The sequence below is a fragment of the Leucoraja erinacea genome, chromosome 24 (genome assembly GCF_028641065.1).
Source record: "Leucoraja erinacea ecotype New England chromosome 24, Leri_hhj_1, whole genome shotgun sequence".
In the NCBI taxonomy this organism is placed as follows: domain Eukaryota; kingdom Metazoa; phylum Chordata; class Chondrichthyes; order Rajiformes; family Rajidae; genus Leucoraja; species Leucoraja erinaceus.
Window position 1 is genome coordinate 4,960,510 of NC_073400.1, and position 131,881 is coordinate 5,092,390.

The 131,881-nt window shown below is 43.7% G+C and overlaps 2 protein-coding genes across 2 annotated transcripts; one reads left to right on the forward strand and one right to left on the reverse strand.

Moving 5' to 3' along the window:
- The first annotated feature begins 10,659 nt into the window (after nt 1–10,659).
- LOC129708587 (rho-related GTP-binding protein RhoC) lies at nt 10,660–35,393 on the forward strand. The gene is made up of 5 exons (XM_055654413.1): nt 10,660–10,806; nt 26,250–26,407; nt 28,430–28,550; nt 28,662–28,792; nt 34,229–35,393. The coding sequence occupies exons 2-5, from the start codon at nt 26,252–26,254 to the stop codon at nt 34,397–34,399; spliced, it is 579 nt and encodes a 192-aa protein (XP_055510388.1). The 5' UTR covers nt 10,660–10,806; nt 26,250–26,251; the 3' UTR covers nt 34,400–35,393.
- An 11,431-nt stretch (nt 35,394–46,824) lies between these two features.
- On the reverse strand, nt 46,825–119,112 carry LOC129709033 (putative helicase MOV-10). Its single transcript, XM_055655147.1, has 22 exons — nt 118,153–119,112; nt 103,117–103,216; nt 95,983–96,128; nt 93,877–94,115; nt 90,708–90,948; nt 88,477–88,617; nt 86,053–86,206; nt 83,601–83,752; nt 81,794–81,970; nt 79,758–79,905; nt 75,143–75,304; nt 72,360–72,463; nt 68,384–68,481; nt 67,092–67,211; nt 64,053–64,071; nt 62,677–62,938; nt 60,024–60,215; nt 54,543–54,617; nt 53,943–54,068; nt 52,557–52,645; nt 49,658–49,776; nt 46,825–47,799 (listed from the first exon to the last, which is right to left on the reverse strand). Exons 1-22 carry the CDS (start codon nt 118,287–118,289, stop codon nt 47,750–47,752), a joined length of 3,051 nt encoding a protein of 1,016 aa, XP_055511122.1. The 5' UTR covers nt 118,290–119,112; the 3' UTR covers nt 46,825–47,749.
- Nucleotides 119,113–131,881: the final 12,769 nt, after the last annotated feature.

Below are 131,881 nucleotides of genomic sequence, written 5' to 3' on the forward strand. Positions count from 1 at the left end.
TTCCACAAATTCCAGTATCATAATTGCAAACCTGATGTATTTCTGGATGCACTTCCACAAATACCCATACAGTATGTTTAGGGCACTCATTTACTCTGGAAAATCTGAGTGTAGAATAGCATGTACTTCTTCCTTCACTTGCTTTTTTCAAATTTCTTATGGAATCTATGGCAACAAGCTTTAAGGTAGTTTATTGCAGATTTAGTTTTATAGTTTTAGTTTTAGGGAAACAGCGTGGAAACAGGGGAAACATCAAGTCCACACCAAAAAGCGTTCCCTGCAGATTAACACTATCCTACACACACTAGGGACATGTATTTCATTTATACCAAGCCAATTCATCTGCAAACCTGTACGTCTTGGGAGTGTGGGAGGAAACCGAAGATCTCAGAGAAAACATCATGCAGGTCATGGGGAGAACATACAAACTCCGCATAGACAAATGCCCATAGTCAGGATCGATCCCAGGTCTCCAGGGCTTGTAAGGCAGCAGCCCTACCGCTAAGTCACCGTGCCACCCTTGACAAAATAATCTTATCAAATCTCCTAACATTCTTTTGCCATTTATTTTGTGATCATTGATACTAGTTCATTTGCCAGGGAATCTGTTACTTTCTACTTCTCCATCATGATCATTCAGAAATGAGAAGGTAGCAGTGTCGTGGAAGGGTCTGGTCCTGAAACTTTGAGCTTGATGGCCTCAGTGGTCCCAAAACACCCGTAGTCATTTGCTCTTGCCTGACACCACATGGGGTTTGAGAAACAAACAAGAGAGTGGCCGATAACTATTTTGCAAAGGTTGCAATATATTCCCAGGCCAAATGCATATTATTATTTGAGTAACTCCAGATTGTAGCCTTATGGAAGTCATGATCATGAACCCATATCCATTTGTTGTCATTTCAATATAGAGAAAGTTGCTTATATCAACAAACATGTCATTTGAGAAACAGGAATTGTGTTTATATTTTGCTTTTCATGATCTCACAACATTCACATGCATTTCCAAGCCACGTGAGCTGCAATTGTTGTTGCAGAGAAAGGACCAGAACAGCCAATTTGTCCGCAGCAAGATGCTTTACATCAATGTGATAGTGAGCAGAATATCTTTAAAGTGAAGATAGATAGAAAGTGCTGGAGTTACTCAGTGGGACAGGCAACATCTCTGGTGAGAAGGAATGGGTGACGTTTCAAGTCAAAACCCTTCTTCAGACTGATTATCTGGGGAAAGGGAAATGAGAGATATAGACGGTGATTTAGAGAGAAATAGAACATATGAATGAAAGATATGTAAAAAAGTAACAATGATACAGGCCATTGTTAGCTATTTGCTAGGTGAAGATGAGAAGCTGGTGTGATTTGGGTGGGGAGGGACGGAGAAAAAGAGAATGCACTTGTTACTCAAGGTTAGAGAAATCAATATTCATATCACTGGGCTGTAAGCTACCCAAGCAAAATATGAGATGCTGTTCCTCCAATTTGCATTGGGCCTCACTCTGTCAGTGGAGGTAGCCTAAGACAGAAATGTTAGTGTGGGAATGGGAAGGGGAATTAGAGTGTTTAGCAACCAGCAGAACAGGAAGGTCCAGGCAGACTAAGTGAAGGTGGTCAGCGAAACAATCACCAAGTCCACATTTGGTCTTGATGATATATAAGAGTCCACATCATGAACAACGTATACAGTAGATGAGGTTGGAGGGAATGCAAGTGGACCTCTACCTAACTTGAAAGAACTGTCAGGATCCCAGGAAAGAGTCGAGGGAGGAGGTATAGGGACAGGTGTTGCATCTCCTGTGGATGCAAGGGACGGTCAATACCTATTTAAAGTGAATGTTGTTTGATGGATAAATATTAGCAAGGAGGAGCAATTCATTTGCTTTTGTTATTCTTTCATTGGAATAAATATCTTTGGTAACACCAGAGTTTATTATCCATAGATTATCCATCTATAATTGAACTGAGAAGGCAATTAAAAGTCAACAATGGGAGGCTTGGAATTACATAGAGGCAAGACCAGGTAAAAATGGCAGGTTTCCTTCCCTGAAGTATATTAGGCTTTGCAGGATGCTCACTCTGCAAAATCCTCAACCAGTTGGGCATTACGGTGCTGGCAAAGAAGAGGGCCATTCAATCAGCAAGTGAAGCCGCAGAGAAAGAGGATTAAGAGGGCTGATCCGCGGGCGGTTGCTGCTGGGACGCAAGTCGGGGCTTGATCAACCCCGGCTGGGTTGCCTGGGCGAGGGTGTCTGATGTTGTGAGACCTGAAACACCCGATGACCCCAGGTCACATCATTAAGGATGCATCCCAGCGCATCTAGAAGATGTATCTTTCACACACAGTGAATAAGATGGATTTTGAAAACTTACCAGTTGTTTTGTGCATATCATTACTAAGGCTATCTCCTCATAATTTAACCATGGAATATTATAAATACAGTCTTATTTATTAATGTCATAGTCAAAATGTACAATTCAGCAGTAGGATGCATCCTAGATTATCAAGCAAGACTATTTGTTCATGTCTACAGGGTGTTAATTTCCAACCATCAATCTGAACAAGAAGGCTCTGCAGAGGGTAGTGCGTTCGGCCGAACGCACTATGGGAACTTCACTCACCCCCCTGCAGGAACTATACAACAGGAGGTGCAACTCCAGAGCAAACAAAATCATGAGAGACCCCTTCCACCCCTGCAACGGACTGTTCCAGCTGCTACGGTCAGGCAAACGCCTCCGTTGCTATGCGGTGAGAACGGAGAGGTTGAGAAGGAGTTTCTTCCCAGAGGCAATTCGGACTGTAAACGCCTATCTCACCAGGGACTAACTCTACAGAACGTTTTTCCTTCTATTATTTATTATGTAAAAGAATATGTGTGTTATGATTGTGTTCTCGAGCGGCAGCATTTTGAAACAGTAATTCACGCCTTTATTTCATCTCGGCTGGATTACTGTAACGCGCTCTACTCTGGAGTCTCACGAGCTTCGTTGGCTCGTCTCCAGTTGGTCCAAAATGCTGCCGCTCGCCTTTTAACCGGAACTCGAAAGAGGGAGCACATTACGCCAATTTTGGCCTCCCTTCACTGGCTCCCAGTTCACTTTCGAGTTCATTTTAAAATTCTTTTATTTGTTTTTAAATCTTTGAATGGCCACGCCCCGCCTTACCTCTCTGAGCTGCTCCACCTATATGCTCCTACCCGGTGCCTCAGGTCAGCGGATCAGCTGCTCCTTGAGGTACCAAGGTCTAAGCGGAAGCTCAGAGGGGATAGAGCCTTTTCTGTTGCTGCCCCGGCACTCTGGAACACCTTGCCGCTGCAGATCAGACAGGCCCCTTCACTGTCCAGCTTTAAATCCTCCCAAAAAACTCACTTTTATTCACTGGCTTTCGACACTGGCTGAGACATTGTTCCTGTTTTAGTGCTTTTAATGTCTTTTAATTTTTACTGTTTTTATAGTCCTGTCGTCTTAATGGTTTTAGTAGTTTGTAATAACTTTTTGTTGACTTCCCATGTACAGCACTTTGTGGTAACTGATGTTGTCTAAAAGCGCTTTATAAATAAAGTTATTATTATTATATTATTATAATTTGTTTGGTTGTTTTGTTGTTTGTCTTTTGCACAAAAATCCGCGAGCATTCTCACTTTCATTTCACTGCACATCTCGTATGTGTATGTGACAAATAAACTTGACTTGACTTGAGTGTGAGATGTGCTGTTTTTAGTACTATTGCACGTGAAGGCACCAAGAAGCAATGGCATTAGTCAGAGGGCAGGAAAAGAGTCTGTCCAATCCAAATATACAGAAGTGTTCTCTTTCACTTGTGCGTTCATAAATGGGAGGTTGTACTGTTTTAAGAAGGCTTCTGCATGTCAGTTACAGCCGTGTTCGCTTAGTAGGAGTATCTGCTTGTAATTTCCTCTTGAATGCAGCTTAAGATAGAAACAAGATCACAACACTATAGCCCCAATTTACAAACCTATACTTCTAGTAATGGAACTAGTCTAAGTGCAGACCCGTTGGGTCTAGTCCCCCACTCCTCTATATTCCACCACTCCCCAATATTCCACCACTCACCCATTCCCCCAACGCAACCTGTTCCCCCAACGCAATATTCCATCACACAAGCATAGTCCCCAACAGCGCAGGCGCGGCTCATTTCCCCTCATCCCCCAGCACTCATTCCCCTCCTCTTCACCATCCCTCTTCATTCCCCCCTCTCTTCCTCCCCTCCCCCAATACCTCCCTCACCTCTCTCCCTCCTTTCCCCTACCCTCAGTCACTCCCTCCATAACTCCTCTCCCCTCCCTCTCCTATCCTTCCATCCCCCACCCTTCACCTCCCCCTAAACCTCCTCTTCACTATTGCTTCTCTCCCTCTATTCCCCTCCTCCCCCACTCTCCCTCCTCTCCCTCCTCAGCTCTCCCACTTCTCCCCCTCTCCCCCCACTCTCCTTCCTCACCTCCCAAGGATCTTCCCCTCTCCCCCTCCCCTCCTAATCCCTCCCTCACCTCTCCCTCTCTCTCCTTTCCCCTACCCTCAGTCACTCACTCCCTCCCTCCATATAAAGCAGCATCTGCAGTTCCTTCCCCCACAGGTCATTCATTGTTAGCTGTGGTTTAGATCCCGTTGACTTGACGATTGGACCAGTTTGCATTGTGTGTGCGCGCGTGTGAGTAACTCAAACTCCGCACAACCTGCTCGGCCACCCTGCAACCCCACTCTCCCTCCCTCCCTCTGCCCACTCCAGCTCAGCCACCACTCGGCCCATCCTCAACCCGCTCGACCGCCCGCTGCTGCCGCTCAGCCCGGCATCGCCCTGACCGCCTGCCTGCTGCCACCCGCCGTTGCTGGGCCTGGGCCTGGCCGGGGGGGGGGGGGGGGGGGGATCGAGTCGGTGTTCGGCACGATGGGCACCACGAGTTTCGACGAGCTGGTGAAGAAGATTTCCTCCGAGAGGGTTGTGAGGGTGAGTTACCGCAGCGACGGAGACGGACGGTCGAAGCTATTCACCCAGGGGGACAGGTAGACGGGACCGCCATTGTCGCAGAGGGTGGACAGGGGAGAGGGGTCTTCTTCTTCTTTCGTGTGGCGTGCACAGCCTAAAATTGTTGGACAACTTGTTCTATTTGATCTTCCGTTTGTGCACGTCGAGTTGATTGCATTAGTCAAAACAGGGCGGACTATGTGAAGGTTGCAATCTTCCACCCCGGGGAGACGGGTGAGTGAGGGAGAGAGAGACGGAACCAGGGCCTCCACTGAACCTAACCCTGGTGGGGGAGACAGTAGACAAGTTACTGTGAGGAGGGGAGAGAGGAGTTTGTGAGTGAGGCGGGAGAGCCCGCTATGCAGGAAGGGGTGTCGCCATCCTGGCCGTGGCGTTGACTGACAGGAGGGACCAATCCGCGCTTGCGTGGTTTTTAGGATATTTAAACCTTTATAATTTAAAAAATATACCATCGATTGGAACAAAACTTGTTGCACTTGCAGCACAGGAGAATGGTAAGTACGGTGGCGAAAAATCGTAGCACTATCATGTACTGTTTTTGCGCAAATAGAAAAACAGCCAAGATTGATAAGTTCTTGATTAGTAATGGTGTCAAAGCTTAAGGGAGAAGTCAGTGGGGTAAGGTTTGAGAGGGAAAGATAGATCAGCCATGATTGAATGGCAGAGCAGAATCAATGGGCCGAATGGCCTAATTAAGCTCCTATACTGTAGGTTATGAACATAAAAACATTGTTCTGCACTCTATTCAAGAAAATCTTATCATGCATGAGTACATCACATGGTGCAAAAGAGAAAATAATCAGAGTGAAAATGTAGTGTTACAGCTACAGAGAAATGCAGCTAACCAAAAGTGCAAGAGCCACAACGAGGTAGCTCGGAGGTTCAGGGAAATCATCTCTAGCATATGAGAATTTCATGTGTTTGGTGTTTTTATGACTGTTGGCAGATTAATTTCCCTCCTGGGATAAATAAATTTCTATCGTATCGTATCGGAAGTCTGTTCAAGAGTATTATAACGGCCAGGAAGAAGTTGTTCCTGAATCTGGTGGTTGGTGCTATCATACTTTTGTATCTTCTACCCCATGGGTGTGGATAGTCTTTGATTATGTTGTCTACTTTTCCCAGGCAGTATAAAGTACAGATGGAGTTGATGGGGTGGATGATGGTTTTGTGTGATGAACAGGGCTGTGTTCGCAACTCTCTGCAAACTCTTGTGGTCTTGGGCAGGTCTTGTGATGCTTCTGAGGAAGTAGAAGCGTTGTTGTGGTTTCTTGGCCATTTTGTTAGAGTGGTTAGAGCAGGACAAATTGGTGGTGATGTTTACTCCTGGAAAATTGAAGTTCTCAAATATCTCCACGCCATCTCTGTTGTCATTGAGTGGAGAAATGTGTGGGCAGAGCAGATTAAATCTGACACAGAAAAGTTTGATGCTATATATATTCTGGTGGAAAAATGTAGAGAGGCAACATAACATGCAGAGTACAATTGTAAAGTAAGTGAAAGAACAAAGAGACGTGGGTGTTTGTGTGCGTAAACCACATCGAACCCCAGAAGCAAAAATACAGGTGTTATATATAACAAATGAAGAAATTGTTGTGAAACTTTATAAAGCAATGGCCACAACTGTTCAATGTACATTAGTAAAGATATGAGGTCTTTAGTGCGAAAAGATTTATGAATCCACGGACAAGGGCATGCCTTTTAGGAAAGGACTTGAGATGCTGTGATTATTTTCCCTGCAGCACAGGGAGGAGATGAAACATAAGAAGGGGATAAACAGAGTAAAATAACAAGGAGGATGACAGAGCCAGAAGAGAGAAACTCAGCCCAATGCTGCAACACTTGAGAACCAGGGAATACAGATGGAAGGCAAAGGAAGCAAAGATTACTGAAGCAAACTTAGCTGCAAGTGGTTAGCATATGGAATGCATGGCCTGACAGGAGTGATAGAGGCAGAATCAATTGTTGCTTTTAATAGGAAATTAGGTAAATGGAACAAAAACATTGCAGGGCTCAGGGGAAAGAGCCTGAGAGAAGAAAACAGCTACCTTTCAGTTACAGCCAGCTTGGACTTGTGGACCCAAATAGCCTCCTTCGGTATTGTTACCATTCTATGATGTTATCGTTCTAGTATTTCAGTATTATTAACAATGTCGGTAAAGTTTAGATATTTATTTTAAATGGTTGAAATTGGAATCCAAAATACACAACACAATAATTAATATCTAAAGGAGGAATTTTGAAGTTTTGATTCCATGGCATTGACTCATACATCCCTCCTGATGTATTTGACATTTATAATACAGGATCAAAAATGTTGAAGGGCCATATGGGTGAGATGTCAAAGCCTGACCAATTATCATAAAACTCTGCAGGATTCAACGCTGGAAAGCTAATGAAAAAAAATAAAGAAACAGCGAAGCACCTGACCTTTTGTCCAATAATATCCTTTCAGTTTCAAGCACCAAGACACAAACTTCCTACTTTCAGTATGATGTTCCTTCAGATTCCTCAGTTCACTCTGAGCACCATTAAGCAAAGTGGAATGAAAAACACAGCAAAACTGCTATTTCTTTCATCATGCAAGTCATTCTCTATCGCCATTGACCCAGTAAACAAGTTATTGGACCAATAATGATAAGAAACATCTTGCACTAAACTACCACAAGAGTGTTTTTCTTTTGTAATTCTGTTTTTTGTTGTTTTTAACAGTCTTCTTTCTTTTAGAAATGTTATATATAATTTATGTATAATTTGTTTTTTTATGTATTTGTTTAGGTGTGTCTGCGATGCTGCTACAAGCAATACATATGATTGCACCTGTACCTCACCATAGTTGTGCATACGACAGTAAACTAGTTTACTTTAGTGTTTAGGGATACAGTGCAGGAACAGGCCCTTCGGCTAACCAAGTCCTGGCCGACCAGCGATCCTCACACACTAACACTATCACACACTAGGGACAATTTTACATTTATACCAAGCTAACTAGCTAGAAGCTTGTACGTTTTTGGGGTGTGGGGGGAAACTGAACTTCTGGAGAAAAGCCACGCAGGTCACGGGGAGAACGTACAAACTCCATACAAACAGCACCCGTTGTCAGGAGGAGGTCATTCGACCCTTCGAGCCAGCACCGCCATTCATTGTGATCATGGCTAAAGAGTTAATGGGGGGAGGGCAAGAACCATTTCATTGCACAATGAATTGCTATGATTGAAATATAATTTCTGAGTGGCTGATGAAAGCAAATTCCATACTAATTTTCAAAAGGAAATGACAACAATACCAGAAATGGAATAACAGATAGAACTGCTGCCTCACATCGCCAGACCCGGGTTCAATCCTGACCTTGGGTGCTACCTGTGTGAAGTTTGCACATTCTCCCAGTGACCACGTGGGTAATGTCCAGGTACTCCCGCTTCCACCCACATCCCAAAGACGTGCGCAATTGTAGGTGAATTGTCCTCTGTAAATTGCTCCTAATCTGAAGGGAGTGGATGCAAAAGTGGGATAACATTGAACTAGTGTGAACGGGTGATTAATTGTCGCTATGAACTCATGAGCTGAAGGATTGCAGCCCTGTGAAAGAATAGTGTAGTGACACCAATTATTTAACTTTCAATGAACCAATAGGATTCTCCTATATTACAGTAATGACCACATTTTGCAAAATACCTCATTGTCTGTAAAATGCTTGTGAATTTCCTTTTTCTCATCAGATGGACCTCAGTCTACCCCCATAAATTTCTCCAATGCATCTCAACCAAAGTGTATTCCATCATAGACCATATTCCTGGTTATATCTTTCACAGGCTTCCACCATTGTTGTGCTGTGCTTTTCTATAGTATCAACTACATGTTTTATTCAGTCTACTCAAACATTGAATTTTGCCACCACAGGTGCGAATGCTGCCCTTTAAGGAGCTCATCTTCCAAAATGATGTCTCAGTTGAGAGATACGATCCAAGGATAAGCACAGCACAACATGGCCACGTAACAGTGTGACACATCAGATTACAGTTGAATAACAGTAGGAACAGCAATATGGCAATGGAGTCACGTGGCACAGTCTAGGAAAAGGTTAAATGCAATCCAGACATGGTTAACAGTACTCACTGACAGTGCTCTTGTTTCTGCATTTGGAGGTTCTGTGTTCAAAATACATCACAGGAGCTTGAACATAAAATCTAGGTCAACATTTTAGAGCCATGCTGAAGAAGTGTTTTTTGGCTAAGGTGTACTTTAGTGGAGGAAACATTAATCTGAATCTGCTGCAAAACACAAAGAGCTGGAGTAACTCAGCAGGTCGGGCAACACGCTAGAGGGAACAGGGTAGAGGGTAGCATTTCAGGTCAGCATTGCCATCAATTGATCATAAAAATCTTCTCATATCGCAGTGTTTCAAAGTGTAAGAGTGAATGTTATCCAGTGACCTGACCATTAATTAACTATCCCATATTCTCATGTTTCTTTAAAATGAAGAATTAGACCATTTGGCCAATCAAGACCGTGATGGCTCTTCAACCTGCCTCTTACCAACATTCAAGTAATTTCCAACAGCCAATTAATCTACCAACCAGCAGGTCTTTGGGAGGTTGAAGGAAACTGGAGCACACTGAGGGAGCCCATATCGTCACAAGGACAAGATGAAAACTCTTCCTGAAGCACTGGAGGTTAGGTTTGAAGCAGGTTGCTAGAGTTGGGGACAGCCGCTCTACAAGCTGTGTTGCTCTGCCATTTTAACCTCAAATAAATTGAGCATAGTTTGCCATTAATACATCATCTTTAAAAATGTAACATACTTAGCTCTAAAGCACTTTTGGGGTGTTCCGTAGTTGTGAAAAGTGGTACCTGTATATAATTAAAAACCTATTTTTGAACACATGGTTATTCTGGCTGGGAGATTGTTTCCCACTGAAGAATTTAAGACAATTGGACATCTTCTCAGAATATGGGGAAGTCAATTTAAAGCAGTGAGAAGAAACATCTTCACTTAGATGGTCATAAATATTGAATTCTCTACCCGCAGTGTGTAGGATTGTGCTAGTTTATGGGGTGATCGCTGGTCGGTGCGGACTCGATGAGCAGGCCTTGTTTCCGTGTTGTATTTCTAAACTAAGCTAATCTGAAGAAGGGCCTCGACCCAATATGTCACCTATTTATTTTCTCTGGAAATGCTGCCTGTCCCGCTGTGTTACTCCAGCATTTTGTGTCTATCTTCAGGTAAACCAGTTCCTTCCTAAACTAATCAGTCTGGCCTTTTGTGGAGCTCCTTATCAAATGTCCAGAGAGGGAGAGTTCCTTCCCTTGTGTTCACGGCACATACAGTATATTATTTTGTTTTCACGATGGCAATGTTGAACTATGTTTACATGTTCCGTTGTGCTGCTGCAAGTAAGAATGTCATTGTTCTATCTGGGCCATACATATGTCATTGTTCTATCTGGGCCTTACATATGTTGACTGGAGGCCGGCGCCACTGCAGGCGGTTGGTCGGTTAGTTGCTGTCAAGCGGCGCGGCGGGAGATGCTCAATTCGAATGGACTGTCCCGTGATTCCTAGTGGGGAGGGTCACGTGGGGATGATGTCACGTGGGGGAGGGGGTGTAGGCAATTGCTCCATTAGCCGCGCCCCCTCCCGCCCGCAGCCGTGTCACGTGGACGAGGGGTGTGGGCAATTACTCGTTAACCGCCCCCCCCCCCTCCCCCTGCTCCCGTCCGTCCGCTGCCGAGTGGAGCCGAGTGGGTCGGAAGGAGGCCGCGCGGTTACTGTGTCCCGGGTCGGATCGAGTCGAGCGCTCGGAGCAGGTGAGGTGGCGGGCGGCCGGGCCGATGCTGAGACGACGGCCGCGGGTTACAACCGTCTGAGGAAGTTTTCCACCCCAACCCCCCCCCCCCCCCCCCCACACATACACACACACACATTTGCCGAGGCCGGCGGCTTTATCTGCTGCTTGGCCGCCACGCCCAGAGCTGGGTGTGTGTGTGTGTGTGGGCCACAGCGCTGCTCGCAACAGGGGTAAGGCCGCGGAAAGAGAGAGAGAGAGAGAGAGCGCCGGACAGGGCCGGGCCGGGCCGCTTCCCCCCCCGCCGCCCCAATATCTGGTGTGGGGGAGCGGGTAGTTAGTAGCGCAGCCGGCTGTAGGAAGCGGTCGAGCTGGTTGGAAAGAGGCGGCAAGGGAGTGGTTTGTTGTCGGACGGGAGGGGGGGGGGGGGGGGGAGGAGATGAAGGGACGATGAGGTGGAGGAGGATGTGGGGGAGGGGTGGGTGGACGCGGATGTGGGTGGGGGATGAGTGGGTGGCGAGAAGGGTGCGGGGGTGGTGTTGTTGGGGGGGGGGGGTTCGTGGGTGCTGGGGGGGGTGGGAGGGGGTGCGGGGGTGGTGTGGGTGGAAGGAGGGTCGTCGGGTAAAGGTGGGTGGGGGAGAGTAGGTGATGAGGGTATAAGGGAGCAGGGGTAGACAGTCACGGTGGGCGAATGCAGCGCCGGAAACCCGGGTTCGATCCCGACTACGGGTGCTGTCTGTACCGTGTTTGTACGTTCTCCCCGTGACCTGCGTGGGTTTTCCCCGAGATCGTCGGTTTCCTCCCACGCTCCAAAGACGTACAGGTTTGTAGGTTAATTGGCTTGATGATAGATGTACGAATTGTCCAGTATATATATTTTTTTAAAGTCCGACTTCCAGTATAGTCCCTGGAGGCCTCTTCGGAAGTGATGACCACAACGTACAAGGAAGGGCATGGTGAGGGTTGAAGGGGTGGGGGGGGGGGGTGGGGCTGGGGGTGGGGGGGGGGGGGGGGGTGGGGCTGGGTGAGGGTACGGAAAGGTGGGGGGGGCATGGTGAGGTGATAGACAATCGGTGGGAGGAGAGCGATGTGATGGGGAGGGAGACACTGAGGGTGAAAGGGTGGAGTGGCACGGTGAGGACGAGGCATGGGGACAGACTGAGGGAGGTGAGGGGGAAGTGGTCAGGGTGTGGATGGAAGTGCAGGGGGCTATATGGTCAGGGTGGGTGGGGACACGATGCAGGCAGGTGAGGGTGGTGGGGGGAGGCAGACACGGTGAAGGGATGGTGAGTGTGGGTAGGGACTTATGGGGAGGTGAGTGATGGGTAGAATAATATGGACTGTTGGTGGTGGAAGAGGGTGAAAAATTGAGGGTTGGAGAAGTGGTCTCCAGCCCAGGCCCTTAATAGTGTGGGGCGGTGGGTTATTAATGATCGACGTAGATGGAGCCAAAAGAGTAAAATGCAGATGTGCTTTCAGCTGGAACATTGCAGATTGGACCCTTGAGCCTGTTCAGTCGTTACCCAATCATGAATAGTTCAGTTCTGAAGCCACTCCCCTACTGTACACCTTGACACTTTTGTATCAGCTAATCTCTGTTGAGTATTTTTAATGACTGCCCTCAGACCGTGATATCGAAATTTCAAGAGTTGTGTGTTTACACAGAGTGGTGAATCTGTGGAATTCTCTGCCACAGAAGGTAGTTGAGGGCAGTTCATTGGCTATATTTAAGAGGGAGTTAGATATGGCCCTTGTGGCTAAAGGGATCAGGGGGTATGGAGAGAAGGCAGGTATGGGATGCTGAGTTGGATGGATGATCATATTGAATGGTGGTGCAAGCTCGAAGGGACGAAGGGCCTACTCCTCCTATTTTCTATGTTTAGATTTGTGTTCCTTTTCTGTGAGGAAAGGTGCAGTGGGTGGCTGTGAGGAAGTAAATTGATGTTTGCGGCTCCATGAGTAAACATTAGGTGGATTCGTTGTGCGATAGTTTAGTGGGAGGAGGTAGGGTACAGAATTTTGGGTCAGTGGTCTAGTGCTAAATTTGGCTGTGAGACGGATCCTTGTAGATCAGGGGTGAGAGCTGTTAGTGAGTGGGAGGAATAGAGAGTGCACGTTGATTGTAGTAAGTGAAGATTAGTAAATGGAATATGGATGGATGTTGGTTGAAGTAGGTAGGAACAGGGTGATTGGAATATGGGTTAGACAAAGAATGCAGTTTCTATGAAGGATAATGAAGAAAAAGGGTGGGTAAGGGCAGTGAGTAGTAATTACTGAGTGGGCTTTTTGATTAGGATAGATGAGGTGTGGATAGTAGTGAGGAGATTAGCAGATGTTTAAAAAGGAAAAAAAGCTAGGGAGCTGGAGAAGGAGCAGAAGTTAAAATGTCAAACAGTGAAGTTTAGCACTCCTATGTTCAAAGAACATTTGAATAAGAGTTGTGATCCAAAAGTTGGAACGTGCAAATGTCTGCTGAGGGCAGTGTTTTTGGCAGACATGCACTTTGTGATGTAGGCTTGGATGTGAATCATTGCTGCTTCGTATGTCATTACACCAGTGACTAGTTCAAAAGAAGTTCATTGGCTGCGCAGTGCCTTGGAATGTCCTTTACTTTCTGAAAAATCCTGTCCTGTTCCCTCTGACTTCCTATGTGTTCATTTCTTCCCTGCTCCTCTATGTAGAGCCTCCTTTAAAACTAACCTTTGTCTGGGTTTTAGCCATTTCTAATATCTTTGGCTAAGAACACTACTGGTAATGCCTCTAAAGTGCTTTTGGGTTTTTCTGCTCCAGTCCAGTATAAATATAAGCTGTTTATGTTAAGTATTTTTTCTGGCTGACCTGTAGCAAAAGGTTTTAATTGTACAATTTTAGTCTATAAAATCTCTTGCACAATCTCCTTGCTGAATTATTTTGCAGACTATGACAGTTTTTCAGTTTAAATCAGTCCTTGCATAATATTAGGAAGGATGTGTGAGGAACTGCTAGAAATATTTGTGATCCCTAGTCTGGGCTTGCTCACTGCAATTGATCCTTTAGATAATGGGGTTGATGTTTGCTGCTATCCAGAGTTGAATGAGGAGAAAGGTGCAGGGCAGAAAATTCATTTTCTGTGACACAAATGTAGTGTTAGCACTCAGTGGGGTTGGGGTGATGTTTTGATGGCAGTGGCTTGAGGAGGATTTTGAGGCAGTGATATTAATTAGACCATTGTACAATACTCTGCCTCATTTGCCCCCAAACTTTGCAGAGGGCCATCTACCCATATGCTTGCAGCTCGAGTTGCAAATTACCAGTTGGCATGCCCTAGATTTCTATTTATGTTGCACATTTAACCTGTCCCCATATTCTAATGGTTGTCAAATATTTGACAGGTGGATAATACTTAAACACAGATTACATCTAGCATTTTTTTTTTAAACTGGCATAAACTGCCAGTAAAGCTGAAGGTGTGCATGGGACAGTTGGGAGAAGGTTTTGTATCCATGGACAATTTTATCATTGGGGATTTTAAGTTTGTGCAGTAGAAACTTTAGATTTGTCTTTGTGCAATCTTTGAACAATCTACTGAATCTTTGAGATGCAATTCTTTTGTCTGTGTGGCATTTGCAATTTATTTTTTGCATTCTGCTTTGCATTGCAGGTGATGGCATTGATAATGTGTTAGCATTGAATTTGTAAATGTTATCACTATATCTATATATCATTTTTTTCAATAAAGGGAGTAGTGAATGCTCAGTCTATTATCCAGAGTAGGGGAATCAAAGAACAAAATTTAAGGTAAGAGGGGAAAGATTTAACAGGATCCTGAGTGGCAACTTTTTTCATGTTGGATATCTGAAGCAAGCTGCGCGGCAGGTACAATAACAGCATTTGGACAGGTACATGGATAGGAAGGGCTTAGAGATATAGGCAAAACATGGGCAGATGCGACTAGTGAGGATGGGGCATGGGTAAGTTGGGCCGAAGGGTCTGTTTCTGTGCTGTATGACATTGACTCCAATTTGCTAATTTTATCAAAGTAACTGTGAATGTAGGCCATCAGCATTGTTGGATGCATATGTGCTTAATGCTGAGACTTACACATTTGGGTCATAGAATGGAGAGATGACAATTTACAGTTGAAGTAAGATAAAAATGAGGTCACCAATTTAATGCATTGTTCATTGCTATTCATTGTTAACTTGAGCTCTAAATGTATTTTAGCAACATACAATATCTTTTTCACAATTCTTTGTCATAACTAGTAGATAATTTGGCATTCATACCTTTTAGTGCCTATGACACTCCTTTGTTAAAATGTAACTGTTTTGCTTTTTAGTCCTCCCTATGTTTTATCCTCTTTGTGCCCTTGTTTTCAGTGCTGATTGTGTTCTGAAATAGAGACAGCTCCTCATGCACAGGTTTTTGGCAGCCTTCTGTACCTATCCACTTAGATTTTGAGAACTTTAAACTTAATTGCAAGATGTCGAACTAGGGTAGAGTGATTGGATGTGAAGCAGAATACCTTCCTCATGAAGAGTCCAAGGGTTCTCAAAGACTACATGGCACTCTTATTTTTGCTTTAATGAACAACGTGAACCACAAAATCTGTTTGCCCCATAAACATTGAGCAGCCTGTTTTCATGAGAGCTGAATAAGATCAAGCTTGACACTTCCTAGTAACAAAGCAGAAAGGGTACAAATATTGACAACTAGAGCAGAGGTGCAGATACTTGTGCTCGGATCTTGAGCAGAGATCTCAAATGCAATTATGGGATCCTGCATCTTACTCAACATACGTCCATCCCTTTCTACTGAGCTAGCCAAATCTCAATTCTACAAAAGACACCTGCAGAGTTGCACTTCAGGAATGCTGGCAAAATAATTGTGATTATTCTTATTCCAATTATATTCTGGATTTGCATCAAACCCAAGTGTTTATCCCAAACATTTCAATGACCTACAAGTCTAGCTCGGGTGTTATTCAATGGACTGTCAAGATGAATTATGTGCAATTTTCTCTGAACTTGCCTCATTCAACAATTATCATCTTTTACCACTGCCCTCTTGCACCAATATCTTAAGTAAACACTGGAAATCTTGGAGTGTTAAAATTGACAAATTCAATGACTACACATGGAAAAGGGTATCAAATTAGAACAAAAATCAGTTAAATCAATGCCATTTAAACAAAGGGCTTACTTGATTAGTTTTTTGATTAGTGCAGGTGTCGGAGGTTATGGGCAGAAGGCAGGAGAATGGGGTTAGGAGGGAGAGATAGATCAGCCATGATTGAATGGTGGAGTAGATGGTGTGCCAAATAGCCTAATTCTACTCCTATCACTTATGACCGTAGTCCAAAGCACTGTCGGTACAATGAATACTTGCAATGTCACACGGAAGGTAAAACTGTTTTATTGTTCACAGGTATCCACTTTGGAAATGCGCAAGCTGAACAGTAACTAGGGACCCCAGATTGGCACTACAATCTTAATTAATTAGCCAGTACAATGTTACAAGAAACCCAATAACAATGTTTAGTTTGGAGATACTGCGCGGAAACAGGCCCTTTGGTTCCATGCCGACCAGCGACCCCCACACATTAACACTATCCTAAACCCACTAGGGACAATGTTTACATTTACCAAGCGAATGAACCTACATACCTGTAGATCTTTGGAGTGTGAAAGGAAACCGAAGATCTCTGAGAAAACCCACTCGGGTCGCGGGGAGCACGTAAAACTCTGTGCAGACCCGGGATCGAACCCGGGTCTCCAGCGTTGCATTCTCTGTAAGGCAGCAACTCTACCGCTGTGCTGCCCGTGCCGGTTCTGCATAGTTTTCCCACTTCTGGGATTGACCAAAACCAATTCTGCTCCAGAGACAAGTGCTAAAACAGTCAATTTCATCGTTCCCTTGTGACATTTTAGGGGCTGATAAATACTACAAAAATGCCTATTTTTTCCAAACAATTCCTTTTAGCATGTTAGAGACATCATGAAAGAGATATAAAGGACAAAACTAATTGAGCAATCTTGTGCAAAACAAATGAATGGGGAAACTTAGCAGGTCCTTCAGGACAATGTTACAACACCTACATGTAGTATCTTCAATACAAACAGAGCAAGCAACAAAAATATTGTCTTCAAAGCAACAACACAAGTTCAAGTAATTGAACAGCCATTTCAGAAGCATTCAATTACTGCAACACACCTGTTTACGGTCCATATAACCAAGGTTTCACAGCATCTTAAATTAAGACACCTTTCATTCAAGTCCCCTCCAGTGGGAAAAACAATTGAAAGTAACTCAAGTTCTAATTATATAGTCCAATAGTCACAGCTGCAATTGACCAATGAATCTTTAGATGCCACCAGGAAAGCAAATCAACAGCAGCATTTGAGATAAAGTGCAGGATGCATGCTGGAACAAAGCCCCCAAAGATGGGACCCCCTATCTCATGTTCTGCTTTGGATTGGAATAGGCCAAAGAGGAAACGGCAACCATGAATGTGCTTAATTTATAATTCCATTTCATAAAACATGCCACACATTAAACAGTGTCCATAGCTTGGGGCTACTGACAATCCGCGGTCCAGGTATAAGCTCAGGGGCGACCGCGCTTTTGCAGTTGCCGCACCTAGACTGGAACAGCATCCCTCTTATCAGAACTGCCCATTCCATTGACTCCTTTAAGTCTAGACTTAAAACTTATTTCTACTCACAAGAGTTTCTTGAGGTCCTCTTCGGTATGTATGTATGTTGTTAGATCTATGTACCACTGTATGTAGCATGTTAGTAACTGCACTAATGTAAAGCACTTTGGTCAACGAGAGTTGTTTTAAAATGTGCTATAGAAATAAAATTAATTTAACATGACTTTACTTGAAACACTGAACTATGTCCCTGGCTGCCTGCATGTGTAACGGTCTAATCAGTTTGAAACTTAAACTAGTAATTCCCTCTCCATAACCTCATCTATATTGCTCATTTCATAACTCTCATCCACACTGGTCATTTCTCACCCATAAAGAACCCGATTAGAACCACAAAAGCATCCTGTATATCATACTCCACTCATTTATCAGTTTACTCATCAGTGCATGTGAATGCCTACAGCTCCAGAATGAACTTGCTTGGAAATCCTTAGAGCCTCACCATGACCTATTTTTAGAATACTTTTGCTGATTTATCCTTTTTCCACCTCAAGCACATACAGTGCCCTCCATAATGTTTGGGACAAAGACCCGTTATTTATTTATTTGCCTATGTACTCCACAATTTGAGATTTGTAATTTAAAAAATCACACGTGGTTAAAGTGCACATTGTCAGATTTTAATGAAGGCCATTTTTACACAAATTTGTAGAAATTACAGCAGTGTTTATACATTGTCCCCCCATTTCAGGGCACCATAATGTTTGGGACACAGCAATGTCATGTAAATGAGAGTAAACACGTTTAGTATTTTGTTGCATATCCTTTGCATGCAGTGACTGCTTGATGTCTGCAATTCATGGACATCACCAATTGCTGGGTGTCTTCTCTGGTGATGCTCTGCCAGGCCTGTATAGCAGCCATCTTTAGCTTATGCTTGTTTTGGGGGCTAGTTCTGTTATGTTTTCTCTTCAGCATATAAACGGCATGCTCAATTGGGTTCAGATCGGGTGATTAACTTGGCAACTCAAGAAATGAGCATGTTTTGCCTTTTGAAAAACTCCTTTGTTGCTTTAGCAGTATGTTTGGGATCGTTGTCTTGCTGTCGAATGAACTGCCAGCCAATGAGTTTGAGGCATTTGTTTGAACTTGAGCAGATAGGATGTGTCTATACACTTCATAATTCATTATGCTACTACCATCAGCAGTTGTATCATCAATGAAGATAAGTGAGCCAGTACCTTCAGCAGCCATACATGCCCAGGTCATAACACCCCCACCACCGTGTTTCACAGGTGAGGTGGTATGCTTTCGATCTTGGCAGATCCTTCTCGCCTCCATAAATTGCCCTTGCCATCACTATGATACAAGTTAATCTTCGCCTCATCTGCGCACAAGATCTTTTTCCAGAACTGTGGTTGCTCTTTTAATACTTCTTGGCAAACTGTAATCGTGGCCATCTTATTTTTGTGGCTAACCAATGGTTTGCAACTTGCAGTGTGGCCTCTGTATTTCTGTTCACAAAGTCTTCTGCGGACAGTGGTCATTGACAAATCCACTCCTGAAGACTGTTTCTGATCTGTCGGACAGGTGTTGTTCCCACACAGAACAATACAGGTTCTATTTGTGATGGGCAAGCAATTATGGCTCATGAAAATTAACCCAATTATGAACCATTAGCCCATAACTTGTCCTATTTACACCTTTCCATCATTTTACTCTGAACCACAAAAAACAGAGCAATTAATGTCCATGCTACTTCAAATTATAAAATGAAATGGGAGCAAACTGAAGTGTTGTTCTTTCAGATAAAACTAAACGAGCAGCACTAAAATATTGATTTCAAAATCAGTCTGAAGAAATTTCAAACAATCCGCTGACCTTAAAGCACAGTTCAGAACATGCAACTCTGAGACAATTGGCTCAACGTTAAACACGTTAATTCAGTGTCTTCATGGCAGGTGATGGCAGCCAAGCAAAAGGATCTTGACTCTAGAATGATTCTCTTTCAGCCAGGAAATCACATGCAAAGACCCATTAACACGCAGAACAAAAGACAGCAATATTACCAAGCATGGAGCAAAGATGAGGTTTGGTGTGATTCAGAGCAACACTGTGGGCATTAACTGCTGTCTGAATGGAATTCAAGGGAAAAGATGGAGCTGACTAGGAAGGGGCTTAGTGTAGAAAGCGACACTGAGGGTTTGCTTCTGTTCATTCGTATACCATGTACAGCAGACCTTCATCTTTATTTGATATTCGGAGTGGCGGCGCGGCTCTGGCTGCAGCGGCTTACCGGCGGTCCTGTTGTCTGTGTTTTTATGTTGTTTTATTTTGTTTGGTTAGTCTAGTTTTTTGGTTTTAGTTTGTGTTTTGGGGGGGGGCTGAAACGGGGTTTGCAGTCTCTCCCTGCGGGGGAATACGACCTTTTTGTCGTATTCCCCTTCTCTGCCTCCGTCTGCGCTGAGGCCTAATGGAGCTGACGACCTCGAGGCTCCGGAGGCAGAGCACCGTCAGGACTCGCTCTGAGCTCGCTCCCGTGCGGGTGGTCCGGCCCAAGTCGGGGCGGCCCGGTCTGGGGGAGAAGCGACGCTCATGTCGGGGCGGCCCAGCCCGAGGCTGAAGACGGCACAGTACTCACGTGAGGGTGGCTGGGACGGTGTTCTGGCGGTGGTGGCCTGAGTCCGGGGTTCGGCCGCGGGCCAGCAGCTGCTTCGGCAGGACTGGTGGGCGGCAGCTTCAACCACCCCGGGCCGCGGTGTTTGAGCCGCGGGACTGTTCTTAACATCGCCTGTAGGGGGGGTATCGCCCCAGCGCAGAAGGAGAAGAGGAGGGAAGAGACTGCGACCTAGGACTTTTGCCTCCATCACAGTGAGGAGATGCTGGGTGGACTCACTGTGGTGGATGTTAATGTGTGTTTATTGTTGTTTTATTGTATGGTATTATATGTATGACTGCTGCAATTTCGTTCAGACTTCGGTCTGAATGACAATAAAACGCTATCTATCTATCTATCTATCTATCTATATTTGACTAAATCCTAATTGTTACATCTTAATAGCTGATGTGCACAAAATTCAGACATCTTCCATTCAGAACCAAACTGGAATAGATTGTCAACAGAGCAACTGCCCAAAGCTACATTTGCTGACAAAACATTAATCAATGCAACATTTGCCAAACGTCTTTGAAAGCTCTCAATTTAGTCAAAATATGGCTTCTGCCCAGTTACTGATGCGCAATCATTTCCTTGCCTATTACTCTGGATACCAAAATCACATTGGATGTAGTTCTGAAAGCACCATTCTACAATACACTCAACTTACCATTTTCAAAAATGCCAGAGGTTGCTCATCGCTATCCAGACAAGGCTTAACCTCCAAGTACCTCCAGCACGTTGATGTTTTTAAACCAGCAATTAGTCATAGAGTGATACAGTGTAGAAACAGACACTTCGGCCCAACTTGCCCACACCGGCCAATAATGTCCACATACACTAGTCCTACTTGCCTGCATTTGGTCCATATGCCCCCAAACGGGTCCTATCCATGTACCAGGCACGTGCCGTGAGTAATTACTCAGGGTAGGCAGTCAGTCGGTTTAAAAAAATAATCTTAAACCGCGCGTGCACAGATTGTTCTCTCCGTACGCTGTCAGTCGACTTTTATAAAGTAATTTGTCTTCAAAAGCAATATCTCTCAATAAAGTACCGTATTTCCTAGCGTTGAAGGCGCACCCCCATTTTGAGTTGCTAAATTTTGAAAAAAGGCTGGCGGGACATAGAATTTCTCACGCACAAATATAAAAAAAGAAAAAAAAGTAACAGTTCAATTTGCCCAAGGCTTCCAAATCTCCTCCATTCTGAATGACTGAATGGGTGGGGGGGGTGGAGGGTGACAGCAGGTGGAGAGATGGTGGGGAAAAACGGGAGCACACTGGGACAAGTTGAATCAGTTGCAATCTTATCGAATGACAATACTAGTTCGAGGGACCAATTGGGGGGGGAGAGTTCCTTTCACAGCATGTGGGGAGTCTGGCCCGGGTCAGCGCAGGCAGGAGCGTTGAGAAGGAGCGGGCCGGGGATCATGCCAGCAACTCACTCACTGCTGCCGCGGTGCTCCGGGTGCGGAGCCATCGGATTGTGGCCGGGAAGGGAAGTAGGTGGCTGCGAGCGGCCGCCGACATCACAGTGCCTTCTGCCGGCCTGCTCACCTCTGGCAGTGCTCTCTGTCTGAATACCTCTCTCCTGCCGCTCGCTGGCTTCGCTCATATCAGCCGCTTTCCGCAAATCCTTAAATACTGACTGCCGCCAGGAGCAGGACTTGACCTCACTTGCTGCACTGGGTGACACTGTATGGCATTCACTGCCTGGTCCGTGTCTTTCAATGTAGTGAGGGGACCAGCTCAAGAGCAGGTCAGCAGGCGATGGATAACAGGACAGCAGGCGGTGGAGCTTACTTGTGTGTCAGCGTGATCAAGGGACCAATTGAGGTTACTCGGGCTGACACAGGAGTAAGCTCCACCGCCCGCTGTCCTGCTATCCAACGCCCGCTGACCCGCTCCGCTCCAAGATCTTTGCTCTTGAGCTGGTCCCCTCACTGTCCAGCACAGCAATACTGGGGATTTAGTATCCTAAAGCATGGTGAAAGAACAGGACATCATGAAACTTGTCCTCTGAAGTCTTCAAACTTTTTTGAATAAAATTCTGGTCAATACATCAACTGAGACATAATAAATTGATGTATTTGGGCTAAATTAGCTTGAACCCCAAGCAGTATTCCATCAGTGTAGTGATAGACAAGACTTTGCCAATATCAGAAATTAAGACTGACCTTACAGGTCAACAGTTGATGTCTACATGACATTGCTAATTAGAAGGATATTTTGCTGGAGACCAAATGTGCATGATCTTGACAGGTTGAAGAGAAGGCGTTGCTTTCGGCTGTCTAGAACCAGCAATCATTCTCGAGAGTTTGGCCATTTTGGAGACATTTCTATTGTGGCAAATCTTCAGTTCTCCAGCTCTGTACAATGGAGGCTCAATCATTGGCTTCATTGACATGCTTTCTGGATGGTGATAAAGTTATACCGTTAGTGCAGGAAGACTGAGGTTGAATGATAGAACATGCTTGAAAGTGTGGCTCACCTTGCCAATTCAGTTGCGAGTTTCACCAAAGCTTTCATCACCAAAAACTCCCTCTAAATGTAGATTTAAAATGTTGACCTTTCTGATATTTTCTTGATCACTTGAGCTGTGCTCTATAAATACCAATGTATTAATGCAATTGAGGGAGAAGGAAAATCTAACAAACACCTGCCAGAACTTAGCTTTTAGTTTCTTCAGACCATGTGTACATGTCAAAGTCTCTTGTGGAATGCAAATTTGTGAGTTGAGTGACATTTATAAGTTCAGCACATTGCACAATTAAATCTCAATCAATCTCCCAACACTGAGTAAAACTTTGGATTCTATTTGTATAACAAGATGTGGCTGGCAGTGAGTGAGTCTTCATAGTGCAGAGTTGGATAGTTGGGAGACTGATCCAAAACTAACTTTTAATCTTTCAATTTCACACTTTTCTGTAAGACTGGAAAAATTTGTAGTTACTACTCATTTTTCTTTTAATGCTTATATTGAAATGAGCCGATTGACTGGCTTACTGTCAGCTTCATTATCTGGTATTGTCAGTAGGTTATGCAGGAATTACTTGACCATTGCATTTCATTGATATTAACCTATTGAAATCTGCCACATCCAGGATATTGTCAAAATTAGACTTGGTTTACTAACTTCTCTTGGTGGCTAATCTGACTGAAATCACCTGATATTCCAATCCCAGTGCTCTGCTTTTGCATTTGTCATTTCTCTATTGTCGAGTTGTTTGAAGAGCTCAAAGCAGAATTGCCAGTTGTTTTAATTGAAACTAACTGCAACTTTACTTGCATGCGCATCTTCAAACCTCTTAAAACTGCATTCTGTGTTCCTGATGTGGCTCCTTTATATGAAGACTAAACGTAGACTAGGCGACTAATTTGCCAAATATTTGTGCTTGGTCTGCCAAGATCTGCTGGATCACCCAGTTGCTAACCATTTTAACTTCCCATTCTGACATTTCTGTTCTGGGCTGCCTCCATTGCCAAAGCAAGACTATATGCAAACTGGAAGAGCAACGCCTTGGGTATCTTGCAACACAACAGCAAGAACATTGAATTTCAATTGTGTGTAATGTCCCTTCCTCCCTCTTCCCTGTCCCCTTAATGCATCTATTTCACCCACTCTCTTGCTCTTCCCCTTCCACCAATAGCCCTCCCTCTGGATTTAGATTTCATTCCTCCTTACCTTTACCCTTGGCTAATCTTTAGCATTTGTCCACCCATTTGCAAATTAATCCCGCCCTCGTACAATTAGTCTGGATCTGGACCCAGAACATTGTTTGTCAATTCCCTCCATGTTTGCTGCGTGACCAGCTGAGTTCCTCCAGCAATTTTGTCGAAAATTACTTCTATTCATTTGGCTGCATTGTTCACTCTAGATGTGTTTAAACACTAGGTTCAAGGCAAATGTTATCCACCTCTTGAGCTGTTGTTTTGTTGTAATGGTGTGAAAATGAACATGGATTGTAAGCCTAAATTAAATCTTTTCACATTAACCACCACATCAAAGCTATTTGATGGTTGTTCTTTGCGATTTTTAAATGGTCAATGAAATTGCAGTTGCTTTAATATGGATTTGCTTGGTTATTTTACTTTTCTGAGTTGGAACTATTATTTAAGTTTGGGAACAATTGAACACTGTTGTTCCTTGTTTGATGTAATTAAGGTAACTTGAATGCAGTAGACCTGAGTTTTGCTCTATTTGTAAGATTTGACACTAAAGGCCCTGTCCCACTTTCCCGAGTTACTCACGAATTCTCCCGAGTTTTCCCCTTGATTCAAACTCGGAGAAAGTCCATAGGAGTCTGTAGATATTTAGTAGTGGCTTGGAATGCCAGCCGCAGGTACTCGGGGCATCAGGTAAGTCGGGAAGTTTTTTCAGCATGTTGAAAAAAATAAAAATAAAATAGCCCCTAGTACCTACAGCTGGCTATTACCGTTATTTTCCGAATTTGAATCGAGGGGAAAACTTGGGAGAATTTGTGAGTAACTCGGGAAAGCGGGACAGGGCCTTGATTCTCCCACCTCTTGTAGGTCTGAACTATTTTAGACCTGAAAGAGTCCCAGCTTATTCTATTAGCATTTGACAAACACGTTGCAAACTCTTGACTGGGTGACTTTTTAACGCTTGTTTACCTTGGATTGGAGTGAAGGCTAAATGACTTCTGTATTGCTGGCCATGCAGTGTATAGTTCCATTAAAACTGGTTTAAGGGTGTAACAGTTTCCAAATAACAATAGAGCCACTGAACAAAACCTTTTCCTTTTTCCCCTGTTCCTTTTCCAAACTGAACAAAGCTGCAGCTAAATTAATTCCTGGATGCTAGTCTGGCCTACCAATATGTAAAGGTTGTATTCATGTTGCCAGGTCATTTGAGTGATCCTCCCTTTCACAGACTGACTTCACCCTCCGGACAGGAAACACAACATTTGTTCCAAACCAATACTCAAATTAATGGAGTTTGACTTACAGTTGTAACTTGACAAATGGGCACTTCATTCCAACTCTTGAAGTCTGAAATTTGGATTGGTGGGTCTGATCAGAAGGGAACTTTTGTACTCTTGGACTTGGGTCTGTTTTACAGATTAATCTTGTAGGCTCTGTCAAAGAGGCACATTTGTTTCTTTCCCACAACCCACAATTTAAAGTTTTCTAAATTTAATAGAATTGCCAATTGGAATTTAATTTTTCGGGAATGCATATGGGCTAATTGCCATTGAGACATGGGCAAGCCAAATATTTGAACAAATAGAAACCTTTTGTGAATACAATGATTTTTTTTATTTGTTTCACTGTCTAACTGGCTCATTGGGATAGGATATTTTGAAAACTTAATGATTTATAGACTTTGTAAGTTATTCAAAACACTTGTGGTCGATAATGTACGCTTTTCTCTATAATTCCCCAAAGATGGTGTTAGGGCATTAAGATTAGAAGGTGAAAGTAGTTTTCAGACTGCATTTAGTGATGCACCTTGAATACTTCTCACTATTCTGTGCTTGCATGTTTGCAATCGGTTACTGGGGAGCAAGGACAATCAGATTCCTTTGTAGGCAATGTTTCTCGATCTTTCACCATTGTGCCTTTTGGTTAATCCTTGGCAGGATAAACATTGACTTGTCAGTGCCTCATTTTGCCTTGTGACTCAAGTACACAAGTTCATCCAGAGACCAGTATTGATCCGCTGCAATCATTTAAGTACTTAATTGCTTAAACATTGGGATGATTGAGGGTTGTGAAAGGCACTGTGGATAGGATTAGCAAGCTATAACAAGCACAAACCAACCTAATATTCGCACCTTGAAGGGCCTGTCCCACTTGGGCGTTATTTGTGCGTCATTTACGCGGCATCATTTGCTCATCACGACGTAAGACGCGCGCGGTGTGACGTAGGCAGTGAGCGCGCGGGGCCCCAGGATTTTGGGATGCTCAAAAATCCTCGCGCACCACCTGCGTGCCCGCGCAAATGACGCCCAAGTGGGACAGGCCCTTTACTTCCAGTAAGACACCAGAATCAACCAATTAATGTTTAGGGTTTTGTCTCCAATTGAAATGAATGGGAAATTGGCAGGATTTGAACTAACGTAATATAAATTTCATTATAATAATGCTTATGCCACATTTCAACTTTTTTTTATCATTGTCCTCATTGCTAACTTGATCTCTTTTCCCTCCAGAGATGGCTGCAATTCGGAAAAAGTTGGTGATTGTTGGCGATGGTGCTTGTGGCAAGACTTGTCTTCTGATTGTGTTCAGTAAAGACCAATTTCCTGAAGTGTATGTGCCAACTGTTTTTGAAAACTATATTGCAGACATTGAAGTGGATGGCAAACAGGTGAGTTGGTTGTGAATTTGGAATTACTTATTGCCAGTGATTGTTGCAAAACAAAGCTTGCAAATTGCTAATTCAAAGTTTGTTTTTTCTAAGCGTCTCCTGAAATAAAATGAGTTTATATTTCATCAAACAAAGGCAATATTGAAAATAACTCGCTCAGCATTTGAGAGTGTTATACACCTGGCTCCTTTGCAAGATGCTCACACAATTGGCATGTAAACATTCTAAGAACCTGACAGAGGGAGGTAAAAGATGTGGAGGAGTTGTGAGTGTGTCACTATGACACTTGAGTGATACTGGAGGGTTTTTTTTGCCCACTGAGGTAGTATGGATGGAATCAATCTCTCATCCCATTAGAATTATGTAATTGTTCCAATGTGATTTTTATACTAGGCCTCACAATAGCTAGTGGGAGATAGAGGAACAGGTATGTAGACTGATTAAGGAAAGACAAAGCAACTGGGTGGCATTGTGGTGACTTTAACAATATTGATTAGAACTTAGTCAGCACAAAAGACTTGAATGGGGCAGATTTTTTTCTGTATCCAAGAAGGTTTCCTGAAACTTTATGAGAAAATGGAATGAGGACCTTGTACTGGGAATCAAGCCTGCCCAGATGACTGAAGGTACACAAAAATGCTGGAGAAACTCAGCGGGTGCAGCAGCATCTATGGAGCGAAGGAGATGGGTAACGTTTCGGGCCAAAACCCTTCTTCAGACTGACTGCTGTTTCTGTGGCAGTATTTTGAAAATGGTGATCACAACTCCATAACTTGTAAAATGGTTATGAAGAACACCGAAGTTATGGTTATGAAGAATAGATTTGGAACAGTTAGTTCATAAGTCCACATCGGTCGTAGGAGGTGATTAAAGGCCAGACAAAAATGCAGGAGAAACTCAGCAGGTGAGGCAGCATCTATGGAGCGAAGGAAATGGACAGCGTTTCGGGCCGAAACCCTTCTTCAGCATTTTTGTGTACCTTGGACATAAATGTAGATGGGTTGCTTAGTAAGCTTGCTGATGACAGTGAAATTGAAGTTGTGGATAGTGACGAAGGCTGTCAATGTATAAAACGGGATATAGATGAGTTACAGAAATGAGTGGAGAAATGGTCTTTGTTTAGCAAGTGTGGTATTGCACTTTGGGTGGTCAAATGTAGTGGGAAAGTATCGTTAATGCCAAGACCCTTAATAGTCCTGATGCAGAGATCTTTGGGTCCATGTCCATAACACCCTGAAAGTGACTTCAAAAGAAGATAGTGGTAAAGAAGGTTTATGGTGTGCTTGCATTCATTGGTAAGGGCATTAAGTAAGTCAGTAAGTCATGCTGCACCTTTAAGATTTTGGATCAACTGCATTTGGAAGGATGTTGATGTTTGGGAAAGTGTGCTGAAGGGGTTTACAAGAAAAGCGTCCTGATTAGAGTATTGGCTATAAGAGTTTGGACAAACAAGGAATATTTTCTCTGAATCCACAGGGTAAGTGGTGACCTGACAGAAGTACATAAAATTGAGAGGCATAAGTCGGTTAGATAGTCACAATAAAGGGCTTGGTTTTGGGGGCAACGTTTAAAGATGTGGGCAAGGTCTTTTAGTTGTGTGCTTAGAATGTTCTGATGAGGGGTGGTGATAGAGGCTGATATGATAGTGGCATTAAGAGGATGTTGGCTAGCTACAAGGACATGCAGAAAATGAAAGGATGTGGATCGCACACAGACAGGAAATTAGTTTAACATGGCATTGTTTGCCATGGACTTAATGAGCCAAAGTGTCTGTTCCTCTGCTGTACTGTTCTATGTATAAATTATAGAAAAGACTTGTAGATGTAATTGACCTACAAAATATCCGGTAAATCTTAACATTTAGTTATTGATCAGGCTGAATGCAATTGTCGTCAGTTGTAGTGATATCAGAGTTGTGGAATTGATTATTTAAATGTATAATTCTCTAACAACATGGTTTACCATAATTGAACTAAATTTCCATTATTAAATTCCAATAATCAAAGTTTCATTATGTTGCAGGTCGAACTTGCACTCTGGGATACAGCTGGGCAAGAAGACTATGACAGACTCCGGCCTCTCTCCTATCCTGACACCGATGTTATTTTAATGTGTTTCTCAATTGATAGTCCAGACAGCTTGGGTAAGTGCATCTCTTTTTAAAATCTTAAATTGTAACTAATACTGAAGTGCAAAACATCACATAACAACTGTATCAATAAATGACCTTGATTGTTTTTAAATAACCATGCAGAAAATATCCCTGAGAAGTGGACACCTGAAGTGAAGCACTTTTGCCCTAGTGTGCCTATAATTCTAGTTGGAAATAAAAAAGACTTGAGAAATGATGAGAACACACGGAAAGAACTTGCCAAGATGAAACAGGCAAGTTTTTATCATTTAGTGCCTCGTACACTGCTGAATAACTCTAATTCTGAATCAAATTTGGATTTGCTCCTTCACACTTGCCTTTCCATTCAGTGCAAAGCTGTAATATTTTAACCTGTTGCCTATAGTGGTCAATTGAACTTTGTTTGGTTAATGTTGTACGAGTGTCAATCTTGTATAGAATGCAGATAGAAAGCTAAACTAGATCAGATGAGTACTTTCATCCTGTCCTTGAGACAATAATTGGTCTGGCTGAGCAGTGATTTGGCAAAGGTAAAATACAGCTGATGCTAAAATTGGAAAGAAACCACTGAATCAAGACTGAACTTTAGGTTTTAAACAAGTTAACCAAGGAAGGAACTTCAGCAGGAAAGGCCTAGGATAAAAGGCATTTCAAATGAGGGCTGCTCCACAGTATGATTAGTATTGTGATCAGGAAATGGTAGTAGCAATATTGCCATTTTGTTATAAAATGAAAGCAATTATTTGTGTAACAATTTAAAAGGCTGATCTTATGATATGATATATATGATATGCCATTTATTGTCACTATACATGTACAGTGAAACTGAAAGCTGCTCGACTCAGTGCATACATGCCATTTTGTTAAAAAAATGAAAGAAAAACAAAACAGAATTATTAGTGAATAACACAAATTTAAAGCGCTACATCTTATACATATAGATGGAAGTCCGTGTTCAACTTCTGCAGTGCATATAATTAGTCCCTGTTCAACTTTGCAGTCCTTTAACATTAAGGGTAATAAGGGTAGATGGTGCTGGAGCTAGGCGATTCTTTGTGTACTGCTCCCAGAAGAGGATCTGCTATGATTCATTACAATTGCTCCACTCTTTTAAATCTTTATTATTGACCTCATTGGCGATATTTGAACTATCTTTAATCTGACTTTATCAGACATTATCTTGCAATAAATGTTGTACCCTTTTTCCTTTGTCCATTGTGGATGGCTTGGTTTGTAATCATATTTTAGAGCAAAAATAGATCATTCTAAGGGACAGCTATATGCTAAGTTCTGACACTAAGTTGAGTAATCATTGTCAAAGGTGGTGTTCTTGCTCTGGCTACCTGGGTTCATAAATCATTTTTCTCGAACTTCCCATGCAATCTTTCTTAGCCACATGGTGCTTACCTTGGCCCTTTTGAGATTAATTAATTTGCTACACAAGCGGTACGTGTATAAATCAAACACTTGGTTAGAGTACCATTTGAGATTACCTTTGGTCCTGCTTTATTTTGTACTGCACTAATTAGAAATATTTTAACATTGGGCTAAAGGGAATGAGCTAAAGAGCCTTGCATTACAATCCTGATTAGCACTGCTCTGGAAAAGGCCACAACCCCTTCAGCCTTTCCTTGGGCTCTGAAGCCATATTTAGAGGTTTTAGTTGCTTGTAAAAGCCTCTTGCATTTCTAAAACAAAGTCTTCACAATAAAGTCAATTTTGAGAGCATGACTGATGGAATTCCAAGTGGTATTTTCTTTCTGCGTGTAGCCCCAGTAATTTTGAGCACCTCCGATCTTGATACTTAAAGGTTAAGATTTTCTGTGGCTGCAACATCTGCCAAAGGAAGTGATTGGGCAAATGGTATTTGGTATAGTTTCCAAAGCCTTGATTTATGGGGTAAACTGACTCCTCACCCCCACCCCCCCCAAATCTTTGCAAATCCCAAATCCTGGACTTTCCACATCACTTTAATAGACAATAGGTGCAGGAATAGGCCGTTCGAGCCAGCACCGCCATTCAATGTGATCATGGCTGATCATCCACAATCAGTACCCCGTTCCTGCCTTCTCCCCATATCGCCTGACTCCACTATCTTTTAGAACCCCATCTAGCTCTCTCTTGAAAGTATCCAGAGAACCGGCCTGCACTACCCTCCGAGGCAGAGAATTCCACATACTCAACTCTGTGCGGGGAAAAAGTGTTTCCTACTATCTGTTCTAAATGGCTTACCCCCTTATTCTTAAACTGTGGCCCCTGATTCTGGACTCCCCCAACATCGGGAACATGTTTTCTGCCTCTAGTGTGTCCAAACCCTTAATAATCTTATGTTTCAATAAGATGCCTCTCATCCTCCTAAATTCCAAAGTACTAGCCTAGCCACTCCATTCTCTTAGTCCTGCCATCCCTGGAATTAACCTTGTGAACCTACGCTGCACTCCCTCAAAAGTAAGATTGTCCTTCCTTAAATTTGGAGACCAAAATTGCATACAATACTCCAGGTGTGGTCTCAATAGGGCACCGTACAACTGAAGAAGGACCTCTTTGCTCCTATACTCAGCTCCTCTTGTTATGAAGGCCGCCATGCCATTCGCTTTCTTCACTGCTTACTGTACCTGCATGCCTTTCATTGATTGATGAACAAGGACCCCCCAGATCCCACTGTACTTCTCCTTTTCCCAACTTGACACCATTTAGATAATAATCTGCCTTCCTGTTTTGTTACCAAAGTGGATAACCTCACATTTATCCACATTAAACTGCATCTGCCCACTCACCCAACCTGTCCAAGTCACCCTGCATTCTCAGCATCCTCCTCACAGTTCACACTGCCATCCAGCTTTGTGTCATCTGCAAATTTGATAATGTTACTTTGAATCCCTTCATCTAAATCATTGATGTATATCGTAAATAGCTGCGGGTCCCAGCACCGAGCCTTGCGGAACCCCCCCTAGTCACTGCCTGCCATTCTGAAAGGGACCCATTAATCCCTACTCTTTGTATGTGTCTGCCAACCAATTTTCTATCCATCTGCACTCTACGCCCACAGCCATGTGCCCTAACTTTGCCCACCAATCTCCTATGTGGGACCTTCTCAAATGCTTTCTGAAAGTCCAAGTTTCATGTATATTGTGTTTTATGACTGTTGGCAGACCAATTTCCCTCTGGGATATTTAAAGTTCTATCTTATAACATGCACTTTTTCTGAAAAAGGATGAACTTATTTAATATGAACACAGCACATTTCTAAATTTCTAGCTTTTCTGCGATGTTAAGACATAATTAGAAATGCTTGGCAGCGTTAGATTAAATAACACAGTCTCAGAACCATTAGTCCATCAAAACTTGATCTGCAAGTGTTTCCATGCTGCATTTCCAAACTCTCTAAACTAAATTGTTGGTATTAACTAGTCCATGGATTTTTAATCAAGTAATTTGACAGCTGTTTGACATGGTCATTGCTCTAGAACAATTGCTGTCTGCTGCAATCCCCCACTCCCCAAACTCCATAGCTCTAGTAGTTCTGAATTGAATTTGGGTGTAACATTGCTTTGTTACGCTATGGCACCTCCAGTAGTTGTGGTTATTGGTGTTGGAATTTTTCCGAAAATGTGATGTAGAATTATTTGCTGCCTTGGTTCTCCAGATTTCCATTTGATTAGAAATCTGTAGTATTTTGTAACCATTTACCCATACCTGGCATTCAAATGAATCTGCATTTGATGCTCTGGTTTTCTGCAAACTTATGATGCTCTCGTATAGAAACAGAAAACATTTTTTGAGTACTGAGAAAATTTTATTTGAGCCCTTAGCTCCATTTATTTTTAGTTTAATATAGAGGTATAGTGTGAAAACGGGCTCTTTGACCCATCGATTACTTCTACACCAGATCTGTTATCCACTTATCCTACACACTAGAGGCAATTTACAGAAGGCAATTGACCTACAAACCTGTATGCCTTTGGAATATGGGAGGAAACCAGAGCACCCGGAGAAAGACTGCATCGTCACGGAGAGCATACAAACTCCACACAGAACACCATCCATAAACTGGATCGAACCTGAACCTCTGGTGCTGTGAGACACTGCTGCCTAAATTTAAGTAGCATTCAGCTGTCTTTCCCAAAATGTTCACACCAAATTGCCACGCCCATTTATCCAGGTTTGGTTTTGTGTACTTCCTACTTTGGATGTATAGCTGCTAATGTTTTAAACAAATAATTTGCATTGCCTTTGGACATATTAAAGAATTACAAAACATGTGGTCGGCAGCTGAACACTAGATCAATCTAATCTGAATCTTGAGCTTCAAGCTCAGAACTTAGTTCCCCATTTTTGCTTGCCATTTTAAAAGTTAAATGAGAAGAACAAGGAAATGAGTGGTTAGTGGATGTGCATCATGTAACATCTGACTAGATCTGTCTAACTTTACCACCTTGACTCTTTTTCTATCTGTCGTGGGGTGACAGCAGTTGCTGTTCTTTTACTCTCCAATGCCTTCGTCTAATAAACAGCATCTGAATGCAGATTAATTTAGAGTTGGTGGGGGGAAGTGGATGGAGGCTTGCAATTCTTTCTTAAAGCCTCCAGCCGCAGTCAGAGGGAACTGCAAACAATATTTAAGACCAAGTGCTTCCAACTTGAGTGAAATTTTACATGTTCAAATGGAAATTATGAAGTCTGCTTTCAAGACCTACAGCAGAACTGGATTAGCTATTTTAAGAGTTCAATATTATAGCAGGATGTTTACTCCACCCCACTTTGTATTTATTTGCCTACAGGCACTTACTTGCTCTCCCAGTTGAGCTAAAATTGGCTTGTTTCCGGTGTTCAAGGAAATATCTGGTTTTTGTAATCTGATATGGTGCTGCCAACTCTGGTAGTTCTGCTTCAAGTCAGATTTGCTCGTCTTTTGAAGCAGCTTGGTTTTTATCTGACTTTTTACCTTGCCAGAGCATCTTTTACCAGTCCTTGATATTGCATTAATTGACATAACCATTTAGCTTGTTTTTGTGAATAGTCTGAAACTGTTGCCTAAAAGAATGTCAAAGATGTAATGTGTTTGAATTCAGGTTGAATATTTCTGGTATCATTGTTTGCCTGATTGTCACCATGCTATGCTCAATGTTATTGGTTGAGGGAATTGCAGCCACACTGTCATTTTAAATAACTAATTTTGACAGCATTTAATTCTACCTTTATACCATCAAGGTAGAGATGTTTTCTAGACGCTTGTGTCAATGTTAATATTCACTTGTCTAGATAATTGTCCCTTAACTTTGGGCCCGAAGCTTGCATCATAAATGTAACTCTTGTCTTGCAGCTATCTCCATTATACGTACTGGTTGATCTACATGAACCCTAGTCCTGTAGTAGCCCACTAACAAAATACCAAGTTTAAATCCATCCATGCCAAGTCATGCCATGATCTGTTTTCAGAATGCCTTTGGTTTTGCACAGAAATGGGCCAAGTTCCCAAATCGAACTTAGACAAAGCTTCCTCATGCTGGTTCAGCAATTTAATTTTGGCCTTGTTACTAATCCATTGGTGGTAAAGGAACACTTATTTCTGAAGTCGTTTTTTTTATGCGAACCTTTCTTTGCATTTGACTCTGAGATAACAATGTTTAAGTTGATTGTGCACAAAGGTTGAACGTTGGTTGTATTAACTCATGATTTTGTCCCATCAGGAGCCTGTAAAGCCAGAGGAAGGGAGGGATATGACCAACAAGATCAGTGCTTTTGGATACATGGAGTGCTCAGCCAAAACAAAGGAAGGAGTTCGGGAAGTCTTTGAGATGGCTACACGGGCTGCATTACAAGTCAAACATAAGAAAAGGCGCAAGTGTGTTTTGTTGTAGGAATCTGATGCATACTATCGCATGTACTGTATTGGACGTAATAACATTTATCAAACTCTTTACACAGTATATGGAGACTTGCTCTTCCCCTTGTTTCTGAATGGCTACTTTTCAAACACTTTAGTCTGAGCCTTTCACTTGTTGTGTAATGCTTAGTATCTGAAATAGGCAATGGGAGGAGTTTAGTGTTGACTTGACCATGAACACCAGCACCTCATGACAATGTGGGTTTATGTACTGTAAGTTCAGGGGTTGGGATTTGGTACCAATTGGGTATCTACCTTGTTATAAATTCATTATAAAAACAAGGTAACTAGTGTCAAAACACCTTTTCTGCATACTTTCATTAACTTGAACATTTGATACAAAGCATGAATTAGTTTGTGTAAACATTTTATTCTGTAACCTTAATCACTATTTACTAAGTTTCAAAAAACCTCTACATTTTACATTTTTCCCTCCATTCTAAGCATCGCAAGCCAATCTCGCAGTGGTGTAATTAACTCCTGTGAATGGTAGTGTAATGGCTTTTGTATAATTGCATTCCGTTAAACATCAGATTTTCTTGTAGATTTATTGTATTGAGATTCATTTGTATTGAAGCTGATTTATATAAAATGCTAACTGTCAATACCTGATTGTAAGCACCTCTCCTAAGGGTTTGCAGTTAACCATGTTCTGAGTTCTGTGACTGAGCTATATTTCTGTATTACATTTGCTCAGGCTCTGCTCCCTTTGTACAATAGACTTGTAATTGCCTTGTTAATCAATTGCTGGACAAGTTGCTGAAGCAGTTTACCCAAAGTATGTTCCTAAACATTGGCTCTGGTTATCTGCAGCCTGCACAGCTAGCATGTCTTTCTCTTGTATGCAATAACCAATGATGTGGCTTCAATGCAATATCGTTTTGCTTTTATCCTGGGTTATAACATTCAGACAGTTGGCATTTACCAAACATTTAAAAAAAAACTAGAAATAAATTCAATGGAATACTTTAACTGTGCCTGTAATTGAACTTGCAGTATAAAGATTTATCATTTGGTTCAACATTTTGTGCATGTGAAAATGTTTAATTGAAATGAACTGAAACTAAACTTGGACATTGCTTTGACTTGGACAAACACATCATGCTATTTTGTCCCATACCTGATCCACTGGCAAAACCCAAAGCAAACAAGGTTGAATTGACCCTCTTTAGAAAAGCCTATATTCTAGGAGTTGTCTCTGAAATGTTGACCATTGGGATTGGAAGCATCCTACTGACTTGGGAATCTTCAGAATTGTACTATCCATAAGTAGGAAGTTCTGAATGGAAATTGTTGGAAGCACTTAAAGACCAGTGAGCAACAGTAGAAATGAACAGTTAATGTGTTTGATGAAGACTCCGTCAGTACTGGGAAAGGGAGAAAACAAATTGGAGGGTGGGGAAGAGATGGATAGGGTGAGGCCAGTTGCCTTTTGCGAGATTCTGACATGCAAGACAACTAAGGATGGATCTAAAATTAAAATGTGAGAATGCCATAAATGTTCATCAGTTTGGGTGTCCATGGAGAGAGCCCCATTGAAAACAGGTAACCTTGTAGCATTACTGCATCCCCTTCAGAAGGGGAAGTGGATTTTTTTTAATGAAAGTACGTTAGCTTAACTCCTCTCCATCTGACCTGAATGGAGGTGCCCATAGTTGCCCCCGAGTCGGTTTTAGCTTGTGACAAGATCCAGTCTACAGTATTGTAAAATAGGGCCCCACTAGGGGAGTGCTGTGGCTAAGTTAATATTTGTCTCCAAGATGGATCGTGCATAATTTAGCTGTTGCTACAGGGCAATGGTTAGTACATTCTCTTATTATGTTGTTTTTGAACCTTGCACTTAAAGTGAAAGGGTGACCTAGTATTCAGGAATGACAAATCCAAAACTAGCTGTCTTTTGCCAAATCACAAGATATCTTCAATACATCAGATGAGGAATTTAGACTTTGTTCCAAATGCAAGTGGATGTGATGCGTTTAAAACAAAAAGCTTTCATTGCAGTCAAGCCTAGAGCAAGCTTCTAGTGGTTACTAATTCAATTCGCAGGTGGAGGACATCTGTCTACTGCATGCCTTTTCATTGCATTCAGGACCAGCAAGGTTCCTGTTAGTCATGGGTGAAATGGCAATACGCGGGAACATTAGCGAACAAGTTTTGTTTAGGATGGGCTCTTCGGCCCACAGACTCCGTGCCGACCAGTGATACTGCTCATTAACACCACGCTACACATTAGAGACAATTTACATTTATATCAAGTCGATTAACCTACAAACCTGTACATCTTTGGACCGTGGGAGAAAATCCGCACGGCCATGGGGAGAACGTACAAACACAAGCACCTGTAGTCAGGATCAAACCCAAGTCTCTGGAGCTGTAAGACAGCAACTCTACTGCTGTGCCACCATGCTGCCCAAATGCAGTTATTGAGAATCTAAATGGGGAATACTGAAGGATATGCTTCCTTGATTTAATTCCCCACAGTAATTGGACCCCATTATCTCCAGAGCCGACCTGCTATTTTTTTTTTTTTGCTTGCACTGACAAAATGCTTAAGATCTTATATTTAATCCTGCAGAAAAAATACATTTATTGCAAGTCTGAAACAGTAGCTCATTGCTGCCCCTTTCCTTCATTGCCATTTTTTTTAAATTATTTGATTTCTACAAGTGCAACTATCACGTTATAGCCGAACTACCTGCAACTGTGGAGAAAGACTCTAAACTGAGTGAATTCAGGGGAGAGCAGTGATATACTGGAGCTTTTAAAATGTTACAAGGCGTTGAAGGTCACAAACAAAGATGAATTAATATCTAGGGTTTGACCAAGTATATCCTGGGAAGCAAGGGAAGAGATTATTTTAGACCACAGCCAAACTAGAGGATACAGGTTTAAGTGAGATAAAGGTTCATAGATCCAAGGGTAAATTTCTCATGGCGATATCTGTAAAGTGCTGTCAAAGATGGAGGCTGGAACACTTAAGAGGTATATGGACAGGTATATAAATGAGTAGAGCATACCAGGATAAGAATTGATGGGGGCAAGTGAGATTAGCATAGACTGGCAATAAATGTGGTGGGCTGAAGGGCCTGTTCCTAATTACAATTCTGACTTAAGTTGGCAAAGGTTAAATAGAGAAGTGGTGAGGTGGCCATTTTGAAGAGTTGATCAAATGCAATCTGACATTTGGATACAACTTGTGGAATCGATGATTTGCAAAACAGCCGTCTCATTTGGCTGTTGTGTTGCAGAAGTGAATGGGATATTTGTTTTTGTGGGTCGAGATCGGTGTAACATTTCAACCAAATTAAAAGTTTGGTTCTTAATTTGCATTCTGATTGTGATAATGGGGCGTCAGAATATTGTTGATTCACTGAGATAAACACATGCCAAGGCACAAATATTCTTCACCTTCGACCATATTTTTATTGTACCTTCACAGGCTGCTATTGACAATTTCACTAGGCTCTTCCACTATATTGAGGCAATGCATCTCATTACATCTAAAATTCTTTAACGGGTGCTAGTTAGTAATATCCTTTTGTCACTGTCCTCTGACCAGTAGCAGGGAGAGAAGAAGAAAAGTTGCTCTGTACAGTTCCTTTAAACTTTGATCAGAACTCCAGACTTTGACATTTTCACCTTAGGGGAAGGAAAGAGATGAGAAGGGAAAGATACTGACTGGCTACCCTATCTGTACCTCCCAATTTTATACACTTCTTTCAGGTCCCCCCTGAGCCTCCCAGGCGCCAGAGAGAGATACAGATGTGTCCAACCTTTCCTTCGAGCTAATACCTTCTAATCTAGATAGCCATCTGGTAAACTACTGCTGCATCCTCTCCAAATAGCTACATCATGACTGCCTGACAATGCCCTAAACGTTACCATACCCTACCCCACCCCACACCACCTTTCTCTATTTGTGTTGCCAGAGACCACTCGGTACATGAATGCTGTTAACTATACTTTCCCTTTCCATTTGGACCTCCCAAAGTGCAACATCCTGTGCTTAAGAGTGGCGAATGTTGTGCCTCTCGTCGCAGGGCAGTAGGGAAACACCTGGGAACTAGAGGCCAGTGGTAAATAATAATTGGTATGTTACTAGAGAGTATCCTTGGGGATAAGATATACATTCATTTAAATGATTAGGGATAGTCAGCATGGTTTTGTACAAGGGAGATTGTGTTTCACAAACCAGATTGAGTTTTTTTGAAGATGTGACCCAAATGGTTGAGGGCAGTGCTGTAGAAGTGTGTGTGTGTAGATTTCAGCAAGGTATTTGACAAGGCTCTGAAAGGTTAGATTGCACGGGATGCAAGGTCAGCTAGCTGACTGGATAGTAAATTGGCTTCATGGAAGGAAGTGAGGGTAATGGTGGGAGGTTGTCCCCACTAGAGACCTGTGACTAGTGTGCCTCAGGTTTCGATGCTGGGGACATCAGTGATTTGAATGAGTCCAAATAAGGCATGTTTAGTGTAAGAAGTAACTGCAGTTGCTGGTTTGACACAAAGCTGGAGTAATTCAACGGGACAGGCAGCATCTCTGGAAAGAAGTAATGGGTGATGTTTCAGGCTGAGACCCTTCTTCATACTGGCTAGGGATAAGGGAAACGAGATATAGATGATGTGGATGAAGAACAATGAATGAAAGATATGCAAAAAAGTTACGATGATAAAGGAAACGGACCATTGTAAGCTGTTTGTTGGGTGAAAATGAGAAGCTAGTGCAACTTGGGTGGGGGAGGGATAGAAAGAGAGGAAATGCTGGGGCTACCTGAACGGAGCGAAATCAATATTCATATCACTGGGCTGTACGCTGCCAAAGCGAAATATGAGATGCTGTTCCTCCAATTTTTGTTTAGCTCTGACAATGGAGGAGACCGAGGATAGAGAGGTCTGTGTAGGAATGGCAAAGGATAATTAGTGTCCAGCAAGCTGGAGATCAGGTTGGTTCACGTGGGTTGAGCGAAGGTGTTCCGCGAACCAAGAACGGAACTCACTATCAAACCATGGAGGGGACGGGGGACACAATCTTTTGGCGGCCATGCGCACACTCACACTCACACGAGGCTTTGGAGGCTCAATCCAGCGCTAAAAACAGCGATTTTTAAAATCGGGATCACAAAAACTGGGGGGGGGGGGGGGGGGTGTCCCCTACCTCTCAAAACATGGGGGGGGGGGGGGCATGTGTGTGTGTGTGTCCCCCCGCCTTTTCCGCCCCTGCTGCGAATCATTCACCCAGACAGCGTTTGGTCTCGCCAATGTATAGGAGTCCATATCTTGAACAACGGATACGGTAGATGAGGTTGGAGGAGGTGGAACTGAACCACGGCCTCAACTGAAAGGACTGTTGGGGTCCCTGGACAGAGCTGGAACTCTATTCCTTAGAGTTCCTTCTTGACCATAGTACAGACTGGCCTCAAGCGACTTCCAGTTACTGTCCCAAGTTCCTGAGTCTTCAAATCTTTCACCACAGTAAAATCTAGAAAATTAATCATTGAGGACTTTGCCCATCTCCTGCGATTCCACACACAGATGACTAAGTTACCTGCTTTCCCTTAACATACTTAATATACTTGTAAGATCTCTTGGAATTTCCCTTAATATTATCTGCTAGGGCTATCTCCAGCCCCCTTTTTGCCCTCCTTCCTTAAGTATGCTCCTGAAGGAGTTCTTGAAACACCTCCAGGGATACACATGATACCAGCTGCCTATTCCTCTTTTCTGATCAGCGCCTCAATTTCTCTCATAATCCAGGTTTCCTTACACCCACCTTCCTTGCTCATCACTATAATGCAACATGTACACCATGAGCTCTTGTCATATACATTTAAAAGCATCCCACTTTCTGAGCTTTCCTTTGCATGCAGACAACCTATCAATTTGGCCAAGTTTCTGCCTAATGCCATCAAAGTTGGCCCTGCCTCAATTCTGATGTTTAAATCGCGGGTCACCCTCCCTTGGGCAAGATACTGGCGCAGCAGTAGAGCTGCTGCCTCACAGCACCAGAGGCCCGGGTTCAATCCTGACCTTGAGTGCTGTCTGTGAGGGGTTTGCACGATCCCCCTTTGACCACGTGGGTTCCTTTCGGGTGCTCCGGTTTGTAAATTGTCCCTGGAGTGTGGTGGGATTACTAGTGTCAATGGGTCGGTGTGGAGTCAGGCTAATTAGCACAGTGGTCACTAGACCCAAAGGTTCACCTTATTAGTCACTTCCCCATCCCAACTTTGATCAGATTTTGTCGCTCAATATATCGCCCAAGGAAACTTGCCTGAACAAGTTTGACAAATTTCACGCCTTTGGTACTATGTCAGTCCCAGTGTATATTGAGAAAGTTAAAATCCCCTACTGTGACAATGGTTACAGCACCTCATATTTCACTTGGACAACTTGCACCCCAGCGATATGAATATTGACTTCTCTAACTTCAAGTAACCCTTCGTTTCCCTTTCTCTCCATCCCAGTTCTCTGACCAGTCTAACTTTGTTGTTATCTTCTCCTAACAATGATCTTTTGTACATTTTCCTTGATCCTCACTCCCTTTGATGGTCATTCACACACCTTACACTTACTCCTTATCTCTATTTCCCCCCTCTGTCTGAAGAAGGGTCTCGACCCAAAACGTCACCCATTCCTTCTCTCCAGAGATGCTGCCTTTCCCGCTGAGTTACACCAGCATTTTGTGTCTATCTACAATATTATTAGTTTTGCAGCTCCCTCCTGGCATAATTGCTCTTCTAATTCCCATTGCCTATTTGGGGACATGTAGTATATCCCCAACAAAGTGATCATCCCTTTGTTTCATCTCCACCCATTATAGCTTCACTGGACGAACCATCAGTAATGTCATCTAACCACTACCATGACCACCTCCTTAATCAATAAAGGAACACCCCTCCTCTTTTACCCCCACCTCCATGTCCTATAGAATCTGTACCGTGGAACATTAAGCTGCCAGTTCTGACCCTCTTAGCCTGGTTTCCAATAATAGCTACAGCACTCCAGTCACACATATATATACAAACCCTGAGTTCATCCACCTTACCTGTGAGGGCTGTCATTAAAATATGTCCAATTCAATCCAACAACACTCCTTCCTTGTCCCCTGCTGTGCTGACAGTCCATTCTGTCCACTAAACTTTCTTTCACTACTATCCATTCAGACTTCCTGACTCAGACTTGTATTTGAACCTGGACCCCTGCCAATCTAATTAGCCCAACCTGTGTAATACTACCAAAAGTGTCTGCCAGGATACTGGTTTCCTTCCAGTTCAGGTGCAACCCACCCATCTTACGTTGGTCACCTCTGCCCCAGGAGCAATACCAAAGGTCCAAAAATCTGAATCCCTGCACCACTCCTCTTGCCACACATTCATCTGTCCTACCTTCCATTTTCTATCCCCACCTAGCATGTGGCACCAGGAGTAATACAGAGATCACTACCCTGGAGATCTTGATTTTTTGCTTTTTGTCTAACTCCCTATAATCATTTTGCAGGACCTCACCCCTTGTCACTTGTGCCAACATGTACAACAACTTCAGGCTGTTTGTCCTTCTGGAGCGTACAACCACGCCGTCACATCCTGGACCGTGATATCGCATCAGGGAGGCAACAAGGCATCCCGGAATCTCGATTGCTGTCACCAAATTTCCTTTCTGCCTCCCACCCCCAAATTAGCAATGGCTTCCTACAATGCGCCTGCCTGACATTACCCTCCCCTGCTATGTCTCTGAGCCCGGCTCAGTGTCGCACCCTTCCCTGCCTGCTACCCTTTGCTCACCCCTAATAAATCGTACCCCGCCAATAGTTTTCAAAAGGGTATACCTGTTTTGAAGGGGAATGGCTATAGGGGTCTCCTGCACTCTCGTCTACTCCCCTTCCTAGTGGTCGCCCCCCTCTTCTCTTGCTGGACCTTAGGCATGCCCACCTCACTGAAACTCAGCTCTCATTCTAGAGATCTAGAGATCCTCCAGCTGCAGTTCCAGTTCCCCAATACGGCTGCTCAGATTATACTCCGGCTGCCATTTCTCCAGCTGATCTATACCCTGCTGTATACTTTGGCAGTCTTCCTCACTACGTTTCCATCAACGTTGGTAGCATATGACCTACTAGCCACCCCATCTACTTTTATGTCCAAGTCATTTATATAAATCAGAGGTCCCAGCACAGATCACTGTAGAACTCCATTAGTCAGACCTCCAGCCAGAAGAATACCCTTCACCATTCTACCCTTCAAAGTATACCCAGTCTTCTACAGGTAAGGTAGTTCTTAATGCAAACAACCAAGTCACCATAGATCCCATGCATCTTAATCGTCTGGATCAGCCTACCATGAAGGATTCAATCAAATGCCAGTATATAATCCATTTAGGCAACATTCACTGTCCAGCCCATATCAATCACTTTCACCATCTCCTTAAAGGGCCTGTCCCACTATACGAGTTTACCCAAGAGCTCCCCCGAGTTAAAAAAAAATAAATCTCGTGGCAAGTACGTAGCGGGTACGTCGGAGCTCGGGATGGATGTCTCTTAGCGGCTCATAACGCTAACGGCAGGTACTCGGGAAACGCGGTAAGCTCATGAAGTTTTTTCAACATGTTGAAAAATGTCCACGAGAGCCCCGAGTACCTACGAGCGGCTATTACCGTAATTCTCCGAGTTCGAATCAGGGGAAACTCAGGAGAACTTGAATTACCTCGTACAGTGGGACAGGCCCTTAAAAAGCTCAATCAAGTTGATAGAAAACTCAATTAAGAGATAATACATGACAAAGCAATGCTGACTATATAATTAGCACATTCTCATCCATCCTATCCTCTCCAATACGTTCCCTTTCCTCTGACATGAGGCAGGAATATAATTTCCTAGATTATCACAATTTCCCTTGTGAAAAGGAACAGCATTGGTTACTTTACAGTTCTCCAGGATCTCACCTGTGGTTGGAGAAGATAAAGATCTTTGTCAAGGCCTCTGCAATCACCCATCTCAATAACTGGCAATAGATCCCATCCAGCCTTGGGATATTGCAGTTGGAAGACCAAGGAGACTCTTTTCAGCTTCAACTTGACTGGTTCATCTTTTAGTCAGTTGAGTCTTTTGAGGGTACATTGGGGAAAGCGCCACATTTATAATAAACTAGCTACTTTGGACTCACCTCAAAGCCTACAATACATTAGCAAAGTTAGTAGCAGCTGTTTGACTCCAGTGACCAGAATTCAATGCTGACCAATTGCTGACTGAAGTTTGCTTGTTCTCCCTGCAAACCTTAGGCTTACCAAAACCTCTGGGAGTTGGGTGCTTGGTTTCTTCCCACACCTTAAACCTGGTATGTTAATTGGTCACGGTAAATTGCCTAAGATTGAATTAGTGTAAATGGGTGCCTGATTGTGTCACAGTGGGCTGAAAGGCCCAACTTCCCAATCGCAGCGTGGACTTGCTCGTTCTTTCTGTGTCTTTTGGAGCAGGGGGGCGGGCAGAGTCTAGAATAACGGGGGGGGGGGGGGGGGTGTGATGTCAATCGCGGCGCATGTAAGAAGGGCACGCATACCCATTGTGTCGTCGTCAGCGAAAGACAGTCGTTTTTAAATTCAGTTTTGTCAGATTTTTGATCATTCAGTAATAACTCGATAAATAAAGCATGACATTTTCAGGTTGGGCGATTTTGGACTCCACGGGTCTCTACCAGAATACGTAATGATTTTACCATTAGCGCACATTTTCGAGTAGATGTGATTATACATAAACACACAAATAAATACACATCCAAGATCAGACTAAATATCTATCTAAGTATGTAGATGCTATAGATGATGGGTCTTTGTCCCAAACATTATGGAGGGCACTATACTTAACATGATTTGGTAAACATTACCAGGTTTATTCCAAACTTTCCAGCTTTAGTTTATAAATTTAAATGTAAAAGCAACATTGAAGGCAATTCTGAACTTGTGTGCGAAATGCTTCTGTTCATGTGCGGGGGGTGTGGGGGGGGCAAGCCTGAGCTGGGTACTATCGCTGACAGACTGACCGCTTGTATATTTTCAAACCATGCCCAATGCATGCTCGAGGCACTGTGTGATTCATCTTTGTGCACAGTAGTCTTCAGGACCCTCCATCCCCTACCTCCAATTCCTCCATCTACACTGCATCTGTGCCTAATATGAGGTGTTCCATACCAGGACATCCGTAGATGTCATTCTTTAGGGAACGAGGGTTCTTCTTCCATCCTAGACGAGGCCCTCACACATGCTTCCTCGGTACACCGCAGCTCCACCCTTGCACCCCCTCGTTGCAACAGGGACATAATCCCCCTAGCCCGTACCTTTCACCCCATCAGCCGTCGCATACAACACAATCCTCTGACATTTTTGCCATCTACAACAGGATCCCACATCACATCTTCCCATCTCACCCTTTTCTGCCGAGTCCATTCCCTCTGCAACTCCCTTGTTAACTCATCCCATCCCACCCAAACCACCCCCTCCCCTTGCAACTACAGGAGATGCAACACCTGTCCCTATACCTCCTCCCTCGACTCTGCCAGGGACCCACAGTCCTTTCAGGCGAGGCAGAGGTTCACTTGCACCTCCTCCAACCTCATCTACTGCATCTGTTGTTCAAGATGTTCCTATACATCGGCTAAACCAAACGTAAACTGGGCAACCATTTTGCTGACCACCTCCGATCTACCTGATCTCCCAGATGCCAGTTTATTTTCCTCTTCCAATTCCCACACTGACCTTTGTGTCGTAGGCCTCCTCCATTATCAGAGTGAGGCTAATCGCAAATTGGAGGAACAGCATCTCCTATTTGGTTTGGGCAATTTACAGTCCAGTGGTATATTGATTTCTCCAATTTCAAGTAACCCCATGCACTTCCTCTTTCTCTCCACCCCTCCCCCACCCAAGGTTCACATTCTCACCTAGCAAACAATTGCCTGTTTCCGCTATCATACCTTTCATTCATTTGTTCTATCTCTTTACATCACTGTCTATATCCCTCGTTTACCTGACTAGTCTGAAGAAGGATCTCGATCCAAAACGTCACCCATTCCTTCTCTCCAGATAAGCTGCCTGTCCCACTGAGTTACTCTAGTGTTTTAGGTCTATTTTAATATTTTCAATAACTTGCCTTTTTTCTGCTTGTTTAAAAGCAGGTCTGCTCTGTTCTCTTGTTCATCTGTAATATTCACCAGGTTTCTCTCTCAAAATACACTGCCTAGTCCGTTAGGTATTTCCACTATTTTTCTTAGAAATATCAGTGAAAATGTAAATCTGATCTGTTAATCAACCAGAGGGCTCTAGGAACATCTAGATTACCCGAGCAAGTCCTACCACTAACTCAGCAATTTAAAACTATCATATTCCCTGTTTAAGGAAATGGGAACCTGAAATGTTAATCTTTCTCACCACAGTTGCTGCCTGCCATGCTAATTTTTAAGGTAATCCGATCCAGTTTCCTAATGTTTCCAGAACTTTTTTATTTCAGCTTTAAAGTGGTTAACAATAGAGGTTTGAACTCTATTTGTTCTTTCCTTCCCCATCCACAGTGCAATGGCCACTTTACACAACTTGCACGCTGTTCCTATGAAAAATACTGCTTTCCCAGACATCCACTTCTGACATTTTGCCTTTTGCTTTAAATTCAGATAGCAGCTCACATTCTTGCACACATTGGCTCCCGGTCATATTTTCAATGTTGGCCCAGATGGATGCAGAGAGAATTGAAGTCAAGAACCTTGCTCTTATATGTTATGGCTACATGGGGAAGTGGTGCAAAATCAGGGTCATCTGATCTTGTTTCCTTCATTGTGCAACAGCTGGGGCTTTTTTCCTTACTGATACTATTCACTTCCACTCGTCTTATTGACTGCATTACATATGTAAAAGTTTAAAAATAAGAGGCTGTTTACATCTAGTTTTTGCAACACTTAATTAGCGATGTTACAAAACTTACCTTCAGCGGTGCTGCAGTTCTGCCACTGGCCGTGTGCACAACTTTGGCGCCTTTGAAGGGGTGGGGGGTGGGCGGGATTAAAGTGCCGTTTTCTCCTGCCTGTCGGAGGCGAACTTCCTCGGGCTGCCAGCTGATGCAGAAAAATTGTTCCGACTTCCATTCTCGGAAGTTAAAAAGACCCACAAAAAACGGACAATTTAATCACTGGAGTAAAATAAAAAGCGACTTCAAACGCCCTCAACGCCTACAATGGGACGGATCTCAAGTAGGGGACAAAAGACGGGGTAAGTCGTTTATTTTACATATAAACTTGCTTCTTAGGATGGCTTTAATCAAAATTTACATGGCGGAAAAGTGATTTTGACCCCATACTTTTCTTCCTCAAACACTTTTGGGCTCTATTTACATAACTTACCCACCATATTTATTGAGACTCAAATTCAAACATTTTATACAATACACTTTATTTGAACTTTCCATTGGATTCCACAGACAAAACATTCAAGATACACACTGCCAACAATCACTGCCACCACATTTAGTCTCATTTCATCTTTAATGAAACTAAAAATGAGGAAACGTGGATTTGGGTGTTGGGAGGAAAGAAAAAAGAAATTCACATCTATAGTGCAACAATTTTAAATTCTCTTCATCTTAACTTGCTTCCCAATATGAGGATGACTACCTAGGAGAAAGGCTATCTGTTGATTAAATAAAGCAAATACTAATCAAAGGCAAATGATTAGATAAGCAGATCTGACAAGTATTTCCCATTCACATTTTACCAACCTGTTTTATTGTTGTGCAGTCACCAAGAGAAATGGGCCAGATAAATATGAAAGATATTGGGCATTCAGCACTTTCCTAAAGTCTGAGCTTGCCCACGAGCTTCAAAGAGCAATAAGGATCTTTGGTTGATGCACACTCATTCTAATTGCCAAGCCCTGTGACCTGGGTATAATCAAATTAAGCCAGTTCACTGGTCAAAATCATGAAGTGGAATATTCCTAGTCTGTATCAAAGTGACCAAGCAATTTATAATGGAACTTGAATTGCATACGACTCAAAAACCACTTCAATATTTACCAAAACAGTACAAATGCAGCCATAGAAAAATATTCTGAGAAACCTTAATTTAGAACTGCAGCATTGACATAAAACTACAAAAAGACATTAGTAGAAAATTATTAAAATTTGCACAATTCTGAAATTTATTACATTTTTGGCCCAGATTCAATTGAGAAATTAGTTTCCAACTGGTTTAAATATATTTGTATAAAGATTTGCCTAACAGACAGCATTGTCTTCCATTTTAAATCACTCAGGGTACTATACATGTTTTCTTGTGCAGATTCAATCAAACTCCACTCCTCTATTCTGGATCCAGCTGTTGTTGGATAATGCTGATGCTATCAGGACCTTCTGAAAAACCAAAACAAATAATCAGTTCCGTGCATAATATACCACTGGTTCAGAGTTGTTTTCTCAATACAGTAGACATAAATTGTGCTTCATATGAGAAAATGCAGCCAGAACAAACTTCCAGCTCCATTGATGCTAGTCTTCCAAGCTAGTCTACTTCTTCCCTTACACGATCTAGATTGCCTGGTTATTTTGTCTACTACTATCCTCTAAACATGTCAGCATTTTTAACACTCCAATATTCACCCTCAAACCAAATTAAAGAAAAGGGTTTTTCTTTCACATTTACTACTAAGTGGAAAATCTTTTTAAAATCTTCACATTTCATTTCTCAACTCACTCAAGATCTGTGCTGTATGTACCTGTTGCTGACTAATTTAATTTAGCCTGTGAAACTTAATTATACTCTGAAGCACCAATCTAAGATAGTCTTAACACTCAAATCTCTCGCGCACAAATTCCTGAACGCCAAGCTATATAATCCCTTTGGTGTTAAATCTTGCCACACATCCTTCTCGGAGAGACCCGCCAACATTGTATCTAACCCAAGAGGCCATTCTTCATGTGGGAGCCCCCAGTGAGGTTACAACCCCAATAAAAATAATACATTGCATTTCTCGGGGTCCACGTTCCATTTAAATGGCCAACATAAAATCTTGGTGCAGCAGGGCGAGGTAGTTTGTGGGCATGAGACTGCAGGTGCGGGAATTTGATGCAAAAACAAACTGCTGGGAGAAAGCAGCATTTGCAGAGGGAAAGGCACGGTCAACTTTACAGATCAAGATCATGCATCAGGGCTAAGTATGGAGAGAAGAGAGCCAGTATACAAAGTCAAGAGGGATGGATGAAAGTAAGTGCTAGATGTGCAACCAGATACGGGAGTGATAATGTTTAAGGAAGAACTGCAGATGCTGGAAAAATCGAAGGTAGACAAAAATGCTGGAGAAACTCAGCGGGTGAGACAGCATCTATGGAGCAAAGGAATCGTTGACGTTTCAGGTCAAGACGTCTGAGGAAGGAGCTTGACCCGAAACGTCACCTATTCATTCGCTCTATAGATGCTGCCTCACCCTCTGAGTTTCTCCAGCATTTTTGTCTACCTTCGGGAGTGATAATGGGTCGTAAGCAATAATAGAATTAGGCCATTTGGCCCATCAAGTCTCCTCCACCATTCAATCATGGCTGATCTCTCCCTCCTATTGTGCCTCATTCCCATTCTGCCCCAAATTCTGCCTTGTCCCCATAACTTCTGACATCTGTACTAATCAGAAATCTTTCTCTGCCGTTAAAAAAAAACAAATCCAATCTTGGCCTCCACTGCCTTCTGTAGCAAAGAATTCCACAGACTCGCCACCCTCTGACTAAAAAATAATAATTCTCCTCATCTACTTCCTAAAAGAACCTTTAATTCTGAGGCTTTGACCTCTAGTCCTAGACTCTCCCACTAGTGGAAACATCCTCTCCACATCCACTCTATCCAAGCCTTTCACTATTCTGTATTTTTCAATGAGGTCCCCCCTCATTCTTCTCAACTCCAGCGAGAACAGGCCCAGTGCCGACAAATGCTCATCATAGGTTAACCTCATCATTCCTGGGTAGATGGGGGGGGGGGGGGGGGGGATGAAACCCAGGTGGGTGATTTGGGGGGGGGGGGGGGGTTGAAATCTGGAAGGGATAACGACATAGGGGGAGGAGTATGGTAGGAAAAGAGAACCCGAGTGGCCTGGTGAGAGTGGGAAAGGAACACGGGGAATGGGTTACCTGGAACAGGAAAAGTCAATATTCATGCCATTGGGTTAGTATGATGGCACAGATTTTATCTAAAATATCGCCACTTCAAAATGGCTTGGGTCATCACCTGTTAATTCAGTGCCAAGGTGGAGCTGAGCAAGGTTATCAATGAGGTCATTTTCAATATCATCATCTTCAAATCTGTGGCCGATATAACCTTCATTGATCGTACAGTGATTCAGAAACCTGGCATGGAAAGGAGCAGAATCAGTGGTGAGTAACCCGAACAGCCAGCCCCCTTTTTATAATCCAGACTTACATTTTTCAAAATCTTCTTCCATTCACACTGCAACCCTGTTGCTCCTTATGGGCCTGTCCCACATAGGCGATTTTTCGGGCAACTGTAAAGTGGCCACTGCGACTGTCAAGAGTGGAATATACACACATTGCTTCCTTCACCAGCCCGTTATGCAGGCGGGGGACACGGCAAGCGGGGGAGCGCTGTCTGAGTGAAATACCCACGGTGCAAAGCCAAGGTGATACAGACACACACCGCGATGAACAGGAAGGTTGGCGCTGTAATTAAGATGGCTAAAGCACAGTGTATGGTAAGTCCTTTAAAAGAGGAGGGAGAAGGAGTGGAGACAACTTTTAAGAAGCCAGAGATTCACGGCTGTGAAGCTCGGCGGACATTTAACATTACCGGTCGGTTATCCTTGGTTCTTAAAATTACTGCTTACTTTTTTTTCCCCCAATGAGCCAATTAAATTTACCAGTCAGCACCGGCTCTAACCCACGAGAACCTTCGACCTCCTGGCAACCCACCGATGGCACGTGAATTCTCGCTACTCTCCATGGCGGCTTCATTCTGGTCACCACTAACTTTTCAACATGTAGAAAAATTTGCGCCGGCCATAATGAGGCCGCAACTAGATCCCAGAATGCGAGAACTGCTCACGACCATAAAGGCGACTCCCTGGCAACCACCTGACAACATGTGGCAACTGCATAGTCTGCTGCAGTCGCCTAAAAAGTCGCATAACTCTATTCCCATATTGGCCCTCTGACTTCTTGTGCATCCAACTACCTTTAATCTAGCTGAAGCCTGGCAGAACAGGCATTAAAATGTTGCAACCTCTATCTTGGGTCGGGGGGGGGGGGGGGGGGGGGGGGGCAACTGATGGCCGTGGTCAGTGCTGCCTTCTATCCCGATTTTTCCCCAAATAAAACCAGTCAACAGTGAGCATAGAAGCAACATGCAAGGATTGATCCAAAGGAAACTCATTCTCACTGCCATAGATTGGAACCAGACAATTGACTCAGGGATTAGCGACCATCCTCTTCAAAAACTCAGACTGGAGAGGAATTTCAAATGAACAAAATCAACTGGAATTCTTCAGGCTATTTGACAAGTAGCTCCACCAAGCTTCTCCCTCAACACTCAGTCAAACCACTTTATTTATTTTCCTTGCCTTTTTTCCTAGATATGTTTAAGCAAAAGTTAAATAACTGGAAATTGGCACCACTACACAATAGTTCCACGTTTGTACTGTACTCTCGCAAGACATTTCTCCTAAAACACGATTCTTTGATTTTGGATCCACCCATGTGGGAATATTTTCTCTTGTGTTCGCCCTATAACATTTGCACAACTTTATACATTTTTTAGGTACCTCACCTTTCCCCATTCCAAGAGACAACAGCCTACCCTGGGATATGCACAGCTCATGAGTATAACCATATAACAATTACAGCACGGAAACAGGCCATCTCGGCCCTACAAGTCCGTGCCAAACAACTTTTTTTCCCTTAGTCCCACCTTCCTGCACTCATACCATAACCCTCCATTCCCTTCTCATCCATATGCCTATCCAATTTATATTTAAATGATACCAACGAACCTGCCTCCACCACTTCCACTGGAAGCTCATTCCACACCGCGACCACTCTCTGAGTAAAGAAGTTCCCCCTCATGTTACCCCTAAACTTCTGTCCCTTAATTCTGAAGTCATGTCCTCTTGTTTGAATCTTCCCTATTCTCAAAGGGAAAGCTTGTCCACATCAACTCTGTCTATCCCTCTCATGATTTTAAAGACCTCTATCAAGTCCCCCCTTAACCTTCTGCGCTCCAGAGAATAAAGAATAATAACCAAATAATAACCGTGTCACTTTTTTTTTTCTTTTTTTTATTAAAGCTGACCAGTAAGTAGCACAATATACGTAATAATGGATGGTGTATCAGTGTCACATGTGGACAGCCAAGATGCTCCCAGCTGCCTCCAAAGAATTCCCCTTGGTGTGAGGAGAATAAAGCGACACCTCACACCTCTATCTCTTCTGTAGCGCCTGTACCCTGGAACATTGAGCTGCCAGTCCTGTCTCAGCCAGGTTTCAGTCACATGTACCTATCGACACATCCACTTCACCCGTCCGGTCTCTCATATTAAAATAAGTGCAATTCAATCCAACAGTCTTTCCGTGCTCCCTGCCTAGCTCGTACCTATTCTGTCCACTAAACCACCGTCTCCTTCCATGCTGACTTCCAGCCTCTCACCCGCCTCAGTCTTGTTGTGGACACGAGGGACAATTTTACCAAAGCCAATAAACCTAGAGAGCTGCATGCCTTTGGATGCAGGAGGAAACTGGAGCACCCAGAGAAAACCCACGGTGTCACAGGTAGAACATGCAAACTCCGTACTGGCAGCACCCATAATCAGGACCGTACCCAAGTCTCGGGCAACCACCGCTGATTTTGACACCAGGGCGACAATACACTACCACACCATCCCATTGCTGCCACTAAATTGTTTCAAACAGTGTTCTTGAAATTAATCTTAAATTGTTTGAGATTCCAGTATTATCTGGAATGTTGGAGACTCCAGCAACACCAACAGCCCTATCTGTGGCCATCTTTTAAAGCAGATACAAGAACATAAGACAGTGAGTAACCGTTACCTCTTGTCAAAAAGGCATTACCACCCACAGCTACTTTTAATGGGGGGGGGGCGGGGGAGAATTTCACCTACTTGTCCCAGTTTCGATCCTTGGCGAGGATTACAGGGTTTCCAACCACTATCAGCAGGGCCTTGGCTCTGGTCATTGCAACATTAAACCGCTGTTGAAAAGAGGGAAGATGATTAATCAAGATCCATTCATATTTTCATATTGCTTACAGCAAGCACTCTTTGGTATTCCATGGTTCAGTGTGAAGGGTGGAAGGAAAAAATATCACGGGGAAAGGGAGAGAATAAAACAAACAGAATACAGAACAGCTGAGGAACAAGAGCTTCAGCCCACCATGTCAGCGCCAATCACAATACTAACCAAATGAATCCCATCTGCCAGCACATGATCCCCTATTCCTTGCTTGTTCATGTGCATTTCCAAATGTCTCTTAAATGTGGCTTCCACCACCTTCCCCAGTAGCGTATTCGAGGGAGCTACAGCTGTCCAAAAGCATGTCTTATATATATCCTTAAAACGTTCCTCCTCTCACTTCAATCTATGACCTCTTGTATTAGATATTGGCACACTGGGAAAGAGACCGACTATCTAAACTATCCATGCCTCAATTTTACATACTTTTATCGGGTCTTGTCTCAGCCTGATACTCTCAGCAGAAATGATCCTAAGTTTGTCCAACCTCCCCTAATGGGATTAATATAGATGGACAAAAAGGTTGACTACCCCAACATTTATGAAACAGTTAGACAGGTACATGGATAGGCCAATTTTGAAGGGATATGGACCAAACGCAAGCAGGTGGGACTAGTGTAGCTGGGACATGTGGGCCGGAGTGGGCAAGTTGGGCCGAAGGGCCTGTTTCCACTCTATCACTCTGTGACTGTTGGCATGGATATGGTGATCTGAAGGACCCATTTTGTTCAACTCTAGATGATAAATATCCTATAGAAGGGACCAAGACTCAGCTCAGCAGACACTAGTTATGCCAAGTCAGAATGTTGAGTATTTTCCCTTACAACCCCAATGTACACAATCTGTGCTCAATCATACAATGATGCCGTCAAATTAGAATTGCCTTCTTTCAGTTGAAGTATTAAACCATCTTCCCGGGATTCCATAGCACAGCTAAAACTGAAGCAAGAGTCCCAGCGATGAATATTGAGCTCCCAACCAACACCTAAAGCCAGATTATATAGACATCAAATTGCAAATTGCAAAAGATTTACACTTTTCCAAGGAACAACTAATCTACAGCAAAAGTACTCAATTGACTGCAACATGTTCAGGACTTCCTAAAGGCCAGTTATTTTTCTCATCTTGTCGTCGTACGGCAGTTCACAGACTAGCCCAGGTGGACCACAGTGTAGGAGTGGCTGTTTGCAGAAGAGGACTATATAAAGGTGTGGTGGAGAATGAGATGCTGAATGCAGAAAGTTGTGTCAAAGTACCTTTGGGTTTTTGAGGAAACCCAGGTTGAAATCCTCATCCATCTGTAGATAGTCACTGCAGCTTCGGACAGTGGAGATGATGATCACCCTCCGCTCCTGGCCCTGGAACTCCTCCACCGACCCCACCTAGTGAAATTCAAGTGCATTCAATTTCAGAACAATGCAATGTCCTTACTTAACCCAAGCAGCAACTGAAACTAGCTAGATATTATTGCTATTGGGGCTAGAGATTTAAGTTTCAGGAATAACAGGTAGATTTTGAGGAGGTAGGAAATGTTAGGCCTGCAATTCCAAAGCTGAATAGGCCAGTGGTAATAATACAGGTCTTAAATCTGGATATGCTCAAGAGGCAATACATATGAGATATAAAGATTGAAGGGTTTCAGAGACAGGGAGGGAAGCAGTCAGAGAGATTTGTGATGAAGGATGAGAATTTTAAAATCCAGCACTTTATCTGGGAGAGCGGTATTGTACTTTACCCCAGCAACAAGGTGACCAACATAACTATTTGCCATCACAAAGTGAACAATTAGTCAGAAGAGGCGAAGAAAGAAACCAGGGAAAGAATGCAACATTTGCAGACACTTCAGGAACATATACCTTCAACTCCTTGATGTTATTCATCCCCTTCAGCTCCTTGTCCACTACATTTATCGCTCTTCGGATTTTCTCCACCTGCAGAAATTAAGTTAAATCAAGAACTGCTGAAAGAGTTCCCTCTGGTGGTGAATAACACAAGAGCAACCATTCATTTCCTTGATCACATTCTGATATTCAGTTAAGAGTGTTTTATTGTCATATGTCCCGGATGGGACAATGAAATTCTTACTTGCTGCAGCACAACAGAATATGTGAATGTAAACATTGTATATAATTGGGTAGGAAAAAAATAAAATAAAATAAAATAACCAAATAACAAATAATAATAGTCTTTGCAGTTCAGAGCTCATAGTTTGTTTGTTGTATTTAATAGTAGAAGTTTAGGAGAATCCTCTTCGACATGCCGTATTTCCGTAATCTTCTCAAGAAGTAGAGTCGTTGATCTTACTTCTTTACAATTGCATCGGTGTGCTGGGTCCAGGAAAGATCTTCTGATATGTACACCCAGGAATTTGATGTTTTTGACCCTCTCCACCATCATCCCGTTGATATAAACAGGATTGTGGATCCTCAGGGTACACAAAAATGCTGGAGAAACTCAGCGGGTGCAGCAGCATCTATGGAGCGAAGGAAATAGGCGACGTTTCGGGCCGGAACCATTCTTCATCCTGTGGATCCTCATCCTTCCCCTGCTTAAGTCCACAATCAGTTCCTTGGTCTTACTGATGTTGCGAGCCAGGTTGTTGTGCTGGCACCATTTGGTCAGTCGGTCAATCTCACTTCTACACTCTTCCCCATCTGTGATTCGCCCAACTACGGTGGTGTCATCGGCGAACATGGAGTTTGCACTATGACTGGCTACACAGTCATAGGTATAGAGTGAGTAAAGCATGGGGCTGAGCACGCAGCCTTGAGGTGCTCCCGTACTAATTGATACTGAGGATAAAGTGGTTCCTCCAATTCGAACAGACTGTGGGCTGTGGATGAGAAAGTTGAGGATCCAATGGCAGAGGGATGTGCAGATCATGTCAATATGCATCGGCCATTTATTAATTCTGTACACCCTTAACATAGAAACATAGAAATTAGGTGCAGGAGTAGGCCATTCGGCCCTTCGAGCCTGCACCGCCATTCAATATGATCATGGCTGATCATCCAACTCAGTATCCCGTACCTGCCTTCTCTCCATACCCCCTGATCCCCTTAGCCACAAGGGCCACATCTAACTCCCTCTTAAATATAGCCAATGAACTGGCCTCAACTACCCTCTGTGGCAGAGAGTTCCAGAGATTCACCACTCTCTGCGTGAAAAAAGTTCTTCTCATCTCGGTTTTAAAGGATTTCCCCTTTATCCTTAAGCTGTGACCTCTTGTCCTGGACTTCCCTAACATCGGGAACAATCTTCCTGCATCTAGCCTGTCCAACCCCTTAAGAATTTTGTAAGTTTCTATAAGATCCCCTCTCAATCTTCTAAATTCTAGAGAGTATAAACCAAGTCTATCCAGTCTTTCTTCATAAGACAGTCCTGACATCCCAGGAATCAGTCTGGTGAACCGTCTCTGCACTCCCTCTATGGCAATAATGTCCTTCCTCAGATTTGGAGACCAAAACTGTACGCAATACTCCAGGTGTGGTCTCACCAAGACCCTGTACAACTGCAGTAGAACCTCTCTGCTCCTATACTCAAATCCTTTTGCAATGAAAGCTAACATACCATTCGCTTTCTTTACTGCCTGCTGCACCTGCATGCCTACCTTCAATGACTGGTGTACCATGACACCCAGGTCTCGCTGCATCTCCCCCTTTCCCAATTGGCCACCATTTAGATAATAGTCTGCTTTCCTATTTTTGCCACCAAAATGGATAACCTCACATTTATCCACATTATACTGCATCTGCCAAACATTTGCCCACTCACCCAGCCTATCCAAGTCACCCTGCAGTCTCCTAGCATCCTCCTCACAGCTAACACTGCCCCCCAGCTTAGTGTCATCCGCAAACTTGGAGATATTGCCTTCAATTCCCTCATCCAGATCATTAATATATATTGTAAATAGCTGGGGTCCCAGTACTGAGCCTTGGGGTACCCCACTAGTCACTGCCTGCCATTGTGAAAAGGACCCGTTTACTCCTACTCTTTGCTTCCTGTTTGCCAGCCAGTTCTCTATCCACATCAATACTGAACCCCCAATGCCTTGTGCTTTAAGTTTGTATACTAATTTCTTATGTGGGACCTTGTCGAAAGCCTTCTGGAAGTCCAGATACACCACATTCACTGGTTCTCCCCTATCCACGCTACTAGTTACATCCTCGAAAAATTCTATAAGATTCGTCAGACATGATTTACCTTTCGTAAATCCATGCTGACTTTGTCCAATGATTTCACCACTATGTGCTGCTATCCCATCTTTAATAACTGACTCTAGCAGTTATAACTGACTCTTAGTATCCTTGTCTCATAAATAAAAATATCTTAAAGATGGCACTAAGTTATCAGACGATCTTGTGCAAGGGCTGCATGATTGGCTTCAGCTTCCCTTAAGATGGTGATGGGGAGAGATCTAGTCAGCAAGGAGAGCTTTAAGCAAGCTTCCTCCAACTGACCAACTTCCAATGATGTGACCATCTACTTTAACTCGCATCTCTCAACTACTGCTTGTTCTATCCCAGCCTCTTGTACATCACACATCATTGCCAGTCGTGACTTTAGATTAATGGGCCCCATACACTGGACATCCTTCCACCAAGCTCTACCTGAGGTTAAGCCTCCAGAACCTTAATCTGCAGAAAGCATCTCCCATTTGTTTTGAATTTAAACCAGCGCATGCATCTCAGATGCACGGTGAGCATTTTTGTTGAAAAACAAAGGTAATTGAGAAAATAAACAGGAGAGGGGAGAAAAAAAAAATGTGATTTAGTGTCCACTCAGTCTTAAAGAATGGTGGAAGCAGATTCAACAACACCAATTAGATAAATACTTGAAAAAAGTAGTTTTTGGTTGAGTTTGGGGGAAAAGGGCAGAGGTGAGTGTACACTAAGCTGTTGTGATGATAGAAAGGCAGAATATCTCCATGGTCATGAGAGAAACATAGAAAATAGGTGCAGGAGTAGGCCATTCGGCCCTTCGAGCCTGCATCGCCATTCAATATGATCATGGCTGATCATCCAACTCAGTATCCTGTTCCTGCCTTCTCTCCATACCCCCTGATCCCTTTAGCCACAAGGGCCACATCTAACTCCCTCTTAAATATAGCCAATGAACTGGCCTCAACTACCTTCTGCGGCAGAGAATTCCAGAGATTCACCACTCTCTGTGTGAAAAAAGTTTTCCTCATCTCGGTCCTAAAAGATTTTGTCCTTATCCTTAAACTGTGACCCCTTGTTCTGGACTTCCCCAACATCGGGAACAATCTTCCAGCATCTAGCCTGTCCAACCCCTTAAGAATTTTGTAAGTTTCTATAAGATCCCCCCTCAATCTTCTAAATTCTAGCGAGTACTAGCCGAGTCTATCCAGTCTTTCTTCATATGAAAGTTCTGACATCCCAGGAATCAGTCTGGTGAACCTTCTCTGTACTCGCTCTATGGCAAGAATGTCTTTCCTCAGATTAGGAGACCAAAACTGTACGCAATACTCCAGGTGTGGTCTCACTAAGACCCTGTACAATTGCAGTAGAACCTCCCTGCTCCTATACTCAAATCCTTTTGCTATGAATGCTAACATACCATTCGCCTTCTTCACTGCCTGCTGCACCTGCATGCCTACTTTTAATGTTTAAGAAGGAACTGCAGATGCTGGAGAATTGAAGGTACACAAAAAAGCTGGAGAAACTCAGCGGGTGCAGCAGCATCTATGGAGCGAAGGAAATAGGCAACGTTTCGGGCCGAAACCCTTCTTTTAATGACTGGTGTACCATGACACCCAGGTCTCGTTGCATCTCCCCCTTTCCTAATCGGCCACCATTCAGATAATAATCTACTTTCCTATTTTTGCCACCAAAGTGGATAACCTCACATTTATCCACATTATACTGCATCTGCCATGCATTTGCCCACTCACCCAGCCTATCCAAGTCACCTTGCAGCCTCCTAGCATCATCCTCACAGCTAACACTGCACCCCAGCTTCGTGTCATCCGCAAACTTGGAGATGTTGCATTCAATTCCCTCGTCCAAATCATTAATATATATCGTAAATAGCTGGGGTCCCAGAACTGAGCCTTGCGGTACCCCACTAGTCACTGCCTGCCATTGTGAAAAGGACCCGTTCACTCCTACTCTTTGCTTCCTTTCTGTCAACCAGTTCTCTATCCACATCAATACTGAACCCCCAATACCGTGTGCTTTAAGTTTGTATACTAATCTCTTATGTGGGACCTTGTCGAATGCCTTCTGAAAGTCCAGATATAACACATCCACTGGTTCTCCCTTATCCACTCTACTAGTTACATCCTCGAAAAATTCTATAAGATTCGTCAGACATGATTTACCTTTCATAAATCCATGCTGACTTTGTCCAATGATTTCACCACTTTCCAAATGTGCTGCTATCCCATCTTTAAAAACTGATTCTAGCAGTTTCCCCACTACCGACGTTAGACTAACTCGTCTGTAATTCCCCGTTTTCTCTCTCCCTCCCTTTTTAAAATGTGGGGTTACATTAGCTACCCTCCAATCCTCAGGAACTACTCCAGAATCTAAAGAGTTTTGAAAAATTATCACTAATGCATCCACTATTTCTGGGGCTACTTCCTTAAGTACTCTGGGATGCAGCCTATCTGGCCCTGGGAATTTATCGGCCTTTAATCCATTCAATTTACCTAACACCACTTCCCGGCTAACCTGGATTTCACTCAGTTCCCCCATCTCATTTAACCCCCGGTCCCCTGCTATTTCCGGCAGATTATTTATGTCTTCCTTAGTGAAGACAGAACCAAAGTAGTTATTCAATTGGTCTGCCATGTCCTTGTTCCCCATGATCAATTCACCCGTTTCTGACTGCAAGGGACCTACATTTGTTTTAACTAATCTTTTTCTCTTCACATATCTATAAAAGCTTTTGCAGTCAGTTTTTATGTTCCCTGCCAGTTTTCTTTCATAATCTATTTTCCCTTTCCTAATTAAGCCCTTTGTCCTCCTCTGCTGGTCTCTGAATTTCTCCCAGTCCTCTGGTAGGCTGTTTTTTTCTGGCTAATTTGTACGCTTCATCTTTTGTTTTGATACTATCCCTGATTTCCCTTGTTATCCACGGATGCACTACCTTCTAATATTCTGGGCAAGCAGATAATCGGGGAGGGACAATGATTTTTTTATTTAAAGCTATCTAATCTGGGGTGGTAGAAGGACCAAGAAGTTGAACTAATGTTATTAAAGTGAATCTGATGCCATGAAAAAGATGGTGGGAACGAGGCTCAGTCACAACTTTCCTTGCATATTCTCTAGAAGATATTGCTCAACATTCCATTGAAAGTGGTGTTCCCAAACCTGTTTCCTGTACGGAGTAATCACACCAATTTCTTTGGGCGAAATCTTGCCGATACCCTTCTTCCCCGGGTTGAGCAGCAGGTGTTTGAGGTAGCGCAGCACTTCATCAATCTCATCAATATTGAAGAAGGATGGGCTCTTTTCTTCTCTATCATCTACTCCAAGAATTCCATGGAAGATTAACGGGAAATCCTAGAATTCCAAAACATTCAGCATCAGGATCCCAATCACTGAAACAGGCTCAGTGCACACAAATCTAACTTAATATTTGGCCCAGTGATCAGTTACTAAATTCCGCCCCCTGATCTCACCCTTGATAAATGGAATAGTTTATATTGTCTTCAGAAACTGAATATGAATGAAGATGAAAATGAACACGAGGCAATCAATTCTAGCACAAGCCATCAGATGCACCACAACTAGTTCATGCGCCGGTCCAATCCACAGCATTGCGAGCTGCCTCATAACTGTCCTCTAACTGACCCAGCATAGACCATCGTCTCATACCCGGTGCATGCATGCATGTGAGACTGAGGGCATTATTACCACAGGAACTTCTTGCAAAAAATAGCCATCAATGCCAGTTGTACCCACCGGTCAAGTTGTAATTTGGAAAACCTGGGCACCTCAGTGCAAGATTAATATTGTCAAGAGGTGGTCTCAGTACTAGGACAAAATGATCCAACAGGTAAGAGATCACACTAAAGTACGTTTCCCATGGATGAAGAGTAACCCAGGGACACCTTTCATATTATGACGGTAGATGGATGTTTTCACTTCAGGGTTGAGTTTGACATGGCATGGAGGTGGAAGATGAAGGATAGAGACCGAAAATATGGAACATAGCATTAATTTGATTCAAGTGTAGCAATCTTATGAATTTAGGAAAATTAGCATAAGAACAATATTTTTCCATTACAGAATTGGCCCACGGTTAGTTAGTCCTGATGATGATGATGTATTTATAATAAATGTATAAAGAAATTCACATACATCATAGTCATTAGCACTGACGAACTGGGCCAGGTTGGTCAATTATGTAATGGAAAAATATTCCTGGAAGCTGAGGCGAGGGACCAGAGGAAATGATGATCCGAGCGCTAGGCCAGCACAGAAGGGAGCTCCTGGCGAGCGCTGCGATGGGCCAGTGCCGGTCCCAGCTGTCGGTGGCCAGTGCCGGTCCCAGCTGTCGGTGGAGGACAGGACGCTAACAACAAGGAGGGATCCGGCGTAGGAAGAGGTGGGGGGGAAAGAGGGAAGTGACTAGTTTCGTTTAGAGATGCAGCGCAGAAACAGGCGCACATCGACAAGCGATCCCCGCATATTAACACTATCCTACACACACTAGGGACAATTTACACATACACCAAGCCAATTAACCTACAAACCTGTACGTCTTTGGAGTGTGGGAGGAATCCGAAGATCTCGGAGAAAACCCACGCGATCACGGGTAGAACGTACAAACTCCATACAGACAGCACCAATAGTCAGGATCGAACCTGGGTCTCTGGCGCTGTAAGGCAGCAACTCTACCGCTGCGCCACCCCACTGTATTGAATACTTCTGTAACATTGTCGGCGCCCTTCAATTGTACTGTATGCTAACAGTACCTCAGTAACAGCAAGGCGTAGGTAGGGTAGGTTTTCCAAATCATCCCTTTGTGGAGATTTCCTTTGTGGAGATGTCACATATTAGAGGGCATGGTCTTATGGTCAGAGGGGAAAAGTTGAACAATGTGTAGGGTAGGGGTTTAAATTTTTTTTAACATGTGCTGCCTGAGGAAGAGGTGGAAGCAGATATTAGAATTAATAATAGGTCAGTCAGGGGACATGGATATGCAGGGATGGGGGTTGGAGGGTGCATGTGGACCACATACAAGTAGGCTATTAGCTTAAGTTGGTATAATGTTCGGTGTAGACACTGTAGGTCAAAGCGCCTGTTCCTGTGCTTTGCAGCAGCAGCAAAGTCCGTTCTTGCACTCACACGTTAGGCAAGTAAAACAGGGCACACACGACGGAGGGTTAAATCTTGAAAACATGTTGATTGCAGAAGGAAAATAAGATACAAAGCAAGGAGATACATCGTTCCCTTGAGCTGTTAGCACACATCATCATGGACATAAAATTCTGCACCCTTGCTACGTGTGAAGATGGCATTGCGCAGGATGGTGAATGTAAAGCAGGAACAATTCAGAGAGGAGCATGGCACAGCAGTGTCCGGCACAGTGGAACTCCACTAGGTTCCTCTTAAAATGACTTGGAAATAATTATCCACAGGTCAAATCCCAGAACTTCCTCCACAAAATAGTGTTGGAACGTTCTCACCACAAGGACTGTAGCAATTCAGTCGCTACTCACCACCATGTTTCAAGGAGCTATTAATGAGTATTGAGAGCAATCTCAACAGGAATAAGATCAGTTGAGTGCAAAAGAGCACACCCACACATTGAGGGGCAAGGTAATGATGTTCAGGGAGATTACTCTCATGTGCCCTGATGCCAAAAGCAAGTGGCATTCTACAAGTTTCCCAGGATATGGGAGCAAGGTCAAATATCAATAGCATCAAAAATATCCAGAAGAGCCCCCAACCCTGGCTAAGATGGTGTGCAAATAACTAAGATTGGAACAAAAACTCTTCAATCTAACAAGCGTACCTTCTTTGGCAAATGTTCCCACTGGCAGTAAGAGTTGCTGATGAATGGATCCTGGTGATTTTCAAGCTCCATGTCGTAGAACAATTCATTAGGAATCTTGAGGATCTGAGGATGGGATCTAATAAACAGCAACCACAAACACGACGGTAAATAGTCAAACATGGTGCAAGACTTTCTCATTGGGACATGGTCAAGGCATAAGTATAAGCAGACGTTTGAGAACTCGCGCCTGGCCTCAGCACAGTAGAGGTTAGCTTTTGGGTTTGATTACATGATTGGGATTGTTATTGAGCTGCATATTCAGAGGGGATGTGATGGGAATGGAGAGTGGAGAAGTCGAGATGGTTGATATCATACCAGCTACTAGAAATTAAAAAGGCCCAGAGGGTGCAAGCCCAGCAGGGGAAGTCCAAGAGGAGGAGGAGGAATGTTGGAGACAGGAGAGCAGATTGTCAAGGACTCCTTGCTAGAGAAATTAGCCTGGAAGAGTTCAACATCAGGAAGCATCTGAAGAGATAGGAAAGCATATTAAATCGGTGGATTTCCTTAAATCCGAATTGATACAAAACAGGAATGGCAGGTTATCTGTCATTACTGAATATACTAGAGTCACAAGAATTGCAGCATGCCAATTTAGAAGACGACTTGTTGTTCCTAGAGCTTGCGTGGGGCTTTGTGAAACAGAATAAGAAGCTAAAGAGATTCTGCGAGTATATGACAAGATGTGATAGCCACTATGCACTGTGGACAAGGTCAATATAAAATGGCATATAAAGTGTGGCTGTTGGGCAAGGTAGAGAGTTCTTGAAAGAACCAAATGGAGGAGGAAGAGAAGCTAAAAAAAACCTCTGGTAAAGTTCGAAGTGAGGGAATCAACAGGAAGAAAAGGATCTGACTTATGCAATGCACAGTGGTCAAATACCTGGCATAAAGAAAACCCCCCCACAGCAAGACTTGTTCATCTAATAGTGAGAACTTGGGTGAGCCACCAAATACAATAGGTGCAGGAGGAGGCCTTTCGGCCCATCGAGGCTGCACCAACAACTGTAACCATATTCCAAGGGAAGGGGAAAGTTCACCGGAAATAGTTCAGACCCCCAAGCAAGTCAGAGGATGGCTCATAGATATCACTGGCATATATTTTTTGTAGACAAAATACTATGCAGGTCTCACCTGTGAAAAAAAAAGTTTTGTTACTTCCTTGCAGGTTGTTCACCTGTAGACAGAATGTCACTCGTACATAGAACAGTTTTGTTATTCGGCCTTCGAGCCTGCACCGCCATTCAATAAATTTTGATCGTAGGTTCCAATATAGCCAATGTCTGGATTCTTCCGGATTTAAAGTGAGTTTGTTCCATTAAATTCTAGAGATTAACCGCTCCAGCAAGGACAAGTCTGAAAGACAGAATGCGTCACTCACTTGAACAATTAAGCAGACGACTCCTTAAGTCGGAAAGCAAGGCCTGCATCCAATCTTGATTTACTTCTCTCAGGGAATACAACACTTATTCAAAACAATCATTTATGTGTCTGATTTGCTCCAGAGTTCAGTCCCCAATACCTCTACAGCTCCATGTGCCTCCAATTCAAAATTCAGTGCAAAGTCCATGCCTTTTCTCTCATGGCTGGCCTGCAGATACAGACTCTGGAATTGTCACCACAAACTCACCATCTTCCCATTCATTTCCCATCTTTACCTTACAACATACCTTTTAGTTACTTGTCCTAATGTGTATAATCCTGGAGTATTTTACACCGTTTATCCCACTACAAGTACCAGGCACCGTCTGAAGAAGGGTTTCGGCCCGAAACGTTGCCTATTTCCTTCGCTCCATAGATGCTGCTGCACCCGCTGAGTTTCTCCAGCTTTTCTGTGTAACCTTCGATTCTCCAGCATCTGCAGTTCCCTCTTAAACACCAGGTAATACCTGTCTGGCCACTAGGTGTCAGCGAACAAAGGAATGCTTCCTTGTGAAACCGAGATAGCTGGGAAGTTCAAAACACAATCCAAGGCTAAAACACTGCTGGAGTCTCACAGATAGTGCACATTGACACTTGATATCCTCTCTACCAAATGCTAAAAACAGCCTGGATTTAAAGCCAAAATGTATAGGAAGGAACTGCAGATGCTGGTTTAAACCAAAGATAGACGTAAAAAGCTGGGGTCACTCAGTGGGTCCGACGCTTGCCCAGAGAAAAGGAACAGGCGACGTTTCCGGCAGCTACACTTCTTCAGAATGTTCAGAAAGTCAAAATGTTGATCGGCTCAGCAACAGATAGGTGTGAACTTTGTGCATCAGAAGCCAGTTTCATAATGTGTGCAAACTAATGTTGGGCAGTTACAATGTACAGAAGCCGTCCAAACAGCCCAACAAACCTATGAAGGTAAAAAAAGTGATGAGAATTAAGTTTACATTGCTTTGTTCTGGTCTGCCCACTAATGGAAACTAAGATCTCCATCCCCTGTTGTTTAGAGATACAGTGCAGAAACAGGCCCTTTGGCCCACCTAGTCCACACCGACCAGCGATCCCTGCACATTAAAATTATCTTACACGCATTAGGGACAATTTAAACGTATACCAAGCCAATTAACCTACAAACATTTACATCTCTGGAGTGTGGGAGGAAACCGAAGGTCTCGGAGAAAACCCACACGGTCACGGGGAGAACGTACAAACTCCTTACAGACAGCACCCGTAGTCGGGATCGAACCTGGGTCTCTGGCGCTGCAAGGCAGCAACTCTACCGCTGCACCACCGTGCCGCCTTGTTGTCTTGAGTCCACCCATTTCATCATTCCACACACGTCCATCCCCAATACACCAGTGTCTTTATTAAATATTTATTTGAACCTCCACCTTCCTTCTAAAGTAAAATGGGGAACAGAAGTGTTTATCCTACACCAGTGTGGCAATCCGCCCAGGAACTGCACCTTGCGCTAAATTACAATCGCCGCAAGAGAGGATACGGCAAAGCGGATTCAAAGCAGCACTCACCTTTAAGCATCAGTGATTGGACTCAGATCTACATTAGCACCCAGTTCCACAATTCTGTTTTAAGATTTTCATTGTTTTTTAAAAATTCTCCTTGGTACTTGCCCTCTAACTTGCTCCAGCTCCACAACCCTCCATGACCTCTGCTCCTCCACTTACACCCCGTCCAAATCTTTGACTCGGCCATTGCTGGCCTTGCCTCCGACGGTTTGGATCAGCTCCAGAATTTCCTCCTTGCATCTCGTCACCCTGCCACTCTTCATACAGATATCCTTCAACCCCAGTTAATGTAGCAGCCTATTAAACAACTGCTCCAATGTTTGATCATGTTGCCTTGAAGCATCGAGATATTAACCATTACAAAAAAAACACAGCTATACGGATCCGCAAGAGCTCGACACTCATTCAGCCAATACAGTAATCTCTTATTACTACTGAACTCTTTGTAGAAGATTTCAGTTATAGTGGACCTTTGCCATACTGCAAATGACCCCCCGGGACTACATCACTACCCCAGTACCAGACAAAGTATCTGATGGAGGGTCTCAATCCAAAACGTCACCTATCCACGTTCTCCAGAAATGCTGCCTGACCTGCTGAGTTTATCCAACACCGTGTCCTTCGGTGCATTAACCAGTAACTGCAGTTCTTGGTTTCTACTACTTATACAATGATACTCTATTACTCAGCAATCCCTTACTATTTTCAATGAACAATCGGCAAAAACGTACATCATTCCCCTCCTCGCCCCCAACCCCGCCATGGTCATTATAACGAGGGTTTATGGTACTAGAATACCAAGGTTATCAATTAAGGTTCCACGGATAAATCCCAATCCTACCCTTGAGATCAAAACGTTTTGCAATGCTAATCAGAGATGATGTACTTAATTTATGTTATTGAGCTTGGGTGAATAGAAGAAACTGAATAGAATTGTCAATTTTGTCCACCACAAAAACAAATGGGAATGAATGATCGATGGTCAAGAGGTTGCTGATAGGATGTAAAAGTCAGAGTTTGGCAAGGCAACGAACTGCTCAGAGTTTTACAACTGGGTAAAACTTCAGCACCAGCACAGGATATCAGAATGGAGTCCAGCACCAAACGAGTATTTAGTTCAGTTACAGGTTTGCACATATTGGAGAGGAATAGGGATAGGGAAGAGGAAGGAGAGCAGAAAGGCAGGTCCAATCCACACTTTAGACACAAATTGCTGGAGTAACTCAGCGGGACAGGCAGCATCTCTGGATAAAAGGAATGGCTGACTTTTCAGGTCGAGACCCTTCTTCAGACTAAAGGGTCTCGACCCGAAACTTCACCCATTCCTTCTATCCAGAGAGGCTGCCGGTCTTGCTGAGTTACTCCAGCATTTTGTGTCTATCGTCGGTGTAAACCAGCATCTGCAGCTCCCTCCACACTTACCTAGTCCATGGTTGATGGCGATGGGGGATCTCAGCACTGGTCCCAGCTGCTTTGGATCGCCAACCAGGACCAACTGGCCACCATCTTTGTTGTTTTCCACATCCATCGGATCAAGCAACCCTTGAAGAGTAAATAACGGACATCAGTTGTGCAACTGGGACAGTACAGCATGGATACAGAGTCAAGCTCTCTTTCGTCATTGCCAATTCATCTTACCCCAAACTCTCTACCGCACAAGGTGATATTTATTTAGTGTGCCAGATAATACTATCAGTTCAAGGAAGGAAAACAAGGGCAGTGCCGTGCAATGCTGGGACATGTGGAGTAAACACACTTGTGTTACATCAGAGCCCTGTATTTGGACCAAAATGGAGTCCACATGAGAGCTGACAAGTCAACGGCTCTACACTGTCCAGCTTCAATTAAAGCTCAAATCTCCTCTCCGCGTATGGACTTGAAAATGATCCCCTTAATGATTTTACATAAAGGAAGGTCTTGGAGGGGGAAATAGTGCAAGTTGTCACCTCATCTGGTACAGTTATGAATCATGATTGATTCTTTTCCTTTAGATTAGAGGTTTCAGGTTAAACTACTGAAAATTCAGAATTTAAGAAAAACACTGATTCCAGTGGCAAATCAGTTGGTAACGAGGCTTCAGAGCTAATAAACATCTGCGAATAAACAAGATGGCAAATGCTTAGCTGGCCGGGTATTCTGTAGAGAGAACAGAGTTAATGCTTCAGGTTGACAAGCTCTCAGCAGAACAAGATGATGATTCTGTTATTTGCACAACAGGTTATGTTCAGGAAAGGCTACAGGGAGAAAGTGGTGTTATTATTCCCAAAAGGAAATTAGATAAACACATGAAAAGCAGACCAACAGGGAAAGAGCAGTGGAGTGGAACCAAGACCCAGAGGGAGTACAAGTACAACATGCCAAGAAGTCCTTTGATGGTAAGATATTGTGGTCTATTGGATGGTCCGTCACTTCCCCCCCCCGGAGGTTTAAACATTCAGTATTATAAAGGCAGACAGTGGTAGGTTCTTCATTGGAAAGGGCATCAAAGGTTTTGGGGAGAAGGCTGGAGTATGGGGTCAAGGGAGAAATAAAAGCCATGAATAGGCTGAATGGCCTAATTGTGCTCGTATGTCTTGTGGTCTTGCAGCGTTGAGCAGGAAGCTATCAAGATCAGAGACACAAATCAATGTACTATCTATTCCTGGAATGATCGTTCTCTGTGAGGGATGGCAACAGGAGAAAGAAAGATTTATACATGATCCACACATTTTTACCTGCAATGGCGATGATACTTTCAGGTTCAACAGCATGTCCAGCCTCATCTATGAACACGTGAGAGAAATGGCCATGTGGGAAATTTGCAGAGGCCAACCTGTTTAAAAATAGATAATAAAACATAAAATACATTGCAACCCTTCACCCAGCCTAATTCCCATCTCCCCCACTCAAAGGCAGCATTCGTGGCTAAGAAATCCCTTAACAGCCGACAAATCCTCCTGAACTGCTTGTGCACCAACTGGATAATGGCCACAGCGTGGTTTACTCTCCATACCTTGATGGGTCTTGGTGGATCTACTGCTTGGTCTCCACTCCCATGTGTAGAGTGGAATCAGAAGAGGCACTAAATTAAAAGGCTATGTGGAAACAAGTGGGAGATTAGTTGTAAAGGGCGAGTACCAAAATGATATTTAACTGATAATGAAGCTTGTAGATTCAGATTAGTTGGTCATAAATACCAGGGTGCAAGGAAATTCCTTGTTCACACGGAGTTCCCGGGGACCAGAATACATGCAGTAATGACAGCAATATTGATGCCAATCAGCAGAATGGTGCAAGATTATAGTGCACCACTATGCTTCAATGTACAATGGTGACTGAAGACTGCAATTGTTACAATCTCAATCAAAAAATGCTGGATATTCAGCGGGTTAGGCAACATCTGGGATTGAATGGACAGGTGACATTTCAGGTTGGCACCCTTCAGACTGATACAGAGGAGGTTTACTAGAGCGATCCCAGGGATAATTGGGTTAACATATGATGAGCGTTTGATGCCACTGGGCTTCACTGGATGAGATGGGGACTCATTGAAACTTACCCTAGAGTGAAAAGCCTGGATAGAGTGGATGTGGAGAGGATGTTTCCATCAATGGGAGCATCTAGAACTAGGGGACATAGCCTCAGAACAAAAGGATGTACCTTTAGGAAGGGGATGAGAAGGGACTTCTTTTGTCAGCAAGGGGTGAATCTGTGGAATTCATTGCCACAGACTGCTGTGGAGGCCAAGTCAATGGGTATTTTTAAGGCAGAGATTGACAGATTCTTGATTGACAAGGATGTCAAGAGTTATGGGGAGAAGACAGGAGAATGTGGTTGAGATTCAAAGTTAGATCACCCATGATTTGAATGACAGGTGACCCGATGGGCTGAATGGCTCCTATGACCAATGAACATGAACAGCTGCCTGCGTCTGGCCAATATTCCTCAAAACATTTCCTCTCCACCTACCTGTCCAAATGTATTTTAAATGGTGTTGAACCTCCTCTGGAAGTTCATTCCATATTCCCACCACTCCCTCTATGGAAATGTTTCTCTTCTAACAAACCTACGTCCTCTGGTCCTTGATTGCCTCACACTGGATAAAAGACTCTGCATCAACCCTAACTATTCCCCTCAGGATCTTATCCACCTCTATAAGATCACCTCTCATCCTCCTATGCTCCACGGAATACCCTCGTAGCTTGCCCAATCTCTCCCCATTCCTCATGCCCTCAAGTCCTGGTAACATTCTCATCAATCTTCTCTGCACTCTTTCTAACTTAACATCTTTCTTTCCGACAGCAGGGTCAATACCATGACTGATGAAGGCTAATGTGCTGAAAGAATTCTTGATCAACTTATCTACCCCGGACGCTACTTTCAAGGAATTATAGACCTGCACTCCTAGATCCCTCTGCTCTCCAACAGCTCGAGAGCAGCTTGAACTGGAGCCTACCAGGGAGAAGGCAATTCGGGATTTAGTGTTGTGTAATGAACCGGATTTGATAAAGGAACTCAAGGTAAAGGAACCATTAGGAGGTAGTGACAATAATATGATAAGTTTTAATCTACAATTTGAGAGGGAGAAGGGGAAATCAGATGTGTCAGTATTGCAGTTGAACAAAGGGGACTATGTCGTCAAGGAGGAGGAGCTGGCCAAAGTTGAGTGGAAAGAGACCCTAGCAGGGATGACAGTGGGGCAGGTATTTCTGGGAATAATACGGAAGGTGCAGGATCAGTTCATTTCAAAGAGGAAGAAAGATTCTAAGGGAAGTAAGAGGCAACCGTGGCTGACAAGGGAAGTCAAGGACAGTATAAAAATTAAAGTAGAACATAGCAAAGATGAGCAGGAAACTTTTAAAGAAAAACAGAAGATAACTAAAAAGGCAATACGGGGAGAAAAGATGAAATACGAAGGTAAGCTAGCCAAGAATATAAAGGAGGATAGTAAAAGCTTCTATAGGTATGTGAAGGGGCAAAAATTAATTAAGACAAATGTGGGTCCCTTGAGACCACACCTGGAGTATTGCGTGCAGTTTTGGTCCCCTAATTTGAGGAAGGACATTCTTGCTATAAGTGTAGGTTTACAAGGTTAATTCCCGGGTTGGTGGGACCGTCATATGCTGAGAGAATGGAGCGGATGGACTTGTATACTCTGGAGTTTAGAAGGATGAGAGGGAATCTTGTTGAAACATACAAGATTGTTAAGGGTTTGGACACACTAGAGGCAGGAAACATGTTCCCGATGTTGGGGGAGTCCAGAACTAGGGGCCACAGTTTAAGAATAAGGAGTAGACCATTTTGAATGGAGATGAGGAAAAACTTTTTCACCCAAAGATTTGTGAATCTGTGGAATTCTCTGCCTCAGAAGACAGTGGAGGCCAATTCTCTGGATGCTTTTAAGAGAGAGTTAGATAGAGCACTCAAAGATAGCAGAGTCAAGGGATAAGCCAAATGGCCTCCTCCTGCACCTATTTTCCATTGTCTAACACTCCCCAGAGACCTGCCATAACTGTGAAGGTGTTGCCCTGGTTAGACCGGAAAATGCCACACCTCGCATTTGTCTGTATTCAACTCCATTAATCATTTCTTTGCTCACTTGCCCAACTGATCAGTATCCTGCTATCACCTTTGATAGCCATTTTTGCTAGATATAATCTGATGGATGTACATGATACAGTCAGGATTTTTCCTCAGGATGGAAATGGTAAACATTGCAGTGTCGCAGCTGGTGGACCCTCTGCCTCACAGCACAGGAGACCCGGGTTAGATCCCGACCTCAGGTGCCATCTGCGTGATATTTGCATGTTCTCCCTGTGACGTCATGGATTTCCTCTGGGTGCTCTGGTTCCCTTCAACATGCCATAGATGCAAGGGTTTGTAAGTTAATCGGCCTCTGGGAATTGCCCCTGGTGTGTAGGGAGTTGATGTGAAATTGGGATAACAGAATTAGTGTGAAAGGTGTGATCAGTGTGGTCTCGGGGGGTGGGGAGGGGGCTGAAGAGCCTGTTCACATACTGTATCTCCACTATTCCAAAGGGCAGAGCAAGTTTATGTTACACAGAGGATGGCGAGTATCTGGCACGCACTGCCAGGGATGATGGGGGGGCAGATCCAATTGAAGGCTTTAAGAGACAATTGCACAGGCACATGAAGAGCATGAGGGGATGTGGATAGGTAACAGGCAGATAACAGTTGGTTTTGCCATTGTGTTCGGCAAAAACATTGTGGGCCGAAGGGCCTGTATCCGTGCTGTACTGTTCTGCGTTCTGAAAAACAGCAGTGTTTAAGGTGGAAGCGGGGATTGCTTCTTTACGGTCAATGATGGCCTCACCATGCTGTCTATAAACTCGCAACCCAGAACACAACAATTATCACAGCCTCCCACAATACAGCACTGCTGTTTGTTGCGGGATAGATAGCAGTTCAAGAAACTGACATAAGGACAGAGGAAGTTACAGGCAGTGTTCAAAATCACGAGGGGTTGTGTTAATGGGGAACGCTTTGCAGACAAAAGGGAGTTGTTCTGCATTTTATTTTAAGTACCCACAAATAGGATCAAAACAGCACATTCTGTGATCTCTTTCCAAAGAGATTCAGATAAATGCTTGAATGAATAAAATTCACAGGGCACTGGCTATTTTAACAATTGAGGCACTTTGAACTGGGATAATGTCATTTGGCACAAGTCTCACCATTTCCGATACTTACCTTCCAGCAGTTATCAAAGTGCTGGTAATAACTCGATATTGCATTAGTTTCTCTTTGGATGGGAACTCAAAACACCTATTTTCTTCATTCCAGTTTGAGAAATCCTAACAGAAAGCAGAGATAAGTATTAGTTGGGCATCAGACAGGACTCAGTAGTTAATATTCACTTAAAAGTGAATGCCTGATTTTACTTAATACTAGACCAAGTGGGACCCATCAGGGCGCCGACCCCCAACACAATATTCCACCACTCACCCGTTCCCCCAACACAATAATCCACCACTCACCCGTTCCCCCAACACAATAATCCACCACTCACCCATAGCCCCCACGGGAGGCCTGGTCCCCCAACACAACCTGTCATCTCATTTCAGTCTTATATGGTTAACTCCTTATTTTGACCCGTCACTGCTGGTACTAGACTCCCAAACAAGTGAAATATCAGCTTCACGTCTACCCGACCAGGCCATAACAATGTTGTGCCTTTCATCAATGAGCATTTCAATGGCTGCAAAGCATTTAGAAATATGTAGGAAGGGAACTGTAGATGCTGGTTTACACTGATGATAGGCACAACATACTGGATTAACTCAGCAGGGCAGGCATCTCAGGAGAGAAGGAATGGGTGACATTTCAGGTAGAGACCCTTCTTCAGATTCAGGGGAGAGAGAGTCTGGAGATATAGAAGGGCAAGGTGTGAAAATGACAGATCAAAGCAGATGCTAATGAAATGTAGACTGGTTCATTGTTAGCAGAGGGGAAGGTGACAACAAGGCCTACAGTCAGTAATACTTAATGAGGACAGTAGAACTAGTCGGGGACCTAGGATGGGGGAGGGATGGAGACAGAGGTGATGCAAGGCTTACTTGAAGTTAGAGAAGTCAAAGTTCATACTGCTTGGGTGTAAGCTGCCCAAGCAAAATATGAGGTGCTGTTCCTCCAATTTGCATTGGGCCTCAGGTGGCCCAGGACAGAAAGGTCAGTGTGCGAATGGAAGGGGGAAGTTAGTGTTTAGCAACCGGGAGATCACCTTGGCCTAGGTGGACTGAGCAGAGGCGTTCAGCGAATCGATTGCCGAGCCCATACTGATATATAGGAGTCCACACCTGGAACAGCAGTAGATGAGGTTGGTGGAGGTGCAAGTGAATCTCTGCCTCCCCTGAAAGGACGGTCGCGGTCCTTGGACGGAGTCGAGGGAGGTGGTGTAGGGACAGGTGTTGCATCTCCTGCGATTGCAGGGGATGGAGTGGTTTGGTGGGAAGGGTTGAGTTAACCAGGGAGTTGGAGGGAACAGTCTCTGTGGAAAGTGGAAAGGGTTGGAGATGGACATTTGGAAATGTTGGGAAGTTTGCAAATGCTTCATTCACCGAGTGGATTATGTGCTCAAGTCTCCGTGTTAGGAATTGAGTGCAAAGCATCCATAATCTCCCGAGTATGAGCCGAGAGAATTCAGAGGAGGTTAAGCCAAAACACTATCTTCCCCCAAGTGGGAACAAGAATCCACAGCAACCATAAAAGGAGTGTCATTCCCCCAGTGGACCTTCAACATTTAGCAACTAACTTCATGAAATCAAAGTCGCAGGTGTAATTATATTACAGCCGAGAGATTTCTATGTACAAATATCACTGCGATTTTTCCTAGAAAATGACTGGATTTGACCATTAGCAGTAAAGCAATGGCAGACGGTAGAGAAAGTATTGCAGAGGTCCAGAATTGTTTTCCTGATAACCCGATTGTACAGGAGAAACACAACATGAAGGAAGTTGCCAAGAGCTGAAGGAAGGTGATGACCTACGAGAGAATAAAGTTAACACCACTTCCCTTGAAACAGTGCAGATCAGATAAAGTTCCCACAGTCCTGCAAATACAGCTCCAGCGAGCTGAAGAGTAAAGATCCCAATGCTGCTTCAACAAACAATCCCTGCATAGACAAGACTGGCTAAAGAGCAAAGTACCCGTTTACATTATGAGCGCGCTCCAGTCACCACTTGGAAAAGCTCTCCTACAGCCTTGGTGACATTTCACAACCAACATTCATATTCCAGGCAGGCAGGGCGACCACAGGACAATAAAACAGAGGGGAATCTTCAGCTAAACCCAAAGTGATGGTGTAACTCAGGTCAGGAAATATCTCTGGAGGACATGGACAGGAAACGATTGGGACCCATCAGACTAATTATAGATGGAGAAAGCAGGAAATAAGTCAGGGTGGGACAAAGCCGGGGGGGGGGGGGGGGGGGGGGGGGGGGGGGGGGGGGGCGGGGGTTGATTGTCAGATGAGTGGACTAAAGATTATGGAAAGGAGACAAAAGGCTTCTGACAAGGAGTAAGAGGAATGAAAGGTAGCCAGAGAGGGGGGGAATAAGTGGAAGTGGATGGGCAGGGATGGGCGCACAGGAATGAGAGGGTAAAGGGGAACCTCAGATTTAGATTAGTTTATTGTCACGTACAGCATGATGCAACTTGCTTGTTTGATGATGCATTTAATTTAGTTACACCCAACTTAATTGAATACCTGGAGCTAAACTGAGCATTGCGAGGGTTGAGATTACCATATGCAGACAATGGTACAAAACAGAGTCCATGAAAGGGTTCAAATATCTCTCAGCCCAGCCAATCCATGTAAAGACATCAGCATAAACTATGCTTCCTTCTGTTGTTTTTCTAGCTTGTATGCACACCCAGAAGCCGCAACGCCCTACAGTACAACCCCACAACTCCTAGACTAAAGCAAGTGCTGATTATTGTATTTGCCAATGAAGATCTACAAAAGATGTCTGACCTTCACATCTTGGGGTACAGTGTCCCAGCTCCGGCTGACAGCGTTGATGCGGTAAATGTGTCTCTTTTCCACAGACCTACTGATTTTCTGGCACAGGAGGTCAGTGGCGCTGTTGGATGGTGCACAAGCAAGGATGCGGGCAGTCGGTATACAATGCAGCACCTGAAAGTCAAATCAAACATTTTTTACATTAATTACATATTTACATTAAAAGCACCAAGAGATGCTCAATTGATGCTTCTTAGAAACAATAATTACAATAACAACAATAATATTTTTCTTCACTCCATCACATTTCTGACATTTATCATGTGTATTTTTAAAACGTACCAATGAATATGCTTCACTCTTTCAGACAACAAGTCCCAAATTAAAGCTGAATGTTAGCCAAAACTTTTTTCACTAATTATCTGCATTGCTGGTCCTGATCCTACCTCATTTTCAAGACCTTGAATAAACTTCACTGCTCTTAGCTCAACAACCCATGTTCCTTCTTTTAAATATCCTCTTCACCCTCTCCAAAGCCTGACCATCCTTTCCAAATGTGTTTCCATAAGGAACCATGTTCCATTTGAGCTCTAGCCTCTGCATTGAATCTGCTGTCACCTCCATGTTATATTCCACACCTGAATTGAAGTTGAGAATCCCACAAACTATTTTTCAATAAAAAGAGGGGCATTACAATCAACTCTCTGGCGTATTTGAATGAGAACTGGATTTCTTCCTGCCTGGTGTTTTAGTTCCAGCATGCAAACAGGTTTCTCAGCCCACTAAGTCCACACTGACCATCAATCACCCGTTCTATGTTATCCCATTTTTGCACGCACGCTCTACACAATAGGGGCAATTTGCAGAGGTCAGACTGCTTACAAACCCTCACATCATTGGGATGCAAGAGGAAACTGGATCACCCAGAGGAAATCCATGTGGTCACAGGGAGAACATGCAAACTCCACAAAGACAGCACCCGAGGTCAGGTTCGAACCCAGGTCTTGTGCTGTGAGGTAGCAGCTCTACCAGCCACACTACTCTGCCACCCTGAAAAGTTATAAAATAAAGGAAATGCAGGAAGGACCATAATGATCTTCAACCATTTCCTTTGCAGACACTCGTGCTCCAGGCAAGATGCTCCATCCAAGATGGACCCATCTCCCACACCTTGCCCATCCTATCCATATAAATGTCTTCTACAAGTTGTTATTGTACCTGCTTCAACCACTTCAGCCTGTAGCCCATTCCACATACCCACCACCCTCTGGAAAAGTCAAGCCTCAGGTTCCTATTAAACCTATTCCCCCTCACCTTACAGCTGTGCCCTTTAGTTTTTGATTCCCCTAGCCAGGGAAAGACTGTGCCTGCACCCTCTATTCCTCTCATGATTTTATACACCTCTTTTAGATCATCCATGTAAGGCCACAGACCATAGTACCGTGTATCACCAGGTTGTTACATAGGCTTGAGTTAGAGAGAGAGGTTCGCTAAAATGGAACATACTTCTTTGAAGCGCGGGAGGCCCAGGGGGACCTTAGAATATACATGATTATGAGGGGTATAGGTATGGTGAGTTGTCACCTTGGGTATAGGTTCTCCATGGATTGTCACCTTGTCGTGGTGGAGAAGCTTGTGTGGACCTGAGATCCTGAGAGCGATGCCGTCTGGAGCTACGCTCCTGGTAGGGCCACCCATGGCGGTAAGGTCGAGGGGGAGGACTCTGACAAAGAGCAATCCAACCAAGACCTCAACGATGGAACAGGCAGAAGATGATGGCTGACCTTAGTGGAGCTAACGTCACAACGGCTGGGAAGGCGGATGAAGGCTGCAGCAGAAAAGGGTCTCCGGTCGTCTTGGACTCCATGCCACTGGACCCTGACCCAGCTCTGTCAAGGATCATGTGGTAACTGTCTGTGCGCCTGTCTCCCCACGTTAAACAAAGTCACGCACTTGCGTCCTCCAACCCTGGAGACACCCATGGTCAGCCACGACCGAAGGGGGATAAGGAGGTACGGTGAACAGGTTTTTTTCTCCAGGGTAGAGGATACAAACTAAAGGGCAGAATCTTAAAAGTGAAAGGGTGAGATTTAAGAAGTGCTCAGGCAAACCTTTCTCACTGAGAGGGCAATCCATAACTTCAATGAGCTGTCAGAAGAAGCTATTGTAACAGCTACGATTACAATAGTTGTGGAAGGATTGATCAGTTTCCCGATAACAGCCTGTCCCTGAATCTAGAGGTGTGCGTTTTCACACTTCAGTACCATTTGACCATGGGAGAGGGACAAGAGGGAGTGGCCAGGCTTGTCTCGTCCTTGATTATGTTGGTGGCCTTGCCGAGGCAGCGCGAGGTATAAATGGAGTCAATGGAATGGAGATTTGTTTGTGTGATGGTCTGGGCTGTGTCCACATTTCCCTGCAATTTCTTGCGGACTCCTAGCTACTCTATCAAATCCTTTCACCATTTTTAGAACCATTAGATTACCTTACTATTTAAAAAAGTTCCAGTTCAGTCTTTCCTGTTTACAGTGATCTCCCAGTTTCAGTACTATTTTAGCACCTTCATGCCTGAGAGCAATTGATAACAGCAAAGTTTCTTCAAACATTGTGCTTCATTTGGGTCAATTACTATCAAAAAAAAAAATTGCCAAATGTGTAAATACAAATTGCAATGATGATCAGAGATCATTGTGGATGTAGGGAGTGTGTTTGATCAAGTTTGCTCAGTAGCACTGACAAAGCAGCTCAGAGTGAACAGCATGTGCTCACCTGAAAGTTGAACTCAGACATCTAGAGATGTATGGCTGGGAAAAACTGGTCATGATCTGCTCATGCAGCCCTAGTTGAGGCACCACGTCTACTCAAGCCTTTGTTCTCAAAGGGAACATTTTTAAACAAAGCCATCTTAGGATGTAGTTACACCTCTTAGTTTTAAATCTCTCCCTGCACTGGAGACCCGACCTTTTTTCGTCGGGTTTCCGTTGTCGTTGGGGCCGCAACGAGGAGCGGCCTCCAACAGGAAGAAGCCGGGGACTCTGGTGCTACGACTCACCGTCGCCGTCGCGGGGCTGGCCGAGTCCGGAGCGGGTGGAGCGGTGGAGGAGCGCTGCTGATGCTGCTGCTGCTGCTGCTGCTACCGGAGAGTCGGAGGCTCCAACGGCAGGTCTGTGGACGGTGGCACCGGGAGCCCGCGGCTCCCTGGAGGGAGACCGCTTTTCAGGGCTCTCGCAACGGCGACTTCCCCCGTCCGAGTTGCGGGGTCGAAGAGCTCCTGGAGCGGGGCCTTTACAGCACCACCCCGCGAGGCTTGGAATGGCCTCGGGACTCTGCGAGCGCACGCCGGGGGCTCTAACACCAAGACCCGGTGTGCGACCTCGCATCACCCGGCGTGGCTTTAATGGCCGCGGGACAATCGCCATCGCCAGCCGGGGGCTATGACTTTGACTCTGACATCGTGGGGGGGGAGAGTGCAGTGGAGAGATAAGTGTTTTTGGCCTTCCATCACAATGATGTGATGGATGTTTATGTAAATTATGTTGTGTTGTTGTGTCTTGGGTCTATTTGTTTGTAATGTATGGCTGCAGAAACGGCATTTCGTTTGGACCTCAAGGGGTCCAAATGACAATTAAATGTATCTTGTATCTTGTATCCTCAGAACATAAATAGAGTGTTTCTAAACTAAGCATATCTGTATAAGACTAAAGGAAAATCTCATTGACGTTTATACAGCCAAACAAGGTAACAGTCTGAAGAAGGGTTTCGGCCCGAAACGTCGCCTATTTCCTTCGCTCCATAGATGCTGCTGCACCCGCTGAGTTTCTCCAGCATTTTTGTGTACCTTTGATCTTCCAGCATCTGCAGTTCCTTCTTGAACACAAGGTAACATGGCCAATGTCTTTCCACAATCCAGGACTCGATTGAAATCACAATGGTTATCGATTGGATAAGCAGTTAAATACTTCAAGTGAACATGAAAGATTCTGAGCACAAACAAGACATGGTGTTCCCAGGCCCATATAGTGGCATCAAGATGACCATCACATCTTTCTGCATAGTGTAGTTGCAGCCTTTCTTACATTACAATGGCAACAACTACAGTTTAAAAAGCACCTGTAAGTTGGTGGATGACAACAGGAAAATGTGCATTCTTCCTACAACTCCTTTCTGAAGTCAAATCCAATCTCAGATTCTGAGGAATGTTTGGCAGTCTTTCAATCTACGAGCCATTTATCACACCGGACATAATCACCAAATTCAAACAAGCAACATATCCTAATTATTTACATCCTGAGCAAGTTAAACGTGCTGTTATGGTTTGTATTACACCCAGCACTGTACCATAATCTACAGGAAAGATCCAAAGCCTCTGAACAGTGTTAGCCTTGTAGCAGATTCACTAAAATGGTGCTGGGGTGAAAAGCATCAAGTTGCAGCATGGTTGCAGTGTAGATTAGCGAATTAAGATTCACTAGAGTTAAGATTAGTGAATGGTCAAACTAAAATGGGTCCGTCGAGTCATAGAGTGTGGAAACAGGCCCTCGAGACTTAAAATTGGCATAACTAAAAAAACAGGAAATTTGGAAATCAAAATCCATCCAAGTGCACGAGAACAAACAATATTCGGTACCTGTTTGATCGCTTCCACAATAGTGACAGTCTTCCCAGTTCCTGGTGGGCCAAATATCAAGTATGGAGCAGGTCTGGAGATCCCGGCAACGATACAACTGACTGCTCTGGCTTGTTCAGGATTTTCCGCAAGAGACCGATCATAAAAGCTTTAAAGAAAAAAAAGGATCAAGATATGAACACATGGAATTAAATGACGACCATGTTGTATGGCCACTTTCAACAACCAGCTTTCCCCACCCTCACGTCTTCAATGTTCAGACGTCACTTTTTCGAAGCAGACAGAGCACAGCCTACATGGCTCCCCCTGCCCCTCCCCCGTTTCCCATCTGCCCACCATCCTTTTCTTATATGGTTCCACGCCTCACCTTTTCTTAACAGGTTTTATAATCTGCTGCCTTTTGTCCCCTCCCCAGCCTCTGCCACCATCTCCTCCTCTACCTGGCTCCATTTGCCCATCAAACCATCCACATGTGGGTCCCTCTCTTGCCAGCTCCAGGCTCATTCCTCTCTCCTGCGTACTGGCCATCAACACTTTAGAATGGCCACCTCCTCTTCACACGCGGTTCTGGTGCAGGGGCGCGACCCAAAATGTCAACCATCCCTTTGCCTCCACAGTGGCACGACTGCCTCAGTGCCAGAGACCCAGGATCGATCCTGACTACAGGTGCTGTCCAGGCACAGTTCGTGCATTCTCCCCCTGAGTTTTCTCCGGGTGTTCCGGTTTCATCCCACATTCCAAAGGCATGCAGGTTCGTAGATTAATTGGCTTCTGCATATTTCCCCCAATGCGTAGGATGCAAATGTGAGACAAAGAACTAATGCAAACAGGTCGGCATGGACTCGGTGGAGCAAAGGGTCTGTTTGCACTCTGTATTTTTAAACTAAAACGTTGCTGCTGACCCACCGAGTTCCTCCAGCAGGTCATTTTGTGCACGGACTGTACCTCCAAGTGAATGTCAAAGGTAGACATCTTGTTTAGTTCAGAGACAGTGCAGAAACAAGCCCTACAGCCCACCGAGTCCACACTGACCAGCGATCCCCGTACACTAGTACTTTCCTGCACACTAGGGTCAATTTGTAATTCTTACCCAAGCCAATCAACCTACAAACCTGTACGTCTTTGGAATGTGGAAGGAAACCTGAACACCCGGAGAAAATCTACTCAGTCACAGGGAGAATGTACCAACTCTGTACACACAGCACCCATAGTCAGGATCGAACCAGGGCCCCTGGCACTGCAAGGCCATACATCTACTGCTGTGATGCTCCAGTAGACATCTTCGCCACCACCTACAATGCACAAGTCAGGATTACGATGGAATACCCTCCAGCTTCTGGACAAATGCAACTCCAAGATCAAAAGCAGGACTTGTACCCCATCCACTATCATTCTTCCTTCCCTTCAATGCACAGTTATTACTGTGCCTGCCATCTGCAAAATTCACCAAGTTGCTTGTCTAGGCTTTTCCAGGAAAATGACCAAAACCTGCACACTTTACCTTCAAGGACAACAGCCTCACTTGAATGGAGGCAGCAAGGCTGTCTGCATGTTCTCCTTCTTAACTTAAGCATCATCCTACCTTGGAAATACATCATACTTCCTGGAACAACCTCTCCAAGGATCCTGTGAGAATACCTCACCAGAAAATGCAACAGATCAAGCTAGTGGCACATTAATGGGGATTAAGGGCGTCATGTTCAGCACAAACATGGTGGGTCCAAGGATCTGTCCCTGTGTCGTTCTTATCTATGTTCTCTGCAGGGATGAACAGCAGCTGTCGATCTTACTAGCATTGCCATGATTCCGAGGATGAATAGAAGAAAGCGGAGCCTTTGATCAACATTCCTAATAGCTTCGTCTGAAATCTAGTGTCAAAGTTCGATCAAAAACTCGTGAAGCCCCTCTTAGGGTTGTTACATGACATTAAAACGGATTTTACAACCAAGGAAAGTGCTAGCTAGGACACAGCATTGTGCAACCCACTTGATGGTCTAATCCATTTCCACCCAATTGTCTCCGCTGGCTTTACTCACTTCAAATTTCTGTCCAAAGGATGGATGCACATGTCGTATGAAAATGTTGGAAAGAGCACATTCATTAGACCAGTGTCCTTTGCTAATTGTGCAGCGCGATGTTGCATTTTTAATGGGAATCGGTTAAACGTGAACGAGACATTGAACCTCATTTTTTCTATAAATTCATTCAGGAGCCTGAAAAATAGAGAGCAATAGTAGTAATACAGTGGAAGTCATTATCCCATCAACAACAGTGCATGCATAGAAAAGGCTAACAGGGATATTGGCTAAATGCAGGCTGGTGGGAAATGGGGCATCTTGGTCGGCAGGGACAACCTAGGCTAAAGGACCAGTTTCTGCACTATGACTTCTAGTGTGCCTTAAAAGGATAATTTAGTGCAAATTCCAATGGAGCTCACCAACGGGCTTGGCCCCATGTACCACCCTCGGGAGTTAAGTGACAGGAGTAACGAGGAATGCGGGTGTGGTCGTGCGACTGGGTGCAGAAGTACAAGCTACTACATTGGGGCAAGTCAGATTACAGCATTATTAGACAGGAGCTGGGGGGGGAGAAACTGGAAGAAGTTGCTAATGGGGAAAGTCCACATATGTGAGTGGGTGAAAGGTTAGATGATCAGAGTTCAGGACCCGGCGTATTACAGTAAGCAGGAGGGATAAGGACAGCAAGGTTGGGTGATCCCAAGAGGAAGCTAATTTGGTCAAAAAGTATATTGTAAAAGGTTATGATAAATCAGGCAAAGCCTTTAAGGAATATTAACCAAGTAAGAAAGAACTCAAACTGGTAATTAAAGGGTCAAATGGGGTCATGACATATCATTTGCGAGTCAGATTAAGGAAAATACCATGTTACTTTGTTTCTGTGTTAACCAAGGATAAGGAATTGGAGGTTAGTCTGAAAAAGGGTCTCGATACGAAACGTCACCTATTCCTTTTCTCCAGAGATGCTGTCTGACCCGCTGAGTTACTCCAGAACCTTGTGTATCTTTGCATGCAAATATAGATGGGTTGGTTAGTACGTCTGTAGATGACAGCAAAATAGGTGGAATAGCGGACAGAGTACACTGTGGTTATATAGACCAGCTGCAGAAATGGGCAGAGAAATAGTAAATTGGGGCAAGTGCAAGATGTTGCACTTTGGAAGCTTGAATGCAAGAGGAAGTGTACAGTTAAGGGCATTGAATAAAGAGTCAGGAAGTCCCACTGCAGTTTTACAGGACTCTGGTTAGTACACATGGAGTATTGCATACCAGTTCAAACCATCTCATTACAGAAGGGATGTGGTGGCCTTAGAGGGTGCAGAAGAGATTTACAAGAATGTTGCCTGGATTAGAGAGCATTAGCTACAAGGAGATGTTGGACAAATCTGGATTGTTTTCCATTGTTGGTTGGAGGTTGAGGGGAGAGTAAATAAGGTATATAAAATGATGAAAACCATAGATAGGATAGACAGTCAGAACCTTAATCCCAGAGTAGAAATATCATGGGCTATAGGGCAAAGCTTTGTGGGGAGAGGGCCAAAGTTTAAAGATGTGAAGTACATTTTTTTTTACTGCAGTGATAGGTGCATGGAAGAACTACCAGGAGTGGTGTTGGATGCACAAACAATTGGGCCATTTAAGAGACATATACATAGGTACATGGATATACAGGGAATGGAAGGTTACAGATCACATGCAGACAGAGGAGATTAGTCTAACTTGGCACCATGTTCGGCATGGACATCCTGAACAGAATGGTACGTATGGCCCATGTCCCTCGAGAAAGCTCAAAACCCATACCAGTGTGGAAATCTTCCAATACTTACTTTTGTGAAAATCCCAATTTGACCCTTTCCAGCTCCACTTGATGGACGTAGCCCTTGTAGCAAGTTCTTGGTTGCCTCCGATCATCACTCTTCGACGCCAGCAGGTGGTCTCCTCGAAGCACGGAGGGTCTATTTTCAGCAACACCAGGGACCTGCCAAGGTGGGATGGGAGAAACAGAAGTGGAAAATTTCCAGAAGTGTCATCTCACCAAACTGGTTAGTACACATGGAGTATTGTGTACCAGTTCAAACCACCTCATTACAGGAGGGATGTGGTGGCCTTAGAGGGTGCAGAAGAGATTTTCCAGCTCCACAGTTCCAAGTCAAGAGGATGGGAGTTTCACTTTGGCTCCTACAACCTGGTTGAATATCTAGGGTGACACCATCTTGTGCAAAGGAAGTGCTGCACTTTAGGAGCTACCATGCTGAAACCATGTTCTTAAACTAACAGCCCAAACTTCCAAAGGGAAATAACTTTTGAGTAGAAGAGTTTTGCCTAAATATCTAATCAACATCAGTATTAAAAGAATCTGGTCACTATCACAGTCGTTTGGGCAAGATCCCTGTACAGCAGTTGGCTTTCTTGCATCTACTTACAGCAGTGAATACATTTCACCTGTTGATTGTAGTCCACTTTGGCACATCGTTATGCCCCCGTCCCACTTAGGAAACCTGAACGGAAACCTCTGGAGACTTTGCGCCCACCCAAGGTTTTTGTGCGATTACTGGAGGTTGCAGGGAGACTGACAAAAACCTCCGGGAACCACACGGAAACCTTGGGGGGAGGGGGGGCACATAATTCTCCAGAGGTTTCCATTCAGGTTTACTAAGTTGGACAGGGGCATTACTTAGCAAGAGACTTCATTGAAACGTTAATCTTTAAAAGCTTTGAGGTCAGTGATATTGAGCATGAAGATTTGGTGCATTGACACAGCATGACAATGGGAAGCTTGCCTCACCATCCAAGACTTGGATTAGGCCACTATGACCATATCATGCAGTTCTGGTCATTGTATTACAGACATGGTTTGCAGGCTTGAGAACTGGTGCAGTGTAGGTTTATCAGGATGCTGCCAAGATCCTTAGCTAAGAGGGCATTAGCTTTCATGAGAGCTTGAACAAACGTGGATTGTTTTCACAGGAGCATCAGAGGCTGCAGGGACATCTGATAAGTGTACATAACATTATGAAGGGCACAGGCAGGGTAGATGATCAGAATATTTCTCCCAAGGTGGAAATGTCAGATACTAGAGGGTCCAACTAAGTTTAGAGGGAGAAAGTTTAAAAGAGATGCATGGCATATTCATCGGGTTTTTTTATTTTTTATAAACAGAGTGGTAGGTGCCTAGCACAAGCAATTCTAGGTGTTTAAAAAGCTTTTAAGTAGGCACTAGATATATTGGGGAGGATGATTATGGATCTTGTGTCGGCCGAAGGGATGAGTTTAACTTGGCATCATGTTTGGCACAGACTTCTTGGGCCAAAGTGCCTGACCCTTTGCTGTACTGCTTGTTCTACGTTTCATGATTAGTGTTTAGATTAGTTTTGGTTTAGAGATACAGCACAAAAACAGGCCCTTCGGCCCCCCGAGCCTGCACCGACCAGCGATCCCCGCACACTAACCCTATCCCACACACCCTAGGGACAATTTACAATTTTACCAACCCAATTAACCTCCAAACCTCTACGTCTTTGTGGGAGAAAACCGGAGCACCAGGAGAAAACCCACATGGTCATGGGAAAAACGTACGAACTCAGAACAGACGGCACCCATAGTCAGGATGATACCCGGGTCTCTGGCGCTGCAAGGCAGTAACTTTACTGCTGCACCACCTCCCAGTAGTTTTGAAAGTCACTGGGCATCTGTTGCCATCCCACACAATGGCAAATCAGGTTTAATTAGGATTAGCTACATAGACCCGGCTGTTGATCATACTTTGGAAGGTTACCACCTCATTAAGAACCCCTCCACCTATTCCACTGCCTCTGGTAGGGAAACAGTCCATCTTTTGATTGGAACAATTTCAAATTAAGCAGCAGGCTAGTCTGAAATCATGTCAAGAATCCACTGTTCAGAACAGTGGACGTCTGGAACTCTGACACAAACCAAAAATGATCAAAGCTAGGAATCAATTGAAATTTTGAAAACTAAAATAGATGGGATTTAGTTATCCAGTGGATATGGGACGAAAGTCAATGAAGTCAAAATACAAACTCGGCATAACCGAGTCGTACGAGGGAGATTGAAAAACTGCTGTAGGGGAAAAAGGAGAGAGTTAAGCAAAAAGCCAGCTGGGCTTGCAGGATGCATTACAGCTAATACCCATCAGTTTTGTACCTCACGTACTCAGTACCTGATGGCACAGGAGCCTTGAGAAACAAAGATCGACATTGGGTTCCAATTCCTCCCAAATCTCCATCCAATTTAAGTCCCTGAAACATTTGCACTAACCTTGAGAACAAGAAGCCTTCCTTCCCGAGTCATTGGGGCATTCTCCATGTTGTATTTTGTAATGTCAACTTCCATCTGAATCTCCTCCAGATGGAGCAACAATACGAATCTCTCTGCATAGTTCTCAAAGTCCAGATTAGATGCCAGTAAAGAACTGCACAACAAAAAAAAGAGCTTTAGTGAGCAGAGTATGCTAAAAGTCAAGATATAGGGTTATAGTTTAGTTTAGAGATACAGCGCAGAAACAGGCCCTTCGGCCCACCGAGCCCATGCCAACCAGCGATCCCCTTACATTAGCTCCGTACTACAGTCTAGGGACAATTTACAATTACCAAAGCCAATTCAACCTTCAAACCTGTATGTCTTTGGAGTGTGGGAGGAAAACGCAGCATCCGGGGACACCCCACGCGGTCACGGGGAGAACGTACAAACTCCGTCCAGACAGCATCCATTGTTAGGATCAAACTCGAGTCTCCGATGCTGTCAGGCAGGAACTCTACTCTAAAGGCAATGTGTCTTTATTCCAGAGTTATCAGGAAAGACCAAAATATATCATTGGGCCTCTTCTCTGGAATGAGGGGGAGAATTTAGGCTAGGAAGAGTCTTTAGATTGACAGTAGGATTTGAGAGGAGGAATGGAGAACATGTTCTACGCTGCATGCGAGGAGTTACATGTCCAAGATGTCCACTCATTAATCTGATTAAAAATTGTGGGGAACCACCTAAATACAGATGTGAGATTGGGCTCATTGGCAGCTTACCTCAAATAAGCAACAGCATTCAATCCCAGCATTGGAGGCTCCCGTGTAGGCACTGTTTGAGCTTTGATACTTTAATGCCCCAACCATCTCTGGCTCCTTCACTATTCTAATTAAATTCACAACCCCAAGTAACAGTGCCTTATCTTTTGATGCAATCCCACATTACCTTGGATTCGAGCTTCTTCAGTAACTTCAGGCAACCGTCTAGGCTCCCTTTCTCACCAGACAGAGCAGCTGCTTGACATGTCTTTCCTATTCTCATTGTGAAGAAGGGTCCCAACCTAAAAATCACCTATCCATGTTCTCCAGAGTTGCTGCCTGACCTGCTGAGTTACTCCAGCAGTTGGTGTCCTTCCTACTTCTCTTCACCCACCTTTGTTTAAAAAAAAAAAAATCTTGTCCTTTCGTCATCTCCCTGTACCTGGTTCCGCTATTGATTAAGTACAGGTCCACCATCGATTTTCCAGCAACAGGTTGTCCATCACCTCTTTTACTCTAGACTAAATTACAGGAGCGCACGTGAAACCCCCCCACAATGCGGTGCCTAGGGTGGGCGTGCAGCCCATCGCGACCTCAATCGGGACATCCGCGTTGATCATCGGTTCGAATTTGCCCCCTGAAGCCGGAGCTCTGGAACTCCCGCCCGGCCGGAGCTGGAAGATCCGTTCCCACAGCTGACTTTGCGGGCTGATATCTCGAATCATCTGTACCATTGGACTCCTTTCCGAGGCCTTCACCTCCGTTGGTCTGGCAAAATAAAGGCTCTGGAACCAAGGGTGCCAGATAAATCGGTGGTGGACCTGTAATTGAATTCATCCTACCCCGTTCCCCAACAGCCTCAATCAGCCCCAAAATAGACAATAGGACCAGGAGTAGGACCATTAAGCTGTTCAAGCCAGCACCACCATTCAATGTGATCATGGCTGATCATCCCCAATCAGTACCCAGTTCCTGCCTTCTCCCCATATCCCCTGACTGCTATTTTTATTTTTATTTATTTATTTTTTTTTAAAGTGTCCTAACTAGCTCTCTCTTGAAAGCATCCAGAAAACCTGCCTCCACCGCCCTCTGAGGCAGAGAATTCCACAGACTCACCACTCTGTGAGAAAAAGGGTTTCCTCGTCTCCGTTCTAAATGGCTTACTCCTTATTCTTAAACTGTGGCCCCTGGCTCTGGACTCCCCCAACATCGGGCACACGTTTCACACCTCTAGCGTGTCCAAACCCTTAACAATCTTATACGTTTCAATGAGATACCCTCTCATCCTTCTAAACTCCAGAGTGCACAAGCCCAGCTGCTCCATTCTCTCAGCATATGAAAGTCCCGCCATCTTGGGAATTAACCTTGTAAACCGATGCTGCACTCCCTCAATAGCAAGGATGTCCTTCCTCAAATTAGGGGACCAAAATCTTTACTTGCTTAAAATATTTAATGCGTGTACTGTTTCTAGTTCTAGCAAATCGCCTGGCATCCATAATCTTAATTCTTTGTGCTGATGCTGCCTGGCAAGTCAAGTTTTTTTCCCTCTCAACTTCTAACATCTATTTCTAACATATAATTACCCATTAATAATTATTTCCCAGACAAGGGTACAAAATATTTTTTATATATAATCACAATCCTGCGATCTTTGTTCAATTTGGAATTCAACAGTGGTACTTACTTAATCCTTTGAATCTCAGACATCACATCAGGACTGAGATTAGGGATATCCTTCAGTCCGCTCTTCACAGCTTTGTGAAAGCTTTTAGAGTATTTGTACACGCCAAGAGGGATTTCTCTTTCCAACTGGTTGTTGACAAAACTGCAAAGATTTAAAGTAGGAACAAACTCAATGGATGGACAATAAGATGATCACCAAAAATATCTTGAACAAGGCATCCTGGTAAAAGGACAGTCAGAATAGATCAGCAAGAGGGAACAGTTGAAAAATTAATGAGGGCTGCTCTTTCTCTAATCCTGTGTTCCTGAAACTGTTCTGTGGGTAATTTCTATCTGTGGGGCCTTATTCTTGTAGAAAACTCTCTAGAACATCTTGAGAACATGGATAGGTGATTTTTGGGTTAGGACCCATCTTCAGACCGATAGTTGTGGGGGGGTGGGGGGGGGGTAATGAGGGAGAGAAAGTTGGAAGGGAGGTGGGGCCAGGACAAAGCTTGACAAGTGATAGGTGGATAGAGTCATACAGTGAGGAAACAGGCCCTTCGGCCCAGCTCGCCCACACTGGCCAACAATGTCCCAGCTACACTAGTCCCAATTGCCTGTGCTTGGTCCATAACCCTCCAAACCGGTCCTATCCATGTACCTGTCCAATTGTTTCTTAAACAATGGGATAGTCCCAACCCCAACTACCTCCTCTGGCAGCTTGTTACATACACCCACCACCCTTTGTGTGAAAAAGTTACCCCTCGGATTCCTATTAAATCTTTTCCCCTTCACCTTGAACCTGTTCTCTGGTCCTTAATTCACCTACTCTGGGCAAGAGACTCATATATCTACCCGATCTATTCCTCTCATGATTTTGTACACCTCTATAAGATTCCCCTTCATCCTCCTGCGCTCCATGGAATAGAGACCCAGCCTACTCAACCTCTCCCTATAGCTCACACCCTCTAGTTCTGGCAACATCCACATAAATCTTTTCTGAACCCTTTCAAGCTTGACAATATCTTTCCTATAACATGGTGCCCAGAACTGAACACAATATTGCAAATGTGATCTCACCAACGTCTTATACAACTACAACATGACCTCCCAACTTCTATACTCAATACTCTGACTGATGAAGGCCAAAGTGCAAAAAGCCCTTTTTGACCACCTTATCGACCTGCGACTCGACCTTCAAGGAACCATGCACCTGCACTCCTAGTTCCCTCTACTCTACAACACTACCCAGAGTTCTACCATTTACTGTGTGGGTCCTGCCCTTGTTCGACGTCCCAAAATACAACACCTCACACTTTTCTGTATTAAATTCCATCAACCATTCCTAAGCCCACCTGGCCAATCGATCCAGATCCTGCTGCAATCTTGAAGAAGGGTCCCAACCTGAAACGTCACATATCCATGTTCTCCAGCGATGCTGCCTGGCCTGTTGACTTACTCCAGAACGGTGTGTAATTGTTTTGGTAAACCAGCATCTGCAGTCCCTTGTATCACCAGATTAAGACCGCTGGTTATGGTCCAGACTTCTTGTGGGAGTATCCAGGAAATAGGTCCACAATTCCAGGAGGCTTGGCAAGCTTCATGCCCAAGCATGCACCACTTTGGGCAATGACCTGGAATTACTGGAGGCGAGCTCTGAATGAAATATTGTAAGCGATTTGCCTCCACTGATGGACTCATTCATTTTGTTTTTCTTGAATGAAAAGAACTTCTTCCCCCAAGTCTTGATATCGAAACAAACATCCAAATCCACCACCCCTCATTTCATCTTCTCCATACCATTTTAACACTGTCATACATCTGTTTACCTGGTCTCCCCCCTCAAGCATAACGCTGTTCATGACAAAAGAAATTGCATGACTACAACAATTCCCATGCTGTTTCAAGAGCACAAATAGTACCAAACACAAATTCCTTTCACTATACCGCCTTTCACAGCTGCAAAATGTTTTGGGGAAATGAATACAAGAATATAATTTCATCGATTTAAGTTGTTCAATTTATATTACAGCTCTAATGTAGAATCTCAAGCCTAACAAACCAGAAAAAAAGATAGCGGGATAGATGATTGAAGCAATCAAAGCTATACCACTTAAAGAGGCATCTTCAAAGGAAGGGAGCACAGAGCAACCATTGTGACTAGCAGAAGACAGGGGCCATGAGAGGCTAGATACAGAAGAATGCTAGAGGGTAAAGAGTGCAAGATCACAGAAGAAAAGTGGGCCCCACCAGTCCGGCTTCTCTCCTTCTTCAATAATCTCTTCGGTTGCTCGCAGGGTGCAATGCTGGGTTGGCTTGTAGGGAGCGGTGGGCTTCAATTCTTCGAACAGCTCGCTGATTGTCCTTGCCGAGAAGAAGCGAATGATGTAAAATGTTTTTAAGCTCTCATCTTGGAACTGAAAGACCAGTGTAACCGGGACATAGCCACGATCAGTCATCGAGCAAATGACTTCAATTTTATAGGTTTCTCCTGCATGAGGAAAGAAGTTACTGTTGTAGCCATTGCCATTGCCTCGTTTAATACTTACAGTAACTGGATGTCACAAACTGCACCGAATAGCCCAACACACGACTCATCAACCAGAGGAAACATCTTCCTGCAACCAATCCACTAGCCCCCTGGAGAATTTATGTTTCCATGAGAACACCTTATCTTATAAACCCTTGAGAGATTCAGTCTTCAGTCCTTGCTTCAACCTAGAACTGGTCTAATTAAACTCCCTCCATGCCTTCTTCAAAAAGAGAACCAAACTGCAAACATCATATTTTTCCTTTTCATTTCTTATTGCATCTGCACGTTCTTCATCAGCAATGTTCAGGTACACCAAGGTTCCTTTGCACATCACCACTTGTCAACCTCTCACCATGTTCCAATTATTCCGCTTTTATTATGTGCTCTAAAACAAATAACTTCACAATCTTTCATGTTATTTTCCATCTACCATAATCTCACCTTTCGTGGCTCATTCAGACCCACACTGTCCCACCGTGTCTATTCTGATCAACAAACTTGGAAATTGTCTTAGTTCCCCTCAGCTAAATTGGCGCTGATGAAAAACGGGCCGAAGGGAAGCGAGGGGTGAAGGGCAACTTGGATGACAAATAATTCGTTTAGTTTAGATATACAGCGTGGAAACAGGCCCGTTTCCCACCACGTCCACCCGCAAACTAGTTCCACGTTCCCCCACTTTTACATCCTGTATACAGAGGACAATTTACAGAAGCCAATTAACCTACAAACCTGTACGTCTTTGGAATGTGGGAGAAGAGCAGAACACACACACAGTGAAATTGCACACGGTCACAGGAGAATGCACAAACTCCATATATACAGCAGTTGCGTTTGATCGCAGATCTCAGATGCTACGAGGCAGCAGCTCTACTGCAGCCCCCAGTCAAGTAGCTTCTTACACTGCGTGCAAACTATTACACATTTCTTGTGGGACACATGGGGGGGGGGGGGGGGGGGGGGGGGGGGAGGAAGAGATATTTGAGAAGGGCGATTGTAAGACAGTCATGCTTTACCGTTAAAGAATTACCTTTGAAATGCCAGGTAAGCCTGGACTAAATGAACAGGACTGTGCTCTACATGGCCCAACTAGTCAAATGGCTTCACAGGCTATCCCCATTATCCATTCGTTTGTGCTCTTTGGATTCAAAGGAGCAGCAATGAGTCATGTTCACGTTCCAAGAGTAGATTTAATGGGGATGAAAGCCAAATTCAGGGAAGGCCAAGATTCAATATCCACAAATCCACTTAAAGGATAAATTGTTGGGATTTTAAAAGCGAGTCGGGTGAGAATGCCCTTCCATACGTTTCTCCACAGCCCCAAAGCAGTAGGATTGAAGTTGTATAACCATATAAACCATATAACCATATAACAATTACAGCACGGAAACAGGCCATCTCGACCCTTCTAGTCCGTGCCGAACACATAATCTCCCCTATGTGGTATGTGGTACAATACAGCAAATTGATCACTTTGACTTGCCTGTAGATAGAGCTCTAGGGGCTAGTGGAATCAAGGGATATGGGGGAAGGCAGGCACGGGTTATTGATTCGGGACGATCAGCCCTGATCACAATGAATGGTGGTGCTGGCTCAAAGGGCTGAATGGCCTCCTCCCGCACCTATTTTCTATGCAATCATCCAGCTTCAACTTGTTTGTCCCCATGAAATGCCAAAATGAAACTTGCTTGTGGGTTGGGGTTTATATGGACACGATCGGTGCAGAGTAGGAGTGCAAATATGCTCACAAACGGAAAACACAATTAAAGCGAAAACTGAAATACTAAAGATGGGAAGTTATTCTGTGCAGAGCTCGAGGGCAGGAAGTGCCAGAGGGGAAGGGGTATAGACCAATACATAGCTTGCCTCTAATCAACAAGGCAAGCCGAGTAATGAAGGTATAGTCAGGAGAACAATGTTATCAATGCAATTTGTGTAATAGGATCATTGATGCCGGGATGTTTGCCCAGAACCAACTGGCCATTCCAAGAGGAAAGATGGAAAGGATGGCCGATTCACTTAAAATCCACATGGTGAGAACTGTGACCATTTGCATCACCAGCCAAATCAAACAATTAGCTCCCAAATGATGGAATGCCAGCAGGTAAGAGGGAGTCATTAGAATTACTATTAATGGTTTTTTGGAATATATAGGAAGGCAGAATGTAAACTAATGGGGCTGCTGCACGACTGTGAAAGGTGGATTGTTGAAAGATCAGGAAGAGCGGTTAAGAAGGGAATAATTAGGCAGCACAATTACTGTAAATAATGACTGACGAGAAAAGGATGGGGGGTGGGGGGGGAGAGGAAGGGAAATTAAAGCAGCCGAAGACAGCCACAATGCATTTATAATTGGGCTTTAGAATTAGAGTTACATAGACCCTGTTGTGTGACAATTATTAGAACATGCCTAGCCTGCAGGTAAAGATTGGTAATATTGAGGGCCTTGCCATTAATGATTGAAAGTAAGAATTACATCAACATATCCGATGGGGTGTGGGTTTTACCCAGGAATATGAACACAGCATGGGGACAATCTGTAATGCAAATTAGGGGAAGGTATGTTGTGCATTTGAAGATCAGAAGCCTCTATCTGAAGTGCAGGGTATGATCTATCTATCCCTTTTCCACGCTATTTATTTATCTAGATTCAGTTCATCCCAAACATTGTGCTCCCTGTTCTCACCACATCCTCAGTCTAGAAGGTCCACTTGAATAACATGGGAACATCTTGTATACATGGTGTTTAGACACCAAACTCTTCCCATGAGAGCTGCCCACAACACTTATTCAAGGAAGGATCAATTGATGAGAACCATGCAGAATATCCCAAGAATGAATAGAAAACTGTGTGGAAATGGGCTGAGGGAAAGGACAAGTGCATCTCACCTGCATGCAGCTGCAAGGGTTGGGAATTAGTCACCTTCTTCTCATCGTCCAAGGTGAAGACGCGGAAGCGGCGAAGCATCTCACATCGTACAAACTTCACCGCATCGGTCCCCTCGTTCGTCACCTCGATCTCGACAGTTTTCCTCTGATTGCAGCTGACTGGTACTTGGATCTTCCCGCCATCGGTGTCAAAGTCTGACTTTACCGTTATGCCATCTTTATCCTTGATCAAGTCTTCCCTAAAAGATACAGCCACGGTTAACATACACGCTGGCAACTCGGGTATCTAGGCCCTCAATTCACCCCCACCCCCCCCCCCCCCCCCCCCCCCCCCCCCCCCCCCCCCCCCCCCCCCCCAGCTACTGGTCCACAGTACTGCAAGATGCGCTCCTGGCTTCCATCAGAATGCAGCATGTTGTGGATCATGACCAGAGCGCATTGGCTTCAGTCCACAGCTCTGGGGAAGCTCCTTACACCTAACTGAGATTGTAGCAATTCAAATCAAAGTTAATGAAATCAAAACTATGTATGGCAATGTTAACCATATAACAGCACGGAAACAGGCCATCTCCGCCCTACAAGTCCGTGCCGAACAAATTTTTTCCCCTTAGTCCCACCTGCCTGCACTCATACCATAACCCTCCATTCCCTTCTCATCCATATGCCTATCCAATTTATTTTTAAATGATACCAATGAACCTGCCTCCACCACTTCCACTGGGAGCTCATTCACTGGGAGACAATGTTGTCATCCAGTGATTATTCAGTCTATGGAACAGGCTCCAAAAAATGTAGGAAGCAGGGTTAATCAACGAGGTTGATTTCTTTCTGATAATCATTTGGGATTTGGGAAGAGTATTTAGTTTCAAGCCAGATATACCAACTGCACCGTGATGCATGAGGAAGTGGCGACTGGGCCCCATGTTCACCAAACCTCTCCATCAGTCTTGTTACACCTCACCTCTTGATCAATTGCAGAATAACTGATAGAGAACAGTTAGTCCAATCAATCACAACTCTACGATGAGATGACCAGGGGCTGGTTGGAGTGACAAATGACAAGCCACGCATTGATTCATCCCACCACTGCCATTGTTCTCCCAGGTTGTGTCTCTGGTCCAAATCATTTTAGCTCCTCAAGCCTCAGAGTTTTTGTCCTTTGGACACTTACTCCCTTCCCTCTCCCGTAATGGCCAAGTGCCTCCAACATGGATGCAAGTGGAGGAGAGGCTAGGTTTGGGATTGCCCGTGACACGTGAAAAAAAACCTGGAGATACATAGAAAATAGGTGCAGGAGTAGGCCATTCGGCCCTTCGAGCCTGCACCGCCATCCAATATGATCATGGTTGATCATCCATCTCAGTATCCTGTACCTGCCTTCTTTCCATACCCCCTGATCCCTTTAGCCACAAGGGCCACATCTAACTCCCTCTTAACTATAGCCAATGAACTGGCCTCAACTACCTTCTGTGGCAGAGAGTTCCAGAGATTCACCACTCGGTGTGAAAAAATGTTTTTCTCATCTCGGTCCTAAAAGATTTCCCCCTTATCCTTAAACTGTGACCCCTTGTTCTGGACTTCCCCAACATCGGGAACAATCTTCCTGCATCTAGCCTGTCCAACCCCTTAAGAATTTTTAAAGTTTCTACAAGATCCCCCCTCAATCTTCTAAATTCTAGTGATACTGTAAATCTAGAAGAGAAACAGAAACAGCTGAAGATATTTGGAAGAGTCGGCCTGCGAGCCTCCACAATCGTCATCCTGCTGTAGAATGTTGAGACAAGGATCAAGACTTCATGGTTCATCAGCAACACTATGCTCAGAGGTGCAGGAAGTCAGTATACAATTGCTAAAGTACCGCTGACAAAGAGTCTCCAACCCAAAACATTGACTCGTTTCTTTTCCCACAGACGAGGCTCGACTTGTTTGAGGTTCCTCAGCATTTTCCGCTTTTGCTTTAGATTGCCCATGATATTCAGTTTGCTTTGGGCCAGGTTAATCTAGGCTGCACCCAAGGGTCACAGCACCTTGAATGTCCAGGGGGAACAATATCATCAAACAACACAATTGATGAGGTTCCACTGCTTGGAAAGGGCCAAACTTTACCTGTTGCGTTTCAGCTGGCGGATGATGTGTTTGGCGCGGCCCCTCCTCCCAGGCTCAGGGACAATGGCCGGAGACTGTGCTGATCCCAGATTGCCGGTGGAGTTGGATCGTTGCCAATACTGGTTGACATACACCACCTTTCTCCTCTAGGAAGGAAGGAACATTTGATGTTAAAAGTGCTTTTGAGGGCAGCAGCAAGCAATCACAAATAGACATTGCAGGCACGACACTGGACTGACCTGAATAGACAAAAGTCCCGTGTAGGAAAGAACTGCAGACGCTGAGTTTCTCTAGTATTTTGTGTCTATCTTAGACAAGATTCTCACCCGATTATACATGGCCCATATTTTGCCACGTGCTAATCTCCACTTCAGGAGTATGGGAATATTCATTACAACTTTGACAAATGGGATTCCTCCCTTGCTTAGTAACTCAAGAGGCAGAAAGGCTGGGGAAGTGGAAGTTGCAGTGGAGTTGTTAATGAATATTTTCTCTTTCCTTCCTAACAGTGGCATGAAGGACATTGTAGGTTTCAAATCCCTGGGACTTCATTATATACTTAATCAGAGTTGAGCAAGGAAACATGCCCTCGGCCAACTGAGTCCATGCCACCGATCAAGCACACCATGTAATATAATCCTGCTGTATTCTCTCCTTTATCAGGCACAACCCAGTGAGCAGGCAAAGCTCCATTCCCAGTTCCTGCAAGCTTGTTAGAAGTGGACTATCTCAACAAACCCGACAGCCGTTGGATCAGAGGCACAGAGGGACGAGGAATGGAAGAGGCAGCCTTAGAATTCCCAATTGCCATCCTGCTGGAAAATGGCGGGACAGGATCAAGAGTGAAATCCACAGTCCACAGTTGAACAGCAACACCAAGCTCGGAGGTACACAAAGTCACTGAATATCTGTTAAAGCACCCGTGTCAACATACCTACAGAGAAAGTACATGGGCAAGGTGTGGCAGACTGAAGAGATCGAGTCCAGGTGTGAATATGCACGGATGGAGGTGCTTTGGGAATGGAAGGTAACTGTTGTGGTGCTGGCTCGAAGGGCCGAATGGCCTCCTCCTGCACCTATTTTCTATGTTGAGACTTGGCTTCACTGCTGGTGACATCACAGGGCGGAGGCCCAATTCCAGGAAATCACGTGTCACCACCAAGTCTGGACCCCTGAAGAAGTTTGTTTTGTTTCTCTGTACTGACAACTGTTATGTATCTGTTATGATTGGGCTAAAGGGTTGCCTCCCACTGTATTTTCCTGCCATTGGTTTCCCACCACAGTATATCTGTGGAAATAGGTGATCAATTCGTTAGCGCACGTCTTTCTTTTCGGTTCTGTCTGCACAAGGCTGCTGAGGGCTCGAGTGAGAGAATCAGAAATTGGCCCCGCGTTGAATAATGGGTTTGGACTACAGCATTCAAATCAGTGTTTTACTGACCCAGACTGGGGGTGGGGGGGAAACAACCGGAATCGGCACACCCAAAGTATGAGATAACAATGATGAGATAACAACAAGAATAATTAAATGTGGTGCCTTGTAATCCCATTACCTCCAAGGATGCCTTTTGAAATGCTCCATGCAATTTGGACATCATTGCCTCCAGATTACTCATCACCTTTGCACAACACATTCTTCATTTTAAAATCTTCATGCTAGTTTTCAAAATGCTTCATTGATTCAACATGTGCAGAGATTGGCCATGCCATAAATGTTTAGCTGATTAAATCAGTTGAACACAGATCTTGGTTGATCTGAATTCGGGTAACAAGACCACAAGCAGAGGCGGATGATGGAGACAACAGGACATGGCAGACGAATGATTAAATGACCTCAAAAAGTGTTTGCAGCACCAGAGACGTGGGTTCGATCGACTATGGGTGCTGTCTGTACGGAGTTTGAATGCTCTCCCCCTGACCACGTGCGTTTTCGCAGAGATCTTGGGTTTCCTCCCACACTCCAAAGACGTACAGGTTTGAAGATTAATTGGCTTGATGTAAATGTAAATTCTCCCTAGTGTGTAGGATTATGTTAATGTGCGGGGATCGCGGACTCGATGGGCCGAAGGGCCTATTACTGTATCTCTAAACTAATTTGTGCTACAAGTTACTGGCCTCCCTAAAACGTAAATGGAAACCAGACAAGTAAAGTAGGAGTAAGTTATTTGTGTTACATGGAAATAAAAAGGGCAATACAATGAAGAACAACATCCAGCTGTCTAGGCTACTCAGGAGCCATGTTCCTGTTGATCAATTCTGGAGGACACTTAGCTGATGCAGATATCTCTCTCAGCAGATTCTCTGTTCATCATATTCGGAGGGATGGGGTACAAGTTAACCATTGTTCAAATAGACAAGCCAGCCAGATACACGTCTTAACTACAAATGTCTTGGTACGCTGCAGATAGCGGCTCATTTTGCCTTCATTTTTTGACGTCAGAAGAATGACAGCATACATTCCACTTGCCTGACGAGTACAACTCCAGTGTCCAAATTAAAGGACGTTCCTTTAGGAAGGAGATGGAGGAATTTCTTTAGTCAGAGGGTGGTGAATCTGTGAAATTCTTTGCCACAGGAGGTTGTGGAGGCAAAGTCAACGGATACTTTTATGGCAGTGATACATAGCTTCTTGATTAGTGCCAGTTTCACGGGTTATGCGGGGAAGGCAGGAGAACGAGGCTGAGAGGGAAAGATAGATTAGCCATGATTGAATGGCGGAGTAGACTTGATGGGCCGAATGGCCTAATTCTGCTCCTAACACATAAGAATGATCAAAATCCAGCATCTTCCAGGAGCTTGACTGCTATCCATCTTCCATGTCAACCAACATTAACTCCCTCCACCAGTTCACGACCACTCATGATGCACACAACAACCTACTCCCACACAACTTCCTTAAACACCAACATCCCTCTGGGATAAAATCAACAGTAGCAAGGGAATACCTTCCCGTGCAGATTCCTTTTGGGCGGAAGCATTCTACATGGGCACAGTGTCCGTCCCGTCTGCCTCCGGGTTACTCAATGGTCACAGCTCCACATTGCCTTCTGACCCAGCTGAGCCCTCATTTATTTTTAATCCTCATTTTCAATCTGTTCAATCATTCACTGCTCCTCATCTATTCCCTCGTTTTGCATTCCCCAATTCTATCTTCTTGTGTGTTCCCAACTCCACACCTCCCACAAATGACTGCCCTCCTCTTGCTATCTCACCTCAAAGCAATCATATTCCCTCCTTAATCATTCCATCTCTTCCAAAACACTTAAAATGGTCCAAGCCCCTCATTAACTCCCAATATCTCCTATGTCTCAGTGACAAGTGTGTTGTTGGCAAGCAGACCTGGCATGGCCCTTGAATCATTTTATATGGATGATAGAAATTCAACTTTAAAAAAAATAAGCAGAGACAAAAGAGATTATGTTCATTTCTTTTAAAGATGTTCTCAATGGTTAGAGCTCTTTGCAGGAATACAGGATGCTTACAACAAGGATAAATTTGCCTGGTACACAAGGACAGATTCAGAGTACACCTCACTGCCATTTTTTGGAGACACAAGATCCTGCAGAAGCTGGAATCTTGACAGAAAATAATCCTGGAGGAACTCAGTGGGTCAGGCAGCATCTGCAGAGGGCAAGTCTCAAGGGTCTCACCCAAAATACTGCCTGCCCATTTTCATCCGAGTTCCATCTGATGCTGCATGACCAACCGAGTTTTTTTGCTCATCATTAATATTTGCTTAGATTCCTGAACCTAGACAATGACGTAACAATGAGCAGCAAATATTCCAAACACAAATACACATCCTCCATCACGCCTTCATCCCAAAAGCGATGGCACACTCAAATGAAGATTACAAACCAAACTGCTTGAGCAACTCAGCATGCCATCAGGGAGAAAACAGGAATGGGGTTCTGATCCCGGATGATCATCCATGATCACATTGAATGGCGATGCTGGCTTGAAGGGCCGAATGGCCTACTGCTGCATCTATTGTCTATTGCCAGGCAGCAGTGGGAGTTGCTGCCTGAACCACATTGCGCTGGCAAACAGGCTGTTACCCATTCCTCGATTACAATATCGTGTCTTACTTTAGTGCATTTGACAATCTCGTGCATACCAAAGCAATGATATACTTTTGCCAGCTGGAATTTCTCCAGCAGTTTGTTTGTTGTTTGTGAGTATAGCATGTACAGTCCCTTTCATTTCTCAAGAAGATTACGTTTTATTAAACCAGATTTCGAGGGGGTTTCAAGGTGCGGATACCAGTGGGATCAACTTATTTTACCCATTCCTCAATGCTGGTGATTGTGTAATGCCAGAGACATTATAGAGTCTGTGCTGCCTTCACACAACAGGTCCCTGTTCTTGGAATTCCCCTTGTCCTTCAAGTCAGACTCAATGGCCCGACTTAAAATTGACTCCCACCATCAGGACCAGCCAGCTCAATCAACAGTGAGAAATCCTAGACTACACAGCTTAAGAATTTTAAACAGAACCTCATATCAGTAAAACTGGCCTTGGAGCCCGATACCAAAAGGACAACTGGTTCATTATCTTCCAATGGCAAAGGAATAAAAACATTCCGCATTCTTAAAACTATCCTAGCATTCCTTAAGCCAACTCCATAAAGCCATAGTGATCCAGCACAGAAAAGGGGCTTTTAGCCCAACTCATCCATGCTGACCAAGTCCATTATCTTCCACCTGACCCATAACCTTCCAAATCTTCCCTTCCATGCACCTGTCCAAGAATCCTTCAAATGTTGCAATCACGCCCATCTCTACCACTTCCTGCTGTAACTCAAATACCATCAAAATTGGCCTTGCACCAATTTCAGACTTCAACTTTTGGACCAGTCCTGCCCTTTTCCGTAGCTATTTTAAAACTAAAAACTCTGGTCACTGGCTCCAAAAAGCTCCCCCACTAACACTTCTGCCACCGGCTCTGCTTTATTCCCCCTAAAGATAGTCGCGTGTAGTGTACTCGCTGCTAGGGCCAACGACATACTAATCGAGAACATGTTCGCTGAACACACACAAATCCCACCACATCCAAGCCCTTAGCACTGTTGCTGTCCTATTCAATATGTGGAAAGTTAAAATCCCCCATGGTTACAACTGTATTATTCTTGCAGCTGTGATTTCCCTTCATAATTTCACCTCTGAATCCTACTGATACCGATAGTACAACCTCAAAGCAGTCACTCTTGCTACTCACATCCACACATGGGGCTCGGAGGAATCCCCAGGAATATCCCAAGTACCACTGTGATATTCTCTCTCAAAAAACAACTCTCATTCCTCTCTTACCTCTGTCTCTCCTGCAGCATTTGTATCCTGGAACATTAAACCCCAGCCCTATCCTTCCATCAGCCATGTGTGTGCAATAGTTATGATAGCCCCAGTCCCATGTACCTATCCATGGTCCCCATGTTCATCTGCAGGAAGGAACTGCAGATGCTGGTTTAAATCGAATATAGCCAAAAAGCTGGAACAAATCAATGTGTCAGACAGTATCTCTGCTGTAGAATGTCGAGACCCTTCCTCAAACTCTGTCTGAAGAAGGGCCTCGACACAATTCCTTTTCTCCCGAGATGCTCTCTGACACACTGAATTACTCCAGCATTTTGTATCTATCCCAACTTCATCTGCCTTGCCAATCCTCTTGCTCATGTCTATCCTTCAAACTATCGAGTCACCTATCACTCGTGCTCAGTCTACACCCTTCCCTACTGTGCACCAGCTTTGCCAATAGTCTTTACAGGTCCACCTTTACAGTCGACTCCAAAAATGGCTTCAAATTATTTAGTCCCATCCATGTTGTGGCTCTGGAGAGGGTCCAGAGGAGGTTTACAAGAATGAGTGGGTTAACATAACAAGTGTTTGATGGCACAAGGCCTGTACTCGCTGGAGTTCAGAAGGATGAGGGGGATCTCATTGAAACTCATTGAATAATGAAAGGCTTGGATAGTTTATGTTTCCACTCGTGGGAGAGTCTAGGACTAGAGGTCATAGTCTCAAAATTAAAGGACGTTCCTTTAGGAAGGAGATGAGGAGGAATTTCTTTATTCAGAGGGTGGCGAATCTGTGGAATTCTTTGCAACAGAAGGTTGTGGAGGCCAAGTCAGTTGATATTTTTAAGATAGAGATAGATAGATTCTTGATTAGTACGGGTGTCATGGGTTATGGGGAGAAGGCAGGAAAATTGGGTTAAGAGGGGGGAGATAGATCAGCCATGATTGAATGGCAGAGTAGACTGGATGGGCAAATGGGTTGTGATTCTCTTATTGGGTTGTGAATCCTCTTCAAGGAGGTCGGGGTACATGTTTATATCATAAAGGCAGGCTGGATATGGCCATTGAATTAAAAAGTTGGCCAATTTCAAGACAGTTCATCATCAGCCTTCGACAGTTGGAAACAATCTTCCAGATTCTGGTCTTGTGAGCAAGGGCCTCACTCTGAGAAGAGCTTGTTAAATAAAGGAGCAAGCCCATTACGATAGGACTCGGGGAAAACTTCAGTGTGGCAAGACAGGTGATCAACAGTCAGATTGTATTTCTGCCATGGCTTTGATATCCAATCAGTCTCAAATATTTTCCATGCAAAGCTGAAAATCCGTTGGAAGAGAAAGCACAGCCGGGCACACAGAGCGTGGAAGGTGAAAGATAGCTGGCATTACTAGCAAATGTTTGTTCCACAGTCCTTCGACATTGTGTCATTGGATATATTCCTGGAGACCAAGTCACTTTCAAGCCATGCCTATACCTACCCCAGTAGTGATCAACCATTACATCCATTGTTAAGGAAGGAACTGCAGATGTTGGTTTAAACCAAAGATAGATACAAAAAGCTGGAGTAACTCAGAGGGTCTCTGGAGATAATGAATAGGTGACGTTTTGGGTAGAGTTTGAAGAAGTGTCTCGACCTGAAACTTCTATTTCTTTTCTCCAGAGATGCTGTCTGACCCGCTGAGTTACTCCAGCTTTGTGTCTATCAGCCATTGTCAATGTCCCTCTGTACTCCAGGCCATTGGAATGGGAGCAATTATTACCAGGACAATCTCCAGAGAGCTGGCACCATGGTTTTGACAGGTGGGTGGGGAAGCATTGGAGTAAGTGATAAAAATAGTAAGTACCTGAGAGTTAATGATAATCTCACCCTTGCTCACTCGGGCTTTGTTCGATTTTGTCAGAGCATAAATCACACCGGAGAAATTCGCACTCAAAACACCATCTCTGAAAAAAAGACAAATACAATATCAAATTAGTTGTTGAGTTGGAGAAGCATTTGATTGAAATCTAAACTCATGGGTAAGAGCGAGGCAGGGCACTGGTGGCAGGGAATCCAGAAGATCCAGTGTACACAGTATTAACAACCTCAGAAGGGCCTCGACCCAAAGCGTCACCCATTCCTTCTCTCCAGAGATGCTGCTTGTCCCGCCGAGTTACTCCAGCTTTGTGTATCTTCAAATCAAACCTGCTCTCCATTGAATTTCCACCCATTCCACTCAGTTGCCACAAGACTGATAATAAACTTGTCATCCCAACTCAGTGACTACTGTTTCAAGTGCAAGCCAACGTAGTAAGAATCTGCATGCCGTTTACTTATGCAAACAAGTACAGCATGATTCAATCCTCGCCAACAGCCACAATGACTAGGGACAGAGCAACGGCTATTTCTCTCCCCCTAATCAAGACCTAGATCATGCCAGCTCCATGCTTGTCCCACAAATACTCTGAAAGAATCAAGTGGCATTTTTTTTTAAAACCTTTTTCCTGCATGGGCAGACAGCATCTGGATGAAATGCCTCACCTGACATCTACTGTCTACACATCCTTAAGCTCCCATCTAAATGGCACTACGCACTTCAATAATTGTGGCCGTGTTGCAGCCAGGCAACGTTGCTGAAAGGTAGTATTGTCGTTCCATTCACTGCTGCAACTTGCAAGACAGAACAGAGATCTGTTCCTGAGAAGCTAACTAACTTTTTGATACATTAAAAAAAAAAAAAATTCACTGGAATTTAAAAAGGATGAGAGGGAATCTTATAGAAACATTTTAAAATTCTTAAAGGATTGGACAGGATAGAAACAAGAAAAAAAAAATCCCGATTTTGGGGGAGTCCAGAACCAGGTATCAGTTTAAGAATAAGGGGTAGACCATTTAGGACTGAGATGAGGAAAAACTTTTTCACCCAGAGTGTTGTGAATCTTTGGAATTCTCTGCCACAGAAGGCAGTGGAGGCCAATTCATTTGATGTTTTCAAGAGAGTTAAAGATAGCTCTTAGGACTAAAGGAATCATAGGATATGGGGAAAAGGCCAGAACGGGGTACTGATTTTAGATGATCAGCCATGATCATATTGAATGGCAATGCTGGCTCGAAGGGCCAAATGGCCCGCGCCTATTTTTCCTATGTTTCTATCATGATATTTTCATTAAGACACTTCCAGAGCAGACCATTTGTTTCACACATTGGATCGACAATAGACAATATGTGCACGAGTAGGCCATTCGGCCCTTCGTGCCAGCACCACCATTCAATGTGATCATGGCTGATCATCTCCAATCAGTACCCTGTTCCTGCCTTCTCCCCATATCCCCTGACTCCGCTAACTTTAAGAGCCCTATCTAGCTCTCTTTTGAAAGTATCCAGAGAACCGGCCTCCACCACCCTCTGAGGCAGAGAATTCCACAGACTCACAACTCTCTGTGAGAAAAAGTGTTTCCTCATCTCCGTTCTAAATGGCTTGCCCCTTATTCTTAAACTGTGGCCCCTGGTTCTGGACTCCCCCAACATCGGGAACACGTTTCCTGCCTCTAGCGTGTCCAAACCCTTAACAATCTTATATGTTTCAATAAGATCCCCTCTCATCCTTCTAAACTCCAGAGTGTACAAGCCCAGCCGCTCCATTCTCTCATCATTTGACAGTCCCGCCATCCTGGGAATTAACCTTGTAAACATACGCTGCACTCCCTCAATAGCAAGAACGTCCTTCCTCAACTTAGGAGACCAAAACTGCACACTATACTCCAGGTGTGGTCTCACTAGGGCCCTGTACAACTGCAGAAGGACCTCTCTGCTCCTATACTCGACTCCTCTTGTTATACAGGCCAACATGCCATTTGCTTTCTTCACTGCCTGCTGTACCTGCATGCTTACTTTCATAGATGAATAGATGAACAAGGACCCCCAGATCCCATTGTACTTCCCCTTTTCCCAACTTGACGCCATTTAGATAGTCATATGCCTTCCTGTTTTTGATAACAAAGTGGATAACCTCACATTTATCCTCAACTGGAATTATTCACACCTTTTCATCACCATAAATCTGGAAATCAAGTGAGATTCTCAGTTAACTCCAGCAATAACTATCAGAAATGAATGTTATGGCTTGCTTCCTTGTGCAGTGACCAGTTCCGATTTATGACCAAGTGAAAAGTACTACGTCCAAAGTTTTTATGTTAGGCGTAGTTTGCAGATATAGTTCATTGGAAGGAGGTAGTAGCAAAATAAAACACTAGCCTCTAAACCTGTATGATATCATTATGATTTGCATTTAAACACCAACTAAGAATTTAAATTTTAAATTAGGCAGTTTTCAAATTAACTCAACTTAATGACTAAGCGTTACTTGAACAAAAAAGAATCTCAACAGCCCATATAATTAAACATGCCAGTTAACATAATGCAAATTTGTATTCAACAAGGAAGAGATAATAGGTGGATAGGTTGTAAGTACTAGTATGGGATAGGTTGTAAGTACTAGTAGGATGTGAATAGTTGGAAAGGCTTTGTAGAAAACTTACAAAACATGTTAAAATGAGAAAACCTTGCACTATAAAGACATTAATGTAACCAAGTCACGTCTTTAAATAATTAACTATTGATGGTAGTTTCTGATTGACCATTAATTATTGTGTTTGTTGCTGTCGGTATAAACTCAAATATAATCTAACATAGAAAATAGGTGCAGGAGGCAGCCATTCGGCCCTTTGAGCCAGCACCGCCATTCATTGTGATCATGGCTGATCATCCCCAATCAATAACCCGTGCCTGCCTTCTCCCCATATCCCTTGATTCCACCAGCCCATGGATCTCTATCTAACTCTCTCTTAAATCCATCCAGTGACTTGGCCTCCACTGCCCTCTGTGGTAGTTAATTCCATAAATTCACAACTCTGGGTGAAAATGTTTTTTATTTTTTTTATATATATAAAAAAGATAGAAATAAAAGAAGTAAGGAAAGTGAGCAAGAGTCGTGAAGGTGCAGGAAAGTGTTGGGAAAAGAAAGCCCCTTAGGGAAGAAGTTAGAGAAGGAAGTAAAGAAAGGAAATAGACCCTAGAAAGAAAAGAAAAAAAAAGGAGAAACAATCGCTCTATTATAACACAAAACTCCGCAAAAAAGGATATACCAACCCTAATTTTTTTTTTACCCCCCGTTACCAGATCCTGGTACCATTTATTTTTTAAATTACTATTGCACCTTATGCTTGTAATAGTTCCATAAATGCAGACCACGTCTTTTGGAAGTGTTCTGCTTTGCCTGCTAGGAGGAGTCTCATCTCTTCCAGGTGTAATGTTTCGAACATGTTTGAAATCCACATTTTTATTGTTTGTATTGGAGTGTTTTTCCAGAATTTGAGTATAAGCTTTTTTCCCCATTATTAGCCCGTAATTAAGTAAGTTCTTTTTGAAACACGTTTAGTTCGGGGTTACCTTCCGATATTCCAAAAATGTTCCATTCTGCTTTTGGTACAAGTTTTATTTTAATTAATTTTGTGAGGATTTCAAATATTTCGTTCCAGAATTTTTGGATTTTTATACAAAAAACAAAAGAGTGCGCTATGGTAGCTTCTTGTGACTGACATTTAGCACAAGTGGGTGAGACATTGGGGAAAAGTTTATTTATTTTAGTTTTTGAATAATATAGTCTATGTAAAGTTTTGAATTGAATTAGAGTATGTCGTACGTTGATCGAGCATTTATGCACATATAGTAAGTGTTTATCCCAGCTCTCTTTTGAAATTTTTATAGCCAGTTCTTGTTCCCAGTCTCTTCTAATACCATCGGTTGTAGGTATTTCTATATTTAAAATAATGTTGTATAAGTTTGATATTACACAATACACAATACAATTTATTTGTCACTTGAACCTCATAGAGGCTCAAGTGAAATGTTGTTTCTGCAGTCATACATACAAGAAAAAAAAAAGACCCAAGACACAACACAATTTACACAGACATCCATCACAGCGCATCTCCACCTCGCTGTGATGGAAGGCAAAAAAATGTATCTCTCCCCTGCACTTCCCTCTCCCCCCGATGTCAGAGTCAAATTCAGAGCCAGAGCCCGAGCCCCCGGCGGGCGATAACAATTGTCCCGCGGCCATTAACGCCGCGCCGGGTGATGCAAGGCCGCGCTCCGGATCTTGTTGTTGGAGCCCCGGGCGGGCGCTGGCAAAGTCCCGCAGCCGTTGAAGCCACGCCGGGCGATGATGTAAGGCCCCGCTCCAGGTCATCCTCGACCCCGCTACTCGGGCGGGAGAAGTCGCCGTTGCGGAAGCACCGAAAAGCGGTCTCCCAGCAGGGACCCGCGGGCTCCCGGTGTCACTGTCCAACAGACCTGCGGTAAGCCTCCGAATCTCCGAGGGTCGGGTCGCAACAGCGCGCCACCACCGCTCCTCCCGCACTGGACTCGGCCAGCTCCGCGATGTTGAGTAAAGTCCGCAGGCTCCGTAACTGGAGCCCTAGGTCGTTCCTGCTGGAGGCCGCTCCACGTTGCAGCCCCAACGACAACGGAGACCCAACAAGGAAAAGGTCGGGTTCTCCGTGCAAGGGAAAGATTTAAAAAGTCCCCCCCCCACACACACACACACACACACACACACACACACATACACACGCACATACACAAAAAAATAAATAAAAACTACATTCAAACGGGACAAAAAATAACAAAAAGACAGACGGACTGCAGAGGCCGCTGCAACGTGAGTCGCGCCGCCCACCGGTTGATTCAGCCTTTGCCTTCATGGCTTCATCCAATAAGTCTGGGGGCATGTTATGATAGTCTTTTGTGTATTTTTTCAGATACCCACAGATTTGAAGATATTTAAAATATTGATTATTTTTCAAATTATATTTCAGTTGTAATTGTTGAAATGATAATAATTTTCCCAATTCATACAAGTCTCCGAGCGTTTTGATTCCCATTCTTTCCCATTGTGTAAATTATTTATCTATAATTGAAGGTTTAAACGACGGATTATTGACTATTGGCATTAAAAAAGATAGATTTCTTAATTTTAGATTATGTTTTATTTGTTTCCAAGTTCTAATTGTGCTATGTATCATTGGATTTTTATTGTAATTTTTGTTATTCAGATTCATTGGTGAGAGGAGAGTCGCTCCTGTATTACACGGAGAGCAGTCCTCTCTCTCCATTACAATCCAGTCCACCTGCTGGGCAGAGTTGTCCAGCAGGTGAATCATATTTTTAATATTTACTGCCCAATTATAGTACATAAAGTTAGGGAGCGCTAGACCACCCATCTCTTTTGGTTTACTAAGGTGTGCTCTTTGTATTCTGTGGAATTTATAATCCCATATAAAATTTGTAATGTCCGAGTAGTTTTTCGAAAAACTTTTTTGGAAGATATATAGGTATTGATTGAAATAAATATAGGATTTGTGGTAAAAAGATCATTTTTATAGCATTTATTCGACCTATTAAAGACATCGGGAGCGTTTTCCAGAATTTGATTAGATTATTTAGTTTCTTAAGTAAGGGACTATAATTGGCATTAAACATAGCGTGATAGTTTCTAGTAATTTAAATTCCCAAATATTTGAATTTTTCTGTGGCTATTTTAAAGGGGAATTTCAAGAGATGTGTTGAGTCTTTCGGTTTTATCGACATAATTTCACTTTTGTTCCAGTTTATTCTGTATCCTGAGAAAGATCCAAAGTCCTCAATTAGATTTAATATGTTTGGTATACTGATTTGGGGTTTTGTGATATACAGTAGTACATCGTCTGCATATAAAGATATTATGTTATTTAAATATTTTGTATTATAACCGTAAATATCCGGGTGTGTTCTGATTTTTTCAGCTAAAGGTTCAATTACCAGAGCAAATAACAGCGGTGATAATGAACATCCTTGTCTATTGCCCCTTGATAATTGGAATTTTGTAGATAGTATATTATTAGTTAATATTCTAGCCGTGGGTTTGTTATATAATAATTTTATCCATGCGATGAATTTCTCTCCCATTTGAAATTTTTGCAATACTTTAATCATATAATCCCATTCTACTTGATCAAACGCTTTTTCTGCGTCCAATGAAATGATAGATAACTCTTGTTCTTGAGGTTTGTGAGAGTGCATTATGTTAAGCAGACGTCTCAGGTTATTAAATGAATGTCTCTTAGGTATAAATCCCGTTTGATCCTCATTTATTAATTTACTAACATATTTACTTAGTCTTCTAGCTAGTGTTTTCGCTAATATTTTTTGATCCATATTTAACAATGCAATAGCTCTGTATTATCCTGGTTCTTCTATATCTTTATCTTTTTTAAAGTATTCATGTGATCGTTGATTCTGCTAGTGTTTCAGGTAAGATTTGTTCTTTAAAAGCGTATGTATACATTTTCTGTAGACGTGGTGTAACTATGTCGTAAAAACATTTATAAAATTCATTACTGAATCCGTCTGGTCCTGGTGTTTTTCCATTCTTAAGTGTGTTTATTGTGTCTTCTATTTCCTTAGATGTAATTTGTGCTCCCAGTTCCTCTTGTTCCTTCAGTTCTAGTTTTGGAAGTTTACAATTGTCCAGAAATTCTGAAACTTTATTATTGTCTATTAGCGTTTTCGATGTGTATAAATTCTTGTAAAATTGAGCAAATCTTTTATTGATATCATTAGGTAGTGTTAATAATTCCCTTCTATCTGATTTAATCTTTAAAATTGCATGATCTTTTTCCCGATTTTTCAGTTGGCGTGCAAAAGTTTATGGGGTTTATCCCCAAATTCTAAATGTTCTTGTTTTGTAATTTGGAATAGTCTTATAACTTTCTCTGACAATAATTTATTTAGCTTAAATTTCAGTATTAAAATTTTATTATGTTTATCCATAGTTGGATCTTTAGCATTATCTATATCTAGTTGTCTGATTTGTTCTTCTAATTGTCTTTGTTCATGCTTATTCTTTTTGTTTTGAAAAGCTTGATACGAGATAATGACTCCTCTAATAAATGCTTTGAAGGATTCCCATAGTAAAGTGGGTGATATATCTGGTGTATCGTTTGTCTCAAAATATAGGTCTTTTTTAGATATATACTCCCTTGTGGGTCTTTCAGAATTTGCGAGTTAAACCTCCAGAACGATTTGTTCGTAGACATTCCTTCTAATTTTAAAACCAAAGTTAGCGGGGAGTGATCTGAAATCGTATTGGTGTGATATTTAGGGTTCATAGTATAAGGGATTAGTTTTGTATCCACTAGGAAATAGTCTATACGTGAGTATGTTTTGTGTACCATTGAATAAAACGAGTATTCCCTTCCAGTCGGATTCGCGATCCTCCAAACGTCTGCTATATTTGTATTTTTTATATATGTATTTAAGAGTTCACTAGTTTTAGATTTCATATTACCTCGTTGTTTTTGCATCGATTTATCTAAGTACGGATCTAAAACACAGTTGAAGTCTCCTCCAATTATAACATTTTGGTAGTTAAATTCTGCGATTGTATTCAGGATTTTACTGAAAAATTGAGGATTATCAAAATTGGGCGCATATATATTTACCAAAGTGATTGGCGTAGCATGGATCTCTCCTGTAACTATAAGATATCTCCCTTCATTATCTGATATAATGTTCTTTGATTTGAATGGTATTCCTTTGCAAATAATAATTGCGGTGCCTCTGGATTTCGAAGTATGTGAGGTGAAATGTTTGGCCTATCCAATACGCCCTCAATCTCATCTGATCTTGATGTTTAAGGCGTTTCTTGTAGAAAAGTAATGTCCGTGTTGTATGATTTCATCTGAGCTAGTATTTTGCCCCTTTTAATTGGTTCATTAATACCTCTTATATTCCAGCTACACAATGTGATTCCTCCCATTTTCTTTTGTTTATCATCTTGCATTTTCGCTGATTTTAATACCCTTATTTATTACGGTGCATCCATACCTGAAAATGTTTTTTCTCACCTCAGTCTTAAATGGCCTCCGCTTTATTCTAAAGGGCCTGTCACACCAGCATGCAATTGCATGCGTCTAGCGCGACCAAACGTGGTCGCTTGAGGCATACGGCCTCGTGGGGCTGGTCCCACTTCGAACCACGGAGGTGTATGGAGTTGTGCAGGGCTGGTCCCGACATCATACTCACCAATCAGCTGGGCAGGAGGTGGGCCGACTGAATATGGACGTCGCACAGCGTCGGGCGGTGACGTCATCACGCAACAGCACGCCGGGCGGTGACGTCATCGCGCAACGCCACACGCTAGGCATACGGCGTCAAGATGTTGCGTAGACGTCAAGACGCCGCATACGCCCTCAATGCGCCTGCGGGCCGACAGGCCGTTTGCGCGCTGAATTTTCGGAGACCCACGCGTGTCGGGACTGGCCCCGCACAACTCCATATGCCTCCGCGGTTCGAAGTGGGACCGGCCCCACGCGGCCGTATGCCTCAAGTGACCATGTTTGGTTGCGCCAGACGCATGCATTGTTTGGTTGCGCCAGATGCATGCATTGTACTTCCGGTTACGCTGGTGTCAGCAGCCTCCACCTACAGCCCGGTATCTTTTTGTTTTTTTGCTTATTTAGTTATGTAAAAGTGTGTTTTTTTGTGTTTTTTTGGTGTTTTTATGTGGGGAAGAGGGCACGGTGCGGGGGATACCGTCCTTCAGCCGCTTCCTGGTGAGGACGCGACTATTATTCGAGTCGCGTCCTCGCCCCCCCCCCCCCTCCCCCACAGCGGCCTACCTACCTGGATTGGCGCGGCCTTTCCTGCCGGGATCGACCGGAGCTCCAGCAGCGGCGGGACAGCGCTGGAACATCGCGGGGCTGGCGATGCCTTACTGGGGGTCGCCGTCTGGAGCCCGGAGTGCTGGACCTGCTGCACCAACATCCTGGAGCTGCGGTTTGCGGAGCTCCCAACGCGGGCGGCGCTGATGGACAGCGCGGGGTCCTGTGACTCTGCCCGGCTCGGCCTGTGGACTCAGGAGCTGCAGACTCCGGCAGCGGGAGGCGGCTGATCAGGAGGTCCGGGCCACTGAGGAGGAGGATGCTCACTGTCGGGGTTCGTCGGGCCACCCGGGGTGGCGACTGCGGGTGCTCGGAAGGCCCCGACCACGGATGAACACGGAGGGGAGGCTGGCTGGACTATGGTGCCTTCCTCACCTTGGTGCCATTTATGTTATGTTGTGTCGTGGACTTTCTGTGTTTGTGCTGCTTTTTTTTAAATTCAATTTCAATTTTATTTTTAATATGTTTTATTATTTATTTATTATTTTTTTTATGATACTGCCTGTAAGGGAAATTCATTTTGTTGTCTCAAATTGAGACAATGACAATAAATTTGAATACAATACAATGCAAGCGCATGCTGGCGGGACAGGCCCTTAAGACTGTAGCCCCTGGTTCTGGACTCGCCCAACATTGGGAACATTTTTCCTGCATCTAGCTTGTCCAGTCCTTTTATAATTTTATACGTTTCTATAAGATTCTCCCTCATCTTTCTAAACTACAGTGAACACAAGCCCAGCCTTTTCAATCTTTCTTCATATGATGGTCCCGCCATCCCAGGGATCAATCTCGTGAACCTATGCTGCACTGTCTCAATCACAAGGATGTCCTTCCTCAAATTACGAGACCAAAACTGTACACAATACTCCAGATGTGGTCTTACCAGAGCCCTATACAACTGTAGAAGAACCTCTTTACTCCTATACTGAAATCCTCTTGTTATGAAGGCAACATTCCATTAGCTTTCTTCACTGCCTGCTGTACCTGCACACCAACTTTCAGTGACTGGTGTACAAGGACACCCAGGTCTCACTGTACCTCCCCCATACACAACACCCATTGAGATAATAATCTGCCCCCTTGTTTTTGCCCCCTTGTGGATAACCTCACATTTATCTATATTATACTGCATCTGCCACGCATCTGCCCACTCACTCAACCTGTCCAGGTCACCCTGCAACCTTCTAACATCCTCTTCACAGTTCACACTGCCACCCAGGTTTGTGTCATCCGCAAACTTGCTAATGTTGTTCCTAATTCCCTCGACCAAATCATTAATATATATGGTAAACAGTTGCAGCCCCAACACCGAGCCTTGCGGCACTCCACTTGTCACAGCCTGCCATTCTGAAAAGGACCCGTTCACTCCTACTCTTTGCTTCCTGTCTGCCAACCAATTTTCTATCCACGTCAACACCCTACCCCTAATAGCATGTGCTCTAATTTTAGTCACCATTCTCCCATGCAGGACCTTATCAAAGACTTGGACTAATCCTTTTACTGCTATCCAAATGTCCCATTATTAGCTCTTTAATAATTGACTCCAGCATCTTTCCCACCACCGAAGTCAGGCTAACTGGTCTGTAATTCCCCGTTTTCTCTCTCACTCCTTTCTTGAAAAGTGGGATAACATTAGCTATCCTCCAGCCCACATGAACTGATCCTGAATCTATTGAACATTGGAAAATGATCACCAATGCATCCACTATTTCTAGAGCCACCTCCCTGAGGACTCTGGGATGCAGACCATCAGGCCCAGGGGATTTATCACCCTTCAGTCCCATTAGCCTACCCAATACTATTTCTCACCTAATGAAAATGTCTTTCAGTTCCTCTACCCCCTTAGATCCTCTGCCCTCCAGTACTTCTGGGAGATTGTTTGTGTCTTCCTTAGTGAAGACAGATCCAAAGTACCTGTTCAACTCTTCTACCATTTCCTTGTTCCCCATAATAATTTCACCCGTGTCTGCCTTCAAGGGACCCACATTTGACTTTGCTATTCTTTTTCCCTTAAACATAGAAACATAGAAATTAGGTGCAGGAGTAGGCCATTCGGCCCTTCGAGCCTGCACCGCCATTCAATATGATCATGGCTGATCATCCAACTCAGTATCCCGTACCTGCCTTCTCTCCATAACCTCTGATCCCCTTGGCCACAAGGGCCACATCTAACTCCCTCTTAAATATAGCCAATGAACTGGCCTCAACTACCCTCTGTGGCAGAGAGTTCCAGAGATTCACCACTCTCTGTGTGAAAAAAGCTCTCCTCATCTCGGTTTTAAAGGATTTCCCCCTTATCCTTAAGCTGTGACCCCTTGTCCTGGACTTCCCCAACATCGGGAACAATCTTCCTGCATCTAGCCTGTCCAACCCCTTAAGAATTTTGTAAGTTTCTATAAGATCCCCTCTCAATCTCCTAAATTCTAGAGATTATAAACCAAGTCTATCCAGTCTTTCTTCATAAGACAGTCCTGACATCCCAGGAACATATTAACATATCTAAAGATGCTTTTATTGTCCTTCTTTATATTCCTGGCCAGCTTCCCCTTGTACTTCATCTTTTCAGTCCATATTGCCCGTTTTGTTTCCTTCTGTTGTCCTATGAAAGTTTCCCAATCCTCTGGCTTCCGGCTACTCTTTGCTGTGTTATACATCTTTTCTTTTAGTTTTATTCTATCCCTAACTTCTCTTGTCGGCCACAGTTGCCTCCTACTCCCCTTAGAATCTTTCTTCCTTTTTGGAATGAAATGATCCTGTGTCTTCCGGATTATGCCCAGAAATTCCTGCCATTGCTGTTCCACCGTCATTCCTGCTAGGACCCCTTTCCAGCCTACCTTGGCCAGCTCCTCCCTCTTGCCTTCATAGTCCCCTTTGCTCAACATTTGGAGCTAGAGTAATACAGTATGGAAACAGGCACTTCGGCCCAACTTGTCTATGCCAACCAAGATACTCCATCTAAGCTAATCCCATTTGCCCAAGTTTGGCCCATATCCCTCTAACATTTTCCTACCCATGCACATATCCCAGTATCTTTTAAATGCTGTTATAATACCTACTTCAACTATCTCCTCTGGCAGCTCCATATACCTACCACACTGAGCAGAAAGATTGCCCCTCAGGTCTCCATTAAATCTTGCCCCTCACCTTGAACCCAATGTCCTCTGGTTATTGATTCCTTTACTCTGGGTAAGAGACTATGCATTCACCCCATCTACTCTACACTTCTATAAGATTATCAGTGGGCAGATTCTCATTAGACCTCACTTTTTTTCTTCCCTCAAAACTCTCATTCTTTAAATCATGAATGAATTTCTCCTAACCCATTCTGCCCCAGCTGTCTCAGCCTATTAAGCTTTTCCTCATACTTAGGAAGGGTCATTTAGCAAATAAGAAGCAGAAGGAAAAAATAATAGAAGAGACGAGAATGCAGATGCTGGATTCTGGTGACAATAAAGGTACAAATCCAACCACACAACCACATACAGTTTCATGTTTCACATGCTGAGTGTACATTTGCTACTGAGATGCACAAGGCATGACACTAGTGTTATTCTAAGTCCCCAACAAGCATTTTTTTTAGAATACAAGGAATGGAATGCACTTCCATACTTTAATGAAACAGATTACTTTGCTGCCTGTTGGCCTTGTTTTCAAGGGCAAGTCACTTTGTTTACTGCACATCAACTGTGACTACAGTGGCAGGAGCCTGGGAAGACCATGACCACAGGTCACCCCGCCAAGTTGTACTCCACTGGACTTGGAAACATAACGGCCATATCTTCAACACCAAGTATGAACTTAGAATTCCCAGCGTATCAACATTATAGTCCTTACAAAAGGACACAACTATTGGAAGGTAGACACAAAATGCTGGAGTAACTCAGCGGGACATGCGGCATCTCTGGAGAGAAGGAATGGGTGACGTTTCCGGTCGAGACCCTTCTTTAGACTGACAGTAGTTCACCACCGCTGCCTCAAATGCATTTTAGGATGAGCAATAACTACTGGTCCACAAGCTGATAAGTACAATGGTCAGTATGAACATGGTGGGCTGTACTATGCAACTCAATGACTCAATATATGGTGGCATTACCAAAAAACCTCAGATTCCAAAAATCTTTTATAAAAACCTTACATATAACAGTATAGCACAAAATAAGGCTCTTCTGCACGTAATGTCTGTGCCGAAGATGATGCCAAATCAAACTAACCCCATCTGCCGGCATGTGATCATATCCCTCCTTAATCATTACCCATCTAAGAGCCTCTTAAATGCTTCAATTGTATCTGCGTATCACCCACCGACTCATCCACCACTGTGTAAAATAAAACTTGCCCCACACATCTCCTTTAAACTTTCCCCCTTTAACCTTACAATGATGTCATCCAGTATTTCTAACTTTAGTATCTCTAGGAAGTTATAATATGCTGCAGAAACAAGCTTCATGCTTGTGACTAAAGCAACTGCAATGATTAATAGTTTAGAGAGATTATGGATACAGGGTGTACACATGGAATTTGGACTACTGCTTACGTGGATGATGGACACCACAACACAGCATGTTTGGGCCCATTTCCATGTTATAGCATTATTGCAACTCACAAATTCAAGCAGGTTGATGAGAGCATGACCATAGAGATATGTTATATGGATTTCATTAAGGCCTTTGAGAAGGTTCCTTGTAAACAGCTCTAGGAGATTATATTTCATGGGATCCAGGGAGAGCTAGCTAACTGAATACCGAATTGGCTTCATGGTAGCTAACAGAAGGTGGTAGCAGATTATTTTTAGTCTGCTGACCTGCTGACTTGTGGCGTTTCTTATCGCCCTGGAACTCTTCGAGATCTCTGTTGCAGAGATTGGTGCTGGGCCCATTGCTGTTGATTATCAATACCAATGATTTAAAAGACAAAAGTACAACGCATAATTAATAAGTTCGCAGATGACACTAAATAGGGTGGTATGATACGCTGAAGTCTGAAGAAGGGTTTCGGACCGAAACGTTGCCCATTTCCTTCGCTCCATAGATGCTGCTGCACCCGCTGAGTTTCTTCAGCATTTTTATGTACCTTCGATTTTCCAGCATCTGCAGTTCCTTCTTAAACACAGTGCTGAGTTAGCTTTCTATGTCTATCTTAATTCAGATAAGCTTGTTTAGTTTAGTGATGTAGCATGATCACAGGCCCTTCAGCCCACAATCGCCATACACTAGTTCTATCCTACACAATAGGAACAATTTATAGTAGCCAACTAACCTACAAACCCTCATGTATTTAGAATGTGGGAGGAAACCCGAGCACCCAAAGAATACCCACGCGGTCACAAGTAGAACATACAAACTCCGTATCGTCAGTATTGGAACTAATATATTCTCCGTGCAAAAAAAAAAACATGCCTTTGATTTTGGGTGTCAGACGCCGTGTTTAGCTAGAGATAAAATGCAAAAAAAAACATTACAGTGGGCAGGGACCAAAAACACAGACTGTGTGCCAACATTTAAAGGAGCTACGTTAGGGGAAAGAAGGAAGTGCCGACAGATCACTTTTAACTGTTGAATGTTCCTTGCATTAAAAGGGAGCAATTTTCATTGTTACTTTTACTGCCTTTTACAATTCAGACTCCTTATTTCTGTACACCCCAGAGTGGGGAGTCAAGAAGCATAGAAACATAGAAATTAGGTGCAGGAGTAGGCCATTCGGCCCTTCGAGCCTGCACCGCCATTCAATATGATCATGGCTGATCATCCAACTCAGTATCCCGTACCTGCCTTCTCTCCATACCCCCTGATCCCCTTAGCCACAAGGGCCACATCTAACTCCCTCTTAAATATAGCCAAGGAACTGGCCTCGACTACCCTCTGCGGCAGAGAGTTCCAGAGATTCACCACTCTCTGTGTGAAAAAAATAAACAGATGATAACAGTTATACGAAGTCATTTATAGGAAGCAACAACGAATGGGTCCATTTCCTAAATGTCATCAGTTGCCAACAAGCTTAACGCACGACATTGGAGTCTTTTAACATGTAAAGTCAATACAAATTCTAAACACAATACAAAAACAAACATACGGACCAGCAATTTGTTGCCGCGACTACTACAAATCAACAGATCGGGAATGAAATGAATGAAAGGTTACCTGCACTTGAACTGAGAATTGTAAATGGATTTAAGTTGCGCTTTGTCGGTCACATCTTGCTGGCCTATTTCCTGGAGAAAACTTATAAACTGCAGCCCGACTTCACGTCTCTGCTTCATGCTTAGTTTTTTGGACATTTTGACTGCTGGTACTGTCTCAAATTCAACTCGAGCCTAGAGTGTCGCTCTCAATGCGAAGGTAAAATGAAATAAGGGGAGGGTGGGGGGGGTGAGAGCGAGCGAGAGGTACAAGGCGTCACCGAAACCGCAGCCGAGAAGACGCGAGTCACAGCAATTTGCCTTTTGTTTTTCGAATCATGATTATTTTAACTACATTCGGGAAACGAAAGTGAAACTCGGTCGGGGATCAGCTGTTCTGGTAAATTGCCGCCACGATATTTGTCTTTATGAAGAGTAAAAAATAAACACAGTGGTACAAACTAAAGATAAAATAAGAGGCAAATCAGGGGTGTACCCAAACCCGTTATCCACGGTGATGCAAAGAAAGCGGGCATACAACGTGGGGTGCGTTTGTGACTAGCTGGTGTACGTAACTCGATAGGGCTGTCTGTACACAATGAGTGTTTGGGGAAACTGGTTTATTTAACAAAAGACAAAGTGCTGGAGTAACTCAGCGGATCAGGCAGCCTCTCTGGAGGACATGGATAGGTGACGTTTCGGGTCTGGGCCCTTCTTCAGTCTTATCTCTCATTACTTCGCTTTTAAACACGGCCAAAAAAAATGGCCTATGTTCATTTATTTGGTGGTTCTGTTGTTTTAGAAAACAACCCAATCCATGTGTCTTCGCCACTGCCCTTTGTTAAATGTATTGTGAATTTTGCCCAAACACGGGAAAGATCACCCTCCTCTTCTTAATATCCCCGCCCTAAACACAGGACATCAACACTATCGCGATGGGACAACGAACACACTAGCATTGTACAGCCAGGAATACATTTAACCACCCACATAGTAGTGCAAACAATACTACCGGAGAAAGATCAGAAAAACACCAGGAGATTCAGCTCATCCACGTCCAACTTATTCAATCGAAGATGAGTCGGTAGATACCCCTACCCAAGTTTGTTATTCAGGGAGGTAAGACTGGTCCAATTACTCTTGGACTACCTGGGTTCGTGTCAACGATGATCAGTACACAACTGCGGCGCCGCAATTGTAAAGGGTGCGACTGCAATTCCTCCCGGGTTAGTGTTATAATAATTGTACACATGGAATTAGCATCTTTTAAAGTCTAATTTAGCTTCTATCGGCTGATTACCAGTAATTAAATACTTAATTAAATGCTCTAAATTAAAATAAGAGAGAGGGCGATGATGCAGGATGCCTTTGTGATTGGAAATTTGTGACCAGGATGTGTGCGCCAGGACCTCTACTGGTTGTTACACAGATTAACAATGTGGAGTGTTGGTCAGGTGTGAGTTTTGCAGATGGGGGTATTATGAATAGTGGTTATCTCATGGTTGCTGATCAGCTCGTAAATTGGACAGGGTAATAATGGCTGCTGCTATATAGATCCTGGTAAACGCAAGGTAATATAGTTTGGGATATCAAATAAGGATAGGACACACACCATGAATGGCCAGGCTCTGGGGAGTGTTGATCAAAAGGCATAGGCCAGAATTAGGCCATTCAGCCCATTGAGTCTGCTCTGCCATCCTATTATTGTACAATATTTAGAAGGGATATAAAGAATATTTTTTAATCATTTAAAACTGATTCTTAACCGGGGGTCGTTTGGGTTTTTTTCCGGGGGTCATGAAGGGGTCGTAAATAACATCAACTCGTTGAGCCCATTTTTAGGAACCTAAACACCATACATAGATACATACCACACACAGCATTTTGCTCGTGTCTGTGTGTACATATAGGGAGGTTTCACGGCAGTTGGGTCACGACCCATGACCCGTACGATTGCCACGCTACTCCAAGTGGAGTACACGCGATGAGCTGCAGGTAGGCACTTACCATTGTTTCCAGCGTAGCGGGCCCGTTAAAACCCGCGGAAATTGTCAATTTTTGCGCTGTAAATAATTATGGAAATCGGGATAAGCATGAGAGACATTTAACCTACTTCAGAATTCCAAAAGTGAGGAGAAATGACGGTAGATAGAAGCGAGAGCTGAAGGGACAACAACAGCCAGAGTGCTTGGCGAACATTGGCCGTTTGCTCACTGCATTTCATCAAGTAAGGCATTATTTGTGTTTTTTCTTGATTCCTTTGGCATCTAAAAAGTTTCAGAAGTGATAAATCTGGCTGTAATTTTTTTTAAATCGCCCATGGTTCTCAAGTGGGTTTTTACATACAAAATGAAAACGCATCTGAAAGAAAAATTTAGCCAGATTTATCACTTCTGAGAATTTTTAGATACCAAAGGAATCAAGAAAAAACACAAATAATGCCTTACTTGATGAAATGCAGTGAGCAAATTGATAATTCCCAATATTTTCAATGTTTACCAAGCACTTTAGCTGCTGTTGTCCCTTCAGTTCTCGCTTCTCTATACCTTCATTTCGCTTCACATTTGGAATTCTAAAGTTGGGTACATGTCTCTCACACTTGCCCCGACTCCCACAATTTTTTTCAGCGCAAAAATTCAACATTTTGGCGGATTTTTAACAGGTAGGAAAGTAGGCGTTTCTTGCATTAATAACATATACCGGAAGTGACGGATGTCCTCCAGTTGGATTTAGCGGCTCCGTGCATCGAGCCCTATGACCCAGTGACCTTCCGTGCAACCTCCCCTATACACAGGGCCTATGAGTGGGGGGTGCAGGGGGTACATCGTACCCGGGCCCGGAGTTCAAATTGGGGACCGGGAACCGAAGGAGGGGGACTGGGAATTTCTTGAAATCTCAGAAAATGTTGGCATATATTTTGTGAAGACTAGCATTGACATTTTGTGTGAGCCTACATAGTTTTATATGTCGTAATTCGTAGACATTGTGATCCATAATAAAGCGGGGAATTTTAACTGGCGGGTGTGTGGTCGGGGTAAACTGATTACAAGCAAAGATCCTATAGGATCTGATTACAAGAGGAGGAAGGTGAAGACCCATCATTACTGATGGGTCTCCCCTGTAGTGGGGTGGGGGTCGGCACTAGGACCCAGCAGAGTCATCACTACTGATGGGTCTCCCCTGTAGTGGGGTGGGGGTCGGCACTAGGACCCAGCAGAGTCATCACTACAGATGGGTCTTCCCTGTAGTGGGGGTGGGGGTCGGCACTAGGACCCAGCAGCCAGACCACGTGCTGTCTGCATGCTGGAGGCTGTGGGCCTGGTGCTGAGCCGGGATCTGTGGTGAGGTGACGGCCCTGGCCCGCTGGTGGCCGGTGGAGAGGCGAGGGTCGGCGGAGTCGCTGGTGGAGGCCCGTGGGGAGCTGGAGTAGAGATACTGGCAGCAGCATCGGTGGCTCTCTGAAGACAGTGAAGGTCGGCAGCCGCGGCTGTTTGTGGCCCGCGTGTCAGTGGGTGTATGTGTGTGTGTGTGTGTCAGTGGGTGTAGGTGTGTGTGTCAGTGGGTGTATGTGTGTGTGTCAGTGGGCGTAGGTGTGAGTGTCAGTGGGTGTATGTAGGTGTGTGTCAGTGGGTGTAGGTGTAGTGTGTCAGTGGGTGTAGGTGTGAGTGTCAGTGGGTGTAGGTGTGAGTGTCAGTGGGTGTAGGTGTAGTGTGTCAGTGGGTATAGGTGTTGTGTGTGTCAGTGGGTTGTGTCAGTAGGTGTATGTGTGTGTGTGTGTCAGTGGGTGTATGTGTGTGTGTGTCAGTGGGTGTATGTGTAGGTGTGTGTGTCAGTGGGTGTAGGTGTAGTGTGTCAGTGGGTGTATGTGTAGTGTGTCAGTGGGTGTAGGTGTGAGTGTCAGTGGGTGTATGTAGGTGTGTGTCAGTGGGTGTAGGTGTAGTGTGTCAGTGGGTGTAGGTGTGTGTGTCAGTGGGGTAGTTGTGTGTGTCAGTGGGTGTATGTGTAGGTGTGTGTGTCAGTGGGTGTAGGTGTGTGTGTCAGTGGGTGTATGTGTAGGTGTGTGTGTCAGTGGGTGTAGGTGTGTGTGTCAGTGGGTGTATGTGTGTGTGTGTGTGTGCCAGTGGGTGTAGGTGTGGGTGTCAGTGGGGTGTAGGTGTGTGTGTCAGTGGGTGTAGGTGTGTGTGTCAGTGGGTGTAGTTGTGTGTGTCAGTGGGTGTAGTTGTGTGTGTCAGTGGGTGTAGGTGTAGTTGTGTGTGTCAGTGGGTGTATGTGTAGTGTGTCAGTGGGTGTAGGTGTGAGTGTCAGTGGGTGTATGTAGGTGTGTGTCAGTGGGTGTAGGTGTAGTGTGTCAGTGGGTGTAGGTGTGTGTGTCAGTGGGTGTAGGTGTGTGTCAGTGGGTGTAGGTGTAGTGTGTCAGTGGGCGTAGGTGTGAGTGTGTCAGTGGGCGTAGGTGTGAGTGTCAGTGGGCGTAGGTGTGTGTGTGTGTGAGAGTGGGTTTGAGTGTGTGTGGAACTAGGGGTACGCTAAGGTCCGTGAGGTTGGGTAGGGAAGGGGGGTGGGGGGAGGGGGTAGACGCTATAAGCCTCCCCGTGAGAATTTTTTGGGTATATGGTAAATATGGTTAATTTCAGGGCCATTTTGAGCCTATATGCACTGGGTGTGATGATTACATACACATTGTACCAGTGACTCAGTCAAATAAAGATAGGTATAAAAAATATATATTTTGCTTAAAAAAAAATCAGATTCATAAATGTGTTGATAATAATAGTCTACAGTTTACAACTTTGCATAACTTGCTATATGTGCTATATAAATACAATGATCAGCCAATAATAATAGTGTACAGTTTACAACTTCACAAATCTAGCAATAGGTGGCATATACCACCCCCCCCCCCCCCCCCCCCCCATATCTCACTGACCTCCTCTCCCCCTACCAACCCTCACGGTCCCTCAGATCCACACCAGCCGGTCTCCTCTCCATCCACAAGTCCAACCTCCGCAGTTTTGGGGACAGAGCCTTCTCCAGGGCAGCTCCCAGGCTCTGGAACTCCCTCCCCCAATTCCGTGTCCCTCACCATCTTCCAGTCCCGCCTCATGACCCATCTCTTCACCTCTGCCTATCCTTAGCCCCATGTCCCCCTCCCTTTTCATCTGTGCTTGAATTTCCTCATATTGTGTTTTGAATTGAATTCTGTCTTTAATTTGTGTACTAGTCAGGTCTCTACTATTTATTTCATTCCGCTTACATGTTTTTCCTCTACTTGCTAAATTTTTGTAAGGTGTCCTTGAGACTCTTGAAAGACGCCCATAAATAAAATTTATTATTATAATTATTATTATACGTTCGATGATCAGCCAATATATAAATGTAAATACAATCTACATTTCTGAAATTTCTACTTATTTATTAATGAACAAACACAACAATTAAGTGAATTACACTCCAGTTTACATTACAAAATGTTCCATAATGGTATATAATCTCCATTTTTTTTTCTGTCACTTCCTCTTTCTTTCTGCATGCCGTTTCTTCAGCACACCTTCTGCCGCTAAGAAGACATGTCCTCATATGCTTCGCAGTTGAATTTTGACAGAGGAGGTCCCACCAACTTAATAAATAGAAGAGATGATCAGTTTGAAGTCCTGCATGTTGCGGTGACATGCAGAAATTCATGCCACTTCTTTCACAATCTGCTGTTGATACCGGAATTGTATTTACAGCCGGTAGCAGCTGCTGAAAATCTGCAGAAACTACCTCCCTTTACATTCCTTGAATTCTCTGAAGGCTCTGATACAAAGCCAACCATTTACCCAAATTGTTCTGCCATTTCTTCTACATCATTATCCCCAAAGGTAAAAAATGAATCTTCTGGAATATTGTTAATATCTAAATATTTTAACTGGTTAATTAACTTTTTACATTTATCATTGGAAGCTGTTGTAGATTCAAGCAGCCAGGATTTCATATTATTGACCAAACTCTTCAAAAAACAGTTGTCTATGTATAGTAGGTACTTTACCATCTCTCAAATGTATTCCATTAAATATCACCTGGCTTGTTGATTTCTCCACTTGAGTAAAACATTTTCCTGGCTTCTCTATTTGACATTCAAGAACCTTGCTAGTTTGTTTAATTTCCTCATGTGTTTTACTAAGTGTACAATTTTGGTTCTGCAGTTCAAGTGACAGTTCAGACAACTCTCTAGCAAACTGTCCATCCACAAGCCCAAATTATTTATGAAAGGCTGATGATTCTAATACATTTTCAGCCCCTCGTACTTTGCTCTCTGTGCACTAAATCTTGAAGCATCACAGCTTGTTTTTCCAAAATGCTCCTAAATAACTTTACAAGACGGCCACATTGCTTTTACAGTTTGGTGAGACGAACTAACACATCTCACACTGAAAACACGACCAATTTTCAACAGTTGACAGTGAAGAGCCTCAGCGCATGCTCATCCTGATTCTTAAGAGACCTATGATATAAAGAATATAATTTATCACAAAATATCCGAAAATGATTCAAACCTGCAACTTCATTTATAGCATCACCTACACTGAGTTCAAGCCTGTGACTGGCACACTGCCAAACAGTTGCATTGGGGAAATCATCAAGAAGTAGTTTCATTTTGTCCTAGCATTACTGATGCACCATCAGTTACAAGTGATATCACATTTCCTTTTAGGTACTGTTTTGAAAAACCACCTCTTTGTAAGCAACTTAGAAGCCCATATATAGATTTTGCATTTGCACAAAGTTTCATATGTCTAAGTCAAAATAGAATGATATAGGTTAGGAAGATTCACCAACTGCTGCTCTGAAGCAGCCTACTAGAACAGTTTTGCAATTAATAGTAGTAGATTCATCAATCATAATAGACATTTTAGATTGTTTTGAAATTGTATGTTTCACCAGTCTTTCGCATCTGGTTCTTTATGTGGTGAGTAACATCTGCACATGACTTACGAGTGTAGAACGTACCCTAAGTCGATGCTGTTTCTTTCTCGCAGTTCAATATCAGAAGACATATCTGTGTATGGCCTACCTTTGTACAATATTATATACAGTTCTAAAAACTCGACCTGTTTTTGCTTTGTCCTTTTTCAGTGACATATACACTGCATTTTTGATTGCTTTTTTTTCCCAGCTGTATCATTGATTTTTTGGCATCTGACATGAGCTTCACTATTTTTGTGCTTCAAAATCTTTTTTCTTAAACTCGTTAACTGTTTTGCTTTGTCATCACTCACTCGTACTACATTAACACTGCACCACTCATGAGACAAATTAATTCCTTGTGTTCGTTCAAGTCCAAGATGACCACACTTGCTGCATACACTACATCCTAGTTTTCTGTTTTTAACAATTAGCCAGGGATATTCTTTCTTTTTGTTTAAGTACATTTCTTGTGTCCAACAGTCTGGAAGATCACATTTTTCAATATATTTTGAAATGTCTTCACATGCAGCATCAGGCGAAACAGCTGCATCAGTTACATTATCATTTTCTAGTAATTTAGCTTTCTTTACTGGCTGAGTGTTCATTATCATTTATTTCTTCATCGAACGCTGTCTTTTAAAGTATCTCAGTATGCTCATTTTCACAGGGGTACACAAATCTGAAATGTATAGATATTTGATAGTGATATATAACAAAATATTTCCGCTTGAACTATTGCTTTGCTAAATAACACCAGCCACAATAAAATATTCACCACTCACGATTTAGGCTGGAAAAAACTACTGGTACTACTTATTTAATTTTCTCCCCACCCATTCTAATTTAACTGAAACACTTAATCTGAAAATGCAGTTTCTTAGTGGGGGCAGATAATAGAAAAAGTATTGAATTATCACCCGGGTCTCCGGCGCTTCATTCGCTGTAGGGCAGCAACTCTATCGCAGCACCACCGTTGCTTTTATGTATTCCTCAGCTCATTTGCCCAGCTAATAAAGATCCTGCTACAATTTTTAACAATCATCTTTGCTCTCTACAATACCACCTACTTTACTGTTATCTGCAAAAAACTTACTAATCTATGAGACACGATCTCCCACGTACAAAACTATGCTTCTTCTTCTTGGGTATGGCGTGCACAGCCTAACGTTGTAGGACAACTTGTTCTATTTGATCTTATTTGATTGTGCACACCGGGTTGATTGCATTTGTCGAAACAGGTTCCACATGAAGGTTGCAATCTCCCACCCCAAAAACCATGCTGATGATCCCTGATCAGCCGTTATCCATGTAAATGCAGAGTTGACTGCTTTGATACCGGAGGGGTCCTATTCTCTCACCGGTCACCCTTTTCACCTTAATGTACTTATAAAATCTCCTGGGATATTTTATACAAAAAAAGTCAAAGTGCTGGAGCATCTCTGGAGGACATGGATACGTGACGTTTTGAATCGGGGCCCTTATTCAGACTGATCGTAGTGATGGAGGGTGGAGAGCAGGACAGAGCCTGATGAATGATAGATTGATACAATTGAGGAGGGTTTTGATCAGCAGTTGGGTGGACAAAACCCAGAGACTGGAAGAAGACAAAATACCGTGAGATAAGGAGAGGCAAGGCTCAAAATGTGAAGACAGAGGAAGGGATACAAGGGGAGGGGGGAATGGGAAAGGATTTTGTTGGTTAATTACCAGAGATTGGAGAATTCAACATTCATACCAATGGGTTACAAGCCAACCAAGTATATTAAGACCAAGGGAGAGGATAGGGCCTCTAGAGCAACACAGTTATCTATGTGTGGATCCATAGGAGGTGGGTGAATTGTCAAATGAATATTTTGCATCTATTTTTTCATGGAGAAAGACATGGGCGATAGTGAACCCAGATAATTCAATAGTGATGTTTGAAGAGTCCACTTTACAGAAGAGGAGGTGCTGGAGATCTTATAACACATAAAGGATACATTATTGGGCCCTGATCCTGCACTGTAGGATATTGTGGGAGCTGGTAAAGAAATTGTGGAGCCCTTGGCAGTGATATTTGGATCACTGATCGCCATGTGATGTGCTGGAATACTGCAGGAGGGTGAATGTGGTGCCTCTCTTTGAGAAAATCTGCAAGGAAAAGGTTGGGAATTGCAGACTGGTAAACCAAACATCAGCAGTGGGTAAGTTTTTGCAGGGGAGTCTGAGGAACAGGATCTACATGCACTTGGAAAGGCAAGGACTGATGAGGGGGAGGGGGGGGGAGGAGGAGGGGGAAGTCAGCATGAGTTGCTGCATGGGAAGCATTTTCACATAGGTGTCCAAAAAGGTTGATGACAGTGCAGAAGACATTGTCCACATGTCCTTTAGCAAGGCCTTGGACAAAGTACCATATGGTAGCCTGGTCTGGAAGATTAGATCCTATGGATCCGGGATAAACCAGCCAACTGAATGCAAAGCTTGACTTGAAGGTAAGAAACCAAGGATAGAAGTCTGCATGTAACATGTGCTGTGCCACAGGGACAGTATTAGGTCGTTCCACAATTCAATATTTATCTTAACCATTTGTATATTAATCAGGTAGCATGGATAGTAAGTTTGTAGATGACCCTAAAATTGGTGGTAAAGAAGGTTACCTAAGATTACAACATGATCTTGGTCAATGGGCAAAGGAATGGCAGATGGAGTTTAATTTAGATATATGGAGAAGTATTACATTTGGATTTGACAAACCAGAGACCTGGAGGTACAGGTACATTGTCCCATATAATTGGTGACACAAGTGGATGAAGAAGGCACTGCATTGAGCTGGATATTGAATACAGGAACTGGGGCATCATGTTACATCTGTACCACTATTGTGGTCCTGTGTATAGTTCTGGAGGCCCAGCTACAGTATATGAAGGATCTCTTTAAACTGGAAAAATCTTTTTTCGAGGAGAACTTCTTCAAAGTTGGTATCCCTGGAAGTGAGGTGGCAAGGAATTTAAGTTAGTGAAACCGGAAAAACTACAAATCCCAGAAATCTGAAATAAAATCAGAAACCGAAAGATCTTGAACCTGAAGCATTAACTGTTTCTTTTGCAACACATGTTGACTACCTGTTGAATGTCTATTGCATTTTCAATCTGTATTCCTATCTACATAACCCAAAACAAAATGCTGGAGTAACTCAATGGAACAGGCAGCATCTCAGGAGAGAAGGAATGGGTGATGGTTCTGGTCGAGACCCTTCTTCACTGAAGTCTGGTCTCGACCCGAAACGTCGAGCGAAGAAGTGTCTCATCCCGAAAGTCACCCATTCCTTCTCTCCAGAGATGCTGCATGTCCGGCTGAGTTACTCCAGCATTTTGCATCTATCTTGGGTGTAAACCAGCATCTGCAGTTCCTTCCTCCACATCTTCTCAACGAAAGGTGCTCTAAACTCAGTTTTCCTTGGTGCGTCTCAGTGGGAAGAAATGTTTGAGGTGAAAATGCTCCTCTAAAGAAGTGTTGACAGAGATACATCATGAGATCCGAATCACACTTTATTCTCCAAGAATGTTTTGCATCATATGAGGAATTTCATTGGCCAGGTCAGACATACAATTAAAAGTAACAGAACACTCAAGAACACATTTTAACGAACGCCCACCACAGTGACTCCAACACATTCCTCACTGTGATGGAAGGCAAAATAAAGTACAAGTCCTTCCCTTAGTTAGGGCTTTATTCTTTGGAGCGCAGAAGGTTAAGGGGGGACCTGATAGAGGTCTTTAAAATGATGAGAGGGATAGACAGAGTTGATGTGGACAAGCTTTTCCCTTTGAGAATAGGGAAGATTCAAACAAGAGGACATGACTTCAGAATTAAGGGACAGAAGTTTAGGGGTAATATGAGGGGGGACTTCTTTACGCAGAGAGTGGTAGCGGTGTGGAATGAGCTCCCAGTGGAAGTGGTGGAGGCAGGTTCATTGGTATCATTTAAAAATAAATTGGATAGGCATATGGATGAGAAGGGAATGGAGGGTTATGGTATGAGTGCAGGCAGGTGGGACTAAGGGGAAAAAAAAAATTTGTTCGGCACGGACTTGTAGGGCCGAGATGGCCTGTTTCCGTGCTGTAATTGTTATATGGTTAGTTCTCCCGCAGTCGTGGGCCTCGAGCCCCCATTGACGGGATGATCTTGACTCCCATAGCCTGCGGCGTTCGGGCCATCCGCGTCGAGGCGATCAAGCTCCCGCATCAAGGGGGTGTCAGCTCCCCCGCGCTGGACGATCAAACCTCACGTCGGGACTGGTCGAACCTTCCACGATATTGGAGCTCCCGACTCGGCCTCACCCGAGACTGCAAGTGCTTGGTGTTGGGTCCGCAGTGGTCGCGGTGGGACCCATCCCAGGCCCCGCGGTGGGGCTCACGACAGTCCGAGGCGGCTTCCAGCTCTGTCGACGGTAGGCCGCAGAGCCTGGAGAATGTGATCCGAAAATCAATCACATCTCCGGGAAGGTAAGAACCTGAAAAACAGTTCCCCCCTTCCCCCCACATAAAACAAACCGAAGAACAATAAAACAAAAACTTTTAACAAACTAAGAAATAACAAAGAGAGTGAAAAGACGAACAGACTGCTGGCAGGGCAGCCATCGCCCCCGCGCCCCCTGGTGGTGCGGCCACAAGTGGTTAGACCATGTGGTGAGGTTAACAGTGACCGTCAATTTCTAAGCCTCAGAAACTTTCCAAGCATCAGGGTTTAGGAGTTGCTTTCTATTCTGGGAGAGTAGAATCCATCTCTATCCTTTACAGGAAACACCAAGCAGAAAGATCGCATAGATTTTTGAGGGGTTTCTGATGTTTGTGGGTTTTGTTGAATGCATCATATTGAAAACAGCGCAATTAAATCCTGGATAGATACAAAAGGCTGGAGTAACTCAGTGGGTCAGACAGCACCTCTGGAGAAAAGTAATAGGTGACATTTCGGGTCAAGACCTTTCTTCAGACTGAAGTCTCGACTCGAAACATCACCTATTCCTTTTCTCCAGAGATGCTGTCTGACTTGCTGAGTTACTCCAGCATTTTGTGTCTACCTTCAGTTTAAACCAGCATCTGCAGTTCCTTCCTACAACATTGTTAGCTGTGGCCTAGGTGAGAACGAGAACAGGCATGACTCGCATGACTTTTAAGCTGGTTTGACTTGGGAAGTGGGGCAATAGAGAATGCATGGTTACTTGAGGCTCTCAGTTTGAAGGGTCTCAACCTGAAAGGTCACCTAATCCCAGAAATGCTGTCTGACCCCCTGAGTTACTACAGCTTTTTGGGTCTATTTTCGGTTTAAACTGCATGCCCTCCTGTCAGTTCTTTATTTGTCCACCACTATCAACTATTAGATATGGCAGGACTACAGGCCTTTGATCAGATCAACAGACAATCTATCAAAGGACCCGGTGGGATCTACAGCAGATTGTTTGTTGCTCCTGATTCCATGTCTCTTGTATCTCCTTCGATCAGATCCATTGGTTGTGAGATTGCTAAACGCTGCCTATTGCATGCTGCTTTCTGTTTGCCTGTATTGCAGCTTTGCCAGGTTGGTAACACTTCATTGTTAGTTTTGCATGGTGCTACTCCCAACATGTTATGAACTCGTCTTTAAATCATGGTTGATCACCCGGCTTAATATTGATGGTAAAATCAGGGAATGTGCCCGGGCCATGTTAGAAATTGTGGGGGGTGTAGATTTCTGCCTCTGCTGTTGATTCACAACAGCTTATGGATACCCAGTTATGAGTTGCCAACTTTGTTCTGAGTTTTCTCTATCAGTGTTCCTCAGCTGTAGTTCATAACAACTGTCCTCAGTATAACTGCAATGCCACAATAGGATGGAAACTTTCAACAGAGTGAGGATGGGAATTGTGGATATGCATGGAATGGAGGAATGTGGATCATGTACAGGCAAGAGTTTTGTTTTTAACGGCATCATATTCTGCATGGATATTGTAGACAAACGGCTAGTTTATGTGTTGTACCATTGTATGCCACCACAGTGTCTGTGCATGGTAATTTCTACCAATGTTGCCATGGATTGATGCATCTGTAATTTCTACATGATGAAGCCAAAATGTATAAAAATAGCCGTTATTAAAATCTGTCAATTTTCACTTTAATCACGTGATTTTTTCCCAATTAAACATCTCAAATTGTGGAGTACAGCGGCAAATAAATAATGATGGGTCTTTGTCCCAAACATTATGGAGGGCACTGTAGATGGTAGAAAGGGGTGGGGATAAACTGGTGAGCAATAGGTGGATCCAGGTAGTCTGAACAAGGATCTCAACCCGAAACGTCACCCATTTCTTCTCTCCAGAGATGCTGCCTGTCCCGCTGAGTAACTCCTGTATTTTATGTCTGTCCAGGTACAGAGGGTTGATTGGCAGATGTCGGGGGGAGAGAAGGGTGGAGATAGTTGCAAAGGCTGGAAGTGATGTGGAGAATGCATTGGGTTGCAGATGGGGTAATCCAGTAAGAAAGGAAGGTGAGAGATGGAATGGAAAATAAAAGTCATTGCAGGTAGATGAGAGGGGGAGGGACAAAAGTAAGGGTGGAAGGGAAATAGGGGACCCAAAGGAATGGGGTGGGTGATGAGCAGGAGGCGGAGAAAGGAACTGAAGTGATGGGGTGTGGAGTTACTGAAGGGACAGGGAGGATAAAGAAAGGTGTTTGTGTGAGAACCTGGATAGATCTGAAAAGAGACAAGTGTTCTACATGAAATTGGAGAAATCAACGTTCACGGCGTTGGGTTGTCGGCTACCCAAGTGGAATGTGAGATGTTCTTCCAGT

Coding starts and splice junctions, on each gene's coding strand:
- LOC129708587 (XM_055654413.1), top strand. CDS start 26,252: ATGGCTGCAATTCGGAAAAAGTTGGTGATTGTTGGCGATGGTGCTTGT. Junction 26,408..28,429: donor TTGAAGTGGATGGCAAACAG/GTGAGTTGGTTG, acceptor ATTATGTTGCAG/GTCGAACTTGCACTCTGGGA. Junction 28,551..28,661: donor TGATAGTCCAGACAGCTTGG/GTAAGTGCATCT, acceptor ATAACCATGCAG/AAAATATCCCTGAGAAGTGG.
- LOC129709033 (XM_055655147.1), bottom strand. CDS start 118,289: ATGTCCAAAAAACTAAGCATGAAGCAGAGACGTGAAGTCGGGCTGCAG. Junction 79,906..81,793: donor CCTTTGGACAGAAATTTGAA/GTGAGTAAAGCC, acceptor TTTTCTTTAAAG/CTTTTATGATCGGTCTCTTG. Junction 60,216..62,676: donor GGGAACATTTGCCAAAGAAG/GTACGCTTGTTA, acceptor TTGGAATTCTAG/GATTTCCCGTTAATCTTCCA.